Source organism: Mustela nivalis (assembly GCF_964662115.1).
Source record: "Mustela nivalis genome assembly, chromosome: 16".
In the NCBI taxonomy this organism is placed as follows: Eukaryota; Metazoa; Chordata; class Mammalia; order Carnivora; family Mustelidae; genus Mustela; species Mustela nivalis.
Window position 1 is genome coordinate 64,656,189 of NC_139035.1, and position 142,735 is coordinate 64,798,923.

The 142,735-nt window shown below is 48.6% G+C and overlaps 3 protein-coding genes, 1 long non-coding RNA gene and 1 pseudogene across 5 annotated transcripts in view; 2 read left to right on the forward strand and 3 right to left on the reverse strand.

The window, feature by feature from the left end:
• Positions 1 to 71, reverse strand: part of SLAMF8 (SLAM family member 8) — an 11,360-nt gene extending 11,289 nt beyond the window's left edge. The window contains exon 1 of the mRNA XM_082702990.1: positions 1 to 71. This exon is cut by the window's left edge and continues 974 nt beyond it. The gene's annotated coding sequence lies outside the window, so the exon portion shown is untranslated.
• An 8,880-nt stretch (positions 72 to 8,951) lies between these two features.
• FCRL6 (Fc receptor like 6) lies at positions 8,952 to 10,424 on the reverse strand (the record flags this gene model as incomplete). The annotated part of the gene is given in 6 exon segments (XM_082703062.1): positions 8,952 to 9,088; positions 9,091 to 9,114; positions 9,117 to 9,229; positions 9,413 to 9,557; positions 9,560 to 9,661; positions 10,163 to 10,424. Coding segments are annotated over 6 exon segments (783 nt in total).
• A 26,969-nt stretch (positions 10,425 to 37,393) lies between these two features.
• Positions 37,394 to 38,734, reverse strand: DUSP23 (dual specificity phosphatase 23). Its single transcript, XM_082703851.1, has 2 exons — positions 38,377 to 38,734; positions 37,394 to 37,811 (listed from the first exon to the last, which is right to left on the reverse strand). Exons 1-2 carry the CDS (start codon positions 38,641 to 38,643, stop codon positions 37,626 to 37,628), a joined length of 453 nt encoding a protein of 150 aa, XP_082559977.1. The 5' UTR covers positions 38,644 to 38,734; the 3' UTR covers positions 37,394 to 37,625.
• Positions 38,735 to 56,637: 17,903 nt separating this feature from the next.
• LOC309850442 lies at positions 56,638 to 60,901 on the forward strand. Its single transcript, XR_014304238.1, has 3 exons — positions 56,638 to 57,662; positions 58,415 to 58,518; positions 60,494 to 60,901. It is a non-coding gene; the product is annotated as an uncharacterized lncRNA (long non-coding RNA).
• Positions 60,902 to 94,207: 33,306 nt separating this feature from the next.
• On the forward strand, positions 94,208 to 99,925 carry LOC309849975 (C-reactive protein-like; annotated as a pseudogene). The gene is made up of 2 exons: positions 94,208 to 94,476; positions 99,336 to 99,925. The product of its transcript is annotated as a C-reactive protein-like (transcript).
• Positions 99,926 to 142,735: the final 42,810 nt, after the last annotated feature.

Here is a 142,735-nt window from a genome sequence, read left to right on the forward strand (position 1 = left end):
GTGGGAGGCTCGCCCCGGGGAAACTGGGCCCCTTTGCCGGCGCTGCCCCTCCTCACCCCGCGTCTCTTCTCACTTCCAGTTACACGGGCCTGCTTGAGTCAGGGGAGACTCTGCAGCAAGACCGGGGAACCCCCAAGAGACACGCCAGGCTCGTGGTGTCTCGTCCCGCGGAACTCCTGACCTCGGCTTGGGACCCGGCCAAGAGCGAGGCAGGCACAGTGGCAGGAGAGCCGGGGGACCCTGGGTTAGGCTTCCTGCTCTCCAGGGCCTCACAGCCCAAGTGTAGAAACAGGGTATGCCTGGAAGGAAGGCCCCCGGCAGACAAGCACGGCTCTTGCAATGGGCAGCGGGGTCTTCTCGCTGCAGAGGGGCTGGGGGAGAGGTCCCTGTGAATGTGGGCGGGGGGCACATCCCCCAAAGTGGGCTTTGAGCTGCACCTTGCTGGTAGGCATGAATTGGACAGGCAGAGAGAAGGGGAGAGCCAGGGGCTGGGGCAGGTTCTGAGCAGGAAGTAGAACCGAGTGGGCACAGCCAGATGGGGGGCGTCCCAGGTGGGCTTCTGGGGTGATGAAGGAGCGAGGGGAGGAGCCCCTAGGGCTGCAGTGGGTGGGAATGGAAAGGGAGGTTGAGGGTTTGCTCATAGAGGCCTGGAATACTGGCCTAGGGACTAGGCTTTTGTTTTGGAGGCAGCAGCTCTCCGCCTTGTGGGACTCAGCCTCGGAGACTCTGGTTCCGTGCGGCTGGGACAGGGCCCGGGAATCTAGTCTGGCCCGTGCGCCGCTCCAGGTGACTCTGCAGCTGGTGGGCCGAGGGAAGGCTCTGAGAAGGTCTGCTCAAAGGGAGGGGCTGTGGCCCGCTGCGAGCCGAGCGTAGCTGGCGGCGGGGAAGGACAGCGTGCAGGGCAGGTCGGCCGAGAGAGAAGAGGCAGGAAAGCCTGGGTAGCGGCCGTTGGGGTGGTCTGACTGGAAGAGGAAGGAACTATTCAGAGTAGAGAGGAAGGGACAGAGCGGAGTCAGGGGCAGAACTGGGCGCCATCTGGCTTCACGGTGAGAGGCCGGGGGGCGGGGATCCCACCCATGACCCCGCTGTGAATTCTGTCCTTCTTGCGTCAGGTGTTTATTGAGCATCTACTTCTGTGCCAGGGGCTGGGGACCCAGAGACGAAAGGCCTGGCCCTGCCCTCAGGGAGTCTGCTGTTTGGGTGAGGAGACGGGGAAGGTAACCTGCTAATTACAGTCCGTGGGGCAAGAGTGCAGGTAAGGGTTTATTTAGGATGGGGTCTGGCGCATAGTCCGCTTTTAAAAAACCCTTAACCATTGGGACTAACTGGCCAGAGAGGGCAGAGCGGAGGGCAGGTCTATGCAGAGCAAGGGGGCTCGGGTGGGAGCAGCCCCCTCCCAGACTGTCCCAGACCGGAAGCTCGTGAGGGCACGTCGGCACCCCGCCTGGAGCCAAGGACAGGCTTCCCAATGGGGGGGCCTCCAAGCCCGCAGAGAGGCGGATGGCGTGATGCTGGGCTGGCAGGCCTGGGACCGACCGGGAGGGTGTGGAGGCAGGAGCTGGGCCCTTGGGGAGGAATGTGGGCAATATAGACGCAGAGTTCCCGCAGAGAAGACTGGGGGGCCACTCTCCCTCCTAGTGGACTGGGCCTGCGCAGGGTCCGTCCAAGCAGGGGCGGAGCTGCCATCGTCCCAGCCTCACATCCCACCTCACGCCCTCCTCCTGGAGGGGCTTCCAGGGACCTGGGGAAGGGGAGGAGGAGGTTGGTGAGGGTCCGCAGACATCCTCCCTCCGCAAAGGGAAGAAGATCTCCAGGCTGTGTGAACTGGAGAGAGACGAACAGGGCAGCTCAGGATGGACAAGTCTGCGGGGACAGGCTCCCCACGCTGCGGATCACTGGCTCGGAGCAGGATAATTACCCCGCCACCGGACGGGGCGCTGGAGTCACTGGGCTGGGAGTTCAAAGGCACCACTCCCACATTCCTTAATTAAGAGAGCAGCCGGCAGCTGGGCCCTTCTGGAAGCCAGGGAGTCGCCGTGGTTCGGGGCTCCGGCTGCCTGGGCCCCTCTCCCCTAGTCCCCCTCCGCCGTGGGCAGGGGCGGGAGCAGGTGTACCCGGAGGTCGCGTGTGCTGCCTGCGCTCCATTCGGGGCCAGTGGAATCGGGGTATCCTGCCCACTCACGCTTGTCCTTGATTCTTGGACTGGCTTGGGGACAGGCCGGGGCCACACCGAAAGACAGGAGAGATGCAGGAGGGACAAAAAGTGAGACGGGAGAGAAGGGGGAGAGCGGGAGAGCAGGCAGAGCTTCCGAAGGGAGGGCACCCAGCAGGCTTCCCGGGAGGAAAGGGGGCTCCTCTGAAGGGTGGTAAGGGGTGGGGGCTGAGAGGCCAGGGGGATCCCCACCGAAGCCACATCTTTATGTCTACATTTATCTCCTCGGTTCACGCAGAGAGGACCACCTGCCCGCACGGTCTGCTGCCAGACGCCAGGCCACCGGGCACCAGCTGGCCCCAAAGGCTGCCCTGGGTGCAGCAGCCCGTGCACACCACTTCCCCATCGGCCAGCTCTGGCAGCAGAGGTAGCTCCCGCATGTGTGAAAACAGGGAGCCCGACCTCCCCTGAGATGCCACTCTTGTGCCTGCACTCATGGCCCTGAGCCCGAGTGCCCACAGCACCTGCCGCGCCCGCCCTTGTCCTGGCCTTGCTGGGGATGCGGAGAGAGAGGAGCGCTTGATCTTTGATGCGTGAGACCAAGGTGCACCCAGCAGGAGAGGGGAAGAAGGAGACAAGAAACAGCCCTGTAGAGGCTGGGTGGGATGGTCCGAGGCTTCGTAGGGTCTGCATTGGAGGCAAAGACACACTTTCCCAGGGAGCTGAAGGCAGGCTGCGTACAGGAGGCAGACCACCACCCCGAGCCCCACAGAGGAAGGAGGGAGGAGCTGGCGTCTCCCTCACTCGCTCAGCAAACCTCTGAGGAACCTGCCCCCTGGGCCCCTTCGGCTGCGAGCAGGTGCAGCGTGGGAGGGGCCTGCTCAGCCGGGGAGCGCGGGAGCGCAGTGGCGCGGGTCTGTGCCAGCAGTGCGGACGGCGATGGGAACCTGCGTTCAGGACGCAAGACATCCTGGTGTTGGATGAGAAAGCCTGGGTCTGCCTTGTCCTGTGCGTCTCGTCTGTGGTTCCTGCCCCCAAGGTCCGTACCAGTGGATGCTGGTTTAGGTAAAAATGTCAAAGACCTCATTTTCTAGCCAAATCTCAAATAAACCTGGAATGGAAAGAAATCCCAACCTCTGCAAACTGCCTGGTTCAGGGAAGGCGCATGCTCCATTTTTGTGGTGTGTCTCTGAGGTGTTGAGCCAAGGACAGGTGTCGTCCAAGGGCACCTCCGGACGCCGCGGTCCTATGGATGGTCAGACCCAAGGCGGCCAGCAGAGGGCAGCCGTGAGCCCCCCCGGTGTGCGCCCCCCTCTCCCCTCTGGCGCAGCAGCACGCATGCCGGCCGGGCTCTCAACCCTGCACAGAGCCCTTTCTGTCCTGTTTACCTAGGAAGTGATGTGGACCCCCACAGCCCCGGTCCCTGCGTCCCTAGAGCAGGCTGACAACTGGACGCTGCTGGAGGAGCGTCTGCTTTTGCTCTGACTTGGAGAGGAACTAAGAGTGCGGATCCTTTCGGTTGGTGGTGTCTGCAGGGTCTGTCCCTGGGGCCCCGGGAGAGTCTGTTTTCTTCGCCACCAGTGTCCTAGGGTCCTCCAGGACCAGCAGCGGGTTCCTGCTCTGCGCACCGGCGAGGGCCCTGGGACCGCTGTGCTGCTGTCAGGCCGGCGGGGGAGAGTCTGGGGACTCCTCTGAAACCTCTGCTTTCTCTACGTGCTTTTTGCGGATTTTCTTTTTCTTCCATTTTCTTAGTTACTGTTCATTTAAAAAAATCATAGCCCATTCTTTTCTAAGCTAAGGGGAAAGGATACTTTCGCTGTGCAAAAAGACGCGGAGGTGGGGGAGGGATTCTGGGGAAGACACAGAGAGGAGAGGCCAGACACAGGTGTGCACGTGTGTGTGCGCACGTGTGTGTGAGAGCGTGTGTGCAAGACTGTGAGTCGGTGTGTGTAGAGGATAGGGCTTCTCACCTGTGTCAAAGGAACTGTTTTTCTTTATTTTGAATCCATTGTGGAACTATTCTTTTGTAGAATATGATAAAAGCCATTTACTCAAAGAAGAAATAAAAAGAGACATCCAAAGGATGAGCCCTACTTTTTACGATTGTATTAAACAAACAAAATCACTCTGTGAGATTGCTATAAAATCCACTTATCCTGCCCTGCATTGGTAAGCACCATCCACAGACAGGCCCCAGTGTCACTGGTGTGGGGCAGGGGGCAGGTGGTGCGAATGCTCCGGGAAGAGCTGGTCGGCGGGGGGGAAGACTGGCAGGGCCAGCTCCTTCCTGCTCCCCATCATCGCTGTCTCCTTCAGGAGCTGTCCTGCCTTTGACTTGACTCTTTATAAGGGGCCAGCCTGTTTACAGAGGGCGTGGCCAGGCTTGGCTTCAGCAGGTGCTTCCTGATGGACCAGTGAGGACCCTGGGCTTCTACATGATCTGGCCTGTGCTCCCCAGCCTGACAGAGGAGGTGAAGGGGAGGGCCCTGATGTTTTCTGTACCTGGACTGGACCGGTGATGAGAGAGATGGGGAGGAAGCCGAAGCCAAAGAGGCTGGGGAGGAGGCAGGTCTGATGGCGGGTGGGAAGCTGGGAAATGCCAGCGCGGGTTGTCTTAGCAAGTTCTCTGGGTCCTCCGTCCTATCCTGTGATGTTCCCAACGGCGAGTGGATGAAGGTAATCCCATGAAGTGTCTTTTGGAGGCAGACCTGGCTTTCTAAACTTTAATGTGTTTATAGAGCAAACACAGCAGAGCGAACTGCAGGCCGAGGGAGATGCAGGTTCCCCACGGACCTGGGAGCCTGATGCAATGCGGGACTCCATCCCAAGACCCTGAGCTGAAGGCAGGTGGCTAATGCCCGAGCCACCCAGGTGTCCCTTACAGATCTTCTTTAAATGTGGATCATGAACAGACACTTCTCCAAAGAAGACATCCAAATGGCTAATAGACACATGAAAAATTGTTCATCATCACTAGCCATCAGGGAGATTCAAATAAAAACCACATTGAGATATCACCTTACACCAGTTAGAATGGCCAAAATTAGCAAGACAGGAAACAACATGTGTTGGAGGGGATGTGGAGAAAGGGGAACCCTCTTACACTGTTGGTGGGAATGCAAGTTGGTGCAGCCACTTTGGAGAACAGTGTGGAGATTCCTCAAGAAATTAAAAATAGAGCTTCCCTATGACCCTGCAATGGCACTCCTGGGTATTTACCCCAAAGATACAGATGTCGTGAAAAGAAGGGCCCTGGGAGATGCAAAGACACAATTCTGAGTTCCCTCCAAGAGCAGGCTGGACAGTGGGGGTAGAGAGTCTGAGAGAAAGAAAGTCAGTGGAGGCTGCCGGAGGTCTCAGGCTGGTGTTTTTACGAGGCTAATTCACAGGTCTGGACAGGGCTGATTGTTAGAGGATGTTTCCTTTGAAAAATATCCCTGAGGGTAGGTAGAGTGGCCCCACAGGAATCACAAACTCGGAGGAAGCAGGGTCAGAAAGGAGGGGTCGCACCCCTGCATGGAGAGGGCCCAGACTCACCAGTCAGGCTGCTTGCTTTTCAGGAGAAGGAAAAGCTGGTAACTTTGGCCACACGCTGTGCCAGACGCCGGGCCGGGGAATTCAAACGCGACGTCGACTTGACAGCGCAGTGCTGAGCCCAGCGACCAGCGTGTAGCTGGATGACCAAAAATCCTCTCTCCCTAACTCTTTGGTGTGTCTGACATTCTTTGCGACCGTCCTGCAAGGGCTGAGACTATGACGTCATAGTATCATATATAGATGAGGTGACTGAGGCTGGAGAGGGGACTTCTCCAAGGTCACACAAGGTAAGGGGTAGGGACCGATTCTTAATCCAGGTTTACCTGCTTTTTCTCGGGCATGCTGCCTCTTGGAAAGCAGGTGCTTCCAGAACATTAAAAATTAGCTCCTAGGATAGGGATTGGGTCATGGGGTTGATGCCTGGCGCCTAAGAAATGTTCATTATCTCCGACAGCAAGAAGGCAGCAGGATCACCGGCAGGATTGGCCGGAAGGGAGCTTCCTATAAACCCAGCAGGGCATTCACGGAAATTCCGAGAGGCTCCTGGTTGTTAAACACCCCCCCGCACCCCCACCCCGTGCTCATTCGTCAGGGCTGTGTTTCTGGGCCGCCATGTGCTGAAGAGCTCCGGGAATTCGACGGACCTCTGTTTCACGTGGGGTGTGACAACGGGTCGTAAAACGGACGAACTGCCGTGGCACACCTAGGCGAGTGGTCCTTGGACGTGGGCCCCTTGCATGACGATCACGGGGCTAGTGACACCATAGTTGGCCCAGATGTTTTGAACATTGCCTTCGGAGATACAGCCTGTTACGTATCTTTGGTGGCGGCACGTGTTTTGTTTGTGGGGGGAGTGGACACGCTCTCCGGGGGTGGTTAAGCGTCGTCCAGACCTGGGTGTGGAGAACGGAGCGGTTGAACTCCTGTTTTTCTTGTGAAGCTTTGGAAAGGGGCCTGAAGGTTGTTTCCTGTGTGACATTCTCAAGGTTCTGTGCCTCTGAGTTTCGGAGAGAAGCGGCCCAGGAATGCCCACCAGGAGCCCAACTTTCCTGAGAGACAGGCTCCTTACTACAGGGGAGTAGTGCCGCTGCTCCCAGGTTGGCAGTGGGCGTTGGGCCGGGGAGCGTGGGCCGGGCAGCGGCAGAGCCTCTCCACGAAGAGGGATGTTCTTTCCCTGCGAGAGGCTGCTTCTTCTTGGGGATCTTTCCCCAGCGACTGCTCCCCACCACCTTGTCTGCAGCTGGGAGGGAGACAGCTCTGCTGTGCTGCTCTGTCTTGAACGCTGTGACCCGGGAAGAGACACAGCCGTGTTCCTGAGGCCAGGTGAACGGCTGGGCCAGGAGGAGGGGGCTTTACTGCAGGTGCAGAGGTGGTGGCGGTCACACACCTTCGGCTCCTGGTCTGCTGCTCCAGCTGCCTCTCCGCCTAGCCGCGGACCTGCCTCCATCTTTCTCCTACTGTGCAGATATGCCTTGAAGCAAGGCAGCCGGCAGGGACACCCCATCCCCCACACCTGCCAAAAACTAGAGGGAAGGTTTGTTGCCCAAAGACAGCTAGAAGGGGACAGGAAGTTGGAGGCTGGCCCGAGCCCTAAGTGGGGGCTGGTAAAGCAGGGCAGGGGTCCAGGGCTGGGGCGGCTAGCCAGGCCTTTCAGGTAGCCCGGCTAGGGAGGAGCACTTGGACGGCGTGGCGGGGTGGTCTTTCTCACAGAGTAGCCGGGCCAGCTCCTGAAAGACTCATCACACCGTCCTTACCGGAAGGAGCTGCCGACTTAAATAAGTAAACGTAGCTTTGGCGGTCTACGACAGCAGCCACGTTCTCCCCGGGCAGGTGGAAAGTAAGAATGAGACCCCTGGGTGGGCGGAGGGGAGAGGCTGGGGCTCGCTTGAGTCTCTGTCGGTGGGTTTGGAGAATCAGCGGGCACCAGAAAGCTTCGGCATCGGCAGCCCTGCAATGTGGCCTGAGGTGAAGCAAGGTTAGAATAGGAGCACGTGGAGAGCTACCCAAGGTGACTGCTGTGAGAGCCCCCCACCCCCCATTCCTGCTTCATCGTCATGGCCGGACGGGAGCGCGGGAGGGTCCGGAATCCGTGTAGACCAGAGGAAGAATGTCCCGAGCCCCACGAGGTATCAGCCCGACACGTTCGTAGCACGCGGATGTCGTCTCCTTCGCTGAAAGACAGTGACCCCAAGAGGGAGACACTTGATGACTCTTAGAGTGAACGGGCCCAAGTCACAGAATTAGGAGACAGCAGTGCTGGGAGAAGCCATCGCTCCGTCCTCTCCGCCGTGTTTCCTTTCTGAGGAGTGAATGTCCACCGAGCCCTCCTTGGTCCCAGGACCGGACAAGAGGGTGCGCGCTCACGGCACAGAGACGGGCACTGGGTTCTCTTCCTTCCTTTCCTCTGCTCAGCAGAGCTCTGGTCCGACTGAGCTGGTGGCCTGGGGTTGTCCTGGCATAGTCAACAGCCACAGAGTGTCTCGCAGACATGAAGGACTCCGATGTGCACCACATTGGGCTGGTGAGTTCCCGTGTTTGATCTTCCTTTCAGGCCCGGGTGTGCGGTCGTGGCTTTGTGCATCTCTGCGTGACTGTGGGTGTGAGACAGTGTGTGTCCGTGTGTGTGTGTTTTGGAAGCGGTTAGAGTCCCTCCATGGGCTCCTTTGTGTGACACCCGAAGAGAAGTTCCTCCTCCCACCCAGCATCCGAAGAGGAAGCAGCTGGTCCTCTGAGATGCTCTTTAGAGGCTGGGGTGCCTGGCATAGGGACTCAGCCACTAAGAAAGTCACAGAGGTCACTGACCGGTTTTTCCCCAGGGTCTGAAGTACACCACAAGTGCAGTGGCGGCGACCAGCACACCAGGCAGGCTTGCAGATAGACAAGGAGCCAGCCAGGGGCTGCTGGTGATGGCAGACAAGCCCCGAGGACCCAGGGGTGAGGTGGGGTGACCACGAGCACTGAGGACGGAATTGAGAAACGCACCCCGGACGGGCGCGGAGGAGGCAGGATGGCTGGCATCAGGGGGAACTGTGTGGCCCAAAGGAGGCTTGTAGACGGAATGAGGGTGGTCCAGGGGACACCAGCTCGGGCAGGCAACACTGCTGAGGACCACGGACCCACCCCTGCCCCCCGTGGAGCTCTCCCTTCCCCTCCAGGTTCAGTGCACAGATGCCCAAGCAGGGTCCATGCTCCCTCGCACAGTGCAGGGGGTGGGGGGTGGGGCACAGAGCGGGAGACCTGACCCCTGCCTGCTTCCTGGGGCTCAGAGCCCGGGTGGGGGACAAGACAGCGCACTCAGGGAGAGCGTCCTGGGCTCACTTGTCTCATTGGAGACCTCGTTCTCGGCCTGGCAAGAGTAGCTCGCTGCATCCTGCTCTGACGTCACAGGGAAGGGGAAGGGGCGGCTCTTCCGTGGGGAGCCCCCGGGTCCCCAGGATCTCCCCGTTCGGGTGGAATGACCACCGGATCGGAGGGGAGCCCTTCTGGGTCTCACAGAGGAGCTCCCCTGCGTCCCCCACAGTGAGGCCTGTGGACCCGGGTCTCAGGATGAGCCGAGGCCACAGGAGTTGGGCAGCAGGCGGGGTGGGAGGCTCAGCTCCACTTAGCCAAGCTCCTGGCCCCTCCTCCCCGGGACCCCTTTCTACGGGCCCTGGGTTCCCCTTACCTGAAGCTCGGACCCCGGGGAGTGTCTCCCTCTCCTCCCCACTTACCTTGTTCCCTCACCTCCAGCTGGGGGCTCTGTTTCTGGACCTGCTACCCTCCGCGGGGGCCTGATACCAGTCAAGCCCAGAGGCTCCCTCCCGGGTTTCTGGGACGCAGAGCTCTGAGTGGGGACCCTGGGTCTGCGAGGTGCGGCCATCTTTGTGAAGGAGAAGAGGAGTCCCGAGGCCGACCTCCGGGGGTGCAGCTCCGTCTGGCATCTCGGGGTCGGCGGGCTCCCCTCACGGCGCTTGTCCTGAGGTGGGAACAGCTCTGGGGAGAAGCAGGCCCAGGCTCAGCGGGGACTCCTGAGTCCTGAGTTCTGAGTCCCCAGGGGCAGGGGTGTAAGTTGGGACATGTCCCAGGCCACAGCCCCGTGTCCCATGGGACACTGTCCTTGTTCCCCAGGACCCACCTCTCAGCTGTACCCCACACCACCAGAACCAGAGCCAGAGGGTCTTGTCGGTCATCCGGTCTCCAGAGGGCAGGGTCTGGCCCAGGGTCTCTGGGACTGAGTGGCTGGGCTGGTTCAGGGCGCTTCCACGGCCCAGGGCATCCCCCTCCTTCCCTGGGTTCCAGATGTGCCCCATGGGGGTGGGCATTTGGACAGCGTGGTGGACATCTCAGGGCTGTGTGATTGGCCCAGCATTCCGGGCCGGCAGGAGAGCTGCTGGCCTCTAGGGACCAGATCCCTGAGCAGCACCCCAGCCCCCACTCCCCCGACCCCTGGAAGCTGGTGACTCACCTTGGACTTGAAACGTGGTCGTCTCTGACCTTTGTGTGCCTGGGTGCGGGAGGAAGCTTGCCTTCCCAGTGCAGCTGTACCGGCCGTTGCTTTCCAGTGTCGCTGTCCCCATGGGCAGAACCTGTTTGGCCTTTGGGTCATGGAGTGATTTCCCGTCTTTGTAGAACGTGGCCAGGGACAGAGCTCCATTCCTCCATCGTGGCGCTGCAGACTCAGGATGTTGCCCTCAAACATGGGGTTGGCAAGGTCCGGAGGTACACCCAGCCAGTGGGACCCAGGAGCGGGTCCCATCAGCCCATTTTCTCCCTCCATCCTCCAGCCTCAGGCCTCCCCTGGGGACAGACGTTCCCGGACAGCACCTGCACGGCCGCTCCGTCCAGGGCCTTCGTGCCAGACTGCGGCAGGTCTCCACTGTCCTTCCCCTCCTCCTCCCTCCTTCCTCTTCCCTGCTCTTCTAGACCCTCCCCTCCCCTCCCCTCCCCTCCCCTCCCTTTCCCCTCCCCCACTCTTCCCTCACCTTCTCTCTGGTCTTCCCTCCTACCTCCTCCGCGGCTCCTTTCCAGCGGCCCTTCCAACATCGCCCAGCTTGGGTTCACTTAAATTCTTTCCGTCCCTTGTTCGACCTCCTTCCTTCTGACCCAGGTCTCTCCCCGCGGATGGGCTCCTCGCCGCCTGGCTGCCCCATGGCCACTCTATGCATCTTCCCCTTCCGAGCACAGCGGCACACAGCCCACCAGCCGGAGGCCGGAGAGGGGGACGTGGGGCGTTCCCTGCCTGGGCTCTCTCCTGCTTCCCTTGTCCGCGCCCCCAGGCCAGGCTCCCATCCCTTGCATGGGGTTTCACTTCCACCACCGTCTTGGGGAGGGGCCCGTCCTGTCTGTCCTCCTTCCTAAAATGCATTCTATGGCCTGATGTGGACAAAAGACAAGGTCCCAGGGGCCCAGCACCTTCTGCAGGGCAGTCCCAGGCCGGCCTGTCCCCAGGCCATACTTCTTTGACAAGCCAGATGCCGCTGGTCCCAGGCAGCCTCAGGAGCCAGGCCTGAGAGCTGAGAGCGATGGTGGGGAAAGGGTGGGAGCCCCAGCGCAGCCCTTGCCTGGGTCTCTCTGGGTCCTTAGGACCCCCTTCCAGCCTCGCCGGAGGCTCACGCAGAACTGAAGGTTGAGCCTTGCTTTTGCCGCTGCTCTTTCTAGCAGCGTGGACCACGGGTTTGCGTCCTGCCCAGCACCCCTCACCCCAGCCTGGCACCACAGAACGTGTCCCTGGCCGTCAAGATGTTCATCGGCGAGCGTTTTTCCTACTTGACAGGAAGCTCCGTGGAGGTCAGGAGGTCAGGAAGACAGAGGTTGCTGAGGGACAAAGCTGCCTTCTCTAAACACGCAGGGGACAGAAGGGAGTCCGGAGCCTTGGTGAGTGGAGAACCGAGGACTTTAGAGCCACTTGGAGAGGAGGAGACAGAGGTCGCTTCCATTTACAAGGGAATAAGATGAGGCCCAGAGCCATGTACTGGGAACCGAATCACCTAGAATTACTCTCAGCCCGAGACCATTGGGGTCCCAGGTCCCATTTCTGCCTGGGCACCAGCCAGGACTCCTGAGCAATGGGCCTAGTCGGCTGTTCTGAAGATGTTTCCAGGGAACCCAAGGGCCCATCAGTTAAGCTTTGGGCCAGAGTCATATCTGGAGTTGGAAGAGACATATATAAGACTCACCAGTTTGTCCAACACAGGGAACTGTAAGAGAACAGAGTGATAGAATTAGGGTAAGCAGCATGAAGAACTTCTTCACAAGGAGGCCTGTCACCTCGGGAATGGGTGCTTATATCCATTCAATAAACCAGCCACCCAGTCCCCTGGGCACCTACTTGTTCAGCCACCCAACAACTCAGCCACCTAACCACCCAGCTACCCAGCCACTGAGCTACTGAGCCACTCAACCACCCAGCCACCCAAACACCCAGCCCCACAGCTCCCCAGGCCCCCAGCCACTCCGCCCTCCAGCCCCCCAGCCACCAGCTTTTATGTTGGACCCAGTGCCTAGAAGCCTCTGCCCTATCTCAGTACAAATGTCACAGCTTGAGGTCTTTCTGGGACCCACAGTTGAAAGAATCCTCCTCAATCACTACTACAACCCCCCACTGTGTTATCATCAGAGCACTTGGCTCTGTTGAAGTTATCTTATTCTTTAAATTGCCTACTTGTTACCCCCCACCCCATCCCTACCACCCCGTCTAGAATGTAAGCTCCGCGAGAGCATGGACTCTGCCTGTCTTCTTCACAGTCATGTCACCTGCGCCTGGGGTCTGTGCCAGGAATAGTCTGTGTTCCACAAGCCTCTGTTAACAAACACTCGCAGGCTTTCCTCTGTGCCCAGCCACGTGGGACAGGGCACACGAAGTAGGAGACAGAAGAGTAGACTCTTGCAAGGGGCAGGGGGCAGTGTCCGAGCTCCTAGCTGTACCGGCAGAACTCAGAAAGCAAAGGCAGACCATGCTGTCTGGTGGCCCGATCTGTCCACAGAGCCCTGGAGGGCCCAGCATGGAAGTGACAGCAAAGGAGGTGAGAAATCACGAAAGAATGAGGGACCCGGCCTGGCGGCTCGAGCAGTTGGGGGATGACAAGGGATGACAAACACGGGGCTTGCAATTCTTTATGTGCCCTCCTAATGCTTCTAGGTGTCTGTCTGTCTGTCTATTTATCATTTTGTTATTATTTTTTGGGATCTTATTTTGAAGTAATTTCTATACCTAATGTGGAGCTTGAACTCACAACCCTGAGATCAAGAGTCACAGGCTCTCCTGAGTGAGCTAGGCTGCTCAGAGCAGAATTTTTATTTTTATTTAATTAAAAATAAAATGTTTAAGTAAGGTCCATGCCCCAGTGTGGGACCTGAACTCATTCATGCCTGTGAGATCAAGAGTCACATGCTCCCGCGACGAAGCCAGCCAGCGCCTCTAATGCTTCTAAATGAATGAAAGAGGAGCAAAAGTGGCCTGGGAAGGCAGCCCAAGCCACGGAATGATGGCGGATGGGGGATGGGCGGTGAAGTGGTGGGGACGAAGTGGTGGAGAGTGTTCTAGACTTTGGGACAAGGCGGGAAGCAAGGAGGGGCACATGGCCAAGCACAGTCAGGCCAGCTGTCTCAGGCTGCATCCTTTGTAGGTGGAGACCGTCTCACTGGGGGCTCGAGATGTGGCTGTTTGGCATGTGACTCACATGACGTCACACTTGTTGTCCGCACAGCCTGGGACCCAGACAGAGGCTTTCAGCTTCACTTCTCTGCTCAGCTTGGGGCTAGCTCAGCCACAGGCTCTCGGCGTGTGCAGAAGGAGGAGTCTTTCTTGCCACCCCGCCCTCCACCTCCGCCTGGCCCCATCTATACACCTCTTTCCCTCTGAGCTTGGTGTAGTAGGAAACATGCAGGATTTGGAATCCCAGGACCTGAACTGGACTCATGAACCCATCTCTTTCCGTGTGAGCTTGGATGCACTGTTTGAATCCCAATAGCCTTCCATTCCCGATTCTTTCTATATGATAGGAACCACGATAGCCATTTCCTCCTTAGAGAGCGGTCGCTCGGAGTTTCACTCCCTGGAAACGTGATTACTGCCTTCACGGAAAGCAGAAAGAAGGCCTGACCTCGGAGTGACTAAAACCTTGCAATGTAGTGATGCCCTCTTTCTTTCTTCTCTTTACTCGAAAAACACCTCTGCAGCTTCAAAGTGATGAGTAAACAGGGCTGAGGGCATGGAAGCCTACAAGGCAGAAGGCATCCAGAGAGCAGAGGGACACTCTGATGACCTGCTGTCCAGCACTGTGAGAACTGGGAGCTGTGCCTGCAGACCCAGTGTCTGTGATGGAGACAGCTGGCTGTGGGGTACGCTGGGGGGTGATGGCTGCATTACAGTCCTCTTACTAAGGGGACCATGGACTCCAGTTTGTTACAGGCTGAAGATGATGTGGTGACACAGCCATTGCATAAGCCGCACAACAGAGTCCCGGACAATGGAAGCTGCAGCCCAGCCAAACTTGGTGCTACTCAGGCCGTGGTGGGGGGGAAGGGGAAGGCCCAGCTCCTGGCCCACTGACCAGGTACATCCAAACCCAGCAGACCAGGATGATGAGCAGGGCTGAGAAACCATTCCCCACTCGAAGGGTCAGGAGACACTTATCTGAGAAAAGCACAACAGAGTAGGGACACAGTAGTCTTCAAATAGTCGATGAGTGATGCTTAAAAGAGGGGGAGAGACTTCAGGCAGAAGTGGGACTGATTCAAGGGAACGAGAGAGACCAGGGAAGCAGGTTTCAGCAAAGCATGAAGGACTAGCTCACAACAGCTCGAGAACATTGGAACAGGCTGCTTTGCCAAGCTGTGGCTCCCATGGTGCTAGAGAGTGGTGGTGTTGTGGGACCTCTGAGACACTTGGCATGGGTGGTGTGGGTCTACAGAGGGTGGGTTCCAGTCCTGGCACTGAACTTGCTAATGCTCAGCTCAGCAGAAAGTCAAGGTTCATCCCCTAAACTTCAAATATACCTTTAGTATACAGCCGTGGACCAGCACGTTCAGTGTCAGGGACCCTGGCCTCTCAAATCTGTGATTGTCAATAATAGTATTAGGCACCATTTGCTGTGTGAACATACCCCACCTGGCACTTGAAATGAATTTTATTTTCCTGTCTACTTGCTTAGAACCCGACCACAGCCCTGCTGGTGATATTGCAGTGGGATGGAGAAAGGAGCTCCAAGTGGACGTGGGTTTGCATCTCTCTGTTTTGCTCTTGCTAGCAGGGTGATTCTACGCAAGCTTCGTAACCTTTCTGAACCTCAATATCCTCAATTGTCTAATAGGGATTTAAAAAAGCCTGTCCTATGATTCTAAAGGTTAGATGTGATACACACTATAAAACAGGCCTTCAGTGCTTTCTTCTTGGTCTCTGCCCACATCTAAGAGGAAATAGCAGCTCTGCACTTAGGGAAACTCTGTTCCTCCACATCTAGCCCTGGGGTCCCAGCATCTTAGGCTAGTTTTCTGGGGTCCCCAAGCATTGAGTATGACTCTGTTAGGTCTGGGTCCTCTACCACCCTGTCCCCTAGTCAGCCAGTTTTTCACTCTCTCCTCTTCATTTGCTTTCTTCTGTTCAGATCATGGGACCCAAGCTAGAAAGCACTGGGACTTTATCCATTCAAGTCCACCAAGGTCTGGTCCTTTTATAAGGTAGTGATTTGCCCTTAAAAGCCTTTCCTTTGGAGTATACCCAGGTACTAGGCCATCCTGATCCTGCCCTTGGTATGACCACTAGACTTTTTCACTTGTCCAAATGGCCATTCATAAACACACAGGCAACAGTGACCTGGGGGAGAAGGAAGAACACTGAGTAGAACAAGGGTCTTCCTCACAGGGTCAAACTCCCACAAACTCTGTCTAGGAAGAGATCATATTTAGGAGTGGTTTTGATTTTCTGGTTCAATGAAAACAAACAAACAAGCAAACTACTGGGACCAAGTTTAAAACAAAAAGTAAATTGACTCAGAAATTGTAAATCGAAGTAAAATGTATGCCGAGACTTGTGCCTTCTGTGTAGCGGGTAATAGTGGCTGAGACTGAGTTGAGTCTGGGGGGACTAGTGACCCTCTCCCCACCCCCCATAATTCTCTGTTATTGGAGGAACAGGTTTTCCATCGCTGGAAGGGGTGACCGGTCCTGGGGAGATGGTCAAAGAGAGAGTTATAGAACAGGGAGAATGGATTTGATCCTTCAAACCATCCCCAAGGACCAGTCAGACCAAAACAAACCCTCCACCTCATCCCCAACAGAGAAAGGACACAGGCAGAAGGGGGAATAGCCAGTTTGTAAAAGGCTTTGAACACTCAGAGCAAAACCTCTTGACCAGAGGAGGAGGCTGGTCACGGTTGACTGCTTCTAAGAAAACACTGAGGCTTCATAACAATACATCTTTTTGTAAAAGCCCATTCCCTATTTTTGAGCAAAATACACAGAACTGCCTTTTCCCATTTCCCTGATCCTTCCAGCTTACCCCCTACCCAAAGCCTTCTTTCCTTCTATAACTTCATTTTCCTTTTGAGACAGCCTGATGAGTAGTTAATTTGTTGGGGTAAACATGTCAGTGGGTCTCAGAATGTGATTTTTCTGCCTCCCTAATTTAGCTCTGATACTTTGAAGACCTGCCCTTCCAAGCACCAAGGAAAATGGGATGGGAACAACAGGGAGGCCCCCCACCACACCGTATTTCTGCCACGCACACCATGTGCACACACTCATTTGAAGCTCCAGCCATAACACCCACTTGAATCCAAAAAAGTAAAACAAGAAGTCCCATAAATGACTTAGAATCTTTGGTGCCCAAAAGGGAAAGCTCATGATTGGTGACTTACCAAAGCACAATCCTGAAGCACACCATGGAGTCTGGCCTGGCACAGAGGAGGGACATAGGTCCAGCTAAAAGCATATGGAAAGTCAGGGTGGAGGGAAGAGCATCAAAGCCACAAGCTCAAGGGTAGGTGAGTGACCCCCATGATGTAGTGGTGTTACTGCTTCATACACCAAATAGAGGAAGTGGGGAAGAAACTTTAAAAGTTCAAATTAGTATTTCCTCTTTGGTGAAGGGGCATTATATAAATGAACTTTCTTCACCATGATGCATAAAGGAGTCAGGTAATTTACTAGTAAGCACTTTTGAACCCTCTCTATGGCTTCGAAAAGCTTATGCTAATGAACCAAGATGGGACAAGGCTATGGAAAGATCCAGAGACTGCCAGAATTTGTGTGATTTCAGCATCATTTAGCTTGAAAGGCAGCACAGTTCTGCAAACACTAAGATCATTCATTCCCCACCCTGTGTGACCTCCAGTTCTCCAAATTTCCCTCCTATCCAATGAGAAATGTGTCTGTCTGTATATTACAATGAGGTGGAAAAGTGGAATCCTGAAAATGGTCCATAGGATCACCTGCTCAGGAGGCACTCAGGGGTTGATGAGGTCAGAGTAGAATGGGCTGGAAGTTCTGAATCCGAGGTTTTAGGACTGTCAGGTTATTATTTTGAGAACTGTTCCTTAAAACATACCAGTAAAAGAGTAAACAGGCAAGCCACAGGGTGATGAGATATTTTCCATACACATGGGTGAGAAAGGACCCATAGCCAGAATATAAGATTTTTAAAAGTCATTAAAAAAAGACCGACAACCCATTGGGAAAATAGGCGAAATAACTGAACAGGTAATTTACAAAAATAGATAACCGAGTGCCAAATGAACTAGAAAAAGAAGCTTGACTTCATAAATCACCGTGGAAGTGCAAATTTAAACTAAATGAAACACCACTACATTCCCCATGAGAATGGCTAAAACTATCAAGATAGACAGGCAAGTGCTGGTAAGGGTGTAAAGCAGCTAGAAATTTTGCGCACCTCCGGTGGGAGTGTAAATTGGTATAACCAGTTTGAAAAACTGCATGACAAAATCTGATTGAATCATAAAATAACTGCTGACCCAGCATTTTAACTTCTAGGTCCATGCTAAACAAATACATTTATATTGACACCAAAAGCAGCATCACTTCTAATAGATAAAATCTGGAAACTACTTAATGAGCCCTCAACAGAGAAGGCGGCCACACATCCTCACCTCCTTTGAGGACAGAACATGGGATTTTAAACCGAAGCACGGAAAGTTGGGTAACATATAGGATGCACTTTCTGACAGTAAGGTTTTTCCTGGAATTCTTTAGGTGAGAAATTCCACGCAGCCTGGGAAGAATTCAGTGTTCTTATTGTCAAAGACAGGAATGGACAGTGTGAACTTTCTAACTTTTTGTGCTCTAGATTCCCTGATTCTCTGAAAGTGGGAAAACAATGACACTGGCAGGCACTTCTTAAGTGACTCTATTGATTGGGAGAGAGGTGGACATGGTGAGGAAGTAAAATAGGAAATGGATATCTTATCCACTTGTCTCAAGATATTAACATTTGTACATTTACCCCTATTGTTCTCTTCCTAGGACATCTCTTGACTTGAGTTGTCTATGCCTTTGCTCAGCTGCAGATCCAGAGTGTGGAGAATCAGCGCTGCAGGACTGCAGCTAAGGTAGAGATGGGGCAAACTGTCTAGCTTGCAAGCACTTACTGTGCTTTGCGTGCAGAACAGTTGAAGCTTCTACCCTATCTGCTTCTACTTTCACCAGGTTCTGGCTTTTTGGGTGTGTGAACTTTTCCTGACTTCTCACTCTACCCCTGAACATTGAGATGTCACTGTATTTTTAAGGATGTTAGTGGAATTGCCTTTCTGAGCTGAGCTTGCTGCATACCATTCTATTGGGGGAGGAAGGTGAAATTAGAGGCTGCTGCTAGGTTAAGGATCTTCCAAGACTCAGGCTGATCTTGAAATGAGATGGAGATGGGTTGGGATAGGAATGAAACCTATAATACCAAAACTCTAAGGAAAATTCAGGGCTAAAAAGAGGTGGGGAGGATAATGGGGGTGGGGAGAATTCTCATCCAGATAGGGTTTGTAGACTTAATAGATATAGAACATTCCATTCCCAAACAGCAGATTACACATTCTTTTCAAGTGTACATGAAACATTTTCCAGGATAGAACACATGTTAGGCCACAAAATAATTCTCAACAAATTTGAGAAGCTCAAAATCATATCAAGAATCTTTTTGGATACTAGAAATCAATTCCAAGAAGAAAATTGGAAAAAGCATAAACATGGAGGCTAAATAACATGCTACTACAAAACAATCAATGGTCAATGAAGTAATCAAAGAGGAAACAAAAAAATACCCTGAGACAAATGAAAATGAAAGCACAACATCCCAAAAGACATGGGATGCAGCAAAAGCAGTCCTAAGAGGGAAGTTCATAGCTATACAGGCCTACCTCAGGAAACAAGAAAAATCTCAAACAATCTAAATGTAACCCAAATGAACTAGAAAGAGAATAAACCAAGCTCAAAGTTAGTAGAAGGATGGAAATAATAAGGATCAGAGTGGAAATAAATGAAATAAAGACAGAAAAATAGAAAAGATCAATGAAACTAAGAGCTGCTTCTGTGAAAAGAAAACAAAGTAGGTAAATTAAATCATTGGCCAGACTCCTCAAGAAAAAAAGAGAGTCCACATAACTAAAATAATAAATTAAAGAGAGGTTGTAATGGACGCCACAGAAATACAAAGGATTGTAAGAAACTACTACACACAAGTATACACCAACAAATGGGACAACCTAGAAGAAATGGATAAATTCTTAGAAAATGTAATCTTCCAAGACTGAATCATGAAGAAATAGAAAATCTGAACAGACTGATTTCTAGTAAGGAGATTGAATCAGTAATCCAAAAATTTCCAGCAGATAAAAGTCCAGGACAAGATGGCTTCATGGGTGAATTCTACTGAACACTTAAAGGAGAATTAATACCTATTTTTCTCAAACTATTTCAAAAACTTGAAGCAGAAGGAAGACTTCCAAACTCATTTTATGAGGCCAGCATTACCTTGATAACAAAATCAGAGAAAGGCAACACACACACACACACACACACACACACACACACACACACACACACACAAACACACACACACACAGACACACACAGACACACACACACATTACAGGCCAATAGCCCTGATAAACACTGATGCAAAAATTCTCAACAAAATATTAGCAAACCAAATTTGACAATACATTCAAAGGATCACACTCCAGTATCAAGGGGGACTAATTCCTGGGCTGCAAAGATGGTTCAATATACACAAATCAATCAACATGATACACCACATTAACAAAATGAGAGATAAAAATAATATATGCAGAATAGATGCATCAATAGATGGAGAAAAAGCTTTTAATAAAATTCAACATCATTTTATGATAAAAAAATCTCAGCAAGGGTGGTATAGAGGGAAAATATCTCAAATTAATGAATAAGTAGTAACCCACGGCTAACATCATATTCAATAGTAAAAAGATGAAAGCTTTTCCTCTAAGATCAGGAGCAAGACAAGGATGCCCATTCTCGACATTTTTTCTTAAGACAGATTTATTTATTTATTTATGAGAGTGGGGAAGGGGGCGACAGGGAGAGGGAGAGAAAATATTAAGTAGTCCTAGCACCAACCAGACAAGCTATCAGACAAGACAAAGAAATAAAATGCAACCAAATTAGAAAAGAAATAAAACTGTCACTATTCACAGACTGATACTATACGTAGAAAACCTTAAAGATGCCACTAAAAAATTATTAGAACTAGTAAGTTAACTCAGTACATATGTGGAATACAAAAATAATATACATGAATCTGTTGCATTTCTATACGGTAATAATGAACTATCACAAAGAAAAATTAAGAAAATCCCATTTATAATTGCACCAAAAAGAATAAAATACATAGGAATAAATTTAACCAAGGAGACTTTTACCCTGCAGATTATAAGACTTTGATGAAAAAAATTGAAAAAGACACAAAAAATGGAAAGGCATACCATGCTCATGGATTAGAAGGATTGATATTGTTAAAATAGCTATACTCCCCAAAGCAATCTACAGAGTCAATGCAATCTCTATCAAAATACCAATGGTGTTTTTCACAGAACTAGAAAAAATAATCCTTAAAATTGTATAGAACCACAAAGTCCTAGAGTAGCCAAAGCAATCTTGAGGAAGAATAAAGTGGGAGACATTATGCTCACTGACTTCAAATGATACTACAAAGCCATAGTAATCAAAACAGTATAGTGCTGGCAGAAAAATAGACTTGGATCAGCAGAACAGAATAGACAATCCAGAAATAAGCCCACACTTACATGGTCAATTAATCTTTGACAAAGGAGGGAAGAACATACAATGGGGAAGAAAACAATCTCTTCAATAAATGGCATTGGGCAAAATGGATAGCTACATGAGAAAGAATAAAACTGTACCACTTTCTTACACCATACACAAAAATAAACTCAAAATGGATTAAAGACTTAAATGTAATACCAGAAACCATAAAACTTTTAGAGGAAAACACAGGTAGTATGCTTTGGGACATTGGTCTTAGCAATACACTTTTTAAAGATTTATTTATTTGAGAGACAGAGAGAGAGAGAGAGAGGAGAGGGGCAGAGGATGAGAAACAAGGAGAGATGCAGATTCTTTGCTGAGCAGGGAGCCCAATGCAGGGCTCGATCCTAGGATCCTGAGATCATGACCTGAGCTAAAATCAAGAGTTGGATGCTTAACTGATCTGAGCCACCCAGGTTCCCCTTATCAATGTATTTTTGGATGTATTTCCTCAGGCCAAGGAAATAAAAATAAAACAAATGTGACTACATCAAACTAAAAACCTTCTGGACAGCAAAGGAAACCATCAACAAAATGTACAAATAACCTACTGGGAAATGATACTTGTCAATGATATAACTGATAAGTGGTTAATATGCAACATATATAAAGAACTCATACAACTCAGGGTGCCTGAGTGGCTCAGTCAGTTAAGCGTCTGATTTCAGCTCGGGTCATGATCTCAGGGTCCTGGGCTTCCTGCTCAGCAGGGAGCCTACTTCTCCCTTTTCCTCGGTCTACCATTCCCTACTTGTGCTCTCTCTTTCTCTGTCAAATAAATAAATAAATAAATAAATAAATACAAACACTTAAAAAAAGAACTCCTACAACTCAATATATAAAAGATATGAACAATCTGATTAAAAAACAGGGAGAGTGAACAGATGTTTCTTCAAAGGAGACATGCAGATGGCCAACAGACACAGGAAAAGATGCTGAACATCACTCATCATCAGGGAAATATGAATCAGAAGCACAATGACTTATCACCTCATGCCTGGTTGGAAGGGCCTATCAAAAAAACACATGTTGGCAAGGATGTGGAGAAAAGGGAAGTTTCGTGCACTGTTGGGAATACAAAATGGTGCATATGGAAAAGAGTATGGAGGTTCCTCAAAAAATTAAAAATAGAAACACCATATAACCCAGCAATTCCATTTCTGGGAATTTATCTGAATAACATGAACATATTAATTTGGGAATATATGCACACCCATATGTTCATTGTAGCACTATTTACAGTAGCCAAACTGGGAAGCAACGAAGTGTCCATTGATTGATAAATGGATAAAGAAGGCATGATACTTTTATACAATGGAATGTTACTCAGCCATAAAAAGAATGAAATCTTTCCATTTTTGACAACATAGATGGACCCAGAGGGTATCATGTTAAGTGAAAGAAGTCAGAGAGAGAAAGACAAACACAGTATGATTTCACTTATATATGAAACTTAAAAACCAAAACAAATGAACAGCAAAAAACCTGAAACAGAAAAAACTCAAATACAGAGACCAGTCTGGTGGTTGCCAGTGGAAGAGGGTTGGGAGATGGGCCAGATAGGGGAAGGAGATTAAAAGGTACAAACTTGAAGTTATGAAATAGACATGATGGGGTACAAGGTACAGCACAGGGGGTATAGTTGATACTATGTAACTAGTTGGTGTGTGACGATAGATGGGAGCTACATTTACCCTGGTGTACATAACATCAGTGACTCCCGCTGTTGTACAGCAGAAACGAATATAATACTGTATGACAACTACACTTCCATCTAAAGAAAGGGGGTACTTAAATCCCAGGTGTTCCCATCAGCCTGGGTCAGCTGTGAGGGACAGTGGCTGCTGAGGACAGGGAAATCCATCCCGCTTGCACGAGGTGGAGGGGAGAACACAGCAGCTGGGGTTAGGGGCAGCTCTGGGCATGGGGACAGCACGGTGGACCCTGGAGCTGCCCCTCTGAGCTTCAGAGATCCCTCCAGACGAGAACCTGGTGAGACCTCAGGGTCCTTGTATCTAAGGTGAATGAATGATTACTTTTGCGTCATTGGGTTGTTGTGAAAGTTCAGGGAGAAAATGTGAGTGGTGCTGCCAGAGTTTCCAGCGACCACGGGGGAGATGTTCCCTGGGCTGTCCGGTCAGCATCTGGAGCCTCATGGAGCCACCCAACTCTTGAATCGGCCAGAGAAAGTGAGGAACTGAAATTTAGTTGTTCTTAGTTTCACTTAATTTAAATGTAAGCATTTACAGGTGGCCAGTGGCTGCCTCACTGGACGCTGGCAGTGGCTGGCAGGTAGGACGGCTTGATGGGGGTCCGCTGCAGAGAAGGAGCCGGCCGGGAAGCCTGGAGCCTCTGCAGCCTGCCCCCCACCTGGGCTTTTACTGGCCTCGTCCTTGGGACAGATGCGGAAAATGGGAGTCTGTGAGCGCAGAGCCAGATTAGGCACGAAGGTCTGCGCTGGCCTGCAGGGGAGGGTCACTTGGAGGCGTCTCATCACCACACTCACCCTCCTGGCCTTCTGCACATTCCTTCTAGAAGCAGCTGGAGGGAGCCCCAAAGGGTCAGGGGAGAGAAAGCGGGGATGGGGGGAAGGTGGTGGGAGAGAGAGAGAGAGAGAGAGAGAGAGAGAGAGTGTGTGTGTGTGTGTGTGTGTGTGGGGTGTGTGTGTGTGTGTGTGTGTGTGTGTGTGTGTGTGTGTGTGTGTGTGTGGTCTGCAGCGACCCCTTGTGGCCACTTGGATCGCCGCCGCACTAGGGAGCCGGTTACTCCTGGAAGGTCATTCTTAGTCCGCCCAGCTTCCATTTTTCACAAAGCCCAGCCTTGCCTCCCAGAGAGACAGGCTTATACTCAGTACAGGCTTTGTGCTTTTTATTTCCAAAATGCCTCCATGACTCTATTTTGCCACACTGCCTCATGATTGTTTCATTGTCTTTCTGGATTTCCGGTCTGTGACCTCCTCAAAGGCAAGGGCCAGGTCTAATTCCTGTCTGTGTCTCCAGGCCTCGCACGCTTTGAGCTTCAAGATACACCAGACATAACTGTTAGGAGTTCTGAGGTCAGAGAGATCTGGGTTCAAATCCAAATTCTGCTGCTTACTAAGCAGAGGACCTGGGGGCAGTGGCTTTAATCTCCCTGAACGCAGGTGTGCCGCCTGTGACCAGGCCATGATGACCTCTGACTTCCAGCATCGTGGAGAGCATCGCGCTGCCGCACGCACGACATCCTGCACACGCGCTCGCCTCTCCGCCCAGAAGTGAACCTACACTCCGTCTTCTCAGGAGCCGCGTACTCTCCGCGTCATTCTAGCTTTTCTGTCTCGGCCTATCCGGCGGACGGTGTCTGTTCTCATTCTGTCTGTCTGTCGGTCCTGCAGACAACCCCATCCTTTCTTAAGCACCAGGCACCAAGGCACAGCAGGGCCCTCCCGGTTTTCGTCCCTGTGTTCCGGCCGCACTCCTCTGGCTCTCTCAGCCTCCCTCCTCGGGCAGCTTTGAATGGGTTCTGTGGACCCCGTCCCCAGGACCTTTCTCTCTGTGCTCTGCCCTCTAGCACAAGTATTCTCATCTGTGATCGTGGTCTCAGTGACAGCCTCTAAGGCAATGGGTCCCAAGCGCGTCTTTCTAACACGTTCTGCAATCCCGCATTTGGGGTATGAAACAGCTTACCTGGGGGGCGAAATGTAACGGTTGTGCAGGTCGGGAAAAGTAAGGACATGGAGATGGGGGTGGGCTCGTGATTCAAAGGAGCAGCACAGATGAAGTGGAGGCCCCCCAGGGAACTGGCCACCTCCCCTGCTGAATTATTTGGATGCTAGGCTCAGGGTCAACCGAGCACCTTCCTGCTGGGGAAACTCACCTAGCATCCACTGATTAGGAACGCCCACCATGCTTCCCCATCTGTGTGGCAATGGGGCGCATAGAGAAAGTTCTGTTTAGACAGAACACGGGGTAACAGGATAATAGGCACAGGGTCTTGGAGGCTCCTTAAACTCAGTATGTCAAGACTGGACCCAGCCTCTGCCTCCCCACCTGGTCCTTCCCTGTTGTTGCCTGTGCTGGTCGGCAGCATCACCCACCACCCCGCTGTGCAAGTCGGAAACACGGGGTCATGATTCTGATTTGCCCCAAAGTGCAAATGAGCTCAGCAAAAATGTTCCCCCAAATATGACCCTTTGGCATGACAGCGATCAGGGCTGTGTGTGTGTGAGCACACACGCTTTGTATTTCTGTTGTGTATAATTTCCCCACTGCCCCCCACCACGGCCAGTCTGGCGAAAGCCTGGTCAAGGCCCAGATTTCAGTTTATATAACATTCTTGATGACTGTGTCCCACCCAGGTGGGGTCAGGTGCACACACATCCTGTGGCCGCACAGAGCACGTCCATCCGTCTATCCGTCCATCCGTCCGTCCGGCATGGAGTTCTATCGCATGCCTCCCCCCAGGACTGCCGGCTTGCTGAGGGCACAGGCCACGTTTGTCTTGTTCACCAAAGGCGGGTGTGGAGAGTAGGGGACAGCTCTGCAGAAGGGCTGGAAGCGGGTGGAGGCACATTCTTTCCTGGAGATCGGGGAAGAAAAGCATATATAATATATATAGTTAAGGTGATAAATTGGATTTTTTTTTCGGTTCCCTGTTTACCACTGTCAAGTGTAATCTATTTCATGCATTTGTACAGAATGCATAAAATAGGTCAGATTTCATTTTCAGCAGGTTGCATATTTTCACCCCAGTTCCCTGGGTAGACGTGGAGCCCAAATGGAAGTGGAAAGGCTGGGAGATGTGTGCTTAGGGGAGGTGGCCCTAAAGGGTTTTGCATGCTGGGCGTGGGAGCTGGATGCCCGGGGGCGAGAACAAACTCAGAGGAGGCAGTGAGACGTTTGGGCAAGACTGGGGCATTTGCAGGTGGTCAGACAGGAGCCCCGGCTCGGCTGCATCATCCTGGGGCTGGGGCTTTGCTCTGTTCCCTCCTCTAAGAGCTCTTCCCTGCCTTCCTCTCCTCTCCTTGTTCCCCCGCTAATCCCTCCTGCGCGCCCGTCCTCAGCTGCACATGCACCAGCAGACTTCCTCCCCAAGGAGACAGACCTCTCCCCTGGCCTGGCTCGCCCCCTTGCAGCTCCCACCCCACCTTCCCCCTCCCACCGCAGCCTGGCTTCTCGAGGGTCAGCCGCGTCCACGTCTCCTCTGCTGCGATCACAGCCCCTCCTGTCCTGGAAGGTCTGGCTTCCACGGCCACACCTGACCCACCTCGCTCAGCATCACGACGACTCAGTTGTGGCAGTTCCCACCCCCTGAGCTCCAACCCTCTGAAAACTGGGCTCCGCGGCATATTCCAAGGCTGAACCCTGCTTCCCTCCCCAATGGCGTTTCTTCCCTGGCATCCATCCTGCCCCCTCCTGCCCCACCTCCCTGGCCACTCCTTCTCAGTCTGTTGGCCGGAACCTCTTCTTCTTGACACTGCATGGTGGGGCGACAGGTCCTCCAGTGCTGTCCTGGGCGCCCTCCCCACCCCCGCCCTGTCCCTTCTGTCCACTGCCCACTGTGCCCTAGTCCAGTGGCTTTAAACCATGTGTGGTGGCCCCAGATTCCTGTCTCCCGAGGTGACGGCCTCTCCTGTGGACTTCAGACAGGAATATACAGGAAAGCCCTCCCCCAGTTCTATAGGCCCCTCTCCAAAGTGTGCCTCGGAGCCCCTCACTCTCCCCATCGTCACCACCGCTGCCTCCTGGGAGCCCTCACAGCTTTGGCCCTTGCTGCTGGGAGAGCCTGTTCCCCTCCTCCTGGCCCCCGGGCTTGCTCCCGCGCATTTCCCACACGGAAGAAAGGTGCGAACTACTCAGGATATGAACAGACCCAACGTAAATACCCTCTGCTTCAAACTCCCACTGCCTCTCCAGCATGTCCCGTTGTATCCTGCCGACAGGCTGGGCCCTGTCTCCCTCTCCAGCCGGACAGGAGGCCGCGGTCTTCTCCCTCTGTGCTGGCGACGCCCTCTGGGTCCGCCTCCTTTCCTTTCTCCTTGTGCCCTCACTGGCTCTTCCCTCTACCTGGGGCTCCTCCTGTGTGTGTGTGTGTGTGTGTGTGTGTGTACAATGGTATTAAACATTCTGGAAAGCATACTGGAGGGCACCTGGGTGACTCAGTCGGTTAAGCGTCCATCTTCCGCTCAGGTCATAATCTCAGGGTCGCAGGATCAAGGCCCATGTCAGGCTCCCTGCTTAGTGGGGAGTCTGCTTCTCCCTCTGCCCCTGCTGCTCCTTCTGCTTCTGCTCTCTCGCGCGCACTGTCTCTCTCAAATAAATGAATAAGATCTTAAAATAAAGAAAGCATAAGGGATAACAGAAACACCTGGGCGCCCAACCCCCGCTCTATTTAATTCCAAAATGTCATGTTTGCCTTAGATGTTTGTTTCCTTAAATAAAGTAGTACGGAATCATCTAAAGTCCCGCCCCTCCCCCGCCGTCCTGTCTCCCCTCCAGAAGTAACCCCTGACCTTGGCGTCCGCCACTGCCATGTCTGTTCCTACACTTCCATGACACGTGTGTGTCCGTCTGCAATAAACAGTATTTGGGGCAAGTTGAAAGTTTACGTAAAAGGTATTTTATTGTGGGAGGACGGGGCAGGGCTCGGGCGACGGTCCGTGCTGACCCACGTGGCTCTGGCTGTCACTCCCGCTGCCACCAGCCTTCTATCCGGTACACGCTCCTCCAAGGATGGAGAGTGTGCCGCCTCCGGTTTGTGGCCATTCTGAACGCCGTGCAAAGAACATCTGTACACGTCTCCCTTGGCACGTATTTGTTTCTCCAGGGTAGACCCTGAAAAGCAGCATTTCGGAAGAAGAGCGCTGGTGCCTCTCCAACCTCGCCAGCTCTGGGTGCACCTGCTGCGAACTGGGCGCCGTCGGGGCTGCCGCGCTCGGCCTCGCCGCCAGGGGGCCCCTCGCCGCTCTCCGGACCGGGGTCGCGCGTGCACCTGCCGGGCCGCGCCCGCACCTGCCGGGGAGCCCAGAGGGCGGGACCCGAGCCTGCCGCGGGCGCGCTCCAGCCCTGCGTCTCTGCGGGACGTGGCCTCAGTCCTTCTCCCAACTACCTCCTGGCTAAGGTGAAAGCCGTACAAACCAACAACTTCCCGCCTTGAGCTCAAACCGACGAGGCCCCGGGATGCGAAGACAAACACCGGCGCGCTTCACGGGCCGAGAGGACAATGCTGGCATTTTAACGGGGGTATTCGCTTTGGACTTTTCTTTTGGGGAAATAAAACGTTCCAGAGTTTGCCTGAAGGTCTCCTCCCTAGGCCTTCACCGACTCTGCCCCACCCCCAACGCTCCAGCCGGCTCCTGTGTTGAGTCTGGTGGGGCCCAAGCATTAATTTTATGCACTATGTCCGCATCGGCATTTGCTTTTATCACACGAATGGTTCCGTACCATATCTCTGCAGGTTCCTTTTTTATTTTTTTTAATTTTTTATTTTTTATAAACATATATTTTTATCCGCAGGGGTACAGGTCTGTGAATCGCCAGGTTTACACACTTCACAGCACTCACCAAAGCACATACCCTCCCCAATGTCCATAATCCCACCCCCTTCTCCCAAACCCCCTCCCCCCAGCAACCCTCAGTTTGTTTTGTGAGATTAAGAGTCACTTATGGTTTGTCTCCCTCCCAATCCCATCTTGTTTCATTGATTCTTCTCCTACTCCCTTAACCCCCCATGTTGCATCACCACTTCCTCACATCAGGGAGATCATATGATAGTTGTCTTTCTCTGCTTGACTTATTTCGCTAAGCAGGATACGCTCTAGTTCCATCCATGTTGTCGCAAATGGCAAGATTTCATTTCTTTTGATGGCTGCATAGTATTCCATTGTGTATATATACCACATCTTCTTGATCCATTCATCTGTTGATGGACATCTAGGTTCTTTCCATAGTTTGGCTATTGTGGACATTGCTGCTATAAACATTCGGGTGCACGTGCCCCTTTGGATCACTACGTTTGTATCTTTTGGGTAAATACCCAATAGTGCAATTGCTGGGTCATAGGGCAGTTCTATTTTCAACATTCTGCAGGTTCCTTTCTTAAGTGTCCAACGCTGTTTCCGAGATAAACCTGTGCTGAAGCCCATATACCTAGTTCACCATCCATCCGTTGTCCTAACAATTTTTTTAAAAAGATTTTATGTATTTATTTGGCAGGCAGAGATCACAAGTAGGCAGAGAGAGGGGGGAAGCAGGCTCTCCAATGAGCAGGAAGCCTGATGTGGGGCTCGATCCCAGGGCCCTGAGATCATGACTCGAACTGAAGGCAGAGGCTTTAACCCATTGAGCCACCCAGGCACCCCTGTCCTAACAATTTATTTCAAAATCGTTCTCAGGGTCGGGCCTTAAACTGCACTGTGCATACACTCCAGGACAGCAGATGGTTTTGCTTTTTGTTCATGCTCAGCTCTGAGCTCCTAGAAGTGTGCCTGGCGTGTAGTCGTGAACTACCTGGCGTGTAGTTCAAGACGTGGTGCTGGGTTTGATGAATAAATAAGCAGCCTCATTCATGGTCCCAGGCTTCTCACATGCAGAATTTGTCCAGAAGATACATACAGATGTGAAGGGACTGGGACTTTCCGGCGAGCCAGCCACATCACTCTCCAAACCTATTGTGCCTATATGCGTATCTTCCGGCAACATGAGCGTTCCCTTTCCCCCAGCCTTGGCAACTATGGTGTTTTGAGACTTGGTAGATGTGCATGTCCAACCTGACATATATATAAAATCATATCTTACTTCTATTTTAATTTGTATTTCCCCAACTCCTTTCTGATTGCCCCCCCTCCCCCACTGCTGTCATGATTTCCTTTGTGGCTTCTGGGTTACCAGATGAGCAGAAATATGGATTGAAGTGGGTTGAAGGTCACCCTTAAGCTCTCAAGGGTACAGCCTGACACCTGTATGGGCCCAGAGCTCTCCTTGCAACCTAGGTTCCTTCCCTTCCTGGAGGGTTTGAGCACAAGTGCTGGGCCAGATCCAGGACCCACAGGACTGAGGAGCAAGCTTCGGAGGCCGCCCACCATCGCTGTCCCCGCCTGGTTCCGTCTTGAGCTCCTCAGGCTCCCATGAGGGAGAAGAGGGAGCCCTGGGTGCCCAGGCTGGCCCATTATTCCCTAGGTCTCCCTCTGGGGAGTGCCAGCCGCAGGTGCTCTGGGGCTCAGGGTGCTTTGGTGTCCACGGCTGCCTGGGCTCCTCTGAGGGCCTGCGTGTTCCCTCGGTGGGGGCAGCCTTTGGGGACCCGGCATTGCTCGCCTGTGGCACACACCGTACCCTGCCCCTACTGGAGAACATGCCACCCGGTCTGCCTGGCTCCTCTGAACTTGACAGACTGACCACCACGGGGGCAAAAGAAGACAAGTTTGCAGGTCAGGGGACAGACATAATGGGAGCCGGAGGTACAACTAAGGTAGAAAGTTTGAGCTCACAGGATGCCCTTGGCCTGGGGACAATCGGGACAAATACCATGGCCCTGAACTGAAGGCAGCTCCCCCTCCCCCCGCGGACCTTTGAATCGGTGAACTGCGTGCACACCAAGACTTGAGATGTGGCGCCAGTGAACCAGCCAGGGCAGTGGGCAGCGGCCATCTGAAAGATGCGTTCCGGCACGCGCAGATGACACTGGCTTGAGATCCTTTCCCATTTGAAAAGCATTAAAAAGTCATAGCCAGCGAGCCCAGAGGGCAAGCACCGACTTAACAACCCCTTTACTTTCTTTGGCAAAGCATTAAAGTCATTAACTTGCAGCAAGCAGGGAAAGCAGGTTCTTACTTAACGCGTATCTTCTGAAAAATCTTAAAACTCAGCCGCGTTGAGACCTTGTCTCTCTTTGGCAGTGCTGAATCATAAAGCACCATCCTGTCGCTCAGAAATGGGGCCGTTCTGTCTGGGTGTCACTTGAGACAAATGGAGTCCAGCGAGCTGTCCTCCGCTCAAAGGCCCGTGGCATCTCCACGCTGGAGACCGGATGTAACCCTGACCCTTCCATCCGTCCACCATCTGAGTCCAACCCTGTGTTTTCTGCTGCCCCTGGGAGGGGTTTTTAGCTCCTCCCAGCATCTACCCCCGTCCCCGTGGCCACCCACTCACCTTGCCCACCTCTCTAAGCCGCCGTGTGTGGACTCTGCACCTGACACAGACCGCCAGCGGTTTAACAACACCTACCCTGTGTATAGATCCCTTGGCTCTCCAACGCTACCATCCACCTCTTACGGGAGGTGAACTTCCTGAATCTGACCGGACACACTCCTCTTTTGTCTGCAATCATGCCCACATGGCTTAAGTATTTATGTCCTGGATCTTGGCATCATACTTGCGGACATGCACCTGTCATGTACCCCCCCTGCTCCCCCCAACCCCAGATGATGCATCCCTTGGATTTATCCCGCCCGGCTCTGCGTCTCTGGCCTGTGGGTCCGGTGTCACGTGCTTCTCGAGCGTCCGAGTGCCAGGCGTCGTGCTGGGCGCTCGCAGCCTGGGCACGGTCTTTCGACTCCAGCGGGAAAGGGAGACATTAAACGATGAGATGAATCATAGGTGAGCCAGGGCCCGGGAGGTAGAAGGACAGATGCTTCGGGAATATGTGTGAGTATGTGAGGGGGTGGTTGGAAACCTTTCCCCGGGAAAGGGTGTTAAGCTGAGACCAGTGGGGAGTGGGAGTTGGGAGCTGGGCAGAGTTGGGGACAAATGTCTCCCCGGCAGGCTGCCCTGACTGTCGTGCGGAGAGAGTCGAGGACGCCTGGCCGTGTGCAGGACTGGGGCAACTCAGCAGGCTGGCTGGGCCGAACCTCACGCGTGCCCAAGGTCGTCAGGCCTGCGTCTCAACCGGCTCCTGTGAGCTGATCGCTGAGCTCTTGAGACATCCTGCCTGATAAGAAGTTCTCTGTGGACCTAGATCTTGGGCCAGGCAGAGGTCTGTGCTCACAGTGTGGTGGTGAATATGCCGGGCTGCTGGGGCCATGCAGTATCAAGGCTGACCTCTGCGGCTGGAGCCTGAGCGCCCAAGGTCAATTTGCAGGAGCTGTGTGCGCACGGACCCGCCCCCAACAACACCCCAGCACCCAGGTTCAGGGAAACTGCGCCGTTGGGTGGTATATGTTTCCACAGTCCTCGGGAGAGGTGTGTGTCCCTGGGATGCCCCTGGAAGCCCGTGCCTGCTTTGCTTGGACTCTGCCCCGTGCGCTTTCCCCTTTGCTGATTGTCATGGTGTCCTTTCACCGCAACGAGCCATTACTGGGAGAAGGGCAGCTCGTCCGTGAGTCCCTCTAGCGAGGGTGGTCTTGGGGTCCGCTACCCGGGGAGAGCAGGGAACAAGGTCTACAGCAGAGGGAGGAAGGAGCTGGAGGAAGGGACTGGCTTCCTTGGGGCCTCACAAGTCATGGTCAAAATGGCATAGTTCTCTCTGCGGGCTTGACCTCAGTGTGGTTATTTAACCCTGTTCCACGGCCCAAGGCTGCATCAGCCCCAACTAGACCGCATGAAGTTGTCTACGGGAAACTCGCCAGTTGGCGAATTTGCCTGGAGTGGGCTTGCGGAGCCCAAGGGCACGTGGAACCCCCTGCAGGAGGTGAAGCGCGAGCCCAACCCATGGGACAGCCACACCGAGGACTGTCCGCATGTCCCACCTTGGGTTTGGAGCGGAGTCCCTGCTCCATATGTACCGGTCGGGAAGAGACAGCAGCGTCTTCAGTATAAAGGTAGAGGGAGAATCCCAGAACCGTTCACCTTGCTGAATCCTACATACTGAAAGCTCAGAGGTGACATCACCAATTCGTTTCATGATCACATAACCATGGTGACAGAGTAAGTCATGGGAAAAATAGGGTGGGAGAGTGGTTGAAGCAATTTAAGGAATTTATTGGCACAAAGGATTCCGTTATCAAGGTTGCAAATAAGTCATGAACTTCAGGCGTGGACGTGCACCGTGCCACTTTCTGCTTGCTTGGACAAGCATGCCGCCTTCTCAAGAGTATGACTTGAATCCAAAATAGCTGGAGAAAAATTTAAAAGTAATGACAGAAGTGCTCATATAACTCATTTCTTAATCAATAGGGGACTATCGTTTCGATGGAGCGGGAGGTGTGGGGGCGGAAGCCTGTTGGGCTGGTGGCCGGGCTGCAGGTCGGCACTCCCGGGTCAGAGCAGCACTGCCCGTCTATGGGGTGGGGGCGGTGATCCCGGGTCCCACTAACGGCCTGTGAGTCCCAGTGCCTCGCTTCTGGGGGACACAGAGGCTGCTGTGTACTTTGCAATGACAACGAAGTCTCATCTCGGCTCCCAAGAGACAAGGCAGTTTATAGTTAGATAAACCCAGGTTTGAATCCTGTTCTAGCTACGTGACTGTGTGTGCAGCTCAAACCCCCCGGGCCTCAGTTTATTCAGACATGCACTGGGCGTTATAAGAAGACCTTGTCTGTAGGGTTGTTTGGAGGATTAAGTGAGATGATGTCTATAAAGCACTTGGTACAGTGCCTGGTGTGCATTAAGGGCTCAAATAACAACAATGAAAACCGAAAGGATATTAGAGTTTTTAATAAATCATCAGACACAAGAAGACATTTGCAAAGGCTCAGTGCCATCGCCGTGTGCCTCCGGATTGTCATGCTGGGTGAGGACGACGTCTGCTCTGAGTTATGTAGTTGTAGAGGGGACGAAGTGACCTGATGAGTCACCTTGCTATTCTGGACTTAAATGCTCGGGCTGCGTTTTCAGGCACAGCCCATAGCTCACATGTGTTGGCTCTGGTGTCTGAAGTTTACTCCCTGGGCTCCTAGGAGGGTAGGGAGAGAAGCCATCGGAGGCTGGGTTGGTCAGATGGCCCTTGATGCCAAGCTCTGACTAGGAGGGCAGATTGCCCCGTGTCACCGGAGCTGGGGGGAGGTCCTGGCGGGAGGGACATCTGGATGCGATCCCAGCTCTTTCACTGCAAGTGTGAGGCACTGGGCAAAGTCAGCCAGTTCCATACACCTTAGTTTACCCCTGGAAAGGGAAAAATACCTGATCTGCAGAGTGGTTGTAAGGATAAAATGACACGATGCGATGATGTACATAAAAACACCTGCCCTGTGGTGGGGCTTCATAAACACGATGATTGTAACCGTCTAGGTAAACAAAGTACAGTCATGAACAAGGGCGAAACACATTAGCGGTAACTGGTGTTGTTCTGTGACAAAACGATCCTGTGAGACCAACTCGGTTTCCTTCTTGGAAAGAACGCGACACAGTCGGCAGAAGGTTGGACTGGAGGCTTGGCAAATGAGTGCAGTTCATTCCGGGAGATGGTTGATGATTTGGATCAGATCCCGGCCCCCGTGACATGCTCATCCCTGGGAAGATCTGGAGGGGTCTTCGGGGGCGGGCAGGGGCGCCGTGCAGGAGGAGTGGGTTTCCTTCCCCTGGGGGAGGATGGGGAGGAGCCGCCCCGCGGGTCAGGTCTCTGTGTGTTTGAATGGCAATAGGGTGCTGAGGAGGCTGAGCTCCAAGGGAGGTCTGGGGGGTGGTGGCCACGATGCAGGCTGATCTCCGCAGCAGGAGGCTGGGTGCTGGGGACGCATGCCTGGGGGCCAGCTACAGAACCTGGGGCCACAGAGCAGAAGAACCTGTGTGTGTGTGCACGGTTGGATCAAGTGGAGGCAGAAGGACCAGGCCCGGGACAAAGGGTCTCAGAGTGGCCGGTGCCCCTCCTGTCCTGATGCCAGTTGCTTCCGCATCAGAACACTTCTCTGGGAGAGGAACCAAGGAGGTGACGGCTGCAGCGCCCGAATGACACAGAGGGACGTCTTCCCTCCCGACAGCCTCCATCCGGCAGGGAACTCAAGTCACATTGCAGACAACAAACATGAATGGAACTTTGAAGACACGGGGGTGTGAGTCTGTGTCACTGCAGCTCTGCCCCCCAGGCGCTCATGGAAAATAAACCCTTCCAAATGTCAAGAGGTAATGGTGTCTGTCGCCATCCTGGAAAGCCACCCAGTGGGAGGGTGGGGCCGGAGCTGGGAACTGGGCACCGCTCAAGAAGGTGAGTGTTGCTGTTTGGTCCTTTCTCCCCCACATCCAAGGGAGAAATTCCCAAGCATGTTCCCATGGGAAATGAGAGCTTATGGTGGCACCTGGTGCTCTACTGTGGTGGTTCTCAGCTGGGACCAATTCTGTCCTCCTGGAGGACGTCTGTCAATGTCCGAGCACATTCTTGCTGTCACTTTTTTTTTTTTTGCGGGGGTGGCGACATGCTACAGGTATCTAGTGAGCAGAGGTCAGGGATGTTGCTGAACACCACACAGCGCAGAGGAGAGCCCACAACAAAGAGGTCTCCAGCCCCAGAGATCAGCAGCGCTGAGGCTAACAGACCCTGGTGCGAGGCGACGTGAGGTCCTCTGTCAGTGGATGTGGATCGTTCCTCACACCCATCACCTCGGTGAAGGCAGAATGGGGAAGGGTCACGGCCAGCCTGGAAGCCTCGCTGCTGGCCATGGACGGGAGAGGAGGTGGGAGCAGGTGAAACATTTGGGGGTGGGGATGAACCCAGAAGCAGCCTCAGGCTCACCTCCCAAGGTAGATGAAGGAGAAAGGCAGAGTTTTGCATTTCCAGTCAACTCTTACTTATTTAAAACCCGATTTCCTTAAGCACATAATTATATGTTTATTTCCCGGAGGAACTCTTGAGGCAGCGGAGATCTGCTTAAATTATGGGGACGGAGGCTGCACACAGGGCTCTAATGGGGTTAGAAAAATGTTCTGTCTCCTTTGAAGGAGCCTTGGGAGGAAGGGAAGGGCAGGTTCCTCCCCTGCAGCGCAGAGACGTGGGGCGGACGGAGCTCGGGAGGGCACGGAGTGCGAGGACTGCTTGTCCCGCCTGCTGGGGCCAGAGCAGAGCTGAGGGGAACTCTGGGCGCAGCGTCAAGCCTCCGGCCTCTGGTTTCCATCCTGGTAGGTGGCGGGAAGGCATCCAGGAAGTGGGCCGTCCGCAGGCTTCCTGCCTTCACTTGCGCGCGCGCGCACACACACACACACACACACACACACACACACACACGTGCGTGCTCCCCTTTGGAAGGGGCTGTGGGAGGCTTCCGGGAAGCCGTAGGTAGGGGGGGCGGACTTCAGTACCTCTCTGTGTAGTACATCTCTGTGCAGCTTCCCACGTCTCTGTGGCAGCCTGTGTGCCTGGAACTGGGGGCTCCCCACACCCCCCCGACCTGGCTGGGCTGGGTGGGGACGGAGGGAATAGGATGGCCAACTGAGTCCCTAGCTCTGACACGCCTCGGAAGAAAGGCGGAGGCATCTTACAGCCTGCCTCCCCCTCCCAGAGACAGAGGGTGAGACTCCGGCTGATACGATACTGTGAGCTGGACGGGCGCGGAGCTGGACCGCAATGGTGCAGAGAGATGCATCAGGAGCAGGTGCCTTAGACCTGCCTCTGGCCTAGGCGACCCAGGATGGGGGCCTCGGGGGGACCCTGGCCTCCTCCCACTCTGTCTCCCCTGCCTCTGGGAGGCACGTCTCTCACAGTGCCACCGTCTGGGGCTGGACCCGGTGTGCGCCATCTCCACCAGGAGGCTGTGAGTCATCGTGCTGGCCTGGGAAGCCTCCACACCTAATGAAGCCCGGTGCACGCAGTTGGGCACTCGGTCCGCGGTTCCTGATGCATTTCTACCTTGTCCAGCCTTCCTGCCATGGAGCAGGCCGAGGTCACAGCGAAGAGAGTCTGTCCAGCTGGTCTGCCCCACCCATCCTGTCTCTCAAAGCCCAAAGCGTGGTGCCAGGGCTGCTAGGGTGGGGCCCAGCTGGGAGTGAAGGTAACAGCTGAACCACGGCCATGAGTTGTGGCCCTCAGTGTCTTCATTCACCCACCAAATATCCTCTCGGCACAAGCACCCCGGCTGGCTGAGTTCCAGCCTCGCTCAGTGTGAGGTGTGGGGCGGCATAATGGGCCGCTGCTCGCTCGGGAGTGGAGCAGCCCACAGCTGGTGGGGTACACCCAGCCCTTGGGAGTTGGAGACGGAGGTTACCTGTGAGCACCAGGCCTTCTCAGTCTCGAGAGGGCTAACAGATGCCACACAAGGGGGTAGAGGGGCCTTGACTGGGGGGGGGGGTTGAATCCGCAGGGGCTCTCCTGGTCTGTGGGCATCAGAGACCTGGGGCTGCTGGGAATTTGTGCCCCTTTCATTGGTCAGCTCCCCTGGAGACACATCAGAGATCATCAGAGAACAGAGTCTCAGCACCTTTCAGAGGCAGAGGGCCTGCCCACCCTTCCACTTTCTAGAAGCCTGGCCTTGGGCCGGAGGCTTAGCTACCTCCCCCACAGGACAGGGAGGGCCCTGATGGCATCCCCAGGTCGCAGGGCTCCGGGAGGCTCCGCGAGCTGCGGGTGCTGTGCACGGTGGGCTGGTTCTCAGAACTTATTTATTCAGGGAGGGAGTGGAGGGAGCCCCCCTGTCCCCCAGTGCAGCTGCCCCTGTCTCTTCGGTCAGGACCTGCCTGCAGGGAACAGCTGCGCAGTCTCCCAGTCTCCCCCGCCCGCGGGAGCGGCAGGGCTGAGCGCTTCAAGGGCCTGTCCGCGACTCCGACCCCTGAACACGGGGGTCAGGGCCTGGGGCGCAGACTGGAGCTGAGGCCCTTCACTTAGTCCGCTGGTAGAACTGGAAGACGGCTTTCTCCTGCTCGTAGGTCTCGATGGAGCCAGGTCGGAGGCGCCGGATTTCAGCGATGGCATCCCCCGCGGCCAGACCCCGCTCCTTCACCAGGTAGCAGGCAAGCATGGTGCCGGTGCGGCCGAAGCCCAGGGCGCAGTGCACCCCCACGGCCTGGGAAGAGAGAGAGCTCGGGGGAGGGTGGAGCCCGACGCCCTGCCGGGGGGGCCCCATCTCCTTGTCCCCACACCTGCTGCTTCTGGGTCAGGCCCAGGACCTGGCAGGGGTCTACGGCTCTCCGGGGCGAGAAGGGACATCGCAGTCAGGGAGTGCTGTCCTGCGGAGGCCGCCGTCACCTGCCTTGCAGTTGGTTCAAGGGCTGGGCCCCTGGGCTGCCTGCCCCCGGCCCTGGGCCGGCTTCTTTTGGGTTTAGAAACGTGGATCCCGTCTATCCGGACGGCGCGAGGCTCCGGCGAGCGCGCGGCGGCCTCTGCCTTCCAGCCTCGGCCCCTCCGCTCCCAGCGCTCGCGGCTTCTCCGCGGCTTCGCCCGCGGCCTGGGTCCCCAGCCGCCCGTCGCGTCCCCGCGGGCCCCGCCCCCGCCCGTCCCCGCCCCCCGCGGACCCGCAGGCCCCGCCCCCTCCCGTCCCCGCAGGCCCCGCCCCCGCCAGCCCCGCGCCCCGCCTCCGCCCCGCCTGGCCCCGCCCCCCGCCGCCCCGCGGCCCCGCCCCGCCCGCTGACCTCGCCGCGCGCGTTGGCCTCGTCCACGATGCGCACGAAGCTGTCGATCTGCTCGGGGGCCGGCGGGCAGAAGTCCGGGACGCGCAGCCGGTGCAGCGTGAGGCCGGGGCAGCTGTCGCCGTGCGGGGGCCCGCGCTCCGTCAGGGACACCAGGTGCCGCACGCCCTGGTCCAGCAGGAACTGGTAGTGCGCGGGGAGCCGCGGCAGCGCCAGCCCCGCCAGCCGGCCCGGGAGCACCCACGAGAAGTTCGGCGGCTGCGCGCCCATGGCCGCGGCAGGACACGCCGGCGCGCCGCCCCCTCGCGTCCCGCGCGCCTCGGCCCCGCGCCTCCTACCCGCGCCCGCGCCCTGGGACACGTGGGCTCGGCGCCCCGTCGGGCGACGCCCCGCTCCGCTGCGGGGATTGGCTGAGCCGTCTCGGGGGCGGGGCCGGAGCGCGCTCCCTGGAGCTCTGAGTGACAGGACGGGCGCGACCCGGCCCCGGTTCGGAGCAGCGCGCTCGTTGACTGGTTGGATTTCAGGACTGGGCGGGATTACCGCAGCGGTGCGCACGGGGATTGGTGGAGCTACCCAAATAGCGGGGAGGCAAACCCACAGGGGAGGACGAATTGCCTAGTGCGGAGGCGGCGAGCGGGGCCGGGCTCTGCTGCTCCCTGGCGGCCGGTGGCGGTTATTACATCAGTGTCCACGGCCCCTGCGCTCCCCAGGCCTGGCCTCCTGGGGGTCTGACTTCCTTCATTTGGACGCCCAAGGGTTCCTTCTCTGGGGGAGGAACCGCCTCTACGGTGACTGACTGGCCCTTGTCAGTGACTTGGCGAACCTGTCCAGTAAGGGCGGTCTCCACTGTGCGAGGACTATTCTCCTTGTCCATGGCTGGGATTAGTCAGAAATACTGGCGGCATCTGCTGCCCTCAAGTCCTGCCCGGGGTAGTAATCACAGTCCAGTGATGACAGCGACCCACGACACAGGATGAACGTTTAGTGAGCAGTCGCTATATGCCAGACACTATTCTTAGCACTTTACCCGTGTTGACTCATTTAACTGCCACAGTAATCTGATGAGGCAGGTCATCTAATCCCCCTGCTTTTTTTTTTTTTTTAAAGATTTTATTTATTTGTTTGACACACAGAGAGATCACAAGCAGGCAGAGAGGCAGGGAGAGAGAGGGGGGGAAGCAGGCTCCCCGCTGAGCAGAGAGCCCGATGCGGGACTCGATCCCAGGACCCTGAGATCATGACCTGAGCTGAAGGCAGCGGCTTAACCCACTGAGCCACCCAGGCGCCCCTAATCCCCCTGCTTTACAGAGGGGAAACTGAGGCTGCAGAGAGGTTCGGGGATTTGAGCAAGGTGAGTCATGGTCTGGGGACTTGAAACCAGACAGCCTGGCGCCAGCATCTTTAATGCCCAGTATCGTTTCCTAAAGTTGAATGGAAGGGGAGGATGCCGCGTCTTCACAGGGCTGTCCTCGCACTCCCAAATACCATCTGTGTTAAGCTGCAGGACTTCTTAATTTCTCTTAACATTTCATGACTTCCAGGCTCTCCTTCTCTGGAGGGGAGACCAGAGTTCCTCGGTGTTGTTCGTAGAATGTAGGGACCCAGCTCTGAACACTATGTCTTGGCTGGGATCTAACCTCCCTGGGTCCTCATTTGAAATGTGCTTCCAGGGATGCAGACTAATTATGATTATGAAAATAGTTAACCCTTGTTCAATTTGCTTGTGTACTAGGTCCTGCACCAAGGGCTTTCTGAAGAACCACACGTGGATGGTATTTTTGTGTCTTTTTGGTCCACACGTACTCTGAGGCTTAGATAAGCTGGTTAACTTGGCCAAGGACACGTGACTAGTTTGTGGCTGGGCTGGCGAGCCAAGGCCTCTCTGAGTCCAAGCCCAGGGCACTTAGCTGTAAAGACACTCCTCTTCCCCTGTCTCCACCTGCCCCTGACACACATTTGACCACTTAAAGATATGATTCCAGTAAAATGGAAAGGAGTTTTTCTTCCCCCAAGTTCAGAGGCTCCCCTGACCCTGTAAAAATCCACTTACCAGTTGCCCAGATGAGGCTAAAGCATTGCCTCCACCTACCCTTGCCAGGAGCCAGGAGCCAGGAGCTCTGCGATCCCCCCTTTCCTCCCCTTCCCTGCGATCTGAGCCTTGGCACTCCCACTTCCACCAACTCCTGACCAGTCTTCTTGCCCATCCATGTCCATTGCTGCCCCCCCCCCCTTGCCTGCTGTGGCTCCCAGGGTCGCTGGCTGTGCGGACTCTGGAGACAAGACTCTGGCAAGGGCACCTTTCAAGTTGAACCTTTTCTTGGTCCCTTTGTCTTACTTTTCTTTCTTTGCTGCCTTCACTCCCCACACCCTATGCCGCTTCCTTTTCTCCTTGAGATCTACCTCAAAACCTGTCTTCTTCAGAGGGAAGACACTTCTGGGGAGGGGGGTGGGGATTCTCTTCTCCCCTGAGCCCCTGTGATTTTCCACTTGAGCAGTTTCCTGCAGGGGAAGAAGTGCAAACCTCCACCTGCCTGGACATGCTTAGAGAAAGGTTAGTTGGGTCACACTGTAGGAATTTCCTCTGCCTTCGGCTCGGGTTGTGATCTCAGGGTCCTGGGATCGAGTCCCACATCGGGCTCTCTGCTCAGTGGGGAGCCTGCTTCTCCCTGTCCCTCTGCTGCTCCTCCTGCTTGTGCACATGCTTTCTCTGTCAAATAAATACATAAAATCTTAAAAAAAAAAAAGAAATTTCCTTCTACTCTACAGCTGTGCCTCTTCCTTTCAACAGAGCCTGGGTGAAAGGGCCCAGCGTCCTTGCCTTGGGCTGTGTCCCATGGTCAAGCATGCTATTTAATTTTTTGTCTTGGGTCTGGGGAGTTTTGAACTGAAAAGAAAACCCCTCTGTGATGTATTTTGGCTCAGACCTCTGTGATTTAGCGGTGCCGGCGCTCTGCACACTCCTCCCCAGCCCAATACCAATCTTCCTTTCCTTTCTCCTGTGTAGAGTGTTACCAGACCCTCAGGAAGATTTAGCCTTTTTCTGTGCTCACTTCTCCCAGGAATGGAAATATGTACTCCCAGGAAACTGTTATTTCATTGGATGAGGGTTACCTCTGTGTGTGGGCTGCATTGTTCCATCTTTGAATTCCACAAATCTAACGCGCGGTGCTCAAAAATGTTAAAGGAGTGAATAAATGAAGAAAAAAAAAAAAAGGAACGCAGAGGGGAGACTGCACATGCACGTTTCTGGAGGTGTATGTGAGTGTTCGGCTCTACAAGACGATGCGCGATGGCTTGCTTCTTCCACGCACGGGCGTGTGGCTATGTTGGGTGTCGTGTAGCACCTTCTCAAGGGGCGCGTTTTACCTGCCTGTGCTTTTAAGGAAAGAATGACTGTGTCAGTATGATCCTGGCTGTGTCTGATGGCTATTTTTGTACAAAAGGATCAAGAAGCCTTGCTCTTCGTTGAGCTCCTCTTTGGTTGTATGGGTGTGTGTGATTGCGGGTGTATGTGAATGCGTGTATGTGTGTTGAGGTGGACACACACATTCCTGGAGAACGGTCTGTTGACACTGATGCTGAGCCGAGTAACAAGCTGAATGTCCCTGACTTGAAGGAGTTTACAACGTACTGGAGAGGGTTTAGACTGTAGTGTAATTGTTCTCATAATGTATAATAAAGCACTGAATTACTCATCAAAGACGATCAGATAATATGTATTAAAAAGTTAATTGTGCAGTAAAAATAACAAGTGCTAAAGGAGTCAGTGGGGGAAAGATAAACTTGGGTTAGAACGACCAGAAAAGTCCTATGAAGACAGGAGTCTTCCTGTCTTCTGGTTGTTCTGTCCGTTATGAAGCAATAGAAGTAACTTTCCTTGACAAGCTCTACAGTACAGTTTTGGGGGGATCCTAGCGCCCCCTTCCCCAGTCCATAAAAATACTTTGACCTACTTCTGTTTCATGTTGAGGTCCCAGTTTCCAGTCTGGCTTGATGCCAGTGGCAGTTGGAGGGGAAGTCAGAGTCAGAGAATTCCTTGCTCCAAGCTGCTCTCTGTGTCCCATCAAGGCAAAGGATTGCTTGGGGCTGAGCTCCTGGGCCCTTGGACTATAGTCAGAATTCTCAGTGTCTTAAGTATGCTGATCCTCCTTTGTGTAAACACATTTCACACCTGGAACCTGATGATTTGGAAATTGGATATGAAAGGGGGTGGTGTGAGGTCAACCTCCAAGATGGCCCCAGTGAACCACATCCTGCTTTGTCTGGTCTTTTCCCACACTGATAGAAGTGTAGCCGGCAAAATACAGTGGAAGTGATGGCGTGTGACTTCTTAAGTTACGTCATAAAAGAGCTTGTGGTCTTTGCCTTGGAGAAGCCAGCTGCCGTGTTCTGAGGACAGTCAAGGAGTCTCTCGGAGACATCTGTGTGGTAAGGAACTAAGCCTTCATACCAACGTCATGTGAGGGAGCTAGCTGTTTTGGAAGTGGATCCTGCAGCCCCATTAAGACTTTAGATGGCCAGAATCTGGACAGTAGCCTCACAGATTCCCTGAGCCAGAACAACTTAGCTAAGCTGCTCTTGGATTGCTAACCCACAGAAACCATGAGATAATCATTATTCATTATTTGAAGCCATCAAATTTGGGGGTAATTTTTATGCCGTGACAGGTAACTAATATGAGGGGACTATTCAGATGGAAGAAAGGAGGAGAAATAATTGCTGATCAACTCAAGAAGTGGGACAGCTTTGTTTTTGCACAAGAAAGTTATACCATAAACAGCTGTGGTCCAAGTGTGCGTACGTTTGTTGGGGATGAGAGGCAGTGATAGGTTGGTGCAAAGTTCCTACATTTGGAGAGTCGTGCTGTGCAGAGGGTGGGGGCAGACAGCTCGACTGTGAGTTTTGTGTGTGTGTGTGTGTGTGTGGTGTTGCAGCTATGGGGGTTTGTGTGATAATCATCTAGTGAGGGATCATATACACACAGGAAGTAGGCAATACAACGGACCCTTCACCAATCAGTTCCATTGCTGTAAACGAAGAGTGGAGACATCCTGCCATCCCTTGCATGCCCGTCAGCGTGGAGTGTGGAGGCTTTGACGTGATCTGGGTGTGGCCAGATTTCCTTGGACATTTTAATCTAGGTCTTTCCACAAGATGGCACTGATAGCTTTTCCTTTTTTCTCTTTGTCGTTTGCTGAAAAATCCGATTTGTACCCTGCTACAAAGCATTCCATGACTGAAATCTCTCAATTGACCAGTCGATGTCTTGTATTTCCGACAATTCTGTCACCTTCGTGGCACCTAAATTTTCCCCTGTAGACCATTGCAGGAGCCCACAGTGAGTCCATGTTGGGATGTTGGGAGGTGGGGGACGCCTTAGAGCAGACGCTGTGATTGGAGGAACTGGAGATGGGGAAGGACATGTGGCCCGGCTTTGGTTTTTTCAAAGCTATCAACACCGGGCGGGAGAGAGCAGAGTCAGAGAAGAGGGAGCTCTCAGGTAGCAAAGAGCCACCTGTGTGATGGAAAAGCTTTCAGGGAGCTCTCTCACATCTGCTGTTGATGCTGCTACAGCCTTGGCTTTGCCTGGTGTCCAGGAGGAAGAAATTACCGAAGATCTCAACATTGCAGTTTTCATGGAGTGATCGTCAAAATCGGAAGGAACCTCGGAGATCTCCTGACTGCAGCTCTCTGTTTCTAGGTGAGGAAATTAACGGTCCCTTGGGTGGTCCAGACTGGGGCCCAATCCATCCTATCAAAAGTCCCTGGGTCGCTACACGGTGTCACTAGACCAAACTACTTAGAAGCGCTAGGTCTCCATTTCCTCACCTACAAAACACAGATGTTCATAAAAATATAGATCAGTGAGGATCCCCGAGGGGGCTGCAGATGCTAGGGGTGTGCCGAGTCCCCAGCGGCTGCCGGACCATCACCGCCCACCACATGGGGGCTGCACCTTCCATCACCGCCGTCACCGGATGATCCGGAGCCTGATGAGAATGAAGGAAGGACTCACACTTACGTTGAGATATCTCCCGTGTGAGATGAACGCTCGCAGATTGCTGTGGTTGGCAGAAGTTTAAGACGGCTCCAAAGGCCCACACCTTTTGGCGTGAGGATATGGCTCTCAGGATTTTGTTATGTTACTCAGTTCAAGGGGGCCACATGGGGAGGTGGCTTGTAGGAGCTGAGACTGGTTCCCGGGTGACAGCTACCAAGAACGGTGGGACTTCAGTCCTACAACGGCAAGGAAGTGAATTCTGTGTCTGAACGAGTTTGGGAAAGGACCTCGAGCCTCTCATGAGAGCAGTAGTCTGTCTGGGGTCTTAAGTTCTGCCTGATGAGACCCTGAGCAGTGGCTCTGGTTAAACCATCCTTGGACTTCTGACCTACAGAACTGTGAGATAATAAATGAACATTTCTTTACTAGGTTTGTGGCGATGTGTTACGTAGCAAGAGACAAGGAATGCAGAGGCCTTCTTTTCTTTCTTTTCTTCTCCTTAGTATGCTGGTAGCCTTACTAGATCGTTGAGGTTTCTGAATTGCTGTCTTATTTCTCGTGTCTTTCCCCGTGGTTTTAAGTCTTCCAGTGCCCCACACTGCAGACTGCACAGGTCCGCTCTCCAGTGCAGAGGCAGCAACTGCAGTACATCAGAGGAGATCAGGAAAGGGCCACATCTTCCTTCTGGTCTCCTGACCGACTTCTTCTGGCTGTTTTCCTCAAACTGTAACCCCAGTTGAGCAGCCTCGGCATCACCTGGGGGCTTTGAGAAATGCAGGCTCTCGGGCCCACCCCAGACCTGTGGGATCCCCAGGTGGCTCGTTTGCACACCTGTGCCCGAGAAGCCCTGGTGTAAGACCCATTGTCCTGCAGCTCTGTCCCCACTTCCTGCTTGACAGCACGAGGCAGCACCTACCCTATGACCACAGGAGGCCGTGTCTAGGTGTCTCCTCTCTGGAGCCTAGGAACTTTGGCTGAGCAGGGCTGTGGTCAGAGGAACTGCCCAGCACAGGCAGAGGCCTAACTGGCCTGGGTTGAAGCCCGAGGTCACTGAGCAACCCCTAACAGTCCCTGATTAAAAGTTTATTGCTTTATCTACACGTTCGGAAGATGTCCAAGAAAAATATGCTTAGATGTACATTGCCACTTTCCTGTTTTTGTTCCAAGGAAGGGCTTGGTTCTCAGATTTCCTTTCTGGAGGAATTCTTGAGGCATCATTTTCCACTCTCTCCACTTATGAAGCATGTTCCGGGCGTGCCAGAAATTGTGTGATGTCTCATTTTCCAATTTAAGTGCCCCCAGCCTCCCCTGCAGTTTGAGGGAAAGGGGAAGGAGCCACGGACTGCCCCCTGTCCAATCCGCCAGCCCCCAGCAGACCTTCCCACCCAGGCCCCATCTCTGTGGCATCTTCTTAGGACCCGTCACCTCCGTGGCTGTCTGGACTGTTGTCCACCATCCCAGCCCCTACACATTTCCCCTCTGAGCAGCTGCGGTGACTTCACAGAACACAGATCCTGCTTCCAGTCCCCCAGTAACTCCTTACTGCCTTTAAGACAAAACATCCTAACGTCTGTAGACTGGCGCAGAAAGCTCTCTGGGACGAGGTCTCTTGCTAAAATATATACACAAACAAGGAAAAATGATAACCTCTTACCTCATCATATTAGTTGGTATCCAAACAGAAGCCACCCCAAGTTTTCCAGGAAAGAAGAGAAGCAAGGTAAGGTCGTTAAAGGTTCGCATACCTGTAGAATGGCCCGTGGTAGCAAAGGTCCTAGATGATCGATCTTGGCCCGTGACATCGAAGTGAGAGGCCCTCAAAGACCTTGCCTGGAAGCCACTCCACTATAAAACTCAAGAACATCTGGAAAATTCCCTCTGATGATCTCAGTCTGCAGCACCAATATGGGGACTCCCAAGAGATGTACCAGGCTTCTGTGAGGAACCTCTCCATGTGTTTGTCCAACTCTGGAAAATAACGGCCTCTTCCTGCTGTCAGAAATGCCGCTCCCAGCCTCTCCTCTGTGGTGTGGAGCCTTCTCTCCTCTGTGGTGTGGAGGCTTTGATGATGAGACACAGTGGTGCTAAGTTTACAACAGACGGTTCATCTGAAGACAACTGCTTTCTGACGCACGACCTTTCCTAGGTAATTGTAAGCGTACGTGTATAAGTGAGTAACTGATGTATGAAACTCTCTTTACTGTGCACGATGTGTACATCTATATACATTTCTCCCCTCTGGCTCCTTGAAGGTTTAATGAGCTCGCTTCTCTACTTTTTTAGAGCAAGGATTCCCAGCACTGGTTTGATGACACCCTGGAGTGTCTTCATTTATCTCAGGGGGTGCCTTGAAATTCACAAAACAAGATTAATTTAAATTCATTTTCATTTAAAAAAGTAAACAACATTATATAGTAATTACAGGTACAAGTGTGTGTGTTGAAATCAAACTAATAAATGCTTGCCTTAGAGAAAAATCAGCAGGATGGGGGTGGGGTTGGGAGGGCCCGTAAAGGTGGTTTAGTTTGGATCTTTTAAAAACATCCCCTCTAACTACTTCCAGGTTGGTGTTTCCCCAAATTAATCATGTTTCTCCAATTGGGTGCCTGGGCTGTGGGGGCCCAAAGCTGCCAGTGTGGAAGTCTATCTCCTCTGCTTGCTCTGGGGTCTGGCATCCAGCAGGTCTTCAGGAAACATGCTGGGACCGACTGGTTGGCAGGGCCCAGTGGTGGTGGGTGGATGGCACGGGGGTCCCAGCTCTGGGTAGCAGCTCCATCCACATTCTAGGGAAACCTAGATGCCCAGACGGTCCAAGAGAACAGGACCTAGCCTGAAGTTCACTGCCTAATGGGACTGGCCAGAGCTTCTGCAATTGCCTTTCTGTTAACGGTTTGTGCGGATCATCAGAAAGTTAGGGCCGCTGATATTGTATGTGTGTAAGCGTCAGTGACTTTCTGCTGAAGGTACAGTCCCAAGGTGATCGATGTGGGAAGGAATTCTGAGTTCTTCACGAGACTAGTCTCTTTGAAGAAGTAGAGCTGGTGGTGGGTTCAGATGCTACCTCTGCCGTTTAAAGCTAAATAAACAAATTGCTTTACCCCTCAGTGCCCTCCTGTATCAAGTGGAGATCATCATAGCATCCACCTCCCGGGACTGTGAGGATTAAATGCGTTAATCCATGCAAAGTGCTTTGAACAATGCTCGGCACAGCGAGAGATCGATCAAGGCTGGCTCTCGTTGTCATCATCGGCTCGGGAGGCTCCGGTACTCATCAGGACTAATTGGCAGTGGGCATTTCAGTGAGAGAGCAACAGTGATGTCCATTCCTCCCTGACCTCGGTGTGGAGTGTGGTAGTGACCACATCTGGTCCCAAAGAATAGGTTTGGGAACGCTTCCTCTTGTCCCCTCCAGATGGGGGTAGGAACATCATTGACTGTGCAAAGGCTAGAAATTCAGGCAGAGAATTAATTGTGTAACAAGGAAGCAAACAGAACAGAAGCCCGCCGCATGTGAGTCCAGCTCTCACTGAGTCCCCTGGTTGCCCTTGGGAGGGATGTTCTGCTTCGTGGGGGACAAACAGGACAAGCATACCTGGATCCTTCGAATCACAGTTGGTAGCAAGGGAAGCACCTGTCTTTTAGCATGGAGTTTTATGGCCTATCAATCCTTGAAGGCAAGACATCATTAATCAAGACACAGTTTCAAAATGTGTTCATCATTACCCGCTACTGTTGATGAAAAACCCCAACCTCTTCTGGAGAAAATGATTGATGGAAAGAGAGCCTTTGAGGCCATTAAAACATGTTCATGATTCTCTTTATTTTAGTGAAAAACTAAGTATACCTTTTCCTCGGATGAGAAAGACAAATCAAGTCTTGTGTCTGGTCTTAGCAAAATTCAAATACTTGCTTTGAAATGCCAGTAATTCTATTCAATTCCTTTCCTCTTGTGCAAATACTGAGGGATAGACATTATGTGATTCTTCAGATGTTCAAACCGTTATTTAGGATCAGGAGTTCCTCAAATTCATTTAGAATTTATTTCCAGAATGGCCTCTGACCGTAACAGAAACAAGGTGGACGTATTAGAGCTATTTATTGGAAGTTCATGGTACCCTAAAGACCTTCAACCAGAAGAGACACCTGGTTCACAAGAATGTTGGAAAGATGGCGGGAAAAAGGTTTTGTGATAGTGACCTCTGTTTTGTAGTATTTTTGGTTCTCCAAGACTGTGGTCACTTTTAGCCTTTCTGGTGCTTGTGTTTCCAGAACTCTGTGCCTCTCCGGTTCAATTGCACAGATGTATATACCAAAAACACCCAAGGGCACGAGACATTGGGATACATATACTTGAATGAAAATACAGGGAAAACACAAAATTTACATCTTGGTGCTGCGTGGGTTTGTTACAAACACACCCCAGGGCATCACACCTCCCAGTGGCCACCCCCTCACACATTCCTCTTCCGCGATGACACTGGGCTTAGCTGCATGACTTGTCTGGCCAGTGAGACACACACAGATGTGATGGAGGCAGAGGCTCTGAGAACACTTGTGCGCTGAGTGAGTTTTGTCCCCAAGAACCCTGAGATCCCCGGGCTGTGAGGGAGCCCGGACATCAATACCATGAGTCAGGAAAGGGCCACTGAGTCCTGTCCCCAGGGGTCCCTCACCTGAGTGCAGCTGCACAAGTGATCCAAGACATGACCTGCAGAAGGGTGACTCTGCTAACTCACAGCATCGTGACAAGTAACAAACGGTTAGGTTGCTAAGATTTGGGGAGGTTTATGACACAGAGATACCCGACAGCGATGGTGTAATAAAAACCTGTACTATGTGGCGGTGGCTCTGGGACGGGCAGTTTGGTAGAGGCTGTGGGGGCAGCAAGCAGACATCTGGGGGAGCCCGGAAAGCTGGCGCGAGGCTGGGACTGGAAGCCAATCCCAGGCAACCCATGTCCCATAGCAGGGCCCCACCCGGCAGCACTGCCCCCTCCAGGGACCTGGAAGACCGAGAAGGCACCTAATGAACTTGTGGGTTTGGTGGTTTCCATTTGGGATGCGAGCGGGGTCAATTACCTTAAAACGTTGTATTTACTAGGGTATGAGGAGAGGGGGTGCTTTCCAGGAAGAACTGCTCTGTCCAGAAGCAGAATTTAAGTCGATATGCAGGGTCTGGGGTATGCTGGTCTGGGAGAGAAAACCACTTCACATTTCCAGTCTCTCCCCCTGGCAAAAGATTCTCCAAACAAGAAATGACGTCAGGTTCCAGATCAAATCAAGAGTGGCTGTAAGACTTTGCAAGGACCACAGAAAGATCTCAACTGGGCTTTCTTTGCTAAACAAAAGGGCTTTTAGGAATTAAGGGCACTTTTCCCCATAGCATCTTGACATGCTGACCAAAGTAGAGGCCTGTCTCAGAAATAATTGTTGGTGTAGCTTTTGTGTCATGAAATGGACCATAGCCTGAGATGTAGAAAACCCAAAAGTTTATAAGAGAATCAGACAAGCTTAGACTAACTGGCTAGGAAGCAAGCAGAGAAAAATCACTTAGCAGTGCACATAGACTATTTGCAAAAGAAAGCCCTTCAGAGGGGGAGGGGAGGGCCAGGCACCTCCAGGGAGTAAAGCCAGTTCTGTGCAAGAACCATTTCCTGCACTCAGGGTCCAAGACCCTGCAGCTGTGGTCCAGCTGGATTTCAAAACCGTTATGGACCAGTGACTGCTAGGTGGCTCTCGGTTCTTCTCCCTTTAACGTGGGAGCATCTATTGGGTAGGCCATCTCAAAATTGTGTGCTCAGTATGTCTGGAGCAGATAATATTTTTTTAGTCCATGGGTCCTGAACGATGAGAAGCTACACAGGGAAATGCACGTCAGGAGGTTCAGCCCACGGCTGGGCCTGAGACCATCAGGGGATCCTGGACTGGAAGTCTGGTGCCATGACTGGATGGGAACTTTGGTGGTTTGGGAGGCGTAGTGCATTGTTCAAATGGAAGAAAAGTGAATCATTGGGCCACAGCGGGAGACTGTGGCGCGTTGCTATGGCAACAACCCTCAGTGAATTATGCCTTGCTGTATTCATGCCTTGAGCAGCCCCCTCCCACAATGACTCTGGCTGTGGCTACCAGGCTGGCTTTGGTTAATGGGGCATCAGCACCTGTGACACAAGCAGAGGCTTGAGAACTGCTTTCGCTCTGGCCTTGTCCTCTTGGCAGCCGTCCTGAGACCACCGTGCTGTGCCAAAGTCTGCTGAAGTACCACACGGGGACAGAGGCCCTGTCACCCCAAATAGTCCTGGTTTAGCCCTGTACCTGGCTAACACTTCTGCTAAATGTGGCTTCATGGAAGGGGGGTGGGGCTTCAGGAAAGACCAGTGGAGAATGGCCCCAATGACTCGCAGCATCAGATGTAGAATATGTTGTTTTAGGCCTCTAACTTTGGGATGGTTTACCACGCAGAGACCGATAAACGATCCAGGTGTCCCTTGTTCAGCACCCAGTTATATCAAGTAAATTGTAGCATCGGAAGATGCTGCAGACTTGGGATATGCGGCTTTCTGAGAGTCACTGATGTTCTCTTGGTGGCTTTGTGTGCAGAAGGAAGGGCTGACGTTGGAATGAGGCAGGCGTTAGAAGTCTCAGCTGCCAGTGAAGATGATGAATAATGGGGTACAGTCCTTGATGAACGCGGGGCGGAAGGGAAAGAGAAAGGGCTAGGAAACAGGGAGACCCGGTGCCATTGTAGTTCTGCAAGTTACCTTTGGGCAGGTTCCTGAACTCCTGAGTCTTTGCCTCTGTGCTTGTGAAGTGGGAATGCCATCATCTGTTTGTGAGATTTCTATCGGGATTAGCTATGATAACATGTGCAGAAGTGGGCTGTGTAATGCCTCGCACGTGGCAGGTGGGCACTGCATGTTGATCTCTCTCTTCTTGACCTTGCTTTGTTCACCATAAAGCATTACACTGAGGAGGCCATTGGGACCTCATCCTTGAGGATCATGGAGCAGTAACTCCAGGAGGAGGGAAGCCGGGAAACTGGATCTGTCAGCCAACTGCAGGGGTAGAGGAGGATTTCTGAATCGGCGTTAGGATTCTCTCCCATGTGATGGCCTTGGTCTTCTCAACATTGTGCATTGGTTTAGTCCCTGGAACCTTCTTCCTCTCTCACTTGTCAAAATACTCTGTCCTCAGTCCCACTTCCTTAGGGTCCTGCTGGAGTACCTCCTTGTCTTATAAGTTACTGTCAAAATATGAATTCCATCTAGAAGTAGAGTCTGTAACATGTCTCCGACATCACCCGTGACATATAAAAGAAGGTATCCCTTCTGTGGGAAATGATGATCTTACTTCTGGATCTGGGATGTGGTCAACCCAGCAAAGGCAATGTTTCCTCAGTCAGATGAGATGGTCTCAAAAAGCCAAGCAGAGGATGCAGTTGGGCACATACTCAGGACACTTCTGGAATAAAGGTTCCAGGGAACTCCTGGCTAACTGGAAGGTCACCATGGTTGTCCATAGTTGTCTAGTTCAGTCTATTCCCCTTTCGCCTCTGCTGGCCTCCAGGATAGTTTGTGATAGCAAGAAATGATCACCATGGTGCAGTGGGGAAAAAGTGTCAATTAACCTCAAAACACAAGACGGCAGAAGAAGAAAAATGTTGATGCTCTTCCAGGGCAGATAACGAGAAAATTCTCTTAGGTAACTATTGCTTATGGTCCCTTTGGGAAGGGAATCCATCTATTATGAAGGTCCTCAAGATGTACATGACCCACGGCAGACCAGGCATATTTTATCAACCTATTCCTTCCCATCTTTTTTTTCATTGATCTTGCTGATTTTCAGACTGGTGTCAGGGTATAACTCTTTGGTATCCTTTTGTTGGTTTTGTTTTTGGATTTCCATTTGTTGAACAAACCTTAATGCATTAAAGATTGTACTTGGTCTTTTACATGGGTTTTTCTAATTAATCCTCATGTCTTCCCTACACTGAAGATATTTCTTTCTCTACTTTATAGATGATTTTGATTTGGAGAGATGGGAAAGCGGATCTGTCTGACTCTGAGGATCTCCACAGTGCCGGAGGGTAGGGCAACTGCAATGCCTTATTTTTTTTTTTTTAAAGCATTTTATTTCAATTCCGGTCTAGTTAGCATACAATGTTATATTAGTTTCAGGTACACTGCCTTTAACTCAAGAACGACTCTACTTATCTTTGGGAGACTGGGTCTCTTCACTGATTAGATTCTGGTTTTACTTCCTCTGTAGGTCCTGTTGATTACAAAGTGCCTTCTGGAGACTTCTCACCACCAGAACTGTTCAAGTTCTGCTCCAACTGAGAGCTGATTTGTTTACTCTTATTAGTTTTATCTGGTTGAAGCCTTCCTTGCCCTGCTTTTTTTTTTTTTTAAAGGACAGTATTGCTCTATCGAATCATAGAACCATTATTTTGGTAGGCTCTTCCTTTAAATGTTGTGTGGGTTTTGTCTTTCTTAAATTATAGTTCTGGATTTTTTCCTGACTGATATTTTCTGTGAGGAACAGGTTGGACTTAGATTTGATATTTCATCGTTAACTGTGTTACACTGTTATGTGTTGGAAAAATTTGTCAGGAGGAGCTTTAAGATTTCTTATGAATGAATTGATCCTGCTTTGTTCTTTGTACATAAAGCTAGTAATGGACTTGTGTATCAAGGCTTATCAAGAAACAGCCCACACGAACTGAAAAACTGAGGAGAGGTTAATGGAAGGAATTATACACAAAGCTAGAAACAAGGTTGAGGAAAGCCTAGAAGGGTTGGCATAGGACCTTGGGAGCCACTGCAGCTCCCAGGGCTGAAGGATCCTGGCATTGGAGAGTGAAACCCTATGGAGACAAGAGTTGCAGCCTTTGCTTGGGGCAGCCAACCCATGGTGGCCTGGCAGGGAGGGAGCTGGAGGCACAGGGAGACTAGCCTTTCTATCTTCCCATCCTCTAATCTCCTGCTAATGCCGTCCATTGGCTGCATTTCAGAAGCAAAGGGACAAGGGAACCTACTTATGCAGCCCATAGGGCCAGTCTCCTGGGATACAGAGCAGGGGGCAGAGGTGTGCACAACGGGGTGGGGAGCCCAAACAGAAGACATTCAGCACAGCTGGGATGTGGGATCCAATAACTAATGCTTCTGTTCAACTTGAGATTGAGACCATGGAAAGCCTTCATGAGAATGGTCTCCTAACAGATCAGATAGTGATTCCAGTCTTTAAAAAATGGGCCAGTGTTCTGCTTCTGCTTCCTCCAGTGCTTCTTTTTAATTTGTTTCTTAATGATTTGCAACAATCGATGCATGATCTAGCTGCACATGCCCTTATTATGGGAAGTATAAAAATAACTATTTTCTTTGCTGGTGAAATAATTTTATTGTCATTAACCAGAAATGGCCTCTCTGTCTTATTGGAAAACAGAACGGCTTGACTTTGACTTTTCTAAATCCCAAATCATCATTTTTGGCAGATAGTATTTTCAATTTAATTGGCTGTAGTTGATGATTACATGTAGCCGGAGGAGTCTTTTAGGGGTATACTTTGTAACCATTTCTCTCCGGTGGTTTCATGAAAAAATTATGCTATTTAAAAGTAGACATTTCTTGGGTGCATCATTGACATTTGTCTGTTGGTTTGTGGGGCCTAGGAGATTAGTAAAATCTGTGTTGGAAATGTTCTCAGGTACGTAGTGTCCACACCTGCCCAGTAGACACTGGGTGGGCAAAGGAGTGAAGGGATTTACTTTGTAGCTTGGATCTTATCTTTCTTTCTGAACTGTTTTTAGGAGATGGTTTTTGGAAGCCGCCACGTGGAGGTGGGATGACCTGCCATCTGGGTCTTGGGGAGGAAGCTTCATTTACTTCAAGGGGAGTGAAGCTATCTTTCATCCTATTGATTTTCGAGCTGTATGGGAGTCTTCTTCATTAGCAACACAGATTGCATGCAGTTCATACTCTTGTCAAATGTTGAAATTTGTACATTTCTGCTGCCCAGTGCCTAGCGGTGCTTTAATAAGAAGCATGAGCGTGACCGCTAAAGGGTATGCAGTCCTTTCATTATCCCAGATCGGCAGTGGCCGGTAGAACTCTCTGCAAGGATGTAAACTTTCTCCAATTCCATAAATGTGCTGTGCAATCTGACAGCACTAGCCACCTGTGGTTCCTGGACATCCCAAACGTGGGTATTAAGACTGAAGAGTGGCATTTGTCCTTTTTTGTTTTATCTTAATTAATTGGAAATAGCCATGCGTGCCAGGGGCTACCTGCCATACCGGCAGCCACCCTAGAGCTTGTAGATTTTATCCCTCAATTAAGTCAGACTCTCTCTTCTTCAGCTTTCAATAGAAGAGGATTTATTGGGCTGCATATTTCTCTCGTGTCATTTACGGTGGTTTTAGAACTTGTTCTCATAGTCTTGGACAGTCTTCCACTGAGATGCAGAAGCCCATCACCCTGCCCTTGAGTGTGGGTTGGCCCTAGTGACTTGCGTCCCATAAACAGAATGTGGAAGAAGTGATATCATGTGAGTTTCGAGACAGTTCACGAGAGTTGGGAGAGCCTGCCTGGCCCTCTCCCTTTCCTCCTGAGCCTTCACATAAGAATCCTGGCTGCTGCAACCCTCCCACGCTGAAGTCCGGTGGAGCGAGCACCTCCCCAGCTGTTCCAGCCCCCAGCTACTTCTTCGGCTGCGGATGATTCCAGACCCAGCTACTGTCTGATTGCAGCTCACTTGAGCCAGAACTGCTCAGCCGAGCCCAGTCAGTCCCCAGTGAGATAATCATAAATGATTGCTATCATTTGAAACCACGATTTTGGGGTTGTCACAGAGCATTAGCTCACCGGAATACTCGTGCATGAAAGGATGAAGCAGGAAACTGTTCTATGAAACTCTCCGGCGTATTCATTGTTGAGCACTGTCCACTACATCACTATCTGTTAGATCCGTATCAGGAAGGGTGCCCTTTCTTGGACAACTAATGTTCTTTTACATTCATACTTTTTTGCTTTGGTTGTCGGGAAGCTCAAAGGTGAATTCTTGCCCCGCCTTTGAACTCAATGAGACTATGGAGGATTTGTTTCTGTGTGTTTACTTTTCCTTTGGTCTCACCTCATTACTCCCTTTATCTTTTTCTCCTTTTTAAAAACGTCACTGCAGTGTGGATATTGTCAAGCCACTTCCAACAATGGATTCGAGTCATGTTAAGCTTTTGCTGAACCCATATGCCCTATAAACTCAGCCAGTGGGCTAGTGATGATGGCTGGGAGAACTCTGGCACTTTCTAACTCCCAAGTGGCCGTAGTTCATGGGAAGGAAATGAAACTCTGAGAAGCAGAATGACAGTGGAGGGGTACATGTTGTTGGTGGACAGCAGAACCTCAGCCTGGGGAAGCTGGCTTACCCCTCACTCACCCACATGGTGTCCACGGGTCAGATCCTGGTTCCTTACGAAGGAACCACTCTGGGGATGGGACAGTGGTGTAGAGATAAAGAAGACCTTGCTGAGGGACTGACCCTCAAGATCGTGCCCAGTGGGAGACAGCACACGTGTGGAAACATGAAGTGATTTAACATAAACGACGCATGAGTTCAGACCAGTGAGGGTCACTGGCAAATGCAGGATTGTGGGAGGTTCCCGAAAGAGTGCTACCAAGCCAGGCCTGGGTGTGGGGCTGTGATTCAGACGTGTGGACACCGGGGGAGGGGATGAGGTGAAAGGCAGGCAGGACTAGCGGCCATGGGTTTCATGCTGGGAATTCTAGACACTGTGGCATTTGGCCGGGAAGATATTTTGGGCAGCAGAGATTGTGACACATCTCAAATTATCCTATGCGAGTACTTGCTTACTCTTCTGTTTATGAAACCAGCTCCGTCCAAGGGCAGGTGACCTGTGCATGTGGACAGGACAGACTCCGAGAGAGAGACAGATGCTAATTATGGCTTCCCCAGAGCTGACTGTCTAGAAAACCCAACACGTGGGGCTGTGTTCTGGGGGAATTGCTTAGAACCCTTTATCAACAAGGAGCACTCCGGCTTCCATGCGGAGAGGCTGCTGGAAGAGATCCCACAAGCTTGAGCAGCCCCGAGAACGAGGACATCTCAGGACACGTCCGAGGAGCTCCCACGAGCTCAGCTGATTCTGAGTGCCTTTCATTTCTCGTGGCCTCCTTGTGACCACGGGAGTGGGGCATTCCGTGAACAGGACGCCCCGCAGAGCTGGACAGTGGGGCTTCATGGGGACAGCCCTGCAGTTCTTTCCTGTGCTTGCTTGATTGGTCACAACTAGTAATAGGTGCTTTTCCTGAAAGTCCACAATTGCCTCTTGAAATAGGAAAACCCCCGGTCAGATGGATAGGATATTACTAATGGTGTGAAAACTTTTCCGGGCCATTAAAACAAGATCCTTCCCCTTGCCTACAAGTGAAAGTTTAACAAACCTTCCTTGGTTGGAAGACAAAAAAAACAATGTCTGATTACAGCAAAGTTCAACGCCATCCTGCCGGATTCTTCTGGGCACACAAAACCCCTGAAAGGCAGGAGCCCCACCAGTGTCCGGACTCGGAATCCAGCCTCTTGGGGTGCTTTCCGTAGATGGCTTCCAGCGGTATGAAACCACCCATAATCACAGCTGCTCTATTTACCTTGCCCAGCGCCATCAGCCGATAAGTCATTTCCCAGTTTGGTGTCTCATCGAATCCCAATCACAGCTCCAAGAGGTGAAGATGATTCTTTGACTCTTGCAGATGGGAACACCGACTGGATAATTTAAGCACATTATCCTGTCTCAGGGCAGTATCGGTGGAAGGGTTTCCACCTGGTCTTGGGGTCAAAGTCCATTTGGGCTCCTGAGCAGGGTTGGGAGCGGTGAGGCAGGGCTGGGAACCACAGGTGGAAGGGTGACCGCAGAGGTACCCGGGCCAACATCTGGTCATCTAGGATAGGCTGTCCTCAAACAGGGCAGCCTCTCACCAGCCTTCCCTCTGCCTGGGAAGGTCACGAGTCGGTGTCAGAGATCGCCAGATCTGGAAGTGACCGAAGTCATCTAGGAGTTCAAGTCCTTCATTTTTCAGATGGGCAAGTCGAGGCCCTGGGGACACGAGGTCATGCAGAGACTCACACAGCCAAATGGTGAGAAGTGGAGACTGTTCCCCAGGTTTCTGGATCTTATGCAGAAATTTCTCCTGCTTCCCCTGAATACGCTCCCTGCCACACGCTCTCCTTGGATGAGGTAGAGACGCGTCTGCAGTGAGAGGCGGTTGGGCATCCCCTCGGTAAGCGAGCCCACTCCAGAAGGGCCGGGTTCACCGGTGTGCCGGGTCTGTGCCAGACACATCCCGCACCTGGTCTGTCACCGTCACAGGGGCTCTGCAAGTGTGTGTCGTTGTCTCTGTGAGGCGATGAGGCCAGGGACGAGGAGGGGTTTGGAGGGAAAACAGGGCCTTCCATGCTCTCTCTGCTGCACCGTGAGACCCCTGTAATAATTTATCTCTTGTCCTAGAAAACAGGAATGTCTGCTTTTTAAAAATTAATATGGCCAAGTATCATTTTTGGGAAACCATTAAAATCCAAGTTGTCTGTGTTTATTCCTAGAACTATATTTGATTAAAAGGGAGATAAGGGAGACGGACCAGTTATCCCTTTCAGACAGCATCCTTAGAAGGCTTGATTTTTTTTTTATTGTGAAGGAAAACCAACTTTTTAAAAAGCTGGAATTCAAGTCATATGCTTAAGTAATTTTTTCAGAAGATAGACTTCTTCTTTTTTTTTTTTTTAAACCCTATTCATTTAAAGTGTTGGGGGCAAACCTCTAGAGGCTCTTTTGTGTTAATTAGCTCTTCCCTCCAAGTACTAATATCTTCAGGAGCACAAAGCATTTCATCATTTATACCTCTGTTAGGCTTTCTCTGGTGCACCTGCTTTCCTCTTAACATCTGTGACATGCCTTCCAAATTTAAAAAAAACAAAAACACACACAGCCCCCTGTCCCCCCCCCCTTTTTTTTTTAAACTTGGACGACTTTAAGGAATGGAGAGATGTGAGTGCCATGCCTCCGAGGAAGAATGTGGACCACAGATGGGCGGCCTGGGACTGCTTGGCACCGGAGAACTCAGAGAAGGATACCAAAAGGTGGGGATATGGAACTGACAGAGAGGGAGCTGGGAAAGCGTCAAAGCAAAATTTCTCGATTTCCATCCACCCCACCCCCGACCCCTCATGGCTATTCCGGGCCAGTGTGCCCCACGGTCTTGACACGACGTAGGTGCTAAGTACTGGCTGTCAGCTCTGACCGTCGCCAAGCACGGCACTGAAATGTCGTGATGTGTCTTTCAGCGTGATTCCACACACGTGCCTCTGTCATTCGACTCCATCCTTCCTCACACGGACTCTCTGCTCCTACCGGCACCAGCCAGAAGGGTCACATCCTAGATCGCTCCCACAGAACTGGAGTTAGAGCCTTTCCCCCTGAGAGCAGGTGCCTCCGTGTCAAATCCATCGTGGTGAGGACTCTGAACCCGAGGTTGACTGGCTCTGGTGCTTGGGGGTTTCCTGGTTCCTAACTGCTGGCTTGGTCTTTAACCTCTTGGGAGGCACCCGATTCCTGACTATTTATTTGGCTTCTGAGCCCTGTTGGCTTTCACCATTCCCAGCCCCAACCTGTAATTCCCAGATCTGTTCTACTTTTCTGCCTTGACTTCCCACCCTGGCTCAGGACTCCTCATTGGGTTAGCAGTCCTGACCCAATAGGGAGAGTCCATTTCATTGAACAGTCAAGCAAACAGGAGGACCGTGGAAGGGTCAACAACCTCATGTTACCATCTAGCAACTGGCACAATTCTCATGGCCTTTTTGATGACGGAGCTGTTTTACATATAATAGGAGTTCAAGGAATGCTTGAACAAAAGAAATATTTTGTTATCAAGGGGCAATAATTGTTATTCTTGCCAGTTGTTGTGTTAGCTATGCTTCTATAAATTATAACGTAGTGTTCGAAATGTATATCGAGTTCCTGTGGTGTCCTGAAATTGGGGTCAGCGCACTTCTCCAAAGAAGACCAGACATGTTCCTGTGGTGAGGGCTCGTGAATGATAATTTTGATTGTTTCTCCCTCCTTCTAAAAGTGAACCAAAGTCAGTTTCACCACAGAGCCTAGATTTTTGACCTAACTTTACCTGCATGAAATCCCAGTTTATCTCAATAGCATATCAACACAGGAAGGGGAATTTCCCATCTGAGATAACTAACCCAAATCAAAACAGAACTCAATTCCCAGGAAAGCTCTGGCACTTGGTCTCACAGGTTTTTTGAGAATGTGTAACCATGGGCATGTAGTTTCTTGGGCAACAGTGACTGGGTTGATTTCTTACTATTTTCCAGGAATACATTGAGGCATACACGCTGTAGGATAGGCTGGGTCCTTGGGGCGCTGGGGTGGCTCACGCGGTTAAGCGTCTGCCTTTGGTTCGGGTCACGATCTCAAAGTCCTGGTATCATCGGGCTCCCTGCCTTGTAAGGAGGTTGTTCTCTCTGCCCCTCAGCCCTCTGCCCTCTCACTCCACCCCTCTCCCAGCCTGTTCCCTCTCTCAAATAAATCAATAAAATCTCAAAAACCTAGATAAGGCGAATCCTCAAATACTGATTCTTGCAGACCAGTGTTCTTAAGACCTCACACTGAGCTTATCTCTAAACATATGAGTTACGGCAGATAAGTCAATGGGTCAGTGTCAACTCTTGGAGTTCATGATGGTTTTAAGGGGACGTCATCAACCACAGTCCTGCCCAAATCTCAAAGCTGTTGATCTCTACAATGTCCTACTTGACTAAATGTGTAGCAGTGTTTTGAGCTGTAGGGTCTGGTGGGGCTGGGAATGCTGGCCTTGGGCGGGATTCGGGAGGGTGCTTTGCAATTATGTGACACACCAGTGTTCCTTCCCGTCATCAACGCGGCATTGGTTGGATCAAAACAGAACGCTCTTCCTGGTTTATGTTGAAATTCTCTGTTGTCTTTTCAAATCCCAAGTAAAGATTTCCTCCCATTGTGTAAGTCAAGAAGTCTGACCAAGTATTGTGTTCGGCATTCTGCTGCTGGAAATCTCTCTTACAGGGGCCACCCACAGGGGTCCGAGAGCGGCTCGAGTGACCATCCGTGCTAATGATACAACGCCGTGTGCAGGCCGAGTCTTCATGGCGATAACCCGTCCTCGAGGGACAGAGGAGAGATAAGCAGGAGCAAATCGAAGAGGTGTCCAACAACAACTCAGACATCCTATCGCTCAGACGACTGAGGCTGTAGAGAGCAGGATGGGAACGCCAAGGAAGGAGTCGCTGATAAACCAGTGCAGTCATTGGAAGTGTTTCCGAGGGTGGGAAGGAGGCCTCGGGAGGCCTCGGGGGTGAGATCAGGCAAGCCATCAACACGTCAAGGTAATTTGCCAGCAGTCTGACTTTGGGTCGAGGTGTATAAACCTGCCGGCCGTGATGTATGGAGCCTGCTAACCCGAGGAAGCCGGGCCACGGAAGGACGACAGCAAAGTGGACGCTGCTTGGGACTCACAAGAGGGACCACCCGTTCCTGTCGGTGTGACATCTGTGCTGATGAAGGCAGACCCTCACGACCAAGTGGGTCGACAGCCCGTGGCGGGGGAAGTCATGGCCTCCATCGAGGACAGCGTTTCCCAGCTCTCCTTAATCCTGCAAGTGGTTCTTAAGGACTGATGCTCTCAAAAGCTGCAAAATGGGTTGAAATGCTTTTGGGAAACTTCATCCACACTGGCCAAAGGGAGGCTAAGTACCTCTCTGTACGCACACTGACTTTGCATACCCCTCACTGTCTCACTGAGCCCGCTCCGACTACGTACCCCTCCTCACTTGGCTACTCTACAACCTGCCGCCATCTGCTTCCCACTGTCCTACGCTCAGCCTACAGCACACACCCCTCGCCATCTCCATGATTCCATGCCCGCTGTGTGCTGGGCTCAGCTGAGATCTCTAACCCAGCTCACTGACTGCATACCGATTGTGGATTGCTCCGAAAGCACTAGCTTTTTCTCCCCTCAATATCTGTTTTCCCATTCTGCCTCGAAGTAAACCCTGGCTCATCTCCCAGCCTCCCTTGCCCTTACGTGTGGTCACAAGCCAAGTCTGGCCAACGGTGTTTAAACCAAAGTCAGGGGACGCCTGGGTGGCTCAGTCAGTTGAGCATCTGCCTTCAGCTCAGGTCACGATTCCAGGGTCCTGGGATCGAGTCCTGCATCAGACTCCTGCTCAGTGAGGAGCCTGCTTCTCCTCTCTCTTTGCCTGCTGCTCCCCCTTCTTGAGCATGCTCTTTCTCTCTCTCTCTCTCTGTTTCAAATAAATAAATAAGAATCTTAAAAAAAATAAACAAAATTCGTCAGTTGGGACTTCTGGGAAGGTTCCTTGAAAGGGGACAGAATGCCGGGGTGTTTTGCCCTTACTCTTTTTACGTTTTCTGCTCGTTTTGAACACAGATAGGATGGCTTAGATCTCATCAGTCCTCCTGTGACTCTGAGAACCAAAGTCACCGAATAAGGTGGTTGGTTCCTAAATTCGGGGGAGCTTGGGTTCTTGGTAGCCTTGTGGAACTACACCACCACCCTCTGTGCCTCTTATCTTTTGATTTTTTTTCTGTGACAAAAGGAACCTTCGTGTTCCTTAGGCTGTTGTATCTCGGTCTCCGTTGCTACAGCTGAAGGCAACTTCTCTGGACACAGCCCTCACCGAGCCCACCTGCCTGCGCACCTGCTCCCCAGCCCCTCGGCCAGTGTGCGTCCACTGCACGGGATCGTCAGACCATGATGTTGCCTAAGGGAACAGCTGCCCTCTGTTTTTAATGCCAGGATGAGCTGTGCACTTCCCTTGCGGCTTATCCCGATGTATAAAGCGGAATGGATCAGACTCTCTGAGGTTCATAGTCACATTCTACAAATGTTACTGGAGCGAGCGAAACCAGCACGACGCCGTGGACACAGAGACCGGCTGTTAGGCGGCACAGTGAGACGTGGGATCCATGACCCAGTCACGTTGTGTGGGTACCTCTGCCTCACGGAGGGCGGCGTGGGTTAGCAGCTGCGAACTTTAAGATCTCCTAGTGTAAAGCTGAGTCACACCCGCGACACTTCCCAAAGGGCTAGATTTGGAAAAAAAAAAATACACATTAATTTCTTTACCTTGTCCTCAAGCTTTCTGCCTAAAAATCCAGGAGAAATAAAACTGAAGATACGGAGATTACAGCTGGGAGGCGGGCAAGGGGCAGATGGGCTGCCCGACAATGGGGCCAAGAGGGGACCGGTCCCCAGGGGTGGGGAAAGCAGGGGCTGCCTCGTCCCTCCTGCGGGCAGAGCCCTTGGGCCACGTCTGCCCTGCGACTCCTGCTCTAGTTCCAGTTCCTCCTGGTTCTCTGGGCAAAGCCCGCACCCAGGTGACAGCGTGGTTGGGGGGGTCCTCTGAGAAGACAAGGGTTGGGGTGAATGATCCCTCCACCAAGGACCCTTCAAGCTGTGAGGCGCCAGGTGGAAAAGGCTGCGATGGCATCTTTAGGAAGGAAGGGTCACGTGGGTGCGAGCCCGTGGGTCCTGCTCCATCAGAGTGGGGAGGGGCGTGGTGGGGGGGCACGGGCTTCAGATCTGCGAGCCGGGGGTTTGCGATAACGACCAGAGGTGAGTTTAACTGGGGGCTCTCGGGCGTCTGGACTCCCCGCTTCTAGGCGTCTGCCCTTCCCTCCCCGCCGAAGTGCCTCGAAGGGGTGAGGGTGTGTCCTCGAGACCCCGCAGGGCCCGCTGGGACCGGCAGGGGAGGCGATGCTCTGGGGGCCGCAGGTTGCGGGTCAGACCTGGGGTCCGGGGGTCACATGGGGGCGTCGTGCGCGCCTCCTGGTTCTGCTCTTTACTGATCCCTCGGGCGCTGGCATTCACAGAGTCATTTCTCTGAAAAAATAACACGGAGAAAACAATAAAAATGGTTTTTCAGGATGGATTTCCTGTCTTCTGTACCTCAGGAGTCCTACGTCCTGCCCACCTCAGCCTTTGGATATTCTTTCTTTTCCTTTTTTTTTTTTTTTTTTAAAGATTTTATTTATTTATTTGACACACGCGCACACACACACCCACACACACAGCACGAGCACAGGGAGTTGCAGAGGCTGAGGGAGAAGCAGGATCCCCCCTGAGCAGGGACCCCCACTCTGGGCTCGATCCCGGGACCCTGGGGTCGTGACCTGAGCCGAAGGCAGAGGCTTCACCGACTGACCCCGCCAGGGGCTCCCGGTACCGTTTCTACGTGGACGACAGACCCTGTGCTAAGGAAGCCGTTGCTTCAAGTGTTCACTCTTTCCAGTCTGTCCCCCCCGTATTGCCAGTTGGTAGAGACAAGTCACTTGTCCTTCCTGGGCCTCAGCTTCCTCCTTCAAAGAATGAAGGCGACACTGGCCCTGAGGACAAGCCACTCCTGGAGCCGGCCGCGAGCCGGTGGCAGAGACGCGGCTCTCCTGGGGCCCTCGCTTCTTTCCTCGTGACCCCAGTCACTCACAGCTTGTTGTGAAAGTCAGACGAGGCGAGGAGCTGAAAGGCGTTTTAGGCTCTGAGAAGAGCGTGGAGACCGTGGAGACCGTGTGATTACTGGCGGGGATTTACGGTCCTCAACAGCCTGAGCGGCGCACTGAGGCCTTTGCTCCGGGAGAAAATCACTTCCCTCTGCTGCGTTGTTTCTCCCACAAGCGGCAGGGGAACGGGTTGTGGGCTCTTGGAAGAGTCAACCAATACTTCCCAGGCTTCACCGCCAGTTAAGGAGACTTGTGTTGGTCTTCTCCAGCGTGTGAGCCTTCTCTGATCCCCCTGTGAGCCAGAGCTAGCTGTTCCCCAACGCCAGGCAGCACGGAAGTATCACCCCTTTAGGTGCACCGTGTGTGTTGTGTGTGTGTGTGTGTGTGCGCGCACGTGCAAGTGTGAGTGCTGGTGTGTGTTCGTACACCCACGTGTATGTGTATGGTGTGCACTTGCATGTCTGCGTGGGTAGGCGTGTGTGTGCGTGTGTGTGGCGCTCCCGAGAATCATGAGGATCCCATGTTCTGGGGTTCTCTGCCTGCGGTGCACAGCGGCGCCCTGATGCTGGTGAACTCTGTCTGAGGGAGAACCCTCAGAGGGGGTACCCTAAAGACAGGACCTTGTGAAGGGTCCCAAAGCCCGAGCACGCTGCCTTCCACGGGGACCTCGTCAAGGGCCGGTCTTTGGAGGGAGGTGATGGGGATGAGGGCTTTGGGGCAGTCGGTTCCAGGAGCAGCTAAACCGCTGAACGTGGGCTGCCTGAGGTCCCTTCGCCTGGCCTGGGGGGCACTGGGGCCGGAGTGGCGGTCCCCAACCCTGCTGCCACCTGGGGGGCGCTGGCTCCTCCTCCTGGGGGACCTCAGGCTCTGCAGTGTGGGCGGGGGTGGTCCAGCCTCTCCAACCCACCATGGAACCTGGGGTGGGCGAGGTGGTGCAGATACGTTCCTGAGAGGAATGAGCTTCTTTAAGAGTGTTTGCTCACCCAAAATAGCATCGTAGGATTTTTTAAAACTGAAGAGGGTCTCCGAAACCTTACAGGGCCAAGTTCCTGTTTTATAGATGAGGACACGGAGGTCCCGAGAGCGTCGGGGATTCGTTCTGGGGTCCGCCGTCTGCTAGGGTGAGAGGGCAGCTTCCTCGATTTCTAATTAAATGATCTTTTCTACTGAATCCTTCAGTAATCAAGGAGAAGACAGCGTTTTGATGAATGGCTACAGGACGGTTAGGGCGGACACAAGAATTTCCTGATTTATTACCTGGCGGTGGCAGCCTCTCGAAGAGCAATGGCTCTGACTTAGTTGTAGAAACAACCCGGTCACAAAAATGCACAAATATACTGTAATGTCCCATTCACATTCCCCAGGGCTCTGTTTCTCTTTCTGTTCGTGGATCCACTTCCAGCGGCCTCCGTCTCCACAAACTAAGAAAGTGCCCACAGGAGCCCAAGGAACATGTCTGCCTCCTCCTCCTCCTCCTCCCCCTCCTCCTCCCCCCGCCCTCCTCCTCCTTCTTGTCCACAAACACTGGTTCTTCTGAAAGTCCCCAAAGGAAGAGAGTAGGAAGGGCCCGTTTCCTTCATCTGGATCCCCACTGAGTGACGTCCTTTGAGGCTGGGGAAGGGGGACCTGGGCTGAATTCCAAGGCAATGTGTAATCAAGCACTGGCAAAGGAGCCGTTCGTTTTCTTCTTCTATTTTAAAATAAAATTTGTTTTAAATTTATTCTTCAAAGGTAGACTCTGAGACAGGGGCTTGGGTGCAGACGGTCTGTCCGGCAGGGGAATGAGAATGCCCGAGTGACGCAGGGAGCGAGGTGGGGCAGGAGAGTTCGATTGTTTAAATCAGGACTCAAATATGGTCCCCACATTTCATGGGCTTGTATTTCTCCTAAACCTCTTTATAGGCTCCCTGTTTGTCAGCTTTTCCCCTTGTAATTTGTTAATAGAAAAAACTGGGTCCAGACACCCGGGTGGCTCGGTCGGTTGAGCGTCGGACTCTCGGTTTCGGCTCAGGTCACGTTCTCAGGGTCTGGGATGGAGACCCCCCCTCCCTTGGCTTCATGCTCAGCGGGGAGTCTGCTTGAGATTCTTTACCCCTCCCCTTCAAATAAATAAGTAAATCTTTTTTAAGAAGAAGGAAACTGGGTCATTTAACTGATTAGATCCCCGTAATTTGATAGGTTCCCCCATATGCTGTATTTCGTGTATATTATTGTTGGAGGTAAAGGTAGAAATTTGTCCCACTTTAGTGGTGATGATAAAACAATGATCAATATTCTGATTGTTAAGTTCCATTCATTTTTATTATCACGGTTTTTTATACTAGACTTTATATTTTAGAACAGTTAGAGATTTACAGGAAAATTGAGAAGACAGTACGAAGGGCTCCTGATACACTACCCTGCCCCCGACAATTTCCCCCATTGCGAACGTCGTACTTTAATATGGTACATTTGTTACAGTTAATGAACCAACACGGATGCATGATTATTACCTAACACTTCGGGTTTATTCGGATTTTCTTAGTTCTTCCCGAATGTCCTTTTTCCATTGGAAGATTGCATCCAAGGTGACATGACATTTCTTGTCGGATCTCCTCAGGCTCCCCTGGGGGTAACAGTTTCTCAGACTTCCCTGGTTTCTGATGGTCTCGCTGCTCAGGATATCGTAGTATGCGCCTCGACAGGCGCCCCTGGGTCGTTTCTCTCGTGATTAGACTGTGGTTCTCAGTTTTGGGGGGAGATCGAGGAGGCAACGTGCCGCTTTCATCACACTGAGCCTGCAGTACTACACTGTGACCTGATTTGTAATGTTGGTGTTGACGTAGCCCCTGGGCAGAGGTGGTGCTGGTGGGGTGTCTCCCCAAGCCTTTGCCTCCCTGCCCACCTCCCCACCTCCCTGCTTATTGGAAGGGGGTCAGAGGGCAAGGCCCACACCTCTGGGGGGGTAGGACCCCCCCCACGAACTGCCTCCCCCCGAGGGTGGAGTGTGCATGGAGGTACTCGGAATTCCTCTGGGTGAGGTGTCTGTCTCTTCTCCCGCGGATTTATTTGCTGAAGCCTCGATTTACACAGGCAGGAACCCAGAGATCCTTATTCTACCTCTCGGGCTATGCTCCAGTGCTGCTTTCTTCTGTTGCTCGCACTGTTCTAGCTCTTTCATGGGGCTTCGGGTCGCTCTGACACCTTCCCCTTGTGGGTTATTATTTATCATTTTGAGCACTCCCTTAGTTTCCTGGCTCCACTGGTTTTAAGGAAGAGAAACTCCATTTGCCTCAAGTCTTGAGGGAGGGGTTGACATTTTAGAGCAGGAAGTACGCGAAGATCCCTCTCCTTGTCTCAGGGAGTGTGGCGGCTACTGTGCATCGGCTTGCTGAGCCCCTTGGGCCAACAGCCCGTGCCGCATCCCCATCCCCCACCCATGCTTGATTCTTTGAGGGCCTCCGCAGTTGCCAGGCTCCAATCACAAATTCTCCATCACGAAAGTTACGTCTGATGCTCCATCCACTCGCTCGATTTTCCTGAACTTTGTCGAAAACAAGAAATTTTAAAAAACCACCTGCCTTGCATACGGATTTATTTCCCTAATTTCAATTTCTCTGATTTATACTGAAAAGACTTCATCAAGACTCAGCGAGTGACCCTTAGTTTTACCCGTTGCCCTTTAGAAATCTCTGTTTAACCTGACATACATAGAAAGGTCTAGAAATTTTTGTTGTGGTGGTTGTTTTAAAGATTTATTTATTTATTGGACAGAGAGAGACACAGTGAGAGAGAGAACACAAGCAGGGGGAGTGGGAGAGGGAGAGGCAGTCTTCCTGCTGAGCAGGGAGCCCGACGTGGGGCTCAATCCCAGGACCCTGGGATTATGACCTGAGTCTAAGGCAGAAGCTTGACGACTAAGCCACCCAGGTGCCCCCCTCCACCTTTTTAAAAAAGATTTGAAAATTTTGAATATTAATTTTAACACACATACACATTTATCATGTAGTTTCTAGGGAGGGCAGTAAAAACAATCTTAGCTCTGGAGATTTAACTCCATCGGTGTGTGAAAGCTTTCCGCCCTATAACCTAACGAAGGGCCGCCCGTTGCCAGGCTGGGCCAACAGGCCTCCATAACTACCCTCTGGGCACACTGAGGCCCATGTGTACTTTTCTAAGGAGTAAAACCACTCTTCATTGTCAAACAAATCAGCCAAATCAACTTTATCTTCTGTCAGAAAAAGTCTGACTTCATATTTAACCCAAATAAACGTGCTATTATGAGTTTCCATGACAACCGGCTCACTTCTGAGCGCGGCGACTGGCCGGTGGGAGGAGAGGGTCCCCTGTCCTCTCACTCAGTTTAAAAAGGCAGCACGTCGAACTCCCTTGATTTTACAATATTTACAAGTTAAGTGGCAACATCCATTACTCCCTCTCAGTCAGAACGTCGCTTTTTTTCCTTTTTTTGGCAACCAAAGCTTGTTTATCAACCAGAGCCTGCTCCCAGGCGGAAGCAAGGTGGACAGCGTAGATGAACAGAAGGAAACGGAATTTCTGCGTCGTCGTGACGGTCGGGACGGGTCTCGTCATTTGCAGGGCCGGGTGCCAAATGCAAATCTGGGGCCTCCTGTTCCAAAATTAAGTATTTCGAGAGGGCAACGATGAAGCCTTAAGGCTGGTGTGGACTCTTCTAGGCGGAGGCCCTCCAAGAGCAGGGTCTGGACAGGAGCTCAGTCTGAGGAGACCCTAGTCCCCTTCCTGGTGTAGGCCAAATCCACGTGGTCAAGAGTTTCCAAATGACAACAGGAACATCGCCAGGACCCTCTTCGCCTGCACCCTGTTCTCTGTGAATGTGGACACAAGGTCCTGACTGGAAGTATCTGTGGGTTTTCCCATCTGTAAGGCATGGGACATTAATCTACCAAAAGCTTTTCCATACTCTGGTGTACAATTTTCTTAGTGCCTCAGAGGTCCTCCTCTGCAAAGTGGGGGTAATGCACGTACCCTGAATTGTAAGGACTGACTGGGTTAATATGGCGATGTGCTCAGAGTGGTGTCTGTAAGGCTTCTTGGTGTTACTATCATTATTGTCACTCTAATTATTCGATAATTTCATTCAAAATACAGACTACAGTTGCAGCAGAACAGGGACTCGATTTAATGGCGGTGACCGAGTCGGCGTATAAAATCTTTCCCCCACTGACAGCATACCAGCAGCATAACTCTCTTCCATATTAATGCAAGATTTTCTACTTTTCACTGGAAAAATAGTGACACTAGTGAGCAAGCTCACGCAAACCAGCCCTGATAAACTGATTTAAATGTGAGCTTCCTGGGTCCTCTCCGCCCCCCAGCCACCACACAGGAAGGAGGAGCTGTCTTCTCCGGCGAGCGGCCCAGACGCCACCGTGGGTCACTGAAGATGGTACTGGAGCTTCTATCTGCAATCACGGTTCCATGAGCCAGAAGGATAATGTTTCGATCACTAAGGATTCTAAACCTTCACGCCAGCATTAGAACCGACCCACTTCCAGATCCCAGGACATCGAAGACCAGAGAGAAGCCGTCGCCGCAGAAATTAACACGTGCCCCTCTTGCTCTAAGGGAACCTTCAAACCAGCGTCACGTTTGAGAGCCCAAGTGTTGGTCCTCCCGGCTTCCTGACCAGGAGAAAGCGCACTCCCGGAAGGCTGGCCGCGAAGGAGTGGACGGTTTCACGTTACTATGGTTAGTATCACTGCACCCACAGAAGGAAGAGAACCGTCGGGTCTCAGGAAGGATTAAGGCAAATCCGGCTGGAGAAGCCACCAGGCAATCCAGGGGCTCCCTGTGCAAGGACTCACAGAAGTACGGCGAGGCGCACGCACAGTCTCAACACCCCCCTCGCCGCAAGGCCTCGTGTGAAACTCAAGGTCAAGGTTTAGTCTCATGTTTTCAAACTAGCCTTTCCTCCCCCTTTAAAGGGAATGAGGAGCCCCTTTCCCCCCCACAAAGAAAGGGAACCGCATTACTATGTGTCTATTTCCATGACTCAGAAGGGCAGATCTCCAAAGCCCAAGATTTTCCATAAGAGAGTGGGCTATTCTGGTTAGGTTTTTATTTTTTTAAGCTTATTTATTTATTTATTGAGAGAGAGTGAGAACACGAGTTGGGGCGGGAGAGGCAGAAGGAAAGGGAGATGCAGATACCCGGCTGAGCAGGGAGCCTGAGCGGGACTTGATCCTGGGACCCAGGGCTCGGGACCTGAGCCGAAGACAGTTGCTCCACCGACTGAGCCACCCAGGCACCCCTGTTTTTTTTTTTTTTTTTTTTTTTTAATGAGAGGGTTATTCTGCCACCCAGAGCCAGGTGTGTGTCAGAGAGCGGGCGCACAACACAAGCAAATAAGCACAAACAGGATTACATAAAGCGTTTGAGGAGTGAGTTCCAGGAGGACTGTGGACTCCGCGGGACGACTAGACAGGTGTGACGCAGACAGGTGAAGGCACAGCATCGATTCAAAGCTGGAAACCTTCCACACGCGCCTCACACCGCTGGGAGTTGTCCTGATGCCGGCTAAGGTCAATCTGGGATGGGGGTGGGGGGGTTGCTGGTCAAGGCTGCTGTCCTCATCCTCGGTCCCCAGGTAGTGGTCAGTGAGATCGAAGGCCTTCGGGTAGACCTCCTGGTCTCCACGGCTCTGTAAGAACCGTTTGCTTTAATCCACACCTAGAACGAGGAGTGTGTGTGCGTATAAAGAATGGGAAGCTTACTGACAATTTTACCAATAGCTTTCCTCACAAAGAATTAATTCATTTAATTTTACAGTCTGAATGTTCTAGAAATAAATGACTGTACATCGCATTAGAAGTTTTCGTTCTGTTGTTTGGCACTGTTTTACGATGAGGATCACCAAGCAGACTTGTTGTTCTGGGAAAAACATGTTATAGGTGAGATTCATTACGTGTAAGCGTTGGTGTTTTGCTTTCAATTCTGCTTTGGTAGTCCTTGTTGAAAAACTTCCATTATATTTGTATTAGAGCTTGAGTCTCCCATAAAAACCCCCAAACTGTTGCTTGTCTGCGTCTAAGGGAGTCCTCATGTCTGCTTTCTTCAAGATTCTGATGCCTACGGAGGACTCTTTGCCACAGCCTGGCAAATTTAAACAGCAAACAAATTTACACGATATAAAACACTGACTTCTTTTACTAGAAAGTGCAACTCAAACGTGAAATCAAACATGTGTGACATACTTCTGTATCCATTTCCTAGGGCTGCTGTCACAGGGCACCAGGAGCTGGGTGGCCGGAACCACAGAAATGGACGTACCCTGTTCTGGAGCTGGAAGTCTGAGATCGAGGTGGCAGCCGGGCCGGGGCCCTGGGAATTCCAGGGGAAGCCTTCCGTGTCCCCCCCGGTCTCCGGTGGTTTGCTGGGCCTCTTCGGTGGTCCTTACCCTCCAGCTGAGTTGACCCACTCTCTGCTGTTGCTGTCACAAGGCGTCGTCAAGGTGTCTCTGCCTCCACACGACCATCTTCTTCTTCTTCTTCTTCTTCTTCTGCTTCTTCTTTTTTTTTTTTTTAAAGATTTTATTTATTTGACAGAGAGAGGTATCACAAACAGGCAGAGAGGCAGGCAGAGAGAGAGGGGGAAGCAGGCTCCCCACTGAGCAGAGAGCCCAATGTGGGGCTCGATCCCAGGATCCTGAGATCATGACCTGAGCCGAAGGCAGAGGCTTTAACCCACTGAGCCACCCAGGCACCCCAACACGACCATCTTCTTATAAGGACACTGGCCCCCCAGACCCTGCTTCAGGATGATCTCATCTTTTTTTTTTTTTTTTTAAATATTTTATTTATTTATTTGACGGACAGAGATTACAAGTAGGCAGAGAGGTAGGCAGACAGAGAGAGAGAGAGAGAAGCAGCTCCCTACTGAGCAGAGAGCCCGATATGGGGCTCCACACAAGGATCCTGGGATCAGGACCTGAGCCGAAGGCAGAGGCTTTAACCCACTGAGCCACCCAGGTGCCCCCAGGATGACCTCATCTTAACATAACTAGTAACACCTGCAACAACCCTATTTCCAGATAAGTTCCCAGTTGGAGATACTGGGAGTTCAGACTTCATTGTGTATCTTTTCTTGGGGGGGGGGTTACAATTCAATTTTTCACAACATCCTAAAAAAATTTTTTTATATCAAAAGGTGAAATTTTACCAGCATTTAAAAAATGATATTATGTAGATATTGGAAAATTTATATCACAAGATTTTTTTCATCATAACTAATATACAACTAAATTTTAATTTTATATATGCCGATAACAATGTAAGTTTTGTTTATGAATGATTAATTTTCAAATAATACATCTTACTACTTAGGTTTGTATTTCCAAAGGTTATTATAAAAACCACTAAGAAATAAGTTATGGAATCTTGTGATATGGATTACTATAATCAGTAAAGTCCAGATTAAAGTGATGTCGCTCGAAGGTGCTTATTAATTTTTACAATAAATGATAAAAATCAGATAACATGTCCACTGTGCTCTTTTCTCATTGCTTAGTTTGTAATAATCCAATGTGTCATGAGATGAAAATTTTATGAAACATTATCATAAAAGGTGTGATATTTCTTCCACAAATGTGTGAGGGCACAAAGTGGGGTCTGGCTTTGGGAGGCCGGTAAGTCAGAATCCTGTGTTAGTATCAGAAGCCGTCCCATTAACTTCATTAGGCATCAGGAGTGAACTCCGTACGTTGGAGGAAAAGAGAAGGGAGATAGTTCCAAAGCTCCTCAGTCTGGAAGCTGAGTGGCAGGTGCTCCTCATTTGTTTTGATGAAAAGGGAGGTAGGAGAAGACAGCCCAGGACCCACTTTGAGAACAGATGTGCTCAGGGGGCTCAGCTCCAGGACCGACTCCCACAGAAGTGGCGGCTCTGCCGATAGGTTCCCTTGCAAGGGCTTTGTGCACCCAACAGTCTTGGGTGAGAGTTACTGGTTGGCTAAATTTCTGTCGCACGTGGAAACTCGACGGCAGAAGATCTGGGCAACGTACCCTTTTGCTTTCCAGGTATGATAGATGAGGAAGGGTAGCTGGGATGTGGCGATGTGGGTCCTGAGTGAACCACACAAGTTTACAGAACTTGCTGCCTTCCATGGAAATTACCGACAGAGTCGGCCTGCTCTTGTGTCCTTGGAAACAGACCTAACACTGTGCACACGTGTGTGTGTGTGTGTGTGTGTGTGTGTGTGTGTGTGTGTGATGTTTCACACTGATTTATAAATCTCCTGGAAACGGAGGTACCCGGCCCACAGCCATGTAGTCCTGTCCCTGTGAGTGGAGGTGAGACACTGAGTCCGGAAGCCGGAGATGATGGAGTGGCCCTACCAGAGAGGACAGGGCAAAATTATAAAGCTGCACAGAATGGCGTCTGCCAAGAAAGTCTCCGGAGAACCCGGACCACTTTTTCTACTGTGCTTTATTGGGGTTCACGCACTTCCTGTGGCAGTGATTTGTATTTCCGCTGTCTGTTCCGTTAATGTTTATTGCAGCAAACAAAAACAGTAACCTCAGATGAAGTCTGAATTTTCTCGGAGGGGGAAGGGCAAACAGCCAGAGTGGAACTCAGGGGACCCAGACTCCGCAGCCCGCTGAGTGAGAAGCCGAGAGACTAAGAGGGTCTTTGAAGAAGAGGGCAGAGCAGGCTGCATCCAGAGTCCTGCGGGGGGTCCTCGGGTCAGCCCTGGGCAAGATGGCTGCCGGGCGAGGGTACCTTCTGGCCTGCTGCCTGTTAGCGAGTGTTCTCCAGCTGACCTGGGCCATCACTGTTCTGGGCTCCTGGCCTGGAAGGTGGCCAGAGTCCTGCACTCTGCGGGTCCTCCCAGGAGGACAGCATAAGGGGCTAGGGCACTGGATCAGGCAGTCCTGCCAGGCTGTGCAGTCTTGGTCCGGTCACCTGACATCTGTGAAGTGCTGGGGCTGGGGGTCTCTAATGTCCGTCCTGCTTGGAGGCTGCAGTGTGTTGGCCCAGAAGCAACCGTGCTCTGCTCAGGTTGTTTCCAGAACCCTAGCAAGGGAGCAGTGCAGCAGCAGAGGGCAAGTCACGTCCATTCCCTTGTCCTGCCCCATCGCCCTTGACTTTGGATCTGCACTCTTGACCCAACCCCGCATTAACATGAATGCCCAGCATGTGACCCGTGCTCCGCTGTCGGGAAACCTCTGTGTTCCCTCTCCTGGGAAACCTTTGGGTCTTGACTTCACCTTAAGAAAAAAAAAAAAAACAGGTAAGTCTCACCTGATGGAGGGATGTATCAGTAAAGCTGCGTAACAGAGACAGAGGCAACTGCAACAAGATGGTCTTTCTAGGACAGAGCTAGATGGGCTTCAAGGAGGAACATGGGACTCTGGGTTCCCCCGTGGCTGTTTTCCACAGTGGTGTCCTCTGTGGTAGCTGCCATTCCTTGATGGTAGAAGTAGCAGCTGACTGAGAGGAACAGTGACACATCTGGGTTCCCCCGATTGTCCCGCACTTCTCCATCACGCCTGACTTGGTTCATGTTGTAGAAGCAAGTGCTGTCATTGGACAGAATGTACTGAAGACCAATGGTGGTGTTGCTAAGTTGTCTTGAAGCTACATTTGAAGAGCAAGTATATTTTACTGGTTTATTTTATTTTATTTTTTTACTTGACTTGAGTCATCCTTCCAAAGTTGGCTCTGGCTTTGCTCGTTACATCAGAAAATGCCATGGCAGAAAGAGCACAGCTCAGGGATGGCCTGAAGCATTCAACAGCTGGCCAAGGGATTTCTTCAGGAGGGTTGTTTGGCCCCATGGGCCAAGCTTCAGAAGCATCAACAACCGCTTCAGTTCAGAAATCTGCTTGGGGTGATGATAAAGTTGACATAGTTGTGAGCACCTGGGAGGGACCTTCCCCAATTGTTCCCGCCTGAACAATTCTTTATGAGGAGAGGTTCCTGTCTAGAATGTGTCACTCGATGAGATCCCACAGCAGGTGTCAGAAATGGGATGTCAAAACTGAAAGGCTCAAAGAATGGGTAGGAGTCAAAAGTGTTTGATTACACAGAAAGGAGAAGTGAGACACATCAAATGAGACTGGTGACACGCTCTGCCAATATTGTTGTTTACCAAATGGTTTAAGCAATGGCCTCCGTCCAGCTCTCAGAGTGTACAGAGTAGGGTTTCTATCCCAGATGGGGCAAATCCCTGGATTTCAGGGTTAGCCTTTCAGGAGAGCCTCCTCAATGAGTTTCTAGCTTAGAGACTCGGGACAATGGACATTAACTCACCGGCATCTTGTGAAACCCAAACCAAGATGTTCTTCTTCATCCTCTTTCTCTCAGACATTAAGGAATTTCTCCTATTGTCTTTGGAAACACTGAGTCCTGGGTTTGGGGAAAATTATTATTATTATTATTATTATTGCCAGGGGTATCTGATTTAGTAGCTGTGGTTTTAGCTTGTTATTTTACATTATATAGGGGGACCCCATGCTGTGTTAATCTCTGTGTCCCATTCAACCCTTTGAACTCTTTAAAGGAAGGGCTTTTCCAACGTTGCAGGCCTTGTAAGAGCCACACTCTTGTCCTGGAAGTAGCCCAGGCTGCAGACAGGAATGTGACTACACGGAGGCTATGCAGCCTGACAGACTGGTACCAGCATAGTTAGAAATTAGAGGGGGCGGGGATTCCTGTGGATCTTTTACTCATGTGGGTGAGACCATTTGACTTCGGACTTTAATTAATTTGGACTTTAGTTTCAAGGGAATTTAATTTTTAGACTTTAACCTCTCCCTGGAAATTTAATAATGAAGAGATTTTAAAATTTTGATTGGTGCATCTATACGCTGTTGACATTTATTACTGAAATACCTTAATATTGTTATTTAGTTTAATTGCAAAACTTTTGATGGAGCTGTACTTGGACAATATGACTAGAAATCATTTGGATTGGGAAGAATAGGGTGATAATTTAAGGCTTGGTTGTAACATGGCCTTATAGTTAATTTAATTAATCTCTTGTTTGGACCCATTTCAGTTTCTTGAGCAAAATCGACGTTGACTACCGGCTGTTATAGGAGAACGTTTAAAGAACGTGGGACAGCCACCTCCCTGGTTGGTCACAGGTGTACTGGTGGAGCCCACTGGATGAGAAGAACAAAAAATAGAGGTATTTGGGGAAGAAATATTTGCTTCCCATTCCTCATACGATGGAAGCAGCATCAGAGAAACCTTCCTGGTCTCCCTTCCCTTCCACCCAGTTTCCTTCAGGGGAGAAGGAGCTGTGTTCTGCAGCTGGTTGCGACAGGCTCTGCAGCTCCGCTCTCTTCCAGATAGCACGCTGGTAGTTTGAGGTCATCCCTAGTGGGACTGTTTATGGCCTGGAAACCAGCAAACACTATGAATTGGGATTTTTTGTTCCATGAAACTGGCTCTCCTACAGAGTCCTCTGTCACCCATCTGGAAGGAATGACTTATTCACTGATGACGTTGGGATGGGGAACTGAGCATGTGGATGGCTGGCCCTTTCTGTCCCCTGCTTTGTGTGTGGGTGGGTGTGTGTCTTTGGGGATCTGCCTGCAGATAGCATGTGTCTGGGTCTGCTCTTGGCTTTGTGGTGACTTTGACAATGGGTACTGTGCACCCAAGAGGGGAAATCTGTCTTCTCCAGTACCACCTGCAGTGGTGAGTGAAGCTGTCTATATGTGGGGGTGGGGAGGAAGCCCTCTTCACCAGCCCAGCCCTGTGGTCTTAAAGTCAATGTTTTGACCTCTGTCTGACTTCCCAATTTCTCTCCCTTGGCTCAGAACTCCGATGGAAAGGAGAGCAATAAATTTTCTTGGCTCCCGTATACCCCAACACTTACATTTTCTCTCTTGTACTCTTCTAATGGTTACTTGTAACTTTAAAATATTCCTTTCTTTTAAAATTATTTTTTGTTTTGAGAAACGATCCCACCAAGGATGGAAAGCTGCATCAGATTTAAAAACAAAACAAAACAGCTCAAATCATTGAAAGACAGTTTTGTCTTCTGTCTCAGATATAAGCATAGCAAGGAAGTTATATTGTATCTTTCTTACATATTTTGTAATGAATTAAAAATAAACTTTTACTTGGCAATAATTTTGGATTTATAGAGAAGCTACAAAAATAATACAGAGTTCGTATAAGCCCTTCATCCAACTGCCCCTCATCCGAACATTTTGCTTTACCGAGCTGCATTTGTCAAACTAAAAAACCGACGTTGACATATTTATTGCTCGTAACTGGACTCGAGTCTTCATTGAGATTTGTCTGGTTTTTCCACTGATGTGCTCTTTCTGTTCAAGGATTCGGTCCAGGAGACCGTATCCCGCTCACCATCCCGTCTCCTTGGCCTCCTCTGGTCTGTGACAGTTTCTCCGCCTTTCCTGGCGTCTCCTGACCTTGGCAGGCTGGAGGAAGCCCCGTCAGGGGTTCTGTGAAAAGGCCCTCGATTTAAATATGTCTGAGGTTTCTCTCCTCGTGAGACTGGAGTTGTGGGATTTTAGGATGAATTATTCATTAAAAATACCTTATAGACACAATATATATAAAGCTACTGGTGTACATTATATCCTATTGTTTTGAATTTTAAAAACCAAGTAAGAGAAAACATTTACAATAGCTTTTATATCTTACCTTTTTAATTCAATGTTGCTTTAAGATCCATCCTTTTTGAAATAACGGGCATTCCCCCCCCCACAATGATGTGATATACGCATTCCTGAAAATCTTCATGTTCTGCATAATTGTGCACTAAAAATAGCAGGGCTTGTGGGATAATTAGACCCATACATGATTAGGGGCAGAGCACTGGAAACCTGGGCACCAGCGTGCCTCCGTGGACAGTGGCGCTCCCGGGATGCGGAGGGGAGCTGGGGGAAGGCTCACGGCCACGGGCCTCGCTCCAGCAGCTGCAACCTTGGGCTCCTATGACCTTGAGGAGTTATCACCTCCGAGACACGGTATTGTCAAAATTTACAATCCAATCCCCCCGTCCCCATGTCGCTTTAATTATCAGAAGATGTTTTTAACACAGGGAGAAATTTCTTGGCAGCTTTCTCATGAGCACTCACGGTGCCGTGCCATGGGCTGGTTCCACGCTGGGGACACACAGCAGGTCTGATGCCCGTAGATCCTGGCTGAGTACTCGAATGCCCTCAGACAGGGCTTGGCCCTTTCAGAGGGTCTTTCTGCATTACTAAGAATTTCGCCTCAGTGGTGCTCAGCTTGTGTATTACCTGTCCATGGGGGCAATGTCTCTCTTCTCCTGGTCCTGAGTTTGCCGATAGGTGACCCTCTTTATGTACCTGGTAAAGTTGCTGGGAACCTGCTTAGCAAGGTAACCAGACTGTTTCTTAAGGGGTTTTGTTGATTTCGTAGAGTCGACCTTAGTTCCTTAAAGCTGTCTGGTCATAGCTGATGCTAGCAGGTGATCGAGCATGACCTTCTAGTCGAGACCTGGTTAGACGACCAACGCTTCCAACGGTGTCCTGCCCCCAGGACAGCGATTCTCCTGGACCTCACAGAAATAAGTATGCTGCCATGAAACAAGACTACGCACTAAGAGCGTAGTCTCTTAGTGAGGGACTTTCCCCTTCTTGAGGGAAGAAACAGGGAGAAAAAAAAAAATGTTTCGTCTTTATTCACATAGGTATATGTTGGCAAATTGTTGAGAGTTTAAGAGAGAAAGGTTTTCTCAAATCTGGAAAAACAAACATAAAAGAACCAACAATGTTCTGAAGTTTAAAATCGTAGAGATTATGGTCCTACTTATCCGCTCATTTAGTCCCATGTCATGAATTCCAGTGGATCTTGATTTCTTTGTTAGAAGTTGTGCCAAGCCCTTGGTCTCTCTGTTAGAGCTCTGCGAATTCTGACCCACTTCAGTGGTGTGATCTGAGAGTCAGCAGAAACCCATTCTTGTGACTGTGCTTTTCATGAATTTCTCTGAAGATGACTTTTGCAAAAACTTCAGAATAAAACAATAACTTCTATAAATGATAAAAAGACTTAAAAAATGACCATGGATAAAGATCTGTTGAAAATTCATTATTGATGGTTTCAGCGACACACAACATTTTTGAGATAATAACTGGAATTATGACAGATAACATGGTACCGGAATATATTAGGATTTCAGAAATGTGATATAAATTCTGGAACGACTTATGTTAATAATGTATATCCACGCAAATATAAACTAAGAAGGTTGTGTATCACTTATGTGACCAAGCTTCCCATGTAATTGAACATCAAATAAGCCTAAATCATTTTAATGTCTCTTCTTTTATAAAAAGAGAGAACAAATCTTTTGAGATGTTTCAGGGACTTTCTGGAAATTACTTCCAGGTCAAAAAACTTTACTTAGAATTTGATTTGGGGAAGTTTGTTAAAATATCAAAAGGTTAAAAAAATATATCAAAAGATTTGGACACTTGATTGAATAGAATCACAGATAATTATGAAATGATATTTAATTATCTTTTTAACCAAAGAGACTATCTTAAAGGCAAATACAGAAGGTTACACAGTGTTAAGCAAAACTCAGCTCTTAATGATAAGACTCTGTTGAGTCATCAAATACTGATAAGGACAAGATGAAACACAGGTTATGATTTTAGTAAAACTAAATATTTGTTTTCTAGGTAGATGACTTAAAAGGTAAAAAAAAAAAGTAAAACTAAATATTTGTTTTCTAGGTTGATGACTTTAAAAGGTAAAAACAAAAAACAAAAAACAAAAAACCCTTTTATCACATCTTTTCAAGCACAGACCAGTAGTCCAAAAGCACTTCTTCCTTCTAGTAGATAAAACAACATTACATAAACAACCTGCCCATACTCATATTTATTTTAAAAACACTTTAAGCAATTTTTAGTCAGCTTGACTCCATGAGGTAAAATTCTCTCTCTCTCTCTCTCTCCAAATATACTGTTAGTGTGTCCTCTATTATTTCCCTTCTCATTCTGAAATAACCAATTTTACTTCAGGACAAATTTACCTTTTTTTCCTCCCTTTACACACAATGCATCTCTGTACCTCAGACCTTTCTGTCCCCAAAAGCACATCCCACTTGCTTTGCACACAGAGTTGCTTTTCTTATTATCTCTAACAGTTTTAACTACACGTGTGAATTAGAATTCTTTAAACTTTCTGGTGCCGGGTAGCTCAGTCGCTCAAATGTTGGATGTTGTACCCGAGTTTTCGCATCTGAGGGGCCACCAAGGAGCCAGCACCGATGCAATCACACGAGGGTTTATTTAACAAGCTTAAGCTTGGACCCAAGTATACCTGACACAGCAGAGTAGGGACTTGGACCCTGAGCTTAGTCAAGGCAGGGGTATTTATGGGTTCCTGTTACTAAACCAGGATGGGGGTTCTTAGAACTAAAGTAAAGTAGGGGAAAGCTCAGCCCTTGGGCACAGGGGTCTGAGATGGCTGCCGAAGCAAGACGGCTATACTTATGCTAAGGCTAAACCTGAGGTGGGATGGCCTTAATTTTTCTCGGCCTCCACATTGGACTCTTGGTCTCAGCTCCGGTCGTGATCATGATGTTGTGTGATCGAGCGCCTCACGGGGCTCCAGGCTCAGCATGGAGTCTGCTTGAGATTCTCACTTTCCCTCTCTCTGCCCCATCCCTGCTTTTTCTCAAGTAGATAAATCTTAAAAAAAAAAATTCTTTAGCACTTCGAGACCTTAATGTCTAGTAAAAACTAAGAAGTAAGCATTTGTGAACTGTTATATCAGCATTCTTTAGGTTGGCAAATTTATAAATACTTTTCATAATTTCATAATTTTTAGGAACACGTGCTCTTTCTTAGAAAAACCTTTCAATACAGACATTTGCTCATGATTACTAACAGACCCAAATACCTTTAGTTTCTATGTAACAGAAGGCCAAAGGTAGATAAACCTATGCCCAGTAAATTAATGTTAATGACCTAGATATTTATTAACTATTAATGTTAATGACCTAGATATTTATCATTTAACTTATCTCAGTAAAACTCTAAGGTTCAAGTTATCTAAAAGACTTGGGAAACATAATTATTGCTGAAAAGTTCATCTATAAACTTTTATCCTATCCTATCTATCTATCTGTCATCTATCTATCTGAATTATTTGCACACAACAAATTACGTTTAGACCCTGAATGCACATTTCATGAAACACCCAGCCATGATTCCAAGTTCTTTTCCTGGCTGACAAATTTTCTAAGAGATACCATGAGTGGGTATTTGACTGGTAAACACAGGTGGAATAATCGTGATCTGTCTGCATTTGATTTAATGCTGATAACTCTTTTTGATAACTCTGAAGACATGTATATTTTAATTAAACCAACAAACATAAGCTAGTTTTTTAGTTAGATGATCCCAGATCCCATGAACTTGAAGAACATGTGTGTTAGTGTCTATATTTCTGAGTTTTTGTAACTCTTAATTCATAAGACCTTATTTTTAAGCCAATTAAATAGAGCTCTTTTACATATTAATTCTGACAATACCCTCTGGGGGTAGAGGAAAATACCATCTCGCTGTTCATGGACGTACACAGACATACATAAACCTAGAGACAGACACAGAGAACTGCTAGCCTTATTTTGAAAATTGTAGCCATGAATAACATAATATTTACTAATATGAAATATTAGTAAAATAAAAGTCACTAATTTCTAAATAACAGTTGAATTCAAATTGTATTTCTCAGACAGAACAAGTTAAGGTTACCTGCTCAAATGGCTAAAGCTTTTTACTAATGCTTCTAGAGAAGACATTTAAGATTTGTATTTGACCTTGACAGGTGACCTTATGAGGGGCTGCGGGCCAGTGTTTGGGCAAGGGACTATCTATAGCAGTTTGTATTTTAAAAAGTTCCCTTCCCCCTTCGGTCTCAAGAGGTCTTGGGCTTTGTTTTAGTTGTCTCCTGGGGCGCTTACATTTTAAAGACAAGGCAAGATTTACATTTGGAAGGGACAGAGAAAGAAAGTGAATTTTCTCCTAGGCATTTGGAGAGGTATTTGTCTATTATCAGAAGTCTAGGGTAATTGCTATTTAATTTTTTTCTTCCTCTTCTCAAATGCAGAACAACTGGCTTTCAATATTTGAATTTTTTATTTTTTTTTGGCAAGATCTGCAAATATCTGAAGGTAAATAGGAAAGGGTCTGAGTGGACTCGGAGGAGCTCTCAGAGCAAGACTTTTGCCTCTCCAGAGATTCAAGGGTCAGATTAAGAATTGTTGGTTTTAACTCTCTTTTTGTCTTGCATTTCTGTGAGCTGTTTTCAGAGAACTGGATCATGGCTTCCACCATCATGCTTACAGGTGGACTTGTTCAAGCAACCACAGTATTTTGAACGTGTCTTTTTACATCAGGGACAAGATTCCCTCCTAAGCATTCTTTCCTGCTTTGTCAAAGATTAGTTGACCATAGAGTTGAGGGTCTATTTCTGGGCTCTCTATTCTGTTCCATTGATCTATGTGTCTGTTTTTGTGACAGTACCATACTGTCTTGATGATGACAGCTTTGTAATAGAGCTTGAAGTCCGGAATTATAATGCCATCAACTTTGGCTTTCTTTTTCAATATTACTTTGGCTATTCGAGGTCTTTTCTGGTTCCATATAAATTTTAGAATTATTTGTTCTATTTCTTTGGAAAAAAAAAGATGGGATTTTGATAGGAATTGCATTAAATATGTAGATGCTTTAGGTAGAATAGACATTTTTCACAATATTTGTTCTTCTAATCCATGAGCATGGAACATTTTTCCATTTCTTTGTGTCTTCCTCAATTTCTTTCATGAGTACTTTATAGTTTTCTGAGTATAGACTCTTTGCCTCTTTGGTTAGGTTTATTCCTAGGTATCTTATGGTTTTGGGTGCAATTGTAAATGGGATTGACTCCTTAGTTTCTCTTTCTTCTGTCTTGTTGTAGTGTAAAGAAATGCAACTGATTTCTGTTCATTGACTTTATATCCTGACACTTTGCTGAATTCTGTATAAGTTCTAGCAGTTTTGGAGTGGAGCCTTTTGGGTTTTCCACATATAGTATCATATTATCTGCAAAGAGTGATACTTTGACTTCTTCTTTGCCGATTTGGATGCCTTTAATTTCTTTTTGTTGTCTGACTTCTGAGGCTAGGACTTCTAGTACTATGTTGAATAGCAGTGGTGATAATGGACATCCCTGCCGTGTTCCTGACCTTAGCGGAAAAGCTTTCAGTTTTTCTCCATTGAGAATGATATTTGCGGTGGGTTTTTCATAGATGGCTTTGATGATATTGAGGTATGTGCCCTCTGTCCCTGCACTTTGAAGAGTTTTGATCAGGAAGGGATGCTGTACTTTGTCAAATGCTTTTTCAGCATCTATTGAGAGTATCATATGGTTCTTGTTCTTTCTTTTATTAATGTGTTGTATCACATTGATTGATTTGCGGATGTTGAACCAACCTTGCAGCCCTGGAATAAATCCCACTTGGTCGTGGTGAATAATCCTTTTAATGTACTGTTGAATCCTGTTGGCTATTATTTTAGTGAGAATTTTCGCATCTGTGTTCATCAAGGATATTGGTCTGTAGTTCTCTTTTTTGATGGGATCCTTTTCTGGTTTTGGGATCAAGGTGATGCTGGCCTCATAAAATGAGTTTGGAAGTTCTCCTTCCATTTCTATTTTTTGGAACAGTTTCAGGAGAATAGGAATTAGTTTTTCTTTAAATGTTTGGTAGAATTCCCCCCAGGAAACCGTCTGGCCCTGGGCTTTTGTTTGTTTGGAGATTTTTGATGACTGTTTCAATCTCCTTACTGGTTATGGGTCTGTTCAGGTTTTCTATTTCTTCCTGGTTCAGTTGTGGTAGTTTATATGTCTCTAGAAATACATCCATTTCTTCCAGATTGTCAAATTTGTTGGCGTAGAGTTGCTCATAGTATGTTCTTAAAATTGTCTGTATTTCTTTGGTGTTAGCTGTGATCTCTCCTCTTTCATTCATGGTTTTATTTATTTGGGTCCTTTTTCTTTTCTTTTTGATATGTCTGGCAAGGGGTTTGTCAATCTTATTAATTCTTTCAAAGAACCAGCTCCTAGTTTTGTTGATTTGTTGTATTGTTCTTTTGGTTTATAGTTCATTGATTTCTGCTCTGATCTTAATGATTCCTCTTCTCCTGCTGGGTTTAGGCTTTCTTTGTTGTTCTTTCTCCAGCTCCTTTAGGTGTAGGGTTAGATTGTGTACCTGAGACCTTTCTTGTTTCTTGAGAAAGGCTTGTACTGCTATATATTTTCCTCTCAGGACTGCCTTTGTTGTGTCCCACAGATTTTTTTTTTTTAAAGATTTTATTTATTCATTTGAGAGAGACAGTGAGAGAGAGAGCACGAGCGAGGAGAAGGTCAGAGGAAGAAGCAGACTCCCCATGGAGCTGGGAGCCTGATGCGGGACTCGATCCCAGGACTCCGGGATCATGACCTGAGCCGAAGGCAGTTGTCCAACCAACTGAGCCACCCAGGCATCCCTGTCCCACAGAATTTGAAACCGTTGTGTTTTCATTATCATTTGTTTCCATGAATTTTTTCAATTCTTCTTTAATTTCCTGGTTGACCCATTCATTTTTTAGACCCATGTTTAGTCTCCATGTATTTGGGTTCTTTCCAAATTTCCTCTTGTGATTGAGTTCTAGCTTCAGAGCACTGTGGTCTGAAAATATGCAGGGAATGGTCCCAATCTTTTGATAGTGGTTGAGACCTGATTTATGGCCCAGGATGTGGTCTATTCTGGAGAGTGTTCCATGTGCACTAGAGAAGAATGTGTATTCTGTTATTTTGGGATGGAATGTTCTGAATATATCTGTGATGTCCATCTGGTCCAGTGTGTCATTTAAGGCCTTTATTTTCTTGTTGACCGTTTGTTTAGATGATCTGTCCCTTTCAATAAGGGAAATGTTAAAGTCCCCCACTATTATTGTATTATTGTGGATGTATTTCTTTGATTTTGTTATTAATTGGTTTATATAGTTGGCTGCTCCCATGTTAGCAGCATAGATATTTAAAATTGTTAGGTCTTCTTGTTGGACAGACCCTTTGAGTATGATATAGTGTACTTCCTCAACTCTCATTATAGTCTTTGGCTTAAAATCTGATTAATCTGATATAAGGATTGCCACCCCAGCTTTCTTCTGATGTCCATTAGCATGGTACATTGTTTTCCACTTCCTCACTTTAAATCTGGAGGTGTCTTAGAGTCTAAAATGAGTTTCTTGTAGGCAGCATATTGATGGGTATTGTTTTTTTATCCATTCTGATACCCTGTGTCTTTTGCTTGGAGCATTTAGCCCATTAACATTTAGGATAACTATTGAGAGACATGAATTTAGTGCCATTGTATTGCCTGTAAGGTGACTGTTACTGTATATTGTCTCTGTTTCTTTCTGATCTACTACTTAGGGTCTCTCTTTGCTTAGAGGACCCCTTTCAATATTTCCTGTAGAGCTGGTTTGGTGTTTGCAAATTCTTTCAGTTTTTGTTTGTCCTGGAAGCTTTTTATCTCTCCTTCTATTTTCAATGATAACCTAGCTGGATATAGTCTTCTTGGCTGCATGTTTTTCTCATTTAGTGCTCTGAATATATCATGACAGTTCTTTCTGGCCTGCCAGGTCTTTGTGGATAAGTCCACTGCCAATCTAATGCTTTTACCCTTGTATGTTACAGACTTCTTTTCCCAGGCTGTTTTCAGGATTTTCTCTTTGTCGCTAAGACTTTTAAATTTTACTATCAGGTCCCAAAACCAGAAAAGGATCCCATCAAAAAAGAGAGCTATAGACCAATATCCTTGATGAACACAGATGCGAAAATTCTCACTAAAATAATAGCCAATAGGATTCAACAGTACATTAAAAGGATTATTCACCACGACCAAGTGGGATTTATTCCAGGGCTGCAAGGTTGGTTCAACATCCGCAAATCAGTTAATGTGATACAACACACCAATAAAAGAAAGAACAAGAACCATATGATACTCTCAATAGATGCTGAAAAAGCATTTGACAAAGTACAGCATCCCTTCCTGATCAAAACTCTTCAAAGTGTAGGGATAGAGGGCACATACCTCAATATCATCAAAGCCATCTATGAAAAACCTAACGCAAATATCATTCTCAATGGAGAAAAACTGAAAGCTTTTCCGCTAAGGTCAGGAACACGGCAGGGATGTCCATTATCACCACTGCTATTCAACATAGTACTAGAAGTCCTAGCCTCAGAAGTCAGACAACAAAAGGAAATTAAAGGCATCCAAATCGGCAAAGAAGAAGTCAAATTATCACTCTTCGCAGATGATATGATACTATATGTGGAAAACCCAAAAGACTCCACTCCAAAACTGCTAGAACTTATACAGGAATTCAGTAAAGAGTCAGGATATAAAATCAATGCACAGAAATCAGTTGCATTTCTCTACACCAACAGCAAGACAGAAGAAAGAGAAATTAAGGAGTCAATCCCATTTACAATTGCACCCAAAACCATAAGATACCTAGGAATAAACCTAACCAAAGAGGCACAGAATCTATACTCAGAAAACTATAAAGTACTCATGAAAGAAATTGAGGAAGACACAAAGAAATGGAAAAATGTTCCATGCTCCTGGATTGGAAGAATAAATATTGTGAAAATGTCTCTGCTACCTAAAGCAATCTACACATTTAATGCAATTCCTATCAAAGTACCATCCATCTTTTTCAAAGAAATAGAACAAATAATTCTAGAATTTATATGGAACCAGAAAAGACCTCGAATAGCCAAAGGGATATTGAAAAAGAAAGCCAACGTTGGTGGCATCATAATTCCGGACTTCAAGCTCTATTACAAAGCTGTCACCATCAAGACAGCATGGTACTGGCACAAAAACAGACACATAGATCAATGGAACAGAATAGAGAGCCCAGAAATAGACCCTCAACTCTACAGTCAACTAATCTTCGACAAAGCAGGAAAGAATGTCCAATGGAAAAAAGACAGCCTCTTCAATAAATGGTGCTGGGAAAATTGGACAGCCACATGCAGAAAAATGAAATTGGACCATTTCCTTACACCACACACAAAAATAGACTCAAAATGGATGAAGGACCTCAATGTGAGAAAGGAATCCATCAAAATCCTTGAGGAGAACACAGGCAGCAACCTCTTTGACCTCAGCTGCAGCAACATCTTCCTAGGAACAACGCCAAAGGCAAGGGAAGCAAGGGCAAAAATGAACTATTGGGATTTCATCAAGATCAAAAGCTTTTGCACAGCAAAGGAAACAGTTAACAAAATCAAAAGACAACTGACAGAATGGGAGAAGATATTTGCAAACGACATATCAGATAAAGGACTAGTGTCCAGAATCTATAAAGAACTTAGCAAACTCAGCACCCAAAGAACAAATAATCCAATCAAGAAATGGGCAGAGGACATGAACAGACATTTCTGCAAAGAAGACATCCAGATGGCCAACGGACACATGAAAAAGTGCTCCATATCACTCGGCATCAGGGAAATACAAATCAAAACCACAATGAGATATCACCTCACACCAGTCAGAATGGCTAAAATCAACAAGTCAGGAAATGACAGATGCTGGCGAGGATGCGGAGAAAGGGGAACCCTCCTACACTGTTGGTGGGAATGCAAGCTGGTGCAACTACTCTGGAAAACAGCATGGAGGTTCCTCAAAATGTTGAAAATAGAACTGCCCTATGACCCAGCAATTGCACTATTGGGCATTTACCCTAAAGATACAAACGTAGTGATCCAAAGGGGCACGTGCACCCGAATGTTTATAGCAGCAATGTCCACAATAGCCAAACTATGGAAAGAACCTAGATGTCAATCAACAGATGAATGGATCAAGAAGACGTGGTATATATACACAATGGAATACTATGCAGCCATCAAAAGAAATGAATGGAACTAGAGCGTATCATGCTTAGCGAAATAAGTCAAGCAGAGAAAGACAACTATCATATGATCTCCCTGATATGAGGAAGTGGTGATGCAACATGGGGGCTTAAGTGGGTAGGAGAAGAATAAATGAAACAAGATGGGATTGGGAGGGAGACAAACCATAAGTGACTCTTAATCTCACAAAACAAACTGAGGGTTGCTGGGGGGAGGGGGGTTGGGAGAAGGGGGTGGGATTATGGACATTGGGGAGGGTATGTGCTTTGGTGAGTGCTGTGAAGTGTGTAAACCTGGTGATTCACAGACCTGTACCCCTGGGGATAAAAATATATGTTTATAAAAAATAAAAAATTAAAAAAAAATTTTACTATCAGGTGATGGAGTGTGGACTTATTTTTATTGATTTTGGGAGTGTTCTTTGCATCTCCTGGATTTTGATATTTGTTCCCTTTGCCATGTTAGGAAAATTCTCTACAATAATTCTCTCCAATATACCTTGTGCTCCCCTCTCTCTTTCTTCTTCTTCTGGAATCTTAATTATTCTAATGTTGTTTCGTCTTATGGTGTCACTTATCTCTCGAATTCTCTCCTCGTGGTTCAGTATTTGCTTGTCTCTCTTTTGCTCAGTTTCTTTATTCTCTGTCATTTGGTCTTCTATGTCACTAATTCTTTCTTCTGCCTCATTTATCCTAGCAGTAAGAGCTTCCATGCTTCCATTTTCTTTCTTTCTTTCTTTTTTTTTTTTTTAAGATTTTTATTTATTTATCAGAGAGAGGGGGGTGGAGAGAGCGAGCGCAGGCAGAGAGAATGGCAGGCAGAGGCAGAGGGAGAAGCAGCCTCCCCCGCTGAGCAAGGAGCCCGATGTGGGACTCGATCCCAGGATGCTGGCATCATGACCTGAGCCGAAGGCAGCTGCTCACCCAACTGAGCCACCCAGGCGTCCCAGAGCTTCCATTTTCGATTGCACCTCATTAATAGCTTTTTTGATTTCAACTTGGTTAGATTTTAGTTCTTTTATTTTTCCATAAAGAGCTTTTATCTCTCTGGAGAAGGTTTCGCTAATATCTTCAATGCCTTCTTCAAGCCCAGCTAGAACCTTGAGAATAGTCCTTCTGAATTCTAGATCTATCATATTAGCAATGTCCATATTGATTAGGTCCCCAGCCTTCGGTACTGCCTCTTGTTCTTTTTTTTTGTGGTGTTTTTCCGCCTTGTCATTTTGTCCATATAAGATCTGCTTTCTCTTCCTCTCGAATTCTGCTGTTCTCCTTGGTGAGTGAAGTTGGTCTTGGCTGGGTTTCTTGTTGATCTTCTGGGGAATGGGCCTGTTGTAGTGATTCTCAAGTGTCTTTGCCCCACCAGAATTGCACTGCCCTTATCAAGGGCAGGGCTGAGTAGTCTGCCCAGGTTTGTTTTTGGGAGTTTTTGTTCCCTGAGCACTTTCCATAGAGTTCCAGAGGACAGGAATGAAGATGGTGGCCTCCCAGTCTCCAGCCCAGAGTAGCCGAGAGCTCGGGGTCCCACTCCTCAGTGCACCCTCAGAGAAAAGCGCCCAACTGCCCCTGTCTCTCTGGCCTCTGGTCGAGCTTGGAGAAAAGCGCTCATTCACTCGCGTTTAGAGAAAAGCGCCCAGTGGCTTCTGCCTCCCTGGACTCTGGTTGCACTTGGAGAAAAGTGCTCGTTGCCCTGGCCTCCAGCCACGTGTTTGGAGACAAGTGCTCAGTCACTTCATCTCCCTGGCCTCCGGCCGCACTCCGAGCTCACTCAGCCTGTGCCCGGTTCAAGGTAACCCCTAGTTGAGAGCTCCCTCCTCAGCTTTGTCTCTGTAGCCGGCTTCCCCGCTCTAATACCTGCGAGCTCTGCAACACTCAGACACCCCTGGTCCTTCTGTGACCCCGTGGGACGTGGGGTTACCCTGACCCCATGTGGGCTTCCCCCTGGTTTAGCCTCTGGAGCGATGTCCCTCAGTGGAGCAGACTTTTCAAAGTCCTCATTTTGTGCTCCATTGCTCCGCCGCTTGGTGGGAGCCGGCCCCTCCCCCCGTGGTCTATCTTCTCATCACTTTGGATTTACTACTCCACAGGTCCTACCTTTCAGAAAGTGATTGATTTTCTGTTTCTGGAATTGTTGCTCTTCTTCTCTTTGATTTCCCATTGGATTTGTAGGTGTTCACAATGGTTAGATAAGCTCTCTAGCTGATCTCCTGCTACCTGATGTCGTCTCAGCCTGCTACTTCTCCACCATCTTCTGTGGTGGAATATTTTAGCAGCCAATCATGGTCCTTGTGAGTGGCATGGCGGATGGTCACTAGTCTTTCTAATTCCTCCCTCAATTTGTCAGGGTCTTCTGACAGTGGAAGTTGAAGGGTACTGTAACTTAGAAGATCTGTTGCTGTGGTGGTGGCAGGTTGGGGGTGTGGTCCAGGATGTTTACCCAAAAGACTTTGCTCAGGAAGGCTTGAAGCTGAGAGAGCCTGATGATGGAGCCCTGCACGGGGAGCCTCACCTTCAGTCCTAGGTGCTTCTGCGAAATTCGCTTCCTGGGATTCAGCCCTTACATGAGTAACCTGCATACCCTGAGCCTAGAGAACAGGCTGGATGTGACCTGTTATCCTGTAGGGAAAAGGAAGCTAAAGCAGGTGGCTGCATGTTTAGGGGGTTTTCTGGGGAAAGTGGAGGAGTTTGGGAGAGTTAAAGGAATTTGCTGAGAAGATGAGGCTGGATTTTAAGAAGGGGAGTTAATGTCAGATGTGGGTCTTAATTTTTGTTCTAAGCTTAATTTCTGTCCTTTCATCTTGTTAAGGGAGTCCCTAAAACTAGCTGTTATTCTATTTTTTGTATATACTTTTTAATTTGGTCTTTCTATAAATAGTAATAAGACAGTTCAGAATGCTCTAAAAATTCAAAACGCTCTGAATTTTTTTTTTTCAAATATAAAAGATTTCCAATTCAAAGGATTCTTTGGCCATTGATGAATGGGGTCTTACATTAATCTCAATAGCTGCTCAAACCAATTAGCCTTAATGGGTTAACCAAGGATGCAAAAGAGATGCACCAGAAACAACAAAACAAAACAAAACAAAACAACAACAACAACAAAAAACACCAAATGAAGAAGCAAAAGATACAGCCCTCACAAGAAAGTTTACTTCCAGACTTAGCCTAAGAAAACAAAGCCTTTGGAGCTCCTAGGTAGCTCATTTGGTTAAGCATCTGCCTTCATGGTGTCAGGTCCTGATCTCAGGGTCCTGGGATTGAGTCCCACCACCCCCACAACCTGTCGGGCTCCCCCCTCAAAAAGTCTGCTTCTTCCACTCCCTCTGTTCCCCCATTCCTCACCCAACTTGTACTCACACACTCTCTCTATCTCATAAGTAAATAAAATCTTAGAAAAAAAAAAAAAAAGAAAACTGAACCCTTCATGGTCATACACAGTAGGAATTGTGTAACAAAAATGTTGTCTCTAGTCTCTCAAGAACATGAGATGCCTCCTGTCCCAGACTTAATGATCTGCAACACCAAGCAGGTGCCACTGAGATGGGACCTCTCCGGCACTAACAAGATAATGAAGATTGAGATGACAAAGGCACCTCATGGATTGGAGCCCTTGTGATCAATGTCCCATGAGCTGGCAAGGGGGGACACAGAGGGTGCTGCTAGACACACGCACATTGGAAGGGGCACCTTTCAGCTGGTGGAGACCAGAGAGAATGTTCTCCCTGGTCACAAAGCCAACCTCCATGGATGTAGAATAAGATGAAAATAGAACCTGAGAACCTCATGTGGTTTTCCCACAGGGGACCCACAGCAAAATTTGTCTGAATGGAAACCAGTCCAGTGAGAACCATGAACTCGCCAGTCTGTGAGGTTGGCTTGAACAGCGGGCTTGTAGGGCCTCTGTCTGTGTTCTACCCCCTGGTTTCCCTCCTCTTCACAAATGACACAGAAGACAGAGAAAAAGGAAAACAGTGACTATCTCTGGGATGAAAGGGGTCAATAGCAAACAGGAGTATACTCACAACAAATCTTTATCATAGTAGCTGTAACCAAGGAATTATGTCTCACAAAAATTTTCTCCTGCTAATCTAAATTTAGAAAAGAAAAGGAGTCTCTTCACTCTTGCTCCCAGCAGACCCTGCAGGCAGAGACCCAGGAGACTGATATGTTTAAGAGTTCTTACTTTCTGCTGGCTCCTGTCAGAGATCCCAGGATCTCTCCGATGTACGGCCTGTGAGCGAGTGTCAGCCACTGGAGAGCCCCACGATGGGTACCAAAACTGTAGGGGAGGGAAACTTTTTCCTTCTTCCCGTCTAGGTTCTTTGGCTGGGCTAATAATTAAACTGATGTAAGACAGATTAACAAGAGGAAAACAAATTAAGTTTCATATGATGGGTTCCTATAAAAATGTGAGACTCAAAAAAGTGAACAAAGCAGGCAGCTTCTATGCCTATTAGGCAAAGAAACAAAAAATTCATGAAGAATTGATGAGACAAAGGCAAATGGAGAGCAAATTAGTGAGGGAGAAACAAGGCTTGTTTATATAGTCTTCTTGGCTCTTGATCTTAGCTTTGTACCTCTGGTGATAAGGCTGCCTTCTGTTTTCCTAGTGCAAGGAGGGTACCTTTCACGTGGGAGATTTATTTCCTGCTTTCGGAGGGACAGAGGAGGGTCAGAGTGTCCTTCTTGCACTAGCTGTTTCTTAAGTAACTTCAATTCAAAATAATCGCTATGCTGCAGTGGCATATTTTGGAGTGGACAGTTCTGCTCCCCTTCAAGAGTAAGTAGCTCCAACAGTTGTTGTAAGAATCAAATAACATTGTGGGGCACCTGGGTGGCTCAGTGGGTTAAAGCCTCTGCCTTTGACTCAGGTCAGGATCCCGGGGTCCTGGGATCCAGGGTTCTGGATCCAGAGAGATTGGGGCTCTCTGCTCAACTCTGCTTCCTCCTCTCTGCCTGCCTCTCCACCTGCTGGTGATGTCTGTCTGTTAAATAAATAAACAAAATCTTAAAAAAAAAAAAAGAATCAAATAAGACCGTGCATAGAGAGCACCTCATGTAGTGCCTCGCATGTAATAAGCTCTCGAAGTAGTTTCCGCTGTTATTATCATTAAGCTGTTTTGTGGTGTGTCCCTGAACATAGGCTCATTACTTTCTCTCAGAGTGTAGTGTGGTGGAATTGGTCTGAGGTGACAGCAACGGGAGGTTTTGCTCAAGATTAGGTTCAGGATATTAGGAGGATGAACAGCAAATCTTTCAGGTAATTATTTATGAAAATTGATTCCCCTAATTGACTTTTGATAACTCTCTGGAAGCATACACGTTAAAGATATATTCTCGGGCAAAAATGTGAGCACAAATATTCTCTGTTGTCCAATTAGGGCAGATCCAATACCCCGGCGTTCAGCTAAGCAGAAGAGAGGGTTGACACCTTTTTTCTAGTTAAAGAATCCAGTCAGGAGATATGTCTTAATTACAGAGGACCATCCCAACTCTCCAGGGACGTGGGCTGAGGCAATATTTTCCTCAGAATTCAATTACTGTTACTTTACTACACGTAGTTTAGTGGACAGCCTCTGGCCCTAATAATTTTAGCCAGGAAAGTTCTTACAGCTGGTATTTGCATTTAAGTGGACATTAAAATTCTCAATAAAGCTTTCCTGGAATGTTTAAATTTAAGCATTTTAGCTCACTGGTAGGTACTTCCATGTAATTTTGATAGAAAATACATCCCGAGGTAACTGACACATTTGTACTGTATAGAGTTGTCAGACGTAATTCAATTAACTGTGGGGTGACATCTGCCAAAAAGGGTGATTCTAGTTTGGGTGAGTTGGTTCTAAGCAGTCGTTTTTCACTGTAAATGGAGGGTAAGATTCAGTGTCCACTGCGGCCCCTTCTTGCTGATGTTAATAGAGCCACGTCGTCAGCCCTGGTTGTCCTTTATCCTAGCCTCTGGTGTAGCCAGATGTGGAGTCAGGCATTAAGGCTGAAGTTGGAAGGACAGAGGGCCCAACGATACCTAAATCCCATGATGAAACTACCACAGAGGTCCTTCCATGAGAAAAAGGGTGTAAACTATATAAAGGGTCCGAACAAAAATAAACATTTTTCTGTCAAAGGGAGTGGGGTAAGGAGAATACATTTGTAGAATTCTAGCCATGGGAAGGAGCTTCGGTCCCGCAGGAGGTGGTAGCCCAGCCTCTGCAGCACCTTTGCAGGCCAAAGAAGAGGGGTGGCTCAGTCACGGATGTCAGAGACTGTCAGCGTGAAGTCCTGAGGAGAGGCAGGAGGGGCCACCCGGCAGGACACTTTCCTCTGGGGACTGAGAGCGGCCATGCTGACAAGGGTCCGGGCCAAGCCTGAGCCCAGGGTGCGCCTTAGCATGGAACGGGACATGACGTGTGCAGACCAGGTACCGAAAACCTCCCCGTGTTGGGCAGAAATAGTGGGCGCGGGTCATGCCGAGAAGCCCCACGTGGCCTCCAGCTGGATGAGCGGACGAGGCCCCGTCTCCGAGGTCAGCCGGGGCCTGCAGGAGGGACGGGACGTCTGGCTGCCTCAGAAGGGGGCTGGAGCAGGACGGAGATGGACTTGGAGTTGCAGGTGACAAAGCAGGTGGGAGGCTAAGACTGTGGTCCCCCTCCCCGCCCCCATGCTGTTCCCTATGCCCAGGTCTGACGTGCAAGCGTTGACAAAAAGAGCAATTGACTCCAAATCCTTAAAACGTCAACAGTAAGAGCAGCGACAACAGTGCAAATACCCGGATTTCTGAGCCGTGGAGCCCCAGCAGTGTTGCTTTGATTTCTGAAGAGCTTTATGTGAGATCAGCGTCTTCTAGGCCCAGAGGCTGGATTTCCGCCGCGGTCACACACATGCACCTTGTCGTTTCTCCTGCACCGGGGGCGGTGGGGAGCTTGGGAGCCTTCTCCTCCAGTAAACGCAGACTCCTAGCTCGAGGTTCCCGGATGGCCTGGCTGAGCGGTGGGCTATGGGCCACAGCACCGTCACCCCCAGGGCTGCTCATTCTGCGTGTACATTCATTGACTCCAACCTCCTGGATCCGATGTCCAGAGTTCGAGTGCAGGAATCTGCGATTCGCAAGCTCAGTGGCCCAGTGTGTTTTGGGAGCCCTCACTTCAGTGTCTTCCTGGCAGCTCAGATGTCTTATTTGGGGGACATGACTGGCTCCCAACAAGCTTAAAGGCAGGTGGTCATCTTTAAAGAAGGGTCTAGAACATCTTGACTCAGGTTATCCCTTAGCCTGCCTCTGGTGCGCTCTCTGAGGACCCATTCAGGGAGACCCCCACTTCCCCACGCCCTCTCGTGCCCTCCAACAAGTGATCTCATAAATTCCTGCTCCCGGGATGACAACTGCTTAATCACGCAGGCCAGACTGCAGCCCACCTTAAAAATGTCTTTGGAGGACTGCACGCTCCTTAGGCACCGTCTGAAGTCCTTTACGAGTGTTTATTTGTTCCATGACAATGCTATGTGGTAAATACTATTTTATGTTCCTCGTTTAGCAGCTGAAGAAACTGCGGTCTGAAGAGGTTAATGGACTTGCCCAGAGCCAGGGTTGAACCCAGGTGGTCTGCTGCGGGGGCCGGGCTTCGGGCAGCACAGGCTAATCCTCCGCACCAGGGCCTGTGGGGGAATGAGGATATGGGGTTGTGTGCTGCCTTTCTTGCGGGGAAGCCTCTCTGGAACGCCAAGCATCCAGGCTGTTGGCTACCATTTCTGGGGCCCTGGCAATCTCCCTGGCTTTCGTTTTGTTGTTGCATGTGTAGGAGACTGGCTTTTGCCTCCAATTCCTGCTCCGTCTCAGCATCAACACAGACATTAGGCAGAGTGTGCCTGTAACACCTTGTCAAAGTTCTTCCTTGACTTGGAAAGCCCACCTTCTCGGCTGCCGTGTGTGCGGGGAGACGCAATCTCACATTCTGGGAAGCATTTACCCGGGGTGTGCAAGCGCAGGGAAAATCCTCGAGGCCAGTGATTCTCAACTGGAGATGCTTGTGTTGTAATGACCTCGTAGCTTTGAACCGACCAGCTGCCCAGACCACATGGCAGTCGGCGGCAGCCGATGGTCTGGTGGTGACAGAGCTCCTTTGGGGACAGTTATGTGAGCCAGTCTCTGCCGGTGGGGTCCGGGGAGCCCCCATTGCAGGCTGAGCAGTAGCTTCGGGAAGACAGCTGTTGTCTCGGACTGATTGTGTGGCTCTTTCTGCCTGATGTGTCCCTTGCTTCCTCTTTCCTTCCCCTTTTCCAGGGGCTCCTGTTTGAACTGAGAGAGCACACCAGCTGCGTTATTTAGGTCTGGAGTCTGGCGTCGGGCTACTCCAGGATTAAATGAAAGGGTAACCTTGTGTTTACCATCCCACAAATTTTTATCTATTCAGTAGACTTGCTCCGTGGTAACGAACCTTCTGTCTGTCTTAGGATGCTCTTCTTTTCCTGCACCTGGAACTTTGGAACCTTGCAGTCCGAGGCGTTTGTCTTACCCACTGGGGCTTGGAATCAGGGAGAAAGCAAAGTGCCAAGGTGTGGGGAAAGGCTGAAATCCTTCAGGACTTTCACTGGAGCACGGTGAACTGTAGGAGAAAGCGAGCAGAGAGCTTCCGAGCAACACATCTGAGGCCAGAGTGCGGACTTACCATGCCCCTCCCCTGATGAGTTTCATGGCCACGGTCACCCCGGGAGCGAGCGGTCACGCACTGTCCAGGCAGGTTACGAGAACAGGAGCCAACTGTGAAGCACTCACTGTGGAGGGCTTGGAGTCCCTCTTCCTTGTTGTTTCTCTTCTCCATCATCGCCTTAGCCCACCCGCTCCATACCTCCACGTCTCCCTCTCTCGTTCTCGTTCAGTGTCAAGCCTTGTTCAGAACATCCATTTGGGAGATCTTCCTGACGTGCTGGGCTCCTTGACATCCCCGTGTTCCTATAGAATCCGCCCATCCTACCGGTACCTGCATTCTTGAGACTCATCTGGGGGGCCCAGTGCTAACAAGAAGGCAGACTGAGCACAGTGTAAACACTTCTTCCTTCTGTGTCCCAATCTTTTGCCTATTATATGTATTTTTCTGTTTAAATCTACCTATAATTGAATAAATGGCTAGAATAAGAAAAGCTTATGAAGTAATCACTTTAAGCCAAACTTACATTTAAAAAATAAGATGCAAAAGGTTTTGGAGAGGGGTGCCTAGGTGGCTCAGTGGGTTAAAACCTCTGCCTTCAGCTCAGGTCACGATCTCAGGGTCCTGGGATCAAGCCCCACATCCGGCTCTCTGCTCAGCAGGGAGCCTGCTTTCTCCTCTCTCTCTGCCTGCCTCTCTGCCTACTTGTGATCTCTGTCTGTCAAATAAATAAATAAAATCTTTAAAAAAAAAAGGTTTGAAAGCAAATTTAAATGCACGTTTTTTTTTAAAGAAAATATTTTATTTATTTATTTGAAAGAGAGAGAGAGAGAGAAAGCACTAGCAGGGGGAGGGGTAAGGGGAGAGAGAGAAGCAGACTCCCCAGTGGGCAGGGAGGCCGATGCAGGGCTCGATCCCAGGACCCTGGAACCATGACCCCAGCCGAAAGCAGATGCTCAACTGACTGACCCACCCAGGTGCGTCTTAACTGTGCATCATTAAAAAAAAAAACATAAAAAGAAAAAATCCCAAACTTTTCCAGAAATGTACTAACCATTTGTAATAGTCCTAGTACCTTGTAATTTGGAATATGCTACCCACATGATGGTTCTTCTAGTTGATTGAGAAATAACCTTTATTACCAATTTTTCATTGGTTGTCCATGGGAAAAGTCATGATGAGACCATCACGAGTTAGCTCGAGATCCTTTTCACGTGAAAGTGTCATGTTTTATGTAGATGCGCGTGTGCCGTGAAACACAGAATCAGGATGTCAGACTGAGCTTGTTCTCCGTTCTAGGTATTCTGGGAATAAAGCAGAGTCCGGCTGCGCGTCCTGTTGATGAAATGAAAACAGTAGCTTTTGGAGCCTCGAGGACTATTGATCTCTACCGTCCCTTTCCTTGCTTCTTAATCAAATGTACACACACGGACACTTCACTTGAGACATCAGGAGACCACCTTCAGAAATGTTAATGAGGGGAAAAGCCCCTCATAATTTTGTTACTATGATAAGAACACTTATTGTTTGGGGGTATTCCTTAAACATTTTTTTTTCCCCCAAGCAATTTACTTCTTTTAAAAAAATAGTGTATAGACAAATTTACGTTATTTTTTCTCTTATAGGCTCATACGCATTTTTACCAGTTGTAGCGTAAAGTTTGCAACCTGCCTCGTGAGTGGCTGCGCGTTCTGTGCGGTGGACAGAGACAGGACGGTGTTCCACAACACGCCCCGATTTTCTGATTTCACTCTCCTAAGTCATGTCGTGGTTGTCCCTGTGAGGAAAACCTCCTCTGCAGACACCCCACCACCACTGCCTGCCCCAAGCCACGGCTGGTATTTCAGGACATTTACCAAGACTGGATTTCGGGATGTGACTGTTGTGATTTGCCAAGCACGGCCGCACGAGGCTGTTGGAGCACCAGCAGGCACGGCACTGTGGAGTCTCTAATAAATAACCTGCATCGATCTCTCATTTTGTGATTTATCTCTTTTTTTTTTTTTTTTCTCTTTGAGCTCTGATTCATGGCTCCACGGGGTGACTTTGGAAAATCATTTACCCGTCAGCCACAGCACGCTGACCTTGGCCTGTAAAAGGTCAGGGGGGAACAGACCCAAAGTGGGATCTCAGCCGCTCGTCCTCTTTCCAGGACCGTAGCCCAGATTCCACACACAGTGACCCCAGGGAGGAAACACGGATAAGTTGTTGCTGTGTCTCCCGGTCATCATTAAACTCCCTGGCGCTTTCTTCCAAGGCAGTAGGTGCTTTGCTTCGGAGGGTCGCTGAGCTCTTGTCTCTGGACTGCATGGTGCAAAGCCATGGGAGAAGGGCCCGCGTGGGTGAGGGGTGGTGGTCTGGGGAAGCGGGCAGTCTGGCTTGGTGAGAGAAGACGTCTTTGTGACCTGATAAGCTATTAAAAAAGAGACCACTGGCCCCCATGGAATGACTTGGGTGACTTAACACCTAACCTGGCTGCGGGGGCCAGCGCCCCTGCCCTCCCACCGCGGAGTGTACTCTTTAACCAGTCAGTCTGGGTTTATCTGCTCTGTGCTGGTGGGCCTGAGAGCGGCCCTCCCTTTCCCCATAGGAAGGTGATTGCCTGAGATAATCTGCTCTTTGCAAGAAACATTTTCTTCTGGAACTTTCTACATACTACGCTGCTCCTCAGAGCTCCTTCTTATCTGCTAGATGGAGTGCTGCCCAATTCATGAGTCAGTGACTAAAGCCAAGTAGATCCTTCAATGTACTCATGTGAATTTTGTTTTTTAACATAACTCAGCTGCTGATACTTTCTTTCTCTGTTTTCTCTCCTGCATACACATGCAGAAAGGCCTTTGTGTTCCCCACAGAATCAGATAATTCTTAGGTGACCTTATCCGTTCTGGTACAGAAGCCACTGAAGGCTTTCACCCTGTGCCTGCAAGTCTACACTGCCTTGGTCCACCCCTACAGCCTCTCCTCGTATGCCACCAGGGCACAGCACAATGAGATCCTCCTCTTCAGGGAAAAGCCTGGCTTGTACAGCGTGTCCGTGGGGGGGGGGGGATCTGACACCTACTTCAGAGTTCCTGAGACTTTTTACACACCCAGGCACTTCTGTGTTACCTGGGAGTCCCAAACAGGGATTACAGAGCTCTAGGTGGATGGAAGCCCATGGTGAGGATGAGTCTGAGGTGGGGTCAGAAGCAAGCATCAGCCTAGGGCAGGAGGAGGATTCATTCGGTGGGGACTTTGATAAGACCCAGGTCTTGGTGGGAGAGGTTGGAGATGGGAACATGTGGGACTTTGTGCTGCCCCCAGAGGAGATCAGAGCTGTCTCCACCGGTGGGGTCTCCATCCCTAACTTCCTGAACTGGCAGGAACTCAAGTATGAAACACGAGGTGAAGTGTTCCTCAAGGACCAGCTGTGGTCCTGAGGCCCTTTTGTCTGTGCTGAAGTTGCCTCCTCTGGGGGAGGGGCGGTCACACTTACATTGCCCTGTCTCTTGCTCTCAGGTGTTGCTGTCCTACACACACGGCTCTGGCCCAGGGACCGTATTTCCCTTTGTCTTCTCTACCTGTTTTCCTCAGCACCAGGGACAGCGCAGAGAAGAGGGGCTTTTGTAGAATTACCAGGACACACCCAGGGCCAGTTAGATCTGATTTGGGGAGTGGAAACCTAGGATCACAAGGATTGCAGTGTTTGGTCAAGGTGGGGAGCTATGCATTTTCAGTATGTCTAGGAGCAAGAGAGCCAACTTTTCTTTTCTTTCCCTCCTGGAAGACCGCCTGTGTTTACCAGCAGCCCCCCTAACATCTACTTTTCCCTTTAAAGGCAAACCCACCCCTTCTGACTGTGCTTTAATGAATTAGCTGCGTAACCCAGGAGGAGAGTTTCTCCAGCATTCTGACCCCACTCGCCCACTAGGATGTGGCCATTATATGTTCGAATGATCTTTAATTCTTTAATCCTGTCAATTTGAAGATTTAAAAATCTAAAAAGAAATGTTTTACTGTTGTTCCTGCTTTGCGGGTTTTCTTTTCTCCCTCAGGACCACCAGTTTTCATTGTGTGATGTTTCCATTACTTCTCCTTACCTGTGTGCCTTATCCTTATCATGTGAGCTCTCACTTTTTTAAGCCTTTCTTCCGCACCATGCGTTCATTTTCCTGTTTGGCATACTGGGCTCCTTCCTATTTCCAGTGCCTCTGGAAATCCCACAGCACATTCTGAGTCTGTCTGGAATTCCTTCTTGGACTTGCACATTCCTTCAACACTCACGTTTCATCCAGTCTCTGTTTCCCTCAGTTTGCTTGAGAGCTTCATGCTGTGTCAGATTTTCTCAATGTTCCCGTCATTAATCTTTTTGAAATAAATCTTTCACATGCCTTAAATACTGTTATTTCATGTCTTAGTACTTTCCTGTCATCCTGCTGCTCAATGCTAGAGTGGGGGCGAGTTCTCGAGCCCCTGCCTGCTGACCCGGCCACAGTTAGACCCTTACAATGTCAGCCGACTGCCGAGCTCCCAGTCCTGCAGCGCCCGCTCTGACAGCCTGCAGCTCCCCATCCAAGGGACCACCACCTCCCCCTAGTTTCTACCAATCATCCCCCGACTCTCATAGGTGTGCTTATTCAGTCATCCGTGTCTTTGTTTCTCCATTGGTGTAGTAAGGAATGCTGGAGAGGACATAACAGCAGCTTGATCAAGCAAGACCAGGTCTTCTTTGTGAGAGGGTCCCAGGCAGGGGAAGCTTCCATCTGACTCTGACAGGCTCCTCCTTTTGGGAAGAGGAGGGACTTGTCCTGGTGTCTCTCCCAAGTCTGACATCCGCTGGTTCACAGTTCAGGGTCAAGTGTCCTATGCATTGTCAGCTCTCGCTGGGGCTCTGGGACCCACCTTTCTCCACCCGGTGGGAGGTAAATGTAGGTTCTCCTTGCTTGGATCCGGGGGAGGAGGTTTTAGGAAGGGAGGTTTTCTTACCTTGGATCCCAGCGGCATTCTCGGCCCACCACGAGGCTGGTGCTGTGATCCTTATTTGAGTCCCATTTCTATTCCTCAGTTCCTTTAGAATGTGCAGGAGAGGAGATGAGGCTGTCCCTTCAGAGCTCGAAATGCTGCAAGGAGAGAAGGGAGCTCCTTCATCAGGAGGCCTGTACTTTCTTCACGTAGGGCAGAAGGAAGCTGGGCGGGCAGGACTCCAGGCCTGTTGACGCAGTAGCAGAATGGCAGGTTGCCTGGCACAGGGGATGGGGCTCACATCTGGAGCCAGCGCAGGCTTGCCCAAGAGTTCCAGCTCTGGAAATTGAGATGTTCCTCAGGGGTTGGGGCAGGTTCACCTCAAAACGAATGGAGTCCCGGTGCCTGGAATCTTTGGACTTTGCAGTGTGATTGCCAAGTACCGAAAGAACTAGGTCCTGTTCCTCTCAATATGCTTTCCTTGTGTGCAGGTCAAAGATGGACTCTTGAGGGTCTAATCTGTGCATCCATACGGCCCGTTGCAGTTCCTCGGAGGCCCCGCCTCTTTTACCAGGGTTTAAGACAGCAGACCGCCTGATCTCGGACCCCGGCTCCATTCTTCAGTGGCACGTAACCTCGGATGAGTTATTTAAAATGCTGTGTATCCTCCCAATTCCTCCCAATTTCTTCACCTTTAAAATGGGACTAATGCTCCTGGCTGGCTCAGTTGGTCAAGCATCCAGCTCTGGATTTCAGCTCAGGTTATGATCTCAGGGTCAGGAGATCGAGTCTGATGTCATGCTCTGCATTCAGCAGGGAGTCTGCTTGAGATTCTCTCTCTCCCTCTCCCTCGGCTCTTCCTGCTAAAATAAATAAATAAATAAACAAACAAATAAATAAATAAAATCAATCTTCACAGAAAATAAAATGGGGACAATGTAGGCCCCCCTTTGCTGGTCCATAGTGAGTGCTCAAGGCATGTTATCTATGATTTGCTCATTTTATCTATGATTTGCTAATAGTCACGATAGTGGATTTCAAAGACACAGACTCTGGATCAGAGGCCCAGTAGGTTGAAGGGATGCAGCAGTTAATAGATACAGAAGAAGGGGGTCTCCAGCTCCGAGGATGATCTGTCTGCTTGCCATGGAGGAAAACATCAGGGATACGATTACAGATTTATGGGATAAGGGGGCACATTTGGAAGATCTCTCCCTGGGACACTGTGGTTTCAGGAAACAGGTTCACTCAGAGGCAGAGTGAAGAGACACGGAGAGGAGAAGAGGCTTCCAAATTTGGCAGAAAACTCTCGCTTTGTTTTTAGGGGGACATTGGAAACTTAGGGAAGAGGAAATCAACCTAAAAGGACAGGCTCTATGCGACAGTGAACCACCAGGAGATGGGAAAGGTGAGGGGGTTCTGTGACCCATCTGCATGGGGTCACAGGACAGGAGGCCAGGTGCAGGGGGCAGCTGGCCTTGAAGGACAGAGGGGCCACCGAGGAGGGGTTGTCACAGGGAGCAGCACAACCACAAGCTTCTGGGGCAAAGAGGTGGGAAAGCAGGTGTCTTTGTCACTGAATAACTTGTCACTGTGGGTCTAAAAACTCTAATCTGAGGACAGGTGGTGGCCGGGGTGGTGCTGGGCTGGAGGACACAGGGGTCCCCACTGGACCCTAGAGAAAAAGCACTAACTACAGAGCTGCCGACCCTTTGCTGAGAGGTAAGGCTCAAACAGGAAGCATCTCCACAGAGGCTTCCCTGTTGCCATTAACCAGAGAGAAGGATCTTCCCAGACGTAAAGGAGAGCCATCCCCTTCTTCTGAACGGCCTGCACAGGGTCCCCAACCCCCTAGAATTCCCTGGAACACACTCTCTGGCTTTCAGGGCCCTGTGTATTCTGACTTGTTCCCCTCTGTCCTGTAACCCTCCTGCCAGTTTGCCTGTTCATTTCCGCCACAAACAGGTGCCCACATGTCTGCGGCATGGTAGGCACTCGCTTCCGATGCATGGGATAAGCAGGAAAGCCACAGAAACCAGAGCAGCAGAACCATACAGACGTGGTCTCGGTCACCTGGGACTCAGATTCCAGCAAATTTGCACACATGTGATGTGTTTCCATGAGGAGCTGGTGTGTGCTCTTTCTCTAGCTCCTCACCTGGCAGGTGCCGTATACTTTGTTTTCTTGATCTGTTCTTAGTTTCTGAGCAGGTATCACGACCCAAGAAAAGCCTGGGGGTGTGGGTTTCCTTATTGTCCCCTCTTCCACTGGATCGACAATTCCGTGAGAGCAGTGACATTATTGCCTGTTGTATTCCCAGTTTTTAGCGTGGCTCATAGTACGTTCTCAATAAATATTTGATGAGTTAATTAATTCTAGAGAAGGCAGCAGCGGGGAAGAAATGGTTCTTTTGCCGCGGAGGACGGAGAGATGCGTGAAGAGTGGGTTGTCGTGAGGCCGTAATTTGGCTCACAGGATGGTCTGCTGTGTGTGACCTCAACTTGCTCCTTACGGAAGGGAGGGAGTGGCCGGAGTCCGCACTGGATTCTGCGTGATGCTTCTGGGAATAAAGCAGGTAGGGAAATGGAAATTGAAAAAAATATTAAGAATAAAAGTTGGAGTAGGCACTTAGGTTTGAACAGGAGACCTGGGGGTCTGCAACAGGGACGTCCTGGCCAGTCATCACGAAGGTCCGAGGCCTGTCCCGGCAGCCCCCCACAAGAAGCAGGGTCAAACCGGACGGGCTCAAGGCGGCAGATGCCATGACTGGAAACCGCTGACCACATAAGGAAGAAAAAGCTTGAAACCCTGCTTCCCACCCCAAGTGATAAATACTCTGTCCCCTAGTTAAGAACTGTCAATAAAAGATAGAAAACCGAACCTCCAGGGCATGCGGTCTCTCTCTCTCTCTCTCTCTCTCTCTCTCTCAGCTGCTTTCTTATCTCAAGAATATACTTTTGCCTTTAATAAATTTGCCTGCTTGCGTAACTTGACCATTGTGCTGTGTGTCTGTCCTTGAATTCATTCTCCTGACAAGACTGAGAACCTTCTGTGACTTCTTGGGGTCTGGCTGGGTCAAGGCTCCAGGGTGTGGGGTTTCCCTGGTTCAGCCAGCAACATGCGTAGGGCAGATAAAGGGTTGAAAAGTACAGTTATCCTGATGTGCCCTGAGTAATGCGTGGAACTGTTGAATCGTTGTATCCTACACCTAAAACTAGTAACACTCTATGTTAACAATACTTCCACAAAAGCAAGAGAAAAAAAAATTATAAGAATAAGTCCGGCAGGGTGCCTGGGTGGCTCAGTGGGTTAAGCCTCTGCCTTCGGCTCAGTTCGTGATCTTAGGATCCTGGGATGGAGCCCCACGTCAGGCTCTCTGCTCGGCGGGGAGACTGCTTCCTCCTCTCTCTCTGCCTGCCTCTGCCTACTTGTGATCTCTCTGTCAAATAAATAAATAAAATATTTAAAACAAACAAACAAAACACCGAGTAAGTCGGGCAGACAGTAGGGGGATAAAGTAGCTTCAGGAGAAACCCGCCTATTGCAGATTTGCCAAGTGCAGACCGTTACAAATCTCTCAATTTTTCAGAGGAAAGAAGTATTTCAAATGCTAATCACCACAGTAAGAGGCAGGACACAGACTGGTGAATTTCCCCCACAGACATTGCCGAACGATGAACTTCTTGACATATTGAACTTCTTGATTTCTCCCAAATATGTGTGTGTGTGTGTGTGTGTGTGTGTGTGTGTGTGTAAGACTTGTGCTTACTCATTAATGTGCTGAAATTTGGCTAGTCTCTTTTGTTTTTAGATCAAAGTATGAAGGGGAACAGAATATACTGCCTCAAAGCATGCCTGTTTGGCTTATTGACTATTTTGAGCTGGTTGTTTTTAAGAAACTGCGAACATAGGAGACACTCTGAAAACGGAATAGAAGTGATCCTGTGGTAAGAGACGTTTGCATTTATGAGGGGAATCTCCTCCATTCCTAAGGGTGTCTCCCTCTGTGTACCCGGAGGACGGGTATGAGTCAATCTCTAGACTCTCTTATCGGTGGAGAAGGTCAGGATGATATAAATGTGAAGGATAACATTCTTCTTCTTCTTCTTTTTTTTTTTTTTAAAGATTTTATTCATTTATTTGACAGACAGAGATCACAAGCAGGCAGAGAGGCAGGCGGAGAGAGGAGGAAGCAGGCTCCCCACTGAGCAGGGAGCCCGATGCAGGGCTGGATCCCAGGATGCTGGGACCATGACCCGAGCCGAAGGCAGAGGCTTAACCCACTGAGCCACCCAGGTGCCCCGGATAACGTCATTCTTGTTCCTGCGCTTTTCCTGGGGACTCCCTAGCCCCAAGGCCTGCCTTTGTCTTTAGCTGGGCTAGGTATTGAGGCCATTTTGGAGAGTTTCTCAGTTTTCCTGGGTGTCTCCCACATAGAAAGGACACATGTTATTAAGTTTCTGGGTTTTTTTTTTTTTTTTCCTGTTAATCTGTACGCGGGGGGGGGGGGGGTTGGGTCTCAGCCAAGAACCTCGGAGGGTAGAGAGGAAATTATTTTGCCTCCCCTGCAATTACATACACATAAAAAAAGACACAAGTCACAAGTGTATCTCTTGATAAAATTTCCCAAGGTGGAGAATTCCCGCACCAGTATGGATTGTAGATTATTTATGGTTCCTTTCTACTGTATCGCGCTTTCCGCTGAATGAGAATCATCACTGTCCATCCATTTCTCGTTCCTAAGCTCAAAGGGAAAGTTTTCAATAATTTGTGGTGAAGTATGATGTTTGCTCCATGGTTATTTATTTATTTATTTTTTTAAAGTATCCTTATATCTTTTTAGGGCAAAAGAGAAAGTTCAGTCTTGCAAAGGGGCCTTTGTAAGGGTCATAGTCTTGGGCCTGTTCTAGTATTTTTTCTGCACAAGCTCCCATCCCTCTGGCACTGTCCACTACTCTGGCAGGTAATAGGTAATTTGGCGGAAGGATAAGACCCCTTGCCCTGGCTTACTCTTCCGTTGGTGAGCCTGAGAGTGGGAATGGGGTAGAACCCAGAGTAAAGAGCTTTCGGTATTTGTAAGACGGTCTCATTTTCTGTTCATTCCACCCACCAGGTGACCCTGTCCTTTAGCTCCCCCTGCCCATGTAGCCTAAGTATTACTGTTCTCTAGATGCCCTCTCTTATGGCTGCTTCTTCCCCAGGTAAGACCAGGGGAGGAGGGTGTGGAAGGGAAAGCTGGGTCATTGGCCTGACCGTGTGTACATCCTGCCGTCAGCTCTTTGCCTCTGGTGGAGGCACCTGGTTCTGACACCACTGGTAGTGGCTGCAGCTGGTAACTTGGGGGTCAATCATCCTCTTGGCCAATGTGGGAAAGAGAACTAGAAGGCCCAAGTGGATAGCACTCCCCCAGTCGTGGGGCCTGGCTCCCTTTCTCTGGATTCTTCTTTCCTTTCCCAGTGGGGCTTAGTCACCTTGTCTTCCCAAGCACTTCTCCCACTTGTCCTGGAATCCAGCCTCCTCCCTCTCTTTCTGGTGGCTTCTCCGGAGTTTGGGTCAAGGGAGGGAGCCACAAGTCCATGCTAGTTTGTCATATTCTATAGAACTGTCAATGTCTGGAGGAGGAAACTCAATAGAGAGATCGCAAGATCTATATGAAGGCAAGAAGAGTGTTATTGAAGGACAAGACATGAATAAATTGAAGAGATGTGTCATATTCCTAGATAGGGAGACTTTTTGTGATAAAAATCTCAATCATTCCAAGGATGTCAATCATTCCTAAAGTAATATATAAATTTAATTTAATTTAAATAAAACTTCCGGCTTATTTTAATCAAAGAAAATAAATCTGAAATTGACCTTGAAGAATAAATGTGTGTTAAATGGCAAGAAAGTTATGAAAAAGAAGAAAATTAGCAAGGGGAACTTCTTTTTTTTTTAATAGAGAGCAGAGCTTACTATCTCTAAAGCCACTAGAATAAAATCAATTTGGATAGGATCTGACAATAGACCAATGGAGCACAAATAAGAACTCAGAGACAGATCAAGGTATATACAGAGAATTGCAACACATTTTAATGGAGGGAAGATATTTCAGACAATAATTAGTGTTGGAACTGCTGTCTATCCATTTGAATAAAATAAAGCTAAATCCTACTTTGTATAATACATAAAACTAAAAATTTGAAGGGTTAAATCTTTATATATAAAACAACACAACACCAAAACATATTAAAAATTTAGGAAAATATGTGTAAAATCTCAAGGTGATGGAAACTTTTCTGAATCATGTAGGAAACCCATGGCTAGTATAAAAGCCTACGAGGTCAAAGTCAATATAAACAACAATACCAAATGACAAACTGGGAGAATATTCTCTCTCCCCTCTTTGTGTGTGTGTGTGTGTGTGTGTGTGTGTGTGTGTATCAGAGGGGTAGTATCTTTAATACACTAAAACGGCTAACTAATACATAAGAAAATAAATGTCCAGTGGTTACATGTGGCAGGAGAGTCATAGGACATATATTGCAGATGGCCAGGAAAGATCTGAAATGGTACTCAATCTTACTTGTAATCCATGAAATGCAATTTAAAGACAACAAATTATTGAACACTACATCTGAAACTAATGATGTACTATATGTTGGCTAATTGAATTTAAATTAAAAAAATAAAAATAAGATAACAGCAAAAATAAAAACAACAATAGTATACTACTTTTTAAATGTTACTGGATTGGTAAAAAAGTGTTGTTGATATCCAGTTATCACTAAGTTATGGGGAAATAGGCAGTTTTGTGCAGTTATGCTGGGAGTGTAAAATTTTATAGGAGCTTTTTGGAATTTACTTTGGCAGTGCGTATTACATTTTTGAGATGCTCATATTCTTGGACCCAGTAATTCTACTCATAGAAAACTACCCTACGTCAGTAAGATAAAGTTCATGAGGAGGTATATAAAAAGGTCTACTTATTATGGAGCGCTCACAACAAATGTTTGGAAAAGCACAGGTGTTCATCAACAGGGATTGTGGACAGTGGTTGAATAGATTATGCTATGGTCATACTACAGGATATTGTGCAGCTCCTAGGAGACAATGGGACTGAGGTACCACTCACGAAAAATGTGTGGGGAAGCAAGATAGTTGCAGGCCTGATCTGCAACATAATTCCATTTTGTGACACAAAACTGTGTTTATGTCTGTGGTCATACAGATAGTAGATGATAGATAGTCATATGGATACATGGATGGATGGTTAGATGATGGATGGTAGATACATGATAAATAGATAGATAAATGGTTAGATGGATGGATGGATGGACGGATGGATGGACAGATAAAACGTTGATCTGTATAAAGGCAAGATAAGTTGGGACAGATTCCACATTACAAAAAATAGGTAGAAGTGGGAATTCTATGACTTTATTATACAATTTTGAAGTGATAGGATTGTGTCAGTCAGTGTTCCACATAGGAAAGAGAAACTATTCTAAATATTTTAAGTGGAGAAGGATTTAATACCAGGAACTAAGTGTTCCTAGGGTCAGTGGAAGGACCAAAAGAGTAGCTCTTGGGTAACCACCGAGAATAGGAATGACTCCTATGACGACTGAGAAGCGATGCACGGGGCCAGGGAGAGGTCTCCACCGAGGCTCCTGCTGGAACTCCAAGCTCAAGGAGGCAATCCCCCCTCACACATGTTAGTGTGGCTTTCTTGAAAAAGATAAGAGATAACCAGTGTCCACCAGGGTGTGGAGAAAGGCAGCCCTCACTCTCTGTTGGCGAGAGTGTACATTGGCACAGCTACCATGGAAAACGGTAGGGGGGGTCCTTGAAAAGTTAAAAATAGAGCCATGACATGATCCAGCAAGCCCGCTTCAGGGCGTATATCCAAAGGCTGTGAAATCACTATCTTGGAGGGATAGCTGCACCTCCTTATTGATGGCAGCGTGGTGGTGACTATTTACATGCGTCAAGACTTGGAGAAAACCCAAGTACCCACTGATGGATGAATGGACGAAGAAGATGTGGGTTACGCCCATAATGGGATATTATTCAGCAACAAGAATGAAGGAAATGTTGCCATTTGCAACAAGGTGGGTGGAGCTTGAGAGCCTGATACTGAGTGACAAATCAGAGAAAGAGAGAGAGACATTGTACAATCTCACTTGTATGTGGAATCTAAAGGCGGCTGTCAAAGGCAAGAAGCTGGGGAATCGGGCGACAGTGGTCCAAGGGTAGAAACTTTCAGTGACCAGAGAACTAAGGTGAGATAACTAACATGTCCTGTGCAGCACGGTAACTCTAGTTAAGAATACTGTATTGTATTTCTGAAAATTGTTAAGAAAGAGATTCGTTCCCTCCCCCAGCCCGGAGTATTGCAGAAGGAGCACACGGAACACGCCGCTAAGAAATCTCTTACCTCCATGACTTTGTTAGCTAGCAAAATCTACCTGAAGAAGGGAGGAGAGAGGCCTCTGCCTCCGTTCTGCCTTCCAAACTTCGGGTAAGTTCACTGCATTGGCAGAACCTGATTCCTCTTGGGAATCCAAGCTGCTGTGTCGTCAGGGACACGTCACCGGGAGCTTCTCATCATTCCAGCAGAGAATGAGGGTGCAGACTGAGTGGGAAAATCCCCAGGACCCACCACGGGGATTGTGCGCAAAGTTTACCTTGCTGTATCTTCAAATGTATTGATAGGGGTGTGTGCTCATAATGCATCTTCACTAAAAAGAATAGACATCAATACCCACTTAACCCTTTTTTTCTAAAAGGATTTATTTATTTAAGAGATAGGAGAGAGAGAGAGAGAGAGAGAGAGCGGGGCAGAGGGACAGGGAGGCAAGCAGACTCCCTGCTGAGCAGGGATCCTGACGCAGAGCTCGATGCCGGGACCCTGAGATCATGACCTGAGCCGCGATGGAGAGTTAGATGTTTGACTGACAAAGACACCCAGGCGCGCCTCCCATATTTTTATTTTGAACAAGGAAAACACACCTACACAGGTATGTGTGCATGCGCTTGGAAGAGTACAAAAGGGATTCAAACAAAGATGAGGAAATGGCTTTCTTGGAGGGGACGGGTTTACAGGCAGTTTAAAAAAAATCACGGGCATATTCTGGGGGGCCTGGTTGGCTCAGTGTGTTGGTCATCTGACACTTGGTTTTGGCTCAGGTGGTGACCTCAGGGTTGTAGGATTGAGCCTGTGTCTGGCTCCGTGCTCAGTGGGGAGCCTACTTGGGATTCTCTCCCTCTGCCCTTCCCCCACAAGCTCTCTCTCTCTCATACATAAGTAAATCTTTCAGAAAATCATAGGCATTTTCTATAACAAATACATCTTGATTTTAAAAATTGATAAACTTTATTTTTTTAGGCCAGTTAGAGGTTCACAGCAAAATTGAGCAGAAAGTGCAAAGTTTCCAAATATCTCCCACTTCCTGCACGTGCAATACGTCTCCCATCAGGGTCCCTCACCAGAGTGGCTCATTTGTTATGAGTGCTGAACCTACACGGACACATCAATATCACCCAGAGTGTATGGCTTATATAAGATTCCACTCTTGCACATTCTGTGGCTTTGGATAAATGTATAATGACATGTACCCATCATTTCAGAATCATTCGGCGTCATCTCACTGCCTGAAAAGTCCTCTCTGTCTGCCCGTTAATCCCTCCCGCCCCTGACCTTCAGCCCTGGCAGCCACAGATCTTTTCCCCCCGTTTCCCTAGTTTTGCCTTTTCCTGCATGTCAGAGAGCTGGAGTCCTACAGAACATAGCTGTGCACGCCGATTCTTCTTTCACTTAGTCGTATGCGTTTTCGTCTTATCTGGCTTTTTAAAAAGTGGAATAAATATGAAACGTTGTTAAAAGACACAGTTTAGAGGATGAATTCCTGGATCATGCAGCCTTTGAGTTAGTGTTCTATTCTGACCTATTTCTCGACCAGGAAGAGGTTCTCGTGAGCAGAGTGGACATTTCGCTGCTTCTAGACTGCTCCTCTGAATGGTTGAAATGAGGGGGTGGGCAGGACGCCCCCGCTACTGCTCTGTCTTTCTCGGGGACAGCAGTTGGCTTTGACTTCCCCTGGATCCTGTTCAGCCCAGGGGGTCTGTAGAAATAATTCAAGGAGGACAATGTGGAAATATCGCAGTTTCCATCCTCTTATTCCTGGTCCCCTCCTTTTCAAGAAAGAGAGATTCTAACTGATTGGTTACAGTCGAAGATCTTATGCTCCTGGTTTGTGGAGTTAAAGAAAATGCATGCCATCCGCGTGTAGGAGAGGCAGAACCTCTCTCAGCCGAGGTCTCTCCGCCTGCTCTCTTGAACCTTCTGCCACTGTTCTTGTCATGCTCCAGGACGTCACCAAACTCTCTGTGCTTGGGCCTTCGTGGGTGGGTGACCTGTAGAGTCGCTCACAGAAGGAAACTATGCTTAGTTTTGCTTTTCTGTAACAATCTTTGAATTCTTAAATATTTGCAACAAGGGGCCTTGCATTTTCGTTTTGCTCGGGGTCCTACGGGTTATGTAGCTGGTCTGGCCTGAATGGATCACTTTGCTTCTCCCTGGGTTGTGGTCCCTCCTTTTGGAGATCCCTGCTTCCAAGTCTCTTAGCCTGTCCTTCAAGGTCGGTTGTGAATTTGTACCTGTTCACTTCTCTGTTCTTTCCTTTCCCTCCTTATATGCTAAGCACCCCCACCCCCGCCATGGACCCATTTGCCCTTCTTCTGACTTTGCACCGAGTGTGAGTTCTTGTCCCTGCCTTATACATCTGGAACACGGCGCATCTTAAAAACCTGCTCAGGTGTCGCTTCTGTGGGATTCCTTACCAGATCCATTCGTGCTTTGAGAGCGGAGAGTCCTGCGTCTGATGAGATGAACTTGTAGGTCAGGTTATCTTTTTCTAAATGCAAATCCCAATGCCTTATACTACAATCTGTGTTCCTCAAGTGTTTGCCTAATGAAATAGATACAAAGGGTCCTATGCAGAGCTCTTTTCTTGCAAGGGAGGGAATGTAACTTAAACTATCATAAGCCAGATCAGAAATCTACCTGTCATGGAACCAGTTGCCAAAAGAAGGAGGTGTGACTGGGCTCTGAGGGTCACTGGACCCCGGCTGGAAGGTTGCAAGGCTTTTCTCACCTGTGTTTCTCTCTGTTTTTCTCTACGTGCTCTGTCCTCTCACACCCGGTTCTTCCCTAGGGCTGGAAGTGTGTCACCAGGTGCACACCTCCCATCTTTGTTCTGGAGAGTTGAAGTAATCCAGGAAATGGTCCAGACCAGTTCAGGTTGGGCCAGGAGCCACTGGTCCCAGGTTCTCAACCTTCCTGGGTTGTGTGTGTGTGTGAGGGAGTGGGATGTAGCAGGTGGACTCTCAGATTCTAGACTTACCAAAGTTTTGGACCCCCTCCCCCAGATTTATTGAGATAGAATTGACACAGAACATTATGAGCAAGTTTAAGGTGTACACCCTGTTGATTTGATAACTTACCTATTGCAGGAATGAGGACCACCACCGTGCTAGGAGAGCTCTTTTTCTCTGTACTTTTCCCTTTCACATGCGCAATTTCCACAATTAGCTTCAAATTTCTGCCAGTTTCATTCAGTCAAATATGCAGCTAGAGCTATGTTTAGATTGCCTACTCTCAGTTACACAAAACCGCCTTTCTTAGTTTTCCCATTTTACGGTCACTGTTTGTTTCCCTCCTTAAATTATAAACACTTAAGAATTGTGTTTTGAGGTGAGAACACGGATCCATCATTTAGGAAAGACAGGTTGCAATGTGAACTTGAAATCACTGCAAACAGGTAGGATCATCAGGGAAATTCAGACAAGCCCTTGTCAGGGAAGGCGTGGCTGACGTGACTTTGTCTCTCATGAACTGAACAGAGAAGACAACAAAACTACCCCTTGTCATAATGAATGAATTGGCAGCAAATAGCAGGATTCAAGTGATAAAAGGCTTAGGATATTTTTGGAGGCCTGTTCAAATATAGATTTTCCTTACATTTCAATGTCAATCGACATAAACAGTTACTTCTCCATCACCGAATCCACACTTAACTGCTCTCCTAACTTGTGGAGACGCCACATGACATCTTAGGAAGAATATTCACATGGAGTCTTCTCCCCCAATTTAATTATTTCCTATAAAAATCTGAAATAATTTTTATGGTTTTGATTTCAAGATCATTTAACTAAAAGGAACTTACTTAAGGTTGGCTATCTTTTTTGCACCGTCATACTTGGGAAATTTTTGGAAGAGAGAAATCCTACTCCTGAGTCATTAAATCTAATATCTAGTTAAGTTTTCAGGTTTCCTAAGTTATTTTCTAAGGGGAAATGTGTTATGAATAGGGAAGTGGTTTTGGACATTTTCTCCCTCTCCCCACCCCAATATTCATACTGAATTCATGGAAGGTGTTGATCAGAGTTTACAAAATAAAGACTGCTTTGCTACTTAGCTGTAGAGAAGAAAAGAGATGTTTTTAGAAAGGATCAATATCTAGATAAGGCAAATTGATTAAATTCGAATCTGAATCATTGAGAAAGGGGCCACAGGTTTGCCTTATCTAGCAATTTTTAAGAGCGCGAATGCTCCAATAAATCACAGAAGGTAAAACGATTATGATTTTTATGGCATATAACAAACACCCTGAAATGGCGATCATGTCTGAGAATTAGTGACCGTTGATTCTGGAGAGGGAGTCATTTGAAGTTCTTAGTTCATTTGGATGGGATGAAAATTCTAACCCTGGTGGTGGAACGAAGGACAGCACCCTTACCAGCTTTCTTTGTTGAAAACAAAGTTCTTGGGCAAGTATTTTCCCCAAACAGTAAAATAAGTTGGTCGGTGGATCCGCAGATATTTTATCTGACAAATGACACATGACAAAAGCTACAGAATTTCTCAGTTAGAAAAGACAGTGATCAAAATTTCCACCAAGTACGAGTGGTACACGTTGGCCCCGGAGTGCGGTCCTCCGTGTCTCCCTGGGTGACCACTCTGATAGGTGGGTGAAACGTTCACAGACCAGCTGCGTCTCCCCTCATCACACAAACACCCACCACCATCAGGAGTAGATGCTATCTGTATCGACAGGAGGGCGCCTGGACTCTTGAAATACAGCATCAAGGCCAACCAGAGCCATCACGTGGTCCCCGAATCTGGTTTATGAGTTGTCCATTGAGTTCAGTTCAGCTCAGATCTTCAAAGAGACATGTTGAGTACCTCAGCCTTTTAACCTCGCAGGGCAGTGAGACAGGTGGAATGTGGCTGGGCTATTTCATGTGATTTTGAGTCATTTTTACCTACGTTGAATGTGAAAAAAATCAATATAGTAGAAATCAGAATGCAAAAGAAATCCTCATTTTTGGTTGAAACAAAAAGCTGGTAAGACACTTGGTGTTTGTGGCAAGTTTGCCTCCCAGCGCAATCCGGGGTCCATGTTCACTTTTACCGATTTTTAAGGGGTGTGAGTGTGTGTGTGTGCGTGTGTGTGTGTGTGTACAGACAACGTGCTCTGCGTTGGGTGTTCTGAAGTCAAAGTTTGAGGCAAACTGACAGTTTGGGGACAAAGCATACAATAGGAATGAGGTTTATGGCGGAGGGGGAAATGGAGAGCAAGAAAAGCTGGGATTAAGTACCCACGAGGGCCGCCGACAGTGTGAGGAAAATACCCTCCCATCAGCATTACTATAGGATTTCCTCTTGTCCTGAGGTTGGGCCCTTGGCAAGTTTCACAGAAAAGTAGGATCTGGATTCTCCCAGTAAAGATCTAGATATTTCCGTGGCTGCACTTAACTCGTAGGTGGAGCTTAGCTGAAAGGAGTGAACTCTCCTTCCCATGTTAGGTCCCTGCTTCCTTTGGCCTGGACTCAGAGGACAGAGATACCTCAGGGTCTTCCTTGGCCATCTGAGGAGGATATGCCGAGACCCGTGGGCTCTGAGAAGAGGCATATCCAGGAACCAGATCAAAGAGTCACTGTGGGAGTTATTTTTTAAATTATTTTTGAGAATTTAGTGATGTTTTCCTAAACATAACAGTATGGGCTTAGTTGTGCTATGGAGAATCGAGGGAAGGATTTATGGCCATTTTGGGGTTCAGTCAAAATGGGAAGAGAGGGACCTTGAGATCATTCCGCACTGATGACAGAGCCTCTCCAGAATGTGAATTTCGGGGAACTAGAGTTGGAGCTACCAAATCCAGCCATTTGTCACATAGTAGATTTTTTCATAGTTTTTTACTCCAAGCGCTTCGAAGAGATGAAAGCCTTGGTAGACTAGCAGAGCCGCCTGACGTGTCACCGTAGACGCACCAGGAAGAAACAACCGAAGAATAGAAGATGGGTTTTTGGAAGTGTTGGGAAATTATTTATGTATTAATTAACCACTTTAATTTCCCTTTGCTCAGGCAAAAGCTAGTTATTTAATGTCTCTTGAGCTAGAGGGCTGATTACAGGGTCTGGCATATCATGAAACAAGATATTTATTGAATGAGTGAATGAATGAATGAATGAATGCCTCAACCTGTACGGCTCACAGGTGAGGGAAACATACAGAGACAACTGTATCCCGTGAGATGTGTGTAGTCACAGATCAGTGAATCACCAACAGCAGGAGGAAAAAAAAAAAAAACCAATAGAGTGATTTATTTTTCCTTTGAAACAAGGGAGGAGAAGATGGTGGAAGGAAACTGAGGGCAAATACATTTTCTCCTGGTGGAGAAAGCTGGAGAAAGAAATTATAATGAGCAGAACAAGGCTTTCTCAAAGAAATGGGTCAGTGTTTGCGATCATTTGCTGTGAAAGTCTTGAGGCTTGCAGATACATGTTTGGATCCCTTCACTCCATCCAACTGTGCATAGAAGACAATACAAGGAAAGGCTCATCCTACCACAGGCAGCTTTAGAGTCTTCTATAGGAAGTTTAGAACATAGAAAACCACACACACCCTGCAAATCTTCGCTAAAGCTTTACGTAAATCTTAGGGGACTGGTCGCTAGAGAAGACATCTTGCTTTTGCGCCTGTGGTTTAGAAATAGGTGGGGTTAGATGGTTGACATTGTGGACATAAAACCAAGTGGTCCTCTATAAAATTAGAGCAAGTTATAGCTCTCCTGTATGGTAGAAGCCATAAAATGGGATCAGGACAAGTCTGAGGAAACAGAAGGAGCTCCACAAGGTAGTTTGCTCAAGGACTCTTTGTCCTAAAGCGAAGACACAGTGTTTGCTTGGAATATCCGGGGGGAACTCAGGTGGGAGATTAGCTGAGTGTGCATCTCAGATTCTTTCCCTGGTGGGGCCCCAGAGACCCATTCTTGAACTTTTTAGAGATTTGGGATAACAGGAGGAAGCAAATAAACTCTATTTTTGAAGGACTCAGCCATGTAGGGCAGGCAAGGAACATGGATTTGATACTTCATTTCAGTGGGAGGCATCAATTTCCCCTACTTTGTGGGGGACAGATAGCAAAACTCTGCTGCCCTGAAGCCTGCCTTGCCAGCTGGTCAGGGAGGGGGGCTTCAGGAGCCCTACGGGTAACGTCCCCGGGATGATGTTTGGGATTCTCACAGCCGGCAGTGGTGTCAGCGACTGGAAGAGAGGTTTTGTGAGTTTCAGAAAAGCAGATGACAGTGAAACTCCAGGAGGGGACTAAACGCATATGAGCACCTCTGGGGACCCCGGAAATGACTCAGTATAACTCTGGGGTTAGGGGACAGGCCATGAAAGCTTTCGGCTGATGTGATTCTGTTCCCTTTCCTGGGTTGGGGAGGCTTGAGTAAAGTCAGATGTCGCAGGAACACCCACAGAGAGAGACGATACTCAGAGACCTTGCTCTGAGCAGGTGCATAAACGCACACTGAGGCTGGATCATCATGTCTTCAAATCCCCAAACCTTACGAGAGCTTGAGGAATATCAGGGGACCTGGGAGAAAGCCTCTAGACACAAAGAGAACAGACACGGGGTTGTTTATCTTACCGGGATTAAGGGCTCGCCCTTTCTTCCGTGGGCTGTAACGAGAGAGGCAAATCGTCACACACTCAGGTCTAACCTGAGAGCCAAGTAGTCATGACCGTGTAGGCACAATAAACACATGGTCATGATTACGGAACGAGGGCCCCAGGCAACCTCGATGGATCCATTCGCCATTTTTCTGAAAGTTTTTGATCAAGATCTTTCATCCATTTTTGTACTGACAGAGATTGACTGAAAGGACCCAGAGTTTTAGTTTTAAAATAATGGTGTCCAGAGAGAGTAAAACCAGGGAATAAGCTCCAGTGATGGGGCTTTGTCGTTGTGAGGCTTAGTTCTCCCTGGGTATTGCCGCCGCTGGTTTGCACGACTGCTCATTGCTTCCTCTATCACACGCGCCCTGGAGCTCACGAAGCCGTCCATTTATGCGGTGAATATAAATCTCACTCAATAAACTCAGGTGAGCGGGAAATGTCACGTCTCTATTTGCTTTAAATCAAGTCACATAAGTCTCCGGGCTTCTGTCTCATCGAGTTGCTGAGCATTCCAAAGTCGTTATTATTGGGGTTCCTGTTCTGATGACCCCAGGTCACATCAGGTTTGGGGTTTCTATACTGACACTCAAACGTCAGGGAGGCCCGCTGGGCACTGCTGAGATGCCCACTGTTCAAGGCCTCTTGGGCCCTGGAAGTTTGCAACCTTGCTGTTTCGGCCAGGTGGTCCCCAGGTGTCTTGGTCAAGGTTGGGAGGTCTGAAGATCTCGAGGCCCATTTCCCAGCCATCCTGTCAGAAACTCCGCTCCCTCCCCGCAGGGCTGGCGCCCCGATCCCTCCCCCGGACCTGCCAGCTTCTGACCCTCTCCCAGCCAGGGCTGTTCTCTTCATCTCTTCATTTTCCCTGCTTGCCTCCATGTGTCTGTCTCCCTCACCTTCCTGCACCATCTCCGCGGGAGCTCGGGGTTTTGGCAGACACGTGTTCAATAGGAGATTTTCTCCGGCAGTTTTGTTTCCTGTCACAGAACTTCCCTGGACACGGGGCAGCTCAATGCTGCTTGCTTGGAATAAGATAACTCCCTTATGTTGGCCAACGACAACAGCAGATTATGGCCGCAGCGAGTATCCCTGTCTTGCTTACTCAGCAGACGGTGGTCCAGCTTAGCTACGGGGCAGCTCCGGACCAGGAGCTGAGAGAGGAACAGTGAGCTCGGCAGCACCTCCTGGACCTCGCAGTAGCAAACAGCTCGCACAAGTCAACGGCCAAGAGCGCAGGGGTGGAGTTGGGAGAGTCCTTGAGTCTAGAGCTGGGTTGGCAGGGGGTGGGAGAAATCATGCATAGAGGCTCCTTCCCATACGTGAGAAGGGAGAAAGGGCCACAGGCAGCTGGTCCCGGGAGCATGTGAATCAGAAGGAACCTGTGCCCATGTTTGGGGGACGAGTTTTGAGATCTGGAAGAGTGGCAGGTCGGGCGCCGAGCTTCCAGGAGCCGGGCAAGCCGTGGCGAGATGTGGCGAGAGGACTGCACCAGGACCCATCAGTGAGGAGCTCGCGCTGCAGCCATGGTCCCTGGCGGGTAGGACCTTTGCTCCCTCGACACCCATTCCAATCTCATCTCTCTCGCCTTACTTTTGCACAGTGACTGGCAAGTGAAAATATGGCACTTCCTAAACTCCTTGGACCTCGGAGGGCCATGTGGCCCAGTTTTGGCCGTTGATCCCGAGTGCACATCTGTGCTCCTGCTTCATACGTTCCTCCTACTGCCTGGAAGGGCAGCAGTGGCCAGAGGCCCTCGTGGCAGAGGGTAGCCCAGGAAGACTTCCCCGAGGGCACGGGGGAGCCACAGCCGCTCCCTCCTGCAGGCTGACTTGGGAGCGAGGTGGGTAAATGCACTTGGTAAGCCACCACGGCTGCGTTCCATGTGGATGAGTGCAGATCCCAACACAGGGAACCAACAGAGCATTTGAAATGGGAGAGCTCACCCGCTGAGTGGGCTGGCAGTCTTTGCCAGGGCTCTGGGCTGCTCCTGCTTCGCTGCACGTCTGTGGGAGCTGGGAGTCCCTGCAGGGACCGCGAGGCTCTGGGTGGATGGGACGCCCATGGTGGGGAGTCTGGAGAGGGGGTACTCAGTGGGGACAGAGTGAGCATTGATTTGGGGCAGGAGCCGATTCCTTTTGGGGGTGGTCTTGGATTAGAACCTGTTCTTATATCTACAAGAGAGGAATGATGGAAGCAGCCCAAGTGTCTATCCACTGAGGAAGGGATAAGGAAGATGTGGTGTGTGTAGGTGATGGAGTATTACTTAGCCATAAAGAGGAATGACGACTTGCCTTTTGCAACAACACGGATGGAGCTAGAGAGAAGAATGCTAAGCAAAATAAATCACTCCGAGAGAGACAAAAACCGTATGATTCCACTCATATGTTAAGAAACAAAACAGATGACCAAGGGAGAAAAAAAGAGAAAGATGCACCAAGAAACAGATTCCTAACTATAGAGAACAAACTGCTGGTGACCAGAGGGGAGGGGAGGGGGGTGGGGGAAAGAGGTGGTGGGGATTAAGGAGGCACTTGTGATGAGCATCGGTGACGTATGGAAGAGCTGAACTGCCTTATTGAACACCCGAGACTAAAATAACACTGTCTGTTCACTATACTGGAAATAAAAATAAAATAAAATAAAATAAATAAAATAAAATACTCTCCCTACCCTCTCCTAAGGGAGTCAGCCTGAGGACGTTTTCCTTTGGGTAATCTCCCTTCTGAATAAGCCTCTATAAAGCCATGCCTGAAAACTCCAAAAACAAACCAAACCAGACCAAAACAACAACAACAACAACAACAAAAACAAACCCAAAACCCCAAAACCAAAAAAAAAAAAAAAAAAAGCATAGAGAAAGAATCAGTCATTGGCGGCAGGCACAGGAGGAGTGACCATACGAGACTCTGTTGTCAGTTGTTGAGACGGGTCGTGCTTATGCTGGCGGGACCTTCAGTCCAAATGTCCCCGACATATGGGGGGCCTGGTGGCGGGCCCACAGAGCCCCAGCTGCGGCCCTGGGCTGTGACCCTCGTACACAGCCGCCCTCCTGAGGGGGCCTCCTGGAGGGGCTCCAGCTCCGGGTCTCCGGCTCTGAAGCCTTTTTGCTTTCTTCGGCTCCGTTTGGCAGCTGGACACTGATCTTGATTAACATCAAAGAATGTACATTGTTGCTTTTTTTCCCCATTAAAAGTTACTTGTTCTTAGAACTAAAAAAAGAAAGTGGAACCTGTAGACAGATACAGAGAGAGTGAGCAAAGAAGCCTGAAAACAAAAGCCATCAGGATATCTGTACATTTCTTCTCAAGCCACAGGTAATTCATACGATGCTCTTTTGGGGGCAGGATTCAAAACTGTGGGATTCGTTTGTTGAGTTGGAAGTGATTTTAGGCATTTTCCAACATCCTTATTTATTAGTTTTCTATTGCTGCTGTAACAAATTATCATGAGGTTGGTGGTTTAAAACAGCACAGACACAAGTCTATCACCATACAGGTTTGGAGATTAGAAATCCCAAATCTAGGGGTGGGTGGTATGGGGGGGCGGTGGGAGGTGTGTGGGGGGGTGGCTCCGTGGGCTCAGCACCAGATCTTGGTTTCGGCTCAGGTCCTGATCCCAGGGTCCTGGGATAGAGCCCTGCCTCCGGCTCCACACACGGCATGGAGTCTGCTGAAGTCTTTCTCTCCCTCTGTCTGCACCCCCGCCCCTTGCTCTCTCTCCTCTCTCTGAAGGAGCTTGGAAGTGGAAAGGTGAAGATGTTGCCACCAGAGGGAATGTGTCTGGTGCGCTCTCGGCCCGCGTGCACGGGTTCCTGCCGTGTCGGTGGGTGGAGAAGGCATCGCAGGGGCTCCACGGGAACAAAGAGAGAAAACCGGGGGCGCTTGAAGAATCGTCTCCCTCCCGGCTGGGGAACCCTGGTTTCCTCTTGTTCATACCGGAGGCTCGTAGTTGTCAAGTTGTTGAAGGTTTCCTGAGGAAAATCTTTCAAACTGGGAACTTTATGTTTTTATTCCTACTTCTGCGTTTAGGATTTTTCTCGGGACTCATTTTCTCTTCTGTTTTTTTCGTTTCTCTTGAACGCAGGTGAGTTTCTCCATACTTGCTATTTAGTTTAAGAAAAGAGAGAGACAGAGAGATGCCCCGAGGACCTTTGAACCGGCTCCTGCGCTCCCGTCCTGTTCTGCCTCCTGAGCCCGTGCGGACCCGCGCATTGTTTCCAGAATCCCTGCGTCTGTGGTGTGACACTGTGTGTGTGGACAACTCAAAACCGTGCCCAGGATGGGTTTTATTTTAAGGAACTGAAGATGGTATAGAAGCCCGATGCCCGACGAAAGAGAACACACTGCCTGTGGGGAACGTTTGAGAGTGGGATGTCGGTCCCGGTGTTCATCGACAAGAAGCCTAGAGCTTCTCCGACGGCGAGTGAGCTGTGGCTTTTGCTGAGAGGCCACGAGCGAGCGCTCTTGAGAGGAAGACGGCCTTCGTGAGAGGAGGGGGAGGCGATCTGTGGAGGAGGTCCCGGGACTGAGAAAGGGGCCCTGGCCTGTGTCAACCGAAGGGAGGCCTGGAGGAGTTGGGGGAAACGGCGGAGCTTCCGTGGTAGGGAGTGTTCCGTTACGCATACTTGGGGTCCACAAGGCAGGAGGACCTTCAGCCAGTGACACCGAGAGGAGCTGAACCAGGGTTGAGCTGTCGGGAGCCACAGAAGGAGTAAAGCCGAACAGGGAGCAGCAATAAGGAACAGGAAAGGCAACACGGTGAGCCGAGGTCTGCGTGCGGACGGCGCCTCCCGCCATTTCTGTCCCGTCTGCCGTGGAAACCACGGGGGCGCCCGAGGAGGCTTGTCCCACTATCAGCACCAGACGCCAGGGGGCCCGACAATGGGGCCTTTCTCCGACATGTGTCGCACAGCCGAGATAAGCAGCTGCCGACAAGAGATTACTGCGGTAAGAATCCCCACTGTAAACGCGTCCGGAGATGCGTCTGGAGTCCTGCAGACCCAGTACAAAAAGGCTGTAAGTTACAGATCAGTGAAAGGATAGGACGTCTGTGAGGAGATGTTACAGAACAGAACAACAGAAACCGGAATTGTTCGGGAACAACTTTATTTTCGCATTCCCTCACCTGCTGATCTAATACATACTAATGAGAACCTTCTACGGGCCAGACCCTGTGGGCCAAGAGATGGACAAGATGGCCTTGCTCCTCCGTAGCTCTGTGTCCGGCAGGAGGGGAACCACAGGGACGTAGAGCTGTGCTCCCCTGGTAGGCGTGTGAGTAAAGAACGGCAGAGTGAATTATTCCTTCTAGAAAATAGAAAGGACAAGCCAAAGAAGAAGAGCTGCGGGGTGGCAGGACGCCAGCAGCGTCTGAAAGTCAAATAGAACTTCGCACGTTTTGGAGAACATGATGGGACATAGAAGAAACGGAATGACTGGGAATGGGACCTGAAGGCGCATGTTGGCCGCTTGATAGTGACACGTTCCCTGAGGCCACAGGGAGGCGGTGAGAGAGTCCACTCGGTACAACGGCTCCTGAGGAAGGCCCATCAGGAGCCGGGGATGTCTACACCATGGCATCTGAGTTCTACCCCAGGATGGGCAGGAGAGAGAAAGCGGCCGCCAAGCTGGACTTTCTGAGCGCTCGGGTGACTCTGAGAGCATCCGGGCACCTCCACCTCCGTTTTGGTTCGTGTCTGGAGCTCCGGAGCAGCTGGGTCAGGAGGTAAGAAACGAGCGAGGTGAGGTTTGCGAGCCGCGAGCCTCCCACGATCCGAAGGCGGACCTTGTCAGTCATGCCCAAACTTGGATTCAATTTTCGAAACGGAACCCTTGTATAAGAAACTGGCAGAAGGCTCTGGGGTCAATTATGTGGGAGAGGATCTTTGGCTGAGCTGGGACAGAGGTCTCTGTGGCCGCCGGGGCTGGGGAGGAGGGCGCAGCATCTCTGTTTTTGCATCAGTGGCTGAAGAGGGTGAACGATTCTATAAACAAAGAGAGGCAGAAAGCGACGGCCAACAGCGCCTCATGCCATGTGGGGTAGAGCATGAAACCGAAGGAGAAGACCTAGCTTGAACCAGACGTAAAATATTTCGTTGGCTGCAGGGGCCAGAGGCTATCATTAATTAGTCTGTAAGAGGAAATTAGAGAATGTTATCAGGGTCTCTAGCAGAAATATCCTTAAACTTCTGGGTGTGAAGTCCTTAAAATAGACGTGGGTTTTATCCTTCCCTGGGGTTCCTATTCGGTGTTTTATAAAATACTTCAAAAAGGGACTTCTAGACGCACCACAAAAACATGTACGCACACACACGCACACGCATACATGTGCTAAAGCCTGTAGGGCATTAAATTAATGGGACTGAACATCTGGATCACTTAACGTGGGTGACACTAGAGACAATGCAGCAGTCAGGGAATTTCTTCTTGTTTGTTCCTTCAACTATGTCATTGTTTGATTCTTTTATAGTATCTCAACAAGCACATTCTTACAGGTCGTTGTAATAGGATTAACTAAACTGTCCCCTCACTCACAGCTGTGTATTACACACCTGTCATGATCAGAACGTGCCAAGCCTGTGCCCTCACACCGTTACAGTCTTGTCGGCGCCCACAAAAGAGTGGTGAGGAGGAGATGGGGCCACTGGCCCAGATCTCAGATGTCGGGACAAGTTCCTGGAGGAGATTCAATCTACACTGAGACTTAAAGATGCATCGAAGTTCACCAAGTTTAGGAGAGGGTGTGTGTGGGTGTGTACGTGTGTGTGGGAGGGTTTAAGGGTATGTGCGTGACTGAAGTGTGTGGACGTGTGAGTCTGAGCGTGTAAGTGTGAGGGTGTGTGAATGTGTGAGTGTATAGATGTGTGTGGGAGTGTGTAGGTGTGTGTGTGAGTGTGTGTGAATGTGTGTGTCAGAGTGGGGTGGTGAGGTGAGCACTGTTCCAGGCACAGGACACGGTATGGGTAAAGGCCCAGAGATAAAGGTTCCGGGAATCCTCGGGACAGGAGAGTCCAGTGGGGCCGGAACGGAGGCTGCATGACAAATGAGGCTGAGGGTTCCCCGGGGAGGGTCCCCAAGGGCCTTGCACGTGTGGTAAGCAGATCCTGCTTTACCCTGAGGTCCGTGAGAAGCCACGGGAGTATTTTAGGCCCTGGAGAGGCGTGAGCCCAGTCCCGTCAGGGAAAACCAGCATCTGCAGAGCTGAGAACGGGCTGGCAGGAGGGGGCAGAGGCAGGACGAACCCGTCCGGTGCTTGCTCCAGTAACTCAGGCAGACTTGGTGATGGCCTGGGCGAGCTTGTGGACAGAAAGAGGAAGAGAAGGGTCTGGAAACGTATTAGGAGACTGCGTGGACAGAGGGGAAGGTGGAGTAATGATCCCGGACTTCCGGGATGGGGCCTCTGCGGGTGAGATATTTAGATGTTTCTGTCTTTTCACGATTTTCATTGATCATACGTTGAATATAATTGGCTTGAATACTGCCTCTGTATTTGCATTGTTTCCGTAGGAGTGATCGTGAGATGAAAATGCTTATTTCAGGAATTTTTATGAAACTAGATGTTCTGTTTCCAGTGGCTGCCACAGAGACTCAGAGCGCCAGCTGCGAGTCCCTATTAGCCCATGTGGATTTCCTCGTTCGGGAACGGCCCTCATTCCTCCCATCCCTCCACCCGCCCCAACCTCCAGAACCCTAAATCTTGGACCTGAGAAATGTTGTCGACGCTTTAATGGAGTTTTAGAATATTGTCTACGCTTTGATGGAGTTGCCTGGGCTGCCATGGGCATAATCTTATAATAGAGGCACCAGGGCGAGAAGGGTCTCAGACATTGAAGCCCTGTGGTTTTAGGACCATGGTCCTTGCTGGGGAAACTACTATGGTGGCCTAATTGCATCAGCGTCTGGATTGAATATGGAGAACCAGCTGATGGTGTTTTCTCATCACTTCTCACTCCCTGGGCTCCTGGGCCAGAGCTCACGCTCCCGCCCGAGAGCGGATTCTTCTGGAATTACCCTCACTGGCCCTAGTAGCCTGGGTCTGCTATGCAGTACACTCCTGCCCAGCGGGGACCTCTCTTCATCACCAGAGATCTGCCTAGAGCAAGGAGCCTGCCGTGTGTGAGTCTGGGAGATGTTTGGCGAAGCAGGAGCCTCTGCAGGGTGAGAGCTGTGTTCCCGCAAGGGACTGTGGAAACCTTCTAGACCAATGGATTGGTCCGAACCAGCTGCTATACAACAATTACATGGAACACCCCCTTTGCGACCCTGAAATAAAATTTGTAGATCTATAATCTACCAATGGCCTAAATGAAGCGTGTCATGGAAGGCTTACTCCATACAACGGAAAAGCAATGGAAGTAATTTGTGATGAAACACTGTGTTTCTGTGTGAACAGCTTGGGCATGACACACATAGAAGGTACAATGAAGATGTCTGGTGCTCCCGTCCCAAGGAGGACCACCACGTAAGCAACAGTCACAGTCACAACAGTCACAGTCCGATGTGTCAACATTTGCATTCTTAGGGAGCACAACCACCTTGTGATTTTCTGAGCTGTTGAGCAATTCTTGCGGAATTCCGAAGCAAACGAAGTCACATCTTCCCTTGACAATCATGGCAGCTGCGTTCCTGGAAAATCCAGCTTCGGTCAAAATCTGGTAAAATCTATTTTATGTATATTTGTGTGACACGTACAAGTCACAAGGGGCAATTTTGTTGTGCGTGGCTGCCGCAAGGATTTCGGGACCCGGGAGCCTGCTCGTGCCTTCTACTACCGATGTGTGCCCGCGTCACTCTAACACTTGAAAATTCTGCCCCCACCTCCCCAGAAATGTCCATAATGGTCTTTGGAGAGTGGTATCACCTCGTTTCAGATCCACTGATTTAGACAGAACTTCCTGTTTTCGGAGGACTTTACCAAGGTTCAGGAAGGACGATCGCTTTTCTCAGAGTCATGTGGGGAGTCACACAGGTGTGGGACTTAAATCCAGTGCTGGGCGGTATCCAGTGTCGTTTTCTGCACCCTGACTCACTGACATGTTGGGAATTGAAGGAACAGCTTTGCTGGTGAGTTGTTAGGAAATTTAATATAGTTTTCCAACTGTCCGTTTTTCTTACTGAGAATCTTGAAGGAAAAGGTTGTCTGAAAGATTATTAGTTTAGTCTCCTAAGATATTTATTGGCCCTCTTCATACTTCCCACATCTATTTGAAATTCTGAGGTCTCACACCTCACAAAGTACATGAAGTCACACTTCCTTTGAAATTTAATACATATATTTACATTTTATCCAACTAATATATGCTTGTAATTAAAAGGTGAAATTGTGCAGAAGCGTTTGAAAGTCTCACCATTTTATCCCGTCTTATAACACTTTGAGCTTTTAAAATTACTTAGGCTTTTTCGGAGGTGACCTCCACTTCTTTAAAAAAGTCTTAGACTACTGTTACTTATTTTGTCCATTTCAGACATCATCTACAGACTTCGGGTGGAAGTGTCCCTGAGGCCCCCGAAGGAAGGTGTGTTACCACATGAGTCTATTTGCTACGTGGTCACATTTCCTTAAGTTCTAAGTCTGTAGGAACACTCCGTACAGGTTCTCTTTATCCTTCATTTTATAGGATAAAAATAACATAATGTCCCTGCACTTTCTTTTGTTTCTTTCCTTCCATTCTCACCTCCCTCTTTCTGTCTCCCATGTTTTTAGATCACCAAACACCGGAGAACTTACAGTCTATTAATGCAATAAAGAATTACAAGCTCTGTCCACCCATGGATTCTAAAAGCTGAAATTCAGTAGTTACATGATCATGATTTCACGAATATTGTTTGCTGGGGAATCAAATTATATGCTATCGCTAGGCTTCCTTCGAGCTGTTTTTAGTTGTGGATCTTTTTTGGAGTTTCTAATTGCCCTTTTTCTGGTATGTTTGTCTTGGCACTAGTGAAAGTACCACCAAACCAGGGGCATCGCTTAATCCTCTCCAAACCCCCTCCCCACCTAGGTACACCTGCTGCTGAGGCGCCAACATCCTTCTCTATAACCTGGGCTGGTTATTCCTCAGGTCGGCTGAAGAGACGTCATTTGGAATCTTCCTGCTCTATTCCTCTCCTAGGCTGGCATTCCACGTTCTTTCTTTGATTTAACATTACACACACATACATATTTTGCTGGAACGAGTCTTAAGGCAATTTCCACAGAAAGAGTGTGGCACGAGGGAGGTAAAGCTCTGGTTCTTCACGGGTCTGAAAATGTCTTCATTTGGCTCTCAGAGTGAATTCATCAGCTCTCAAATTCCAAATTGAAAATAACTTTTGCTTTATTACTTTGGAGGGTGTTGTCTGCTAAAATTCATGTTTATTTGCCAAATCTGAAATCAATCCGCTTCTCATTCCTGAGTGAACTGCTTTTTCCTCCCAGGAAAGTTTTAGGATCTTCTCTTTATCTTTTGTATTCTGAAATTTCAAGACTTTGGGATCCGCTGTGCGTGTTTTCCCCTTCATCTACTATGTGGCACCCTTCCTGGACCGTCTTAAGTCTGGGAAATCGCTCACCTAATTCTGTTGGTTTCTTACATTATTTCTTTAATGATTAGCCACTTCTCCTTCTCTTTCTAGAATTCCTATTGGTTGGACGGTGGAACTTTGGAGTTGGTCTTTTTACGGCTGTATTTTCTGTCTTTTTGTGTTTAGGTTCTATTTGCAGAGAGATTTGCTTCATTTTATTTTGAGTCTTCATTAATAACTTTTAATTTGGCAACTATACATTTCTGAAAGTGCTTTTGCTTTGGTTCTCTGATTGCTCCTTTTCTCTTTTATACCTAGAGTTTTGTATCTGGGTGGGAGGGTGGAGTAGAGAAGAAATTATCTCCTGTACTGGGCCCCATTCAGCAGCAGCTTCCTGTTCCAACGGGGCGAGGGAGACTTCGAGGAATTTAAGTTTCTGGGAGCATCTGGGTGTAGTCGCTGAGCGAGCCGTGATGGGTGGAGGGATGGACCCAAGTGTGAGGAGCCCTCACGCCCCCCATCTTGCCACAGACTATGTCTTGGGAGCCTGGGATGGAGAAAGTACCACTTTTGGTGCTGCTGTCCTGGGATTTCTGACACCAGCTAGTGATGCAGAATGACAAGCAGGAGTAGCAGGAGGCCCCATGTTGCTTGTCGGAGGCCGTCCAGGTCACCTGTGCTTGGCCCGGGTCGCTGCTTTCTCCTAACACCCTGTTGGAGGAGGTCATAGAGAGGGCGTGTCCTCTGGTTAAACTGAGATCTGCCCCCCACCTGCCTCCTGCCCAGGATGCAAGGCTCCTTGCTCCCTCCACAGTCCTTGGAATGGACTTTCTGTCCACCATTCCCATAGGCGACGCGGTTTCAAGAACTCACCTTGAACGAGTAAGGTGTCCTTGAGGCTATGCTTGACTAAATCCACAACTAAACCCTCTTACGGCTCCTGGAGAACCTTCTAAGATGCTGCCTGGGGGTGCGGAGAGCTGTTGGTCTTGCAGCTGCCCAAGATGAGCCTCCAGAAGTGACCTCCGGCTGTTGCCTCGCTCAGTACAGCTGCCAGCCTCCACCCCCGAGCGCCCGCCCCTCTCCTGGGTCTTTCCTGGCCCACGAGGATGCGGGTCAGTTTCAACGTGCGGGGCCCCTCCACAAGTTACCAGCTTACACCCCGCTTCTCATTATACCAGATTACAGTGTCAGAAAACCGGAGCTTTTCCCAAGTTCTTTTCTGCTGCCTCCGGAGTTACTTTTCTCCTTTCCTATCTTAATCTTTTGCTTAATGCTGTATTCTTTCCCCAATGGATGATATTTGAAAGACACATTACATTTAAAAATAAGACAATACGGGGGCACCTGGGTGGCTCAGTGCGTGAAGCATCTGCCTTTGGCTCCGGTCATGATCCTGAAGTCCCAGGAATGAGCCCGGTATCCGTTCCCTCTGATCCTCACCCCACTCGCATGCTCTTTCTCTCAAATAAATAAATAAAATCTTAAAAAAAAAAAAAAAAGACTACAGAAGAAGTCCGTGTGTGTGTGTGTGTGTCCATTGGAAGGCTTTTGTGTTTGGCTGAAGTTAGCCCTTGGGCTGCGGATCCCTAAGTAACACCATCTAACCCCCTCCATCTTTGTGCACCAACACTACCACTAGCTAGCTCCCGTTTTTCTATTTTGGTCAGTTTCTCTAAACAAATGCCCATTGTCATGTATTTTTGGCCTGGGTGTATAAGATCACAGCATCACCCCCAGCAAACCCATCCCTTAATCCTTTAATGAGAATGTATCTAATCAGAATTAAAGGATTAAGGGATGGGTTTGCTGGGGGTGATGCTGTGATTTTTAGGGTCCAGTTTCCAGGGCTGGTGGCTCCCAGTCTTGGGGGCAGGCTGGCGACTTTCTAGGCCTCCCTGGGCAGGTGTTTTTCCGTCAGCTGCCACCCCTCCTCTGCCTCACAGGTTGCAGGCTGTGGTTTCCTTTGCCCAGCTTCAGGATTCTTCATTCACTCGTTCTTCCAGAAACGTTCAGAAATATTTTACTTGCTAAAAGCTTCCCTCCTATTCTCTTCACTGTTGTGGCTTTATATAATTTTTGTTCTTTTAACATCTTTTTGATGTGGCCTTGGAAGACAGAGCAGATCAACATTTGTGCACAGCTTGCAATTTGGACTGGAAAATCCTCTGAATGTCTTTTTTCCCTCACTTGACATTCTGAAGATTTTTTTTTGCATTAAACATCTTTTTCTTGTGCAGGTAATACATGTGCATATTATAAAATTCAAGAGACCTCAAAGGGCTAGACAGTAAATTTAAGTCTCTCTCATTCCTGTTTCCTAGGCATCTAATTTCTTGTGTGTCCTTCTAGAAGTATTCCATGCAAACATATTCTTTTTAATTAAAAAAATGCAAGCAGAAACCCAGAAACACATTGCTTTATGCCTTTCCTTTTGCACTTACCAATGCTTTGGAGTTTACATTCACAGAACAGAGTTTTTTTAAAAATTACTTTTAATTTCTGCAAAGGGTTACTACTAATAAAGACATTGTAATTTATTTAACTTGGTCTTATGGGTTACCTTTTTTTAAAAAAATTGAAGTGTAATTGACATATAATGCCTTATTAGTTTCAGGTTCTTACAGGTTAATCCAGATTCCCCTCCTGTCTTTTGCTTTCATAAGCAAAGCTACAATAAATTTTCTTTTATGCACACGCGTGAGTAAATCTGCGACACATTCCTGCATAGGAAATTGCTCTCTTGGGGCCTGGGGTGGTGCATCAGTGAACACTCACACCAGTAACGTAGGAGACGGCACGTGTCCCCATGCCTTTGGCCACCACACCGGTGAAGACCCGATCAGAAGCCCTACCAGCTACTTAAGCAGAAAGTTTCATCCCCAGCACGGTTGGTCAGACAGAAGGTGGTGAGAAGTCGCTAGGCCAGAAGGGAATACTAAGGTATAGAGAGGCAGCAATCACAGGGAGAGAACTCAGGAAGAGACTGACATTGGTAATGTTTCAGCTGTGCTGGGAGCTCAGAGGCACCTTGTGGACCAGGACCAGACTACTGAGGAGGGAGCACTGACTGGTTCGAGATGGTTCTCCCCGCGGGCAAAGGTCATGCTGACTCTTCAAGCTTTGCAAAAGGGGCTCAGCTGCCACAGTGGCTCAGCTCCCATCAGCACCCGTCAGGCTGCAGGTGAAGAATTGCGGGCCAGCAAGGTGACTTCGAGGAGGAGGCGGAGAGGGCGGGGGAGGCCCTGCGGCCCCGCCACCTCCTGCTGGCCTAACGGAGGCAGGTGGCACCGCTGGCGCAGTGTCCCACGCAGCGCCCGCACGAGCTCCGCAAGGTGGAAAGGGCCTCGGGGAGCAGCGGGGCCACCCCAAGCTGGCGGGGTGCGGGCGGAGTCCCCCAACTTCTCGCTGTTCTCTGGCGTGGCAGGTAAGCGCTCTGAGCTTGTGATTTTGCAAAGCGTTTGTATTAGGCTGGGGACTAGTTCTCAGTATTCAGAGTTGATTTTCCTTTTCATGAACCATCTGTTGCTCTGTTTCGCGCGCATTTTCCTCGCTGCGGTATTTGTTCTCCTTGAGGTGAGGTTTTTTTGGGGTAGGTTGTGAGTGGCGACGACTCCTTTATCTTTCGGTAAGGGACGGATTTTCCAGTTCACCAGTTTTTTCGGTGACTTCCTGGTTTCAGTTCACCTTTAGAGAGGCCTTCTTAATTGTGAGCTATAAAAAATGTCTTGCCAATTTTTTTCTCCTTGAGCTTTTATCGTTTTGGCTTTAAAACTTAAATATTGGTGGTGGGTATTGGGGAGGGCACGTTCTGCATGGAGCTCTGGGTGTGGTGCATAAACCATGAATTCTGGAGCACTGAAAAGAAATTTAAAAAATAAATAAAAATTAAAAAAACTGAAATATTAGATAAAATCGGAATTTTTCCTGCTACAGGAGGTATTTACTGTCCAGAGACCCCAACACACCATTTATTGAATAAACCACGTTTTCTCCACTAGTGTGAAAATTCACTTTTCTTTCCACTCATGTATGGCTTTTTAAAAAACGTTGTTGAAAATAGAACTGCCCTATGACCCAGCAATTGCACTATTGGGTATTTACCCTAAAGATACAAACGTAGTGATCCAAAGGGGCACATGCACCCGAATGTTTATAGCAGCAATGTCCACAATAGCCAAACTATGGAAAGAACCTAGATGTCCATCAACAGATGAATGGATCACGAAGATGTGGTATATATACACAATGGAATACTATGCAGCCATCAAAAGAAATGAAATCTTGCCATTTGCGACAACATGGATGGAACTAGAGCGAATCATGCTTAGCGAAATAAGTCAAGCAGAGAAAGACAACTATCATATGATCTCCCTGATATGAGGAAGTGGTGATGCAACATGGAGGCTTAAGTGGGTAGGAGAAGAATAAAAGAAACAAGATGGGATTGGGAGGGAGACAAACCATAAGTGACTCTTAATCTCACAAAACAAACTGAGGGTTGCTGGGGGGAGGGGGTTTGGGAGAAGAGGGTGGGATTATGGACATTGGGGAGGGTATGTGCTTTGGTGAGTGCTGTAAAGTGTGTAAACCTGGTGATTCACAGACCTGTACCCCTGGGGATAAAAATATATGTTTATAAAAAATAAAAAATTAAAAAAAAAACTTAAAAAAAAAAAACGTTTTTGCTCTTTCTAGACTTCCTAGCCCATTTCATTGACATTTATTCCTGTTCTAGCTGCACGCTGTTGGAACCTAGCTTCATAATGTTCAAGTAGGAGCACTGCTTCCTCACTTTCCCTTTTTAGAAACTTCTTGATTTTTCTTTTTCCTGTGGGAACATAAGCTGCTTGTTGAATTTTAAAATGTTGTTTTATTGGGTTTACGTAAAAATAGAGACTAAGGAAGTGCTGACATTATTATAAGGAATTTTTCTATTTATAGAACATGGTTACCTTTCAGAATGTTCTTCTTTCGCCTGGTAATGTATTCCAAGGTGTTTACCCTGACTTTCCCCCCATTTTTTAATTTTTGCAAACCCATGCATCTTGGTATTCCCCCCCTCCCGTTTTATCTTTGGTGCACATAACCCCACTTTACATTGTTCAGAGAGATCTTGTGGCTTTAGGAAAGATGGAAGTTGCCCCCCTCCTCCGCCCCCGCCCCCGGAATAACAGGAGCAATGATTGCTGAGTCTCCATTTCTATGTCCGTTTCCCTAAGATTGTGCCTGAGAATATGCCAGGGGTCTGGAAGCTCTCTTCCTCCTTCCCCTTCCATTTGTCAAGGAAAGGCCTCTGTAGCGCCCCTTCTCCATGTTAGGTGCGTCGGTGTGGGGTGGAGAAGCCTCTCGAGGGGATGCGGAGTGTCGGTGATGATGGGTGAATGGTTGCAGAGACTGGTAGCAACTCAGGTGGTCCCGATGTTCCAAGTCAGGTCGTTCCAGTTGGCGTTCATTAAAGCTGAAGCCTTAAAGGGCTTGTTGGTAGATAGATGAACTTGTTGTTGACCAATATTTTGTGTATATTATTTTGTGTATAGCTTGTGAAAGATTAAAGAAAATGAAGAGCGTCACTGTTGTAAAACCCATGTGTATATATACATATGAATTGTTATCTCAAATGTTTCTACTACAGAATAAACTGGTAAACCTTGTCTCTAGGAATAGAAAGTATTCATGTATGTGTATTAAAAAAAAAAAAAAACCCGTCCATCTCAAATGCACTTCCTTCAAATCCTGTCTTTTAAAATTATCAAAACCATGTACAAATAAAAATCAAAGAATTAGAATGATCTACAAGAAATTGTAGTATTTAGATTCTTATGGCCACTGGGAATGAAAACTTTGTTACAGAGATTCATAGGGTGATTAATAAAATTTCAAGCATAGAATTTACATGAGGACAGTTCTTTAGGGGAAGTGGAATGGAAAGGAGTTCTAGAAGAAAAAGGAATGATATAAAATTGACTTAAACCTGGTTTATACATTTAATGAAGTATATGAAAGTCTGTGGGATGTATTTAACAAATGACATAAATCTGAAAACGTCAACACATGCCAGAATTACATGTGTAATTGTTTAAATTTGTGATGAGAAACCTAAATTGCCAAGTCAAAAACATGTGAAGGCAGATTTTTTCCCGAATCTTGAGGATTCTCAAAAACAAAACAAAACAAAACAAAACAAAACAAAACAAAACCCAACCAAAAATACCCCAAACCCTAAAACCCAGAAAAACCAAATTGAATGCTATTGCTCTAAACCTTCACTGCAAGCAAATACCCAATTTTAACTTCAAATCTTGAATATGAGAATGAACACACATTCAGACCTATAAACAGAATTCAGATTTAGCTGGAGTTTTGGGACACCTTCTGTGTATGGGTGCTCTATTGGACCTTTCCTTGCTCTCATCCGGGCTCTTTCATATAGAGGCTCCCGAGCCCATACTAAAGGGGGGGACTCCCTGCCCCCACCTCAGGTAGTCCTGTTGGACCTAAACCCCTTCAATCCAGGACCCATCTTCTAGAAGCACAGGGATATGGAATGGTGTCCCACCTCAGGTGAAGTCCCTTTGCACCTGTGAAAATTGTCCGTCTGCTAGGTTAGCCCTGTGACTACCCATTTCTTTGGGGAAGCTGAAGTCTACTGCAGTTCCTCCCCTGGAGGCTCCCCTAGGTCTCCCCCTTAGGCTTGCCAAAAGTTACCGAACTTGGTAGACCTCTGTATCCTCAACATCCTCTAGATTCTACACTAACAGCGTGGGGTAACAGTCTGGCCAAGTGTGTCCTCTTCTCTGGTGATAAAATGTTTGAACATCTTGTGCTCTTCCTAGTTTCTGTGTGTGTGTGTGTGTCTGTGTGTAAGAACTTGACTGATAAAACCTATGAATTCTCAGCAAGACACACAGGGAGGATGAATCTACCTATTAGGATATAATATGCAGAGGTACATTAAATGTCACATGCAATCTATGACCTTTAACATGACCTACTCAGCTGAAACCTCTCATGTTTGATTATTTCACTCTGTTTTCCAAGTTAAACAGGCGGGCTTAAAATACACCAGTGCTTTAAAGGATCTTCAAATGACTTTCTAGCTTCCCACTTCTCTAGAACCAAGGGTGGCTTGTCCTAGGAAGTTGGTTTCTTCTGGAAACTCTCCCAAGGGACTACATTCCAGACTCACCAAAGACGACCTCTCCGTTTTGAGTTTTCTGGTTGCTCTCACTTGGACATCCTCCTCGCTTACCAAGCCAGAGAACTCCAGAACTTGCCCATTAGAGTTTCTCCTTGGATCCCTGCAGAATTTTTTATCCCGAAGTGTAGATTCTTTTATTTTTTTAAATTAAATTAATTTATTTATTTTCAGAAAAACAGTATTCATTATTTTTTCACCACACCCAATGCTCCATTCAATCCGTGCCCTCTATAATACCCACCACCTGGTACCCCAACCTCCCACACCCCACCCCTTCAAAACCCTCAGATTGTTTTTCAGAGTTCATAGTCTCTCATGATTCACCTCCCCTTCCAATTTACCCCAACTCCCTTCTCCTCTCTATCTCCCCTTGTCCTCCATGATATTTGCTATGCCCCACAAATAAGTGAAACCATATGATAATTGAATCTCTCTGCTTGACTTATTTCACTCAGCATAATCTCTTCCAGTCCCGTCCATGTTGCTACAAAAGTTGGGTATTCATCCTTTCTGATGGAGGCATCATACTCCATAGTGTATATGGACCACATCTTCCTTATCCATTCGTCCATTGAAGGGCATCTTGGCTCTTTCCACAGTTTGGCGACCGTGGCCATTGCTGCTATGAACATTGGGATACAGATGGCCCTTCTTTTCATGACATCTGTATCTTTGGGGTAAATACCCAGGAGTGCAATTGCAGGGTCATAGGGAAGTTCTATTTTTAATTTCTTGAGGAATCTCCACACTGTTTTCCAAAGAGGCTGCACCAACTTGGATTTCCACCAACAGTGGAAGAGGGTTCCCCTTTCTCCACATCCTCTCTAACACATATTGTTTCCTGTTTTGTTAATTTTGGCCATTCTAACTGGTGTAAGGTGATATCTCAATGTGGTTTTAACTTGAATCTCCCTGAGGGCTAGTGATGATGAACATTTTTTCATGTGTCTGATAGCCATTTGTATGTCTTCATTGGAGAAGTCTCTGTTCATATCTTCTGCCCATTTTTTGATATGTTTGCCTGTTTCGTGTGTGTTGAGTTTGAGGAGTTCATTATAGATCCTGGATATCAACCTTTTGTCTGTACTGTCATTTGCAAATATCTTCTCCCATTCCGTGGGTTGCCTCTTTGTTTTTTTGACTCTTTCTTTTGCTGTGCAGAAGCTTCTGATTTTTATGAAGTCCCAAAAATTTATTTTCGCTTTTGTTTCCTTTGCCTTTGGAGACATATCTTGAAAGAAGTTGCTGTGGCTGATATCGAAGAGGTTACTGCCTATGTTCTCCTCTAGGATTCTGATGGATTCCTGTCTCACGTTGAGGTCTTTTATCCATTTTGAATTTATCTTTGCGTACGGTGTAAGAGAATGGTCGGGTTTCATTCTTCTACATATAGCTGTCCAGTTTTCCCAGTAGATTCTTATAAAGAACCTTAGCACACCTGTATGTTTGCTGTGGTGCTGGGCGTAGGTCATTTTTTAAATGACTTTTAGGGGCATCTGGGTGGCTCAGTGGGTTAATCCTCTGCCTTTGGCTCAGGTCATGATCTCAGGGTTCTGGGATCAAGCCCCGCATTGGGCTCTGTGCTCAGTGGGGCTCCTGCTTCCCTCTCCCTCTCTGCCTGCCTCTCTACCTACTTGTGACCTCTCCCTCTCTCTCTCTCTCTCTGTGTCAAGTAAATAAATAAAATCTTTTAAAAAATGAATGCCTTTTAAAATAACTGAGGTTGTACAAAGTGATACATAGATAGGTCTCGTCAAGTTAAAACCAAAGCACAGCAAAAATCTGTAACCATCCCTACTAACCTCATTTACCACTCCAGACGTATTTTGTTATGTTCCTTGTGTCCTCCCCAATCTCTTTAAACACAAAAGAGTACAGGAATTTATCAGCAACTTTCTTAAACTTCATGTATTTTGGAGTTCTTCCCCCTGTGAATATTAGCTTGGCTAGCTCCCTTCTTAAAGATTGCCTTGCAGTGTTCTTCTTCATTATTATTATTATTTTGAAGTTCCCCTCTTGCTAGACCTAGTTCTAACTTCCTCATCACTTTAAAACTTGTACAGGGTATTTGTATATATAAAGGCTTTTCCTTTTTTCTCTGCCTTTATGCTTGACGTTAAGGAATATCTTCCAGATTTCAAACCATTCAGACCAATTTGTTGTCCGTGATACTTTGCAAATATTTTTTCCTCTCCACCTAAAGTTCTAATGTTGTCTTCAGTCTTACAGAAGTTAGAACTCCATCAAATGTATTTTTACCATTTTGCTTTGACTATACCCCAAATCCCCAGTATTTTTTTGAACCAGTTATGTTTATGTAGATACTTTATATTTGAGAATGTTCTGAGGTTGGATACTTCTGTATCTAAACTGATAGCTGAGGGGCACCTGGGTGGCTGCCAGTTGAGTGGCTTGATCTTGCTTTTGCCTCCCCTCATGATCACAGGGTCCTGGGACTGAGCCCCATGAAGGGCTCTATGGGGAGTTGCTTCAGGATTCTCCTTCCCTCTGCCTGCCCCCTCCTCCCACTGCCGCCCAAGGCACATTCTAAGAGAAAGGTTTATTTTTCCTTCTCTTCCCCATGCTCATCAGTTTCTTAAATTCCACATGAGTGAAAGCATAGGGCAAGTCTCTGACTTATTTTGCTTAACATAAGATGAAAAGAGGGAGATCCACCATAAGACTCCCCCAGTCATAGGTAACAGGGTTGCTAGAGGGGAGGTGGGTGGGGTGATGGGGTAACTGGGTGATGGGCTTTAAGGAGGCCACTTCAAATAATACGGGGTTTTGTATGCAACTGGTGAATCATTACATTCTACCTCTGAAACTAAGGTAAATCCAATTTAAACAAAATTTTAAACGGACAAATCTCGAAAAAGTGATAGCTGATTATATCAACATTGCTTATTGAGTACTTCTCCCCACAAATCTTGAATTCAACCTTTACCTTTGTTTCTGGATCTGTTTGCAATGATCTGCTTGTTAGAGCCCCAGTAATCTATACTTGCTTGGACTATTGACTTTTGATACTTGGTAAGATGAATCCCTAAAACTTTATTATTCATAGTATTTCTCAGTTTTCGTCAAAGATCTTATTGTTGACTCTAAGAAGTTATGAACAAGATTTTTTTTTCTTCTTCTGTGTCGTTAGTCACTGTAATTGTCAATAATTCTGGATTTTCTGGGTTTTCCCCCAAACCAGTTTTGGATCTTCCTATTCTTATAATAGCAGTGGCTATTGCTAAGACCTCTAGACAGTTTGAATACTGAAATAAGAGAAGGCCTCTTTCATTTTTGACTCGCAATCACACTTGATACAGAAATATTTTAAGCATCACACATTTACTGTTAAAAATCTCAAATGAAAATGTTTTTTTTATATTGCTAACTGTCTAATTTAAATGATGGATTCTGGGGCACCTGGGTGGCTCAGGGGGTTAAGCCTCTGCCTTCGGCTCAGGTCATGATCTCGGGGTCCTCGGATCAAGTCCTGCATCTGGCTCTCTGTTCAGCTGGGGTCCTGCTTCCCCTTCTCTGTCTCCTTGTGATCTCTTGCTCTGTGTCTAATAAAAAAATAAAATCTTTAAAAAAAATAAATGATGGATTCTAAATTTCATTAAATTCTGAACATAGCTACTTAATGTTCTTCTGCTCAGTTAATGAGGTAAATCACCGCCCCCCCCCCACATTAAACCACTCGTACATTCTTGGGATAAATACTTCTTGATTATCAGGTATCTATTTCTCATTTAATACACTGATAGATTTGATTTAATATTACATAAATTTTTATATTTGTATTAAGGTTCATGTACAACTTTTCTATACTCTTGTCTGGGATTTATATTACATTATTATAAAATGAGCTAGCCATTATTTCTTTGTTATTCTGAGACTGTTAGAGTATGTTGGAAATGATCTGTTCATAATCTAGAATTTGCCTGTAAACCATCTGGGACCAGTGTATTTTACAGGGAATGGATCTTTGTAAACTCAATTTCTATGCTATTAGTATTTTAACACTTTATTCTTATCTTCCTGCTTCTGAAAATGTATATTCCTGGAAATTATCTAACACTTCCAGGTTCATTTTGTTGGCATAAACTTGTAGTTTCTTTTCATTCTTATGGTTTATTTATGCTTTTTTCCCCCCCTCTGCTTGGCCTTTTCCAGTAACTCAAACCTTTGTTTTTAATACCTGAATTCATTAGCTTTATTTACATTTTAATTTTGTCTTCATTACTAGTTTTATCCCATTCTTAAACTGTGCTTTTAATTTAAAAAGTTCAATGTTGTTTAAAAATTTTCTTTGAGAATGTGTGCAGCAGTGCAGACAGAGGGAGAAGCAGGCTCCCCACTGAGGAGGGAGCCCAGACATCCCACGAATGGCTTTTAAATAAATGCATTCATAACTATTCTGCATATACACATTTCAAGTGTTGGGTGTGAATCTACCCTGTTCTAAATTTAAATTATCTTGATTTTAAGGTGCTATTTTGGGAGACAGTGGAAGGTCTACTTGGATATTCAATTCAGCTCTATTATAGTCCGTGAATAGGACACATGTCTGCTTTCTGGAATTGGCTGAAATAATTCGTAGTCGATGCTACGATGACCTACGATGGTCAAGTAGGTCTCTTTCTATGAACAGTTACATCATTGGTTGTCTGCAAGTATAGGCAGGTTCATATGTATGCCTGTATGCTAGTTGTAGAGCTTTCATTTAAATGTTTTCAGAAAAAATACTGTATTTTCTACTTCAGATTGCTGAGACTAGATTTTAAATGTACCACATAACAACTTGTGCTGGAGGTGTGAGCTAATGCTACTGCAGTAATCACCTTGCAGTGTCAAACCAACATGTTCACCTTAAACATGTCAATTACCTCTCAATTTAAAAATTAAATCAGGGCACCTGGGTGGCTCAGGTGGCGAAGCATCTGCCTTTGGCTCAGATCATGATCTCAGGATCCCGGGATCGAGTCACGCATTGGGTTCCCTGCTCAGCAGGGTGGGGGCAGGGTCTGCTTATCCCTCTGCTGCTCCCCCTGCTTGTGTGTGCACTCGCTCTGCCAAATATCTTTTAAAAAATTGACTATATAACTAGCAACATTGTTTCTAACTTCATGGCTTTCTGGATAAATATTAATATAAAATGTCTCTTCTATCATGAAATATCCCTTTTTTCCTTTAAAAACTTTGGTCTTGAATTCTACTTGATCTCCAATTCTAGTGGTCCCCCCTTCCCCCCAGTGTTTCCCTGGCTTTTATGGTCATTCTCAGTCTCTCTAGACAGCATGTAGTTTTATGAACATAACCAGAATCCTTAAATCTTAACAGGTTTTATTGACTCACCTCTAACGTGATCATGGATCCTGGATGCACTATTTAGAATCTGGTATAATCCACCCCCTCACTCCTCTTTTACTGGATTGACAGTATTTTATCTTAGTATTTACCTTTTTAAATGTAAGAGTTTAGCATTCTATTTCTCAAATGACATTGAAATACATTAAAAAATGCCTTGAATTAAACACCTTAGCTAGTTTTTCCTTTTCTAAGGCTTCAGTCACTTCGGCTATTTGCGCTTTGAGTATTAGATTACATGGTAAAGTTTTACAATCAACATAGCTGAAATTGTAGGTACTCAGACTCCATTACAGGATGAGGGGATGAAGACATCTCCTCCCTGCCAAGCGACTGTGGAATTGGACAGAATCGTCCAAAGCCATTTGAACAGTCTGAAAAATTCACTAAAAGCCTCCAACCCACGCAGACATTTTACTCTGAAAATTATGCTCTGAGAACAGGAATCTGGTGCTCCTGCATCTGCCCTGTGGGGCCGCGGGCTCGTGCAGGGGTGCGGGGGAGCCTGGTGGAAGGGGCAGCGGTCCGCTTGTGGGTGTCTAGCCCTTGTGCAGACCCCTCAGCAAGCTGTCGTCATGCAAAGTGTCTGGACACAATCCTAGAGTGGTCTTTGAATAAGATATCCAGACCCAGGTGTAGCCCTTAGGAAGTCAGCCTTAAAAATAAAAACCAGGGGGGAAAATACAAATCAAAAACTAGAACCACAAATACTAGAGTTGGGGACCGTGCCAGGGAGAGCTCTGATTTAGTCCAGACGAGTTTCTAAACTAGCAGCCCTCAGGTGAGGTCCCATCAAGTGTGTGACTACATTCTGTCAGTCCCTTAAAAGAGGAAGCCTGCAGAGAAACCCAAGTGGCTTCTAGGAGAGAAGTGGGCAGTAGATCGTATCTGTGTCCCCAGGAGCTGAATTTACCAAAGATGTCAGAGCAGCTTTAATAAACATGATAGATAAAAATCCCAGCATCTCGATAGAATTGAAGGAAAAACTGATAAGGTGACTTCATGAATAGATAATCTCAGATAGAAATGTATTCTAATAATTCCAGAGTTTGGAGTACAAGGAACGAAAGTGAGAATGGACTACAGGTTCTCTGGACTTGTGGTGGAAGGAAGGGAATCCATGAATGCCGAGGTGGATAGTCAATTTGAATAATGAAGATGGAAGAAACCTGCCCTCCTCAGCCCCAGGAACCTTCACACTGATGGTGTTCAGGGTGGGGACCTCAGGAGAGGAGCGAAAAGGATGGGGAAAATAGGTAGAAACCATTAGCTTTGAACATCCTAACTTTGGAGACCCATAGACCCAAGAAAGGCAAGCTCCATGTAGGATAAATACGAGAGCCCCCTCTAGGACACTAGAGTTGAGAGCCGAAGACCAGAACCTCCTGAAAGCAGAAGTAACTCATCACCTAGAGGGGAACAATACAATTAATATCATTATATATACAATTCAATACAATACAATTTTCTTCTTCTAAAAGAGGACAGGACTAGGGTGACTATATAGTGCTGAAAGAGAAGACCATCAACCCGAAATTCTACCTGTAGTGAAAGTGAAGAAGTTGGACATCTCTAGACAAATACTCAAACTTCCATGGGGCGCCTGGGTGGCTCAGTTGGTTAAACATCTGCCTTTGGCTCAAGTCCTGATTGGGGGTCCTGGGATTGAGCCCCATGTTGGGCTCTCTGCTCAGTGGGGAGTCTGCTGGTCCCTCTGCCTTGCCCCCTGCCCCCAAGCTCTCTCACATGCTCTCTATCTTCCTTTCCCACTCTTGTGCTTCTCTCCCTCTCGAAAATTTTAAACCATTTTAAGCTCACTTGTAAGGTATTTGTTTCTGGACTTCTGTTGTGTCGTACAGACCAATAACCTACGTAAATTACTGCAGCTTCACAGCACACCTGGACGTTTGACCAATGGTCCTGTTTTCCCTTTCCCTCCTGTTTTCCGTGTTCTTGTGCATTTAATTTTCCAGGTGAAATTTTTTTTTTTAAAGATTTTATTTATTTAAGAGAGAGAGCATGAGAGGGAAGGCCAGAGGTAGAAGCAGACTCCCTGTGGAGCTGGGAGCCCAAAGCGGGACTCGATCCGGGACTCCGGAATCCTGACCTGAGCCAAAGGCAGTGGCGCAACCAACTGAGCCACCCAGGCGCCCTTCCAGGTGAATTCTTGAACTAGCAAGTTCCACTTCCTAAAATCCTGTGGAACATTTGAC

What these genes read in the sequence shown, in the direction of transcription:
- DUSP23 (XM_082703851.1), bottom strand. Translation starts at nt 38,643, where the DNA reads ATGGGCGCGCAGCCGCCGAACTTCTCGTGGGTGCTCCCGGGCCGGCTG. An exon ending in AGGCCAACGCGCGCGGCGAG is followed by an intron (nt 37,812 to 38,376) that starts GTCAGCGGGCGG and finishes CTCTCTTCCCAG; the next exon opens with GCCGTGGGGGTGCACTGCGC.